This window comes from Idiotropiscis lumnitzeri, chromosome 1, assembly GCF_059441095.1.
Source record: "Idiotropiscis lumnitzeri isolate Australia: NSW breed Sydney's pygmy pipehorse chromosome 1, RoL_Ilum_1.0, whole genome shotgun sequence".
Lineage (NCBI taxonomy): Eukaryota > Metazoa > Chordata > Actinopteri > Syngnathiformes > Syngnathidae > Idiotropiscis > Idiotropiscis lumnitzeri.
In genome coordinates, this window is record NC_142391.1 from 20,732,349 (window position 1) to 20,846,354 (window position 114,006).

General features: G+C 41.5%; 9 protein-coding genes and 1 pseudogene across 20 annotated transcripts in view; 5 read left to right on the forward strand and 5 right to left on the reverse strand.

Moving 5' to 3' along the window:
• The window catches only part of LOC148343628 (chondroitin sulfate N-acetylgalactosaminyltransferase 1-like), a 10,762-nt gene extending 615 nt beyond the window's left edge, over positions 1–10,147 (reverse strand). Inside the window, exons 1-14 of one of the 8 annotated variants that reach the window (XM_088304190.1) lie at positions 10,082–10,147; positions 9,890–10,004; positions 8,734–8,927; positions 8,586–8,651; positions 7,904–7,931; positions 6,976–7,045; positions 6,494–6,862; positions 4,774–4,874; positions 4,489–4,667; positions 2,808–3,024; positions 2,616–2,717; positions 2,234–2,415; positions 1,620–1,714; positions 339–420 (exon numbers count right to left, since the gene is read on the reverse strand). In XM_088304190.1, coding sequence (XP_088160316.1) covers positions 339–420; positions 1,620–1,714; positions 2,234–2,415; positions 2,616–2,717; positions 2,808–3,024; positions 4,489–4,667; positions 4,774–4,874; positions 6,494–6,847 — 1,312 coding nt within the window. In that variant the 5' untranslated portion in view covers positions 6,848–6,862; positions 6,976–7,045; positions 7,904–7,931; ... (2 more) ...; positions 9,890–10,004; positions 10,082–10,147. Of the gene's footprint in view, positions 1–338; positions 421–1,619; positions 1,715–2,233; positions 2,416–2,615; positions 2,718–2,807; positions 3,025–4,488; positions 4,668–4,773; positions 4,875–6,493; positions 6,881–6,975; positions 7,046–7,903; positions 8,008–8,476; positions 8,519–8,585; positions 8,652–8,733; positions 8,928–9,161; positions 9,191–9,889 lie in introns of those variants that run through there. The other 7 variants (XM_088304181.1, XM_088304156.1, XM_088304197.1 and 4 more) reach the window with 7 other exon arrangements.
• Positions 10,148–11,549: 1,402 nt separating this feature from the next.
• On the reverse strand, positions 11,550–21,925 carry rnf122 (ring finger protein 122). Of its 2 annotated transcripts, none has more exons than XM_088287516.1 (6): positions 21,493–21,925; positions 16,885–17,041; positions 13,678–13,723; positions 13,536–13,577; positions 13,368–13,447; positions 11,550–12,579 (listed from the first exon to the last, which is right to left on the reverse strand). In XM_088287516.1, the coding sequence occupies exons 1-6, from the start codon at positions 21,515–21,517 to the stop codon at positions 12,468–12,470; spliced, it is 462 nt and encodes a 153-aa protein (XP_088143642.1). In that variant the 5' UTR covers positions 21,518–21,925; the 3' UTR covers positions 11,550–12,467. The 2 variants fall into 2 exon arrangements, with proteins under 2 accessions (XP_088143642.1, XP_088143633.1); XM_088287507.1 differs by having other exon boundaries at positions 13,368–13,450; positions 21,493–21,922.
• A 675-nt stretch (positions 21,926–22,600) lies between these two features.
• On the reverse strand, positions 22,601–28,687 carry gghl (gamma-glutamyl hydrolase like). Of its 2 annotated transcripts, XM_088304382.1 has the most exons (9): positions 28,452–28,686; positions 27,612–27,726; positions 27,483–27,533; positions 27,333–27,417; positions 26,542–26,680; positions 25,521–25,627; positions 25,325–25,418; positions 23,565–23,702; positions 22,601–23,203 (listed from the first exon to the last, which is right to left on the reverse strand). In XM_088304382.1, exons 1-9 carry the CDS (start codon positions 28,552–28,554, stop codon positions 23,085–23,087), a joined length of 951 nt encoding a protein of 316 aa, XP_088160508.1. In that variant the 5' UTR covers positions 28,555–28,686; the 3' UTR covers positions 22,601–23,084. The 2 variants fall into 2 exon arrangements, with proteins under 2 accessions (XP_088160508.1, XP_088160515.1); XM_088304389.1 differs by lacking the exon at positions 23,565–23,702 and having other exon boundaries at positions 28,452–28,687.
• Positions 28,688–30,580: 1,893 nt separating this feature from the next.
• On the forward strand, positions 30,581–35,172 carry LOC148343631 (macrophage mannose receptor 1-like; annotated as a pseudogene).
• A 132-nt stretch (positions 35,173–35,304) lies between these two features.
• LOC148343632 (limulus clotting factor C-like) lies at positions 35,305–38,256 on the forward strand (the record flags this gene model as incomplete). The annotated part of the gene is given in 10 exon segments (XM_088302631.1): positions 35,305–35,411; positions 35,484–35,647; positions 35,717–35,840; positions 37,172–37,229; positions 37,293–37,359; positions 37,424–37,554; positions 37,625–37,662; positions 37,742–37,816; positions 37,819–38,063; positions 38,152–38,256. Coding segments are annotated over 9 exon segments (948 nt in total), but the record flags the coding sequence as incomplete, so codon positions are not given.
• Positions 38,257–40,004: 1,748 nt separating this feature from the next.
• LOC148343633 (ras-related protein Rab-27B-like) lies at positions 40,005–44,051 on the forward strand. The gene is made up of 6 exons (XM_088287530.1): positions 40,005–40,045; positions 41,075–41,240; positions 41,429–41,514; positions 42,067–42,170; positions 42,804–42,927; positions 43,468–44,051. Exons 2-6 carry the CDS (start codon positions 41,088–41,090, stop codon positions 43,646–43,648), a joined length of 648 nt encoding a protein of 215 aa, XP_088143656.1. The 5' UTR covers positions 40,005–40,045; positions 41,075–41,087; the 3' UTR covers positions 43,649–44,051.
• A 4,360-nt stretch (positions 44,052–48,411) lies between these two features.
• On the reverse strand, positions 48,412–52,991 carry LOC148343634 (alpha-N-acetylneuraminate alpha-2,8-sialyltransferase ST8SIA3-like). Its single transcript, XM_088287557.1, has 4 exons — positions 52,586–52,991; positions 51,663–51,785; positions 50,205–50,762; positions 48,412–48,868 (listed from the first exon to the last, which is right to left on the reverse strand). The coding sequence occupies exons 1-4, from the start codon at positions 52,732–52,734 to the stop codon at positions 48,586–48,588; spliced, it is 1,113 nt and encodes a 370-aa protein (XP_088143683.1). The 5' UTR covers positions 52,735–52,991; the 3' UTR covers positions 48,412–48,585.
• A 6,271-nt stretch (positions 52,992–59,262) lies between these two features.
• Positions 59,263–64,791, reverse strand: LOC148343635 (cyclin-G2-like). Of its 3 annotated transcripts, XM_088287606.1 has the most exons (9): positions 64,451–64,791; positions 64,289–64,356; positions 63,885–64,002; positions 63,684–63,815; positions 62,471–62,724; positions 62,083–62,161; positions 61,918–62,016; positions 60,856–61,058; positions 59,263–60,759 (listed from the first exon to the last, which is right to left on the reverse strand). In XM_088287606.1, exons 3-9 carry the CDS (start codon positions 63,900–63,902, stop codon positions 60,669–60,671), a joined length of 876 nt encoding a protein of 291 aa, XP_088143732.1. In that variant the 5' UTR covers positions 63,903–64,002; positions 64,289–64,356; positions 64,451–64,791; the 3' UTR covers positions 59,263–60,668. The 3 variants fall into 3 exon arrangements, with proteins under 3 accessions (XP_088143732.1, XP_088143727.1, XP_088143704.1); XM_088287601.1 differs by lacking the exon at positions 64,451–64,791 and having other exon boundaries at positions 64,289–64,392; XM_088287578.1 differs by lacking the exons at positions 64,289–64,356; positions 64,451–64,791 and adding an exon at positions 64,121–64,163.
• A 392-nt stretch (positions 64,792–65,183) lies between these two features.
• Positions 65,184–88,869, forward strand: LOC148343636 (uncharacterized). The gene is made up of 15 exons (XM_088287624.1): positions 65,184–65,241; positions 65,327–65,381; positions 66,009–66,115; positions 66,182–66,282; positions 67,212–67,315; positions 68,193–68,434; positions 69,685–69,890; positions 70,026–70,184; positions 70,253–70,345; positions 72,784–72,894; positions 74,409–74,500; positions 75,891–75,938; positions 76,020–76,036; positions 76,179–76,311; positions 88,046–88,869. Exons 1-14 carry the CDS (start codon positions 65,220–65,222, stop codon positions 76,295–76,297), a joined length of 1,476 nt encoding a protein of 491 aa, XP_088143750.1. The 5' UTR covers positions 65,184–65,219; the 3' UTR covers positions 76,298–76,311; positions 88,046–88,869.
• A 4,351-nt stretch (positions 88,870–93,220) lies between these two features.
• Positions 93,221–113,554, forward strand: scarb2a (scavenger receptor class B, member 2a). Its single transcript, XM_088287637.1, has 13 exons — positions 93,221–93,800; positions 100,432–100,589; positions 100,670–100,817; positions 101,667–101,861; positions 102,819–102,910; positions 103,716–103,835; positions 104,009–104,187; positions 105,906–106,024; positions 106,490–106,563; positions 106,653–106,704; positions 106,788–106,940; positions 108,376–108,423; positions 110,255–113,554. Exons 1-13 carry the CDS (start codon positions 93,678–93,680, stop codon positions 110,384–110,386), a joined length of 1,593 nt encoding a protein of 530 aa, XP_088143763.1. The 5' UTR covers positions 93,221–93,677; the 3' UTR covers positions 110,387–113,554.
• Positions 113,555–114,006: the final 452 nt, after the last annotated feature.

Below are 114,006 nucleotides of genomic sequence, written 5' to 3' on the forward strand. Positions count from 1 at the left end.
AATACTTTATGACATTAATTAGGGCGAGAGAAACAAAGAAACAAGGACGCTAAGGAGTAATGATATTTCTTATTGCTAAAAATAAATGAATAAATAAATGAATAAAATATGCTTGTTGGTCAATGTGTGCCCTGCGATTGGCTGGCAAACAGTTCCGGGTGTACTCCGCCTAATGCCCCAAGACAGCTGGATAAATGTTGTGGTGTTATAAATGACGAAATAATCCATTTTCCTTTTTATCAACATACGGCCAATGAACAGTCACTCTTCTTTCCACTTCATGTAAGTAGAGAAATATAATAACGCAGCATTCCATCATCATGACAATTAGTCGTTACCTATGTTGAGGAAATCCGACCTGTACTGGCATGTCATCCCAAAGCCAAAATCTCTCCAGAAACCGGCGTCGCGTCTTATCACCTGAGAAAAAAAAAAACAGAAAACTTCAGTTAAAAAAAAAATACAGAACAAAAACAAAACAGATATACAGTAACCACCCCCTCCGTGCTATGGGGGACTGAAAGTGCCAAAATCAAATAAATAAAGACATAATGCAACGTTTAATTAAAATCATCAATTAATTCATTCATTGTTTTATTAATTCATCCATCCATCCATTTTCTGTACCGCTTCACCTCACTAGGGTCGCGGGGGTGCTGGAGCCTATCCCAGCTATCTTCGGGCAGTAGGCGGGGGATTCATTATATAGGGAATTAAATGAATCAGATAAATAAATAAAAGCACCATTAAATAATAAAATAAAAGTTTCATGAATAAATGTTTAATTTCATTATGTATTTATTTATTTAATTTTGGCACTTTCAGTCCTCCATTCCATAGTGGATATTTTTTGTCAAGTTCTTTATTTTTGGATGCAATTCCTATTTTGGCCACTAAGTGGTTTGTTTTATCAATCCATCCATTATGTTCGTGCCTATCCCAGCCGTCTTCAGGCAGTAGGCGGGCCTAACAACCTGAACTGGTTGACAGCCAATCGCAGGGCACGCAAAGATGAACAACCATCCGCGCTCACAATCATACGTAGGGACAATTTAGAATGTTCAATCACCTGCCATGCATGTTTTTGGAATGTGGGAGGAAACCGCAGTGCCCGGAGATAACCCACGCAGGCACCAGAAGTTCATGTAAACTCCACATAGGAAGGCCGGAGCCGGAATCAATCCCACGACCTGTGCACTGTGAGGCCATCGTGCTAACTTGTCGGCCACCGTGCCCTCGAAGAAGTGAACAGAGGAAGGGTTTGAAGATCAGCCTGATTTTTGCTGACGAGATTCGGAACATGTTATTGAATGTCACAATCATCCTGCAATTTATGCCAACAGAAAGGAAATAGGTTCATTTTAAAACATACACTTTTAGGCATGATTACTCGTTTATGTTCAGGGCCCGATAATTGTGAACCCAAATAAATGTATCGCCTCTTATTACATTTACATCACAAACTGATGACTAACTAGTTTTGAAGTCAGAGGGCAGTAAAACTGTTTGTCAAATATTATTATTTGTTCTAAATGGGGGATTAGTAACCAAAAATGCTTGCGATGGCTCAATGTTTTTCAAAGTGAAGATAATTTCAAGCAAGAAATACAAAGTCTCACCAGTTGCTGCTCGATGGATGGCACCTGCGTGTAATTACTGTAGACGAGAGATGGATTGTACTGGCTGAAGAGCACTGGGTAGTACACCTTTATACCTGCTCGGAAGCAAAGGTCACTGTCATTGCTTTTTCTCTGTGAAATTTGAATTGATTTTGTTTAATCACCGCACATCCGGCCTTCTCTGTTCTTTAATCTATACTAAAAAATAGATTATAACTCAAATTGATTGAGCACAAGAAATTGATTTTGAATAATATAAACCTCAACGCCATTCTCAAATGAAAATATATTCTATAGTTTTTTTTAACATGATTGTATTCACAAAATGCAAAATAAAATCATTTTAGGTAACCACTTCATTTTGGTACACATTTTACACATATTTACTTCATTATCACCAATCAAACAACAACAAAACAAACTTCTCTGCACTTCACCCATTTTAAAATACAAATGTAACCTTTGAGCTCTGATGAAACACTACACTAACCTCCAAAAAAGACTGAAGTTGCAATGTTTTCTTTTTTTACACGAATGCCCAGCTCACATCAAGCAGAGACGACAAAGAAGTGAAATGTTGCAATCAGCTATCAGTTCCAACAAAGAACACTCACCTGGCTCGGCATTGAGGTGACAGGAAGTCAAGAAGTCTGCCGTGAAGTGGATGTCGACGTCACAGAAAAACATCAGGACGTTGTGGCTCCGCCTCCATGCCCTGGCGCCCACTTCTAAGCCCCGCCCACGTGAAAACGCCTCATTGAGCTGGATCAGCGTGAAGCTTCTGAAGCGGGTCTCCCTGGTGGAGGAAGGAAAAGCTTCACACCAGTACTAGGAACTTTAAAAAGGCCACTGTGTGTTACGACCTATCTTTTTTTTTTTTTATGACGTCAAATCCTCATGTGCAATGGTCAACATGGAGTTTGTCTACAAGATATAGCAAGCTAGCTCAAAGGAGCTAGGCAGGCAGGCAGTTGGAACTAAGGTCATGTAACCTACTTGGTTGTCTGATCCAGCACGGCTTTCACCTGGTCAATCTGCTCGTGTCCAAAGTAGACCACCGTGAGATGGACCCCAAGATCCTGCTGGATGCAGACCTCTCTGTGCCAAACGTTATAAGCACACACACACGCGTAATTCCCCATCAGCACTGACATCTGTGATGTTCCGATTATTTTTTTTTCCAAGTACCTGAAGTTGCGGACAAACTGGCGGAAGGTGTCCGCCCTCTTGGAAAGCGGTACGATGATGTTGATGAGAACGTTGCGGGTGTCCACTCGTTCGCTCTTCACCTTAACCAAAGGGCCGAAAGGCCTGAAGAGAACCGTCTTGACGTAGTCCCGCTGCCCGTCGCCTTTGAACATCAACTCGTACACAGTTCCTCGGTCCCGCTCAGTGCGAGTCAGCCCTGTAAGTACAAAGTAACACTTATTCACCGAAGCAAGATTAGCACACATGGGATACGTTGGGGCAAATGACAATACGAGACAAAGGCGTGTCATGTCTCTTTACCCCCCACCACAAAAATCGGACAGTACACAGCAAGCTACTGCGTTTCAACCTTTTCATGTATATAATCCTGTTGATCTGCCCCCCCTCCCGTCAAGGGACAGGTCCCTGGTCAATGTCTCTCACTTGCAATGACACCAGCTAAGTGTATTACTGAAATGTTTGACGGAAGTGTTCAGACGGCCATGTTGACATCAATCACTGGTGGACAGATGGTGGTAGAGCCACAAAAGCATATCCTGTGTGTTCAGGAGCGCTGAAAATTGAGGAGTCGCTGTCGCTTCTGAGTAACGAGGCCAGTGTCCAAACCCCTCTCCTGTGTCTTTTATAAGCCTCCTTACTCAATCACACCTGATTCAAATAATCAGGACTGTTATTGGACTTCTTCTGAGCTTGCTGATGAGCTAATCATTTGAATCAGGTGTGATGGAGAAAAAGGAAGCATATAAAAGAGGCAGGATAGTAGTGGTCCTTGAGGTCCGGAAATGGACATGCCTGGTTGAAGCCTTTGGGTTCAAAAGTTGTGGTCAAAAGATGTCTTCAATGTTGAAATGAGTCGGATGGGTGCAGTACCACATGCCCCCAGCAGAGGGTACACTCTCTGAATGGTTGAGGTTAGTAATTGAATTTGGGTCAGTTGATTGATAACGCATAGGGGTCAAGACCGTAGCTTTGTGGGTAAGGTCTCTGGCTAGGTGTGTCCCACAGGAGTCACGCAAACACGAGATGTCATCTATCCACACATACCTCCAGCGTCCACGTGTATAACACAGCCTGAGCAAGGTTCGAAAAACACCCTCTATAGCAGGGGTCTTCAATCCTGTTCCTGTTCCTGTCCTGCCTGTTTTCCATCGCTCCCTGCTGAAACACACCTGATTTAAATGATCGGGTAATCAGCAGCAAGGTCTCGAGCCCTCGAGGAACATGATTGAGGACCCCAGCTCTATAAGAATAAATGGCATTTTCGTGGGATGTGTGCCATTTTTGTGTGACTGAAAAAAATGCTCCGGCAGAACCATGTTAGGAGCACGTTTGGGGTATATGAGTAGTTAGAGCGCAATTTGAGTGTGCGTGCGTGACCCCCTACTATGCCACAGTTGAGGGTCTTTCAACCATGTTGCTTTGTGTGCGGCGGAATTGAAAGTATCAGTTGTTTGAGAGTTTATGTTATGCCAATGCTATTTTATGCCAGGCACTCTATGTCATTTTGCATTATGTTATATGTTGACTTTTGTTAGACAAAATGTCATGGTTTGGTGAAACATTTTAGTGTTTACATTTAGAGCAGAATATTATTTTTTTCCATCTATCAAGGCATGAACACGATTGATTTCGAATGTAGCTGAATTGCATGAAGACTCACCCTCGATGAAGTCTGACGGGGAGAAGGTGCGCTTCCTCCTGCTGGTGTCCACGTGCTGCCGAGGTCCATTGAGGACATGCAACGCCGTCTCCACGCTGCCAATCAGCTCATCCCTGCGATCCTTCCTCACAGGCCTCTCCGCGGGGTGTCTGGTCAGACCCGTCTCCAGTTGGTATACTCTGAAGGGACACGCCCACTTAGCATCCCATCCACGCCAATTTGAGGAGACGGCAGAGGGCAATGAAGGGCAAAATGGCAATGCCCCGAGATCGATGCAAATGTTACCTTTGCAGTGTAAAAGTGTCAAATGGAATCACAATATATTCGTTGGTTTGGCTCACGCCCGCGTTGACCTCCGCGTGGTTCAGCTGTGAGCGAAAGAACTCCTGGAATGAAAGAATTATTTAAAACGGCATTATTATTCTTATACGTCGCATGACTATGCAGGACAGATGTGTTCAAAGCTTTTCCTCCATAGGCCATACACAGAAAAATCTTGATTGATTGTAATTTATGCTACAAGTCTATCAAACATTTAAATATTGTTATACTATATTTTAGTTCCTGTAGCAAATTAGATAATGTTTAAACAGTGTTTACTTGAGGATGGTAAATGTTATGCATTTACTAATCTGACACATTGCCGAAAGGGAAGGAAACATTTTTGTTTCTGCAATGAAATTGTCTTTAGTTCTAGGGGTGTTAGAAAAATAAATGTTACTGATTTAGCCATAAATATTTTGTTTGCGTCTTTACTTACTTTTCAAACTGTACAAAAAGGAGCAACAACAAAAAACAAACAAACTCAGATCTACCACCATAATGACCATTATCATTATTGATATTCTTAAGCACAGTTTGGGATTGACGTCACTCTTAAATGTAGGAAAAATCCAAACAAACTGTACTTACATGATTCTATTATTATAATTCAAAGAATAAATGCAAATGTATTCAACATTTAACTCCAACTAAACTGTAATTGTATAGTGATTAATTGACTGTTTTAACAAAACATAAATCAGAAAGAACCACACCGTTTAGCTAGCATTATGCTAATGCTAGTTAACATGTCTGACCGTGCAGGAGCTGCAACACTCGGAGGAAGACAAAATAACAGTAGAAATATGAGAAATGTGTTATATGTTATTTTCGTATATGACGAGCTGACTTCTCGATGAACTGTTAATCCAGAGCATCCTAAATTGGGACAATGTGACAAAATCTGCTTAATTCTATTGAACTCCATTTAATTATGTCATTACTAGTGGGCAGCAGTTTGTCTGAGGGCGCATTCACAGGCTATAAATACTCGTTTAAAACTGCTACAACATAAACGCTTAATGAGGACGTACATAACCTCTGAGAAACTCAATAAACGCTCCCCTGGCATTCCAGATACATGCGTAAATTGTTTGACGGCGAAGGGTGCTTTAATCCACTGTGTATGGGAATGTCTGAAATTAGGGTGTTTTTGGAGAACTGTTGTTTATATTTTAAGCAAAATCACGAGAATGTGTAGCAAGTTTTTGTGTTTTATGTTTCTATGTGGAGGACTTTTCTGCTCACACCAAATACAAGCCTTTGATCAACTTTGGGCCCCTGCAGGCCAGGAGCATGGTTGCAATGTCTTGGAGGGAGATCGAGGTATCCTCCTTGGCTTAAAGAAATGGCAACGTGTCTTATACTGTTCAAGACTTTGAAGACATATGGACACCGTTTATGGACTACCTCAATTGAAGCTATGACGTGTGACTTTTATTTTCTTTCTATTATTTTTATTTATTATATATTATCTTATATATACATATTATGGAGTACCATTATCCTTTATTTAAATACACACTACAACATTTTCTTTGCGTGGCTGGAGCGGATTAATGTTATTTCTATTCATTTCAGTGGGAAAGATGCTTTGGGATGCAAGTGAAAAAGTGGAGCGCCGAGCACATCTGGCCCCCGGGTCATAGTTTGACCAGCCCCGGAATCATCTCAGCATTGCTACCTTCAGGTCAGACTGCGTGGGGGGTTTGTGCAGACTCTCCAGCCCCTGAGGTAGAATCCCTCTGATTTGGGCTTTGTCCAGCGACTCCTGCAGCTGCAGCGTCCGCTCCTGAAGCGCCTCCTTGAGCTGCGCGATCTGCTTGCCTAGGCTGTCAATGTAATGCCTGTGGGAGTCCTCCCTCTCCTGGAGCAGCGCCAAGTAGCCTTCCTTGCTGGTGGTCCCCGACGACCACAGGGGGTCTCGCCGAGGGTCTCTGGACGCTGGTCTGCAGGCCAGCAGGTAGAGTAGAGCCGCGCAGCAGCACAGGCCCACCGCCACCGAGCCCACCCGGGCCAGCAACCAACGCTTAAACATGGCTGCCGTCCTTCACTTTAGAAGATGACTCCACTAATGTCACGTGAACATGCACAAACTAACTAAGAATTGATCCATACTTGAACTGCTGGAGTTATTTGGGGGGATAAAACTTGTTTGATTTTGACCTTTTTATAAAGCAGCATCTTCACAACGAGTCACTTTTTCAGCATCCATCAGTACGGGTGACTGAAGCTCCTAAAATAAAAGAAAAGTGCAATTTAAAAATTGTACAAATAATCAATAAATCTGAGTGAGTCTTTTTTTTTTATTACTTATACATCTTTCGTCTTTTTAATTAACCATCACCATGTCATGATTTTTTTTTTTCGAATTGTTGCAGGATAATTGTTTAAGGAGAAGTCAACCCATAAATGTGTTTTGCCTGATTACTCGTGTTACAAATTCTGCTAGGGTATGTAAACTAACGGCAACTTTATGTATTTTCTTTTTTTTTGATACAAAGCACTGTGGGAGCTCCCTTCAAATCATGTCGGCTACAATATGTTTGATGCAAGAGACTATCAGAGATAATGAAGGAAAAGCAATATGGAACAGGAGCACACTTTTTCTGCAGGCTGAAAGTGCAAACTTGACCTTCTCTGAATCTCTCAAAGCTTACGTGACACAAACAAGCTTGTCTCTGTGTGCGTGCATGTGCGCGTGTGTTCCCACCATCAGTTTATTCGCAGCACAGTTGCGTCTTTATTGCACAGGTAGAGGCTGATCCCATGAAAGGGCTGCCTATGTTTCCACATCCACCCATGTACGGCCTTGGCCCTCTCCTCGTCAGTGTGTGCGTGTGTGTCGACAAGAGGGAAGTGTGTTGTGATTACAGATGCATGCATGTGTTCTTACAATACAGACTTTTCACTCTTGGAGGATGTGTTACAATTAACGAAAATTCGGAAATTAAAAATAGCTCATTTAAAAAAATAAATAAATCAAGATCCAAATAAAGTGGAGCGTATAGCTTCTTCAGAAATGCAGCAAATGATAGCGTCTCATCAGACAAACATGACAGCATTTACTTTCTTAAGGTTATGTTGTACTCACCCGAGTAATCTGTAAGCTTCCAATTCTTCTTCCTCCACAGAATGTGTTGTCAGGATTTTTGGTTGCGAAAATAAAAGGTGAGCAACATGAGGTTTGAAGTGACCCTGTAGGAGCAAAGTGAGCATGCATCCTCCTCTCCTCTCATTCCGTCAACGCCCCCAAAAAAAAGCAGGACCTCCCTCTGCTTACACTCCTGTTTTGGGAATGTGCTCTTAGAAATTCTCATGAGGCAATCATACTCGTACCTCCATAATTTAAAAAATATACGGGACATTAAATAAATCTGTATCCCTTGGGACCTAATCCCTACTCCGACACAAGTTGAATTAGTTACGTTGTTCCGATCCATCTTTGCCCTCAAAAAACAGAAAAAGCAGTCTACAATGTTGTACTTTACTCTATGCTCAACTCATTAAAGGAGAAGATCCAAGATGGCCCATTTTTCACTAACAAGCTCAGTTTATATATATATATATTTTTTTTTATCAGGAAACTGAAATTAGATATTTTCTTTTTTCATGTAGTATTCATTTTGGAGAAATTAGGAAATAAAACGACTTGAAAATCACCAACCTTTGCTCTCCTCAAAGTTCTGCGAGAGTCACGAAAGGGACTGGTAACAAACAAAAAACGACCAAAAACTGTGAGAAATTGCCACCAAAATTCACGTGGACATCCTTACCTATGACCACTTCAACACATCAAAAGGATTAACCTCGCCATGGCCGATTTAGATGAGAATGAGGAACTGTGGAAGTGAGCAGAGGTACATCGATTATGCTAGTAGGATGTAGAACACTGCTTCTTTGGGGATCACGGTGAGGACGCACCAGTCGGGATATTTACAGAAACTGAAGTGGGAATGAGTAGATGGTCACATTTATTTGGATGAGGATTTGCTCCAATTTTTTGACTGTAGGTGACATAACGACAACTCTTTTTCTTTGGAACGTAACAGCTCCAGGCTACGTGTCCTCGCTGGAACTTTTTGTTGGCTGACCATTGACTCCCCGAAGCGGCCCAACTAGAAGCAATTAAGTTTCAAAAGACAGCCCCGGTCAATTGGCACGGTATTTTAGATTTTGGGGAAGCAATCACATGAGCACACGTTCGACGTCATAAAATCCAAACTATTGTGCAGACCACTTTTCTACTTTCACAGGTTAAAGGGGACTAGTGTATGAAGTGCATTTGCATTTTGGTGGTGATCGCTTTTTTTCGTTTTAGACAACAGAATTTACAATTCGAGCAACATTACCTCGCTTGCCGCCCTGCTGTGACGTAGACACTGAAACCGGAAAAAATTAACAAGCCGCCCTCCAAAAGGGCTTATTACAAAAAAAAAAAAAAAAAAACTAAAATCACGACGGTCTTTTAGTCCGGTAAGTTTTAGCACGGATGTCATTTTGACATGCAAACCTATTAAATAAGTGCCAATGTTAAGATCATTAAAGCGTCCCTTTAATGGCGCTGCTTCTTCTGATGTGCCCGTCTTGGCCATTGGGAGGCAGTATAATACAGCCATGCAGACAGAAATGAAAAATAGAGCTTCTACAACTAGTGTAACTCAAGTCAGCTTAACTTTTGTCATTTTTTGTTGAGGATAAAGAACATAATAATGCTTGTGTGTATTAGGTTGTCTACATATGTTGCTCCACCGTATGTAACTCTCGAAGCGGGACTGACCATGCTATTTGCAAATATCAATGTTGTTGTCTAGCTAGTTAGCATTATGCTAAGCAGACTTTGCTAAGGCAAAGCTGTTATTTTCAATTCAAAAGCCTTCATTCTCTTTGTTTGATGTTTAATTTGATTTGTTCACTACAATTGCCAAAGTCCTGCTGATTGTGAAGTGAGTTGAGCTGAGTTCACTGCCACCACAGTGCTTGTTGCTTGTATATGTAACGTCTGTGCTCAGAATCGTCAGGTAACTTGCATGTCGCGGTATAAAAGGACATGTCAACAAATTCAAGTAAAACTACTCACCTTTTGAAAGCACCCATCTACAGCGGAGAGGGACCAGCTACAACAGGGGTGTCAAACTCCAGTCCTCAAAGATGGGTATCCTCCATGTTTTCCATCTCTCCCGGCTGCAACCCACCTGATTCAAATGAGCAGGTTACTTCTCAGGCTACTTCTTAGGCTTCATCGGAGTTTGCGGGAGAGATTAAAGCATACAGGAAAGCGGCCCCCCACGACTGGATCTTGGCACCACTGAGCTCCAAGTTTGTAGGTTAATGATCACCTTTACAGGTGCTGTCGTAATTATTAAATAATTACTTTTGTTTCTCAAAATACAAACTGGGGGGGGGGGGGGGGGCGAGGGTGATCAATCGGAACAAAAATGGTGGCAAATATACATTTGTGAGTGCAAGACCATTTTTCAACTGGGGTAGCGGGGCGCCACGTGCACTCCTGTCAAGACAAACGAGCTGATTGAAACAAGTCGATTTATTGTCACTTCGTTATTTACATCAGTTATTTTACAAAGAGCTGACATTTTTCTTTTGCTTGTGTGCTGCACAATGCCAGCGCTTGTTTCAATTGTTGCTGCTTAATGAATTCATTTGTGTGCTTGTTTTGTGCTCGGTTTAGGCAGTGTGTTGCTTCAGGGGAAGAAAACAGTGGAAAGTAAACTAGAGAAGCACCAGTTAATCGTCCGAGTGCTTCCTCTGGGGTGATCTTGGTACACCTGCACAATCTATTGTTCATTATCGTTGTGGTTACAGTTTGCATCGGTGTTAAAGTGCACTCCATCATTTAGTAAAGTATCCCAAATATTAGAAACACTTTGCAGTATGATTTAAATAAAAAATAAATTAAAAAAATGTTAAATTGAGCTTTCTAGGCAGATTTTTGTTTTCTTCATGTCGATCTTATATAAATGATCTCATTCGATGGTGCTGATGTTGCGGAATGGCACGCAAGTAACACATGCGTGTCAGCAACAATAAAATAAGGTGAGGGACCATTTGAATTTAAGGGGAAAAAAATTGATGTAACAACTGAACATGTTTGTGTAATATGAGCGTACGTAAGTGGTTTGATCATTTTTGATGAAAGCTTTAATATGATGTTAGCATTGCAAGGTGGGCTTGATCAAGGTTCCACAACATAGAACTCGATCAACATAAGAATTTTTTAAAATGAATTTTTTCCAAATATCTAAACCTAATTTTAGTCCCACACTAATAGTATAATTTAATTATTTTAGAGTATAATTTTCTTTATGCTTAAAATATTAATCATCATTAAAATGTTATGGATGCTTTGATGTGATTTTTCATTTGACATTTTATACAAAATTAAGGCAATTACATATTTAAATTGGATTTCATAATTCTAATTGAAATATTCAAATTAAGATAACATTTTAATAACTACAAAAAATGGGCGGCGTGGTGGACGACTGGTTAGCACGATGGCCTCACAGTGCAGAGGTCGTGCACTTCCTGTGTGGAATTTGCATGTTCTCCCCATGCCCGTGTGGCAGGTTGATTGGACACTCTAAATTGCCCCTCGGTATGAGTGTGAGCGTGGATGGTTGTTCGTCTATGTGTGCCCTGCGATTGGGTGGCTACCAGTTCAGGGTGTACTCCGCCTACTACCCGAAGATAGTTGGGCTAGGTTCCAGCAGCCCCCGTCAATGGATGGATAACTACGAAAAATATGTATATTAGAAATCAATAAGCTACTGTAGGGTACAATTTGTAAATACAAATTCATTTCAATCAAATATATATTGCCAATATCATAAATCATGATTATGACCATTGAAATTAGATTTATAACTTCATGAATACGATATTTTGTCACTGTAGGGTGGAAACCTCTTATGTCCAAATCTCAAGTGTTGGAATTCGATTGACAATGAAATTACAATAATTGCCAAGAAATACATTTTTTTCTAAAAAAACCCAAAACAAAACAAAAAAAGGTGGTTTTGGATATGCATGTGTCAATTTTTAAACCTATTCCATACAAACGATGGATTAAAGTAAAACAGTAGAGAATGAGTCAGTTTACAAAATTGTTACACCTCAAGTGTGTAAGATTGTAGTTCCAGTTATCATTAAAACAAAACACTGTATTTGTTCATATTTGTGATCCGGAATGTCCTTGCTACAGTGCTTTGTTCTTTTCAAAGGTAGTCCTCTTCACAGCATGTTGACATAATAATACACTTGTGCAACTGTCTTTTTTGTGGACATAAAATTCGATTAGGTCAACAAAACACAAAAAAATGTTGTTGACCTCCCTGGAGGGAAGATGTGAAGATGTGTGAGTGGAGAAGATTGAAAGAAGAGTGTTTGGGACGTGTGGGTGGCTGCACATAATCTCCACACCAGAAGGCGCCACCGTGTTGCCATCTCGGGGGCGGTTGCCAGGCAACAGCATCCCTCACCAAAAGGGATTTTTTTTCCTCTTTATATTGGGTGCTCAGCTCGCCCGAAGTGCTGTCATGTTGTTGCCGCTGCCGCCGAACGCTGATCCTCCTGTCCCGCCAGTGGCCTCCGGCAGCCGAACGTTCACCAGTACCGTTGCGACTCAGATGGGAAACAAGTTATACCAGTTCGTCCAGCAGGGTACCGATACTGTGGTGCTCTGGGGGACCGGCGATGGGCTTGTTGCACATGGGGCAGACGCAACGCACCTCCAACCACTTGACAAGACACCTGCAGACACACGCAGGGATAACATCAGTCAGCACATACACGCTCTCGCATTTGGTACAGAGGCCTGGAAAAACTGAAACGCTGTAATGGGTTCCGAGGCTCCTCGTACTGTAAAGTATTATTTTGATTGAACCGCAAAAACATGGCATGATTGTCAAGTAAGTAGCAGATTGCCAAAGAGAGCGGAAGATATTTTGACAGGCTGTGAGCAATAACACTGGTCAATAGAGATGAAAGTAAACTTTTTTACGATGCTACACAATCTCCTTTTGTCTTTTTCTCTAGCACATGAGGTTTTCTTAATAATATAATAACAATAATACATTTTTATGAGTATTATTTATGAATTAAGGGTTAGGTACAGCAACTGGTGGATTTTTTTCGCATGTTAAAATCCGATTTTATACTGTAGGTAAAATATATATATATATATATATATATATATATATATAAATAATGAATTCCATTTCACATTCAACCAAGATAGCGTTAAAAACAAACGGCAAAATTACAAATTTATCTTAAATGCACAAAAATATGAGAAGTTCAAAATGATAATGTTATCAATACTTTGAGGAGTGGAAACAAACAAAAAGAGACAATTGGATGTTGCCGAAATCGTAATGGAGCAAAACTAAGCTACTTGATGAGCTTTTTTCAAATGTTTTTTTTCCCCCCCTCATAACAAAGGAGGTCATTGAGCATTTGTTTTATGGGTGATTTCCTTCTTTAAACAAAGACAAGTGTGATAGTACATGAAAATGGGCAGGCCGTACTTGTGTACTCACTTTCGATGGAAAGCATGTTGGCATGGCAACACTCCCAGCTCGTCTTTCACTTTAAAGTCCTCCAGACACACCGCGCACGTCTGCTGTGTGAAGGACAGACAGCACATTCCGCACACTTTGACCCCATTCATACCAATCGTTTTTGTACGGAAGACATTGAATCCTTACCCCGTGCACATTCAACCTTTTGGGATCTCCTTTCAAAACCACCTGTAAGTCGCACACACAATACAGACTGGATATTACACACCGGGCTACTTAAATGACAGCAAGTCAGAGGAGAAGACGTAATAGGCTGTGTTGTAGCTACCTCTCTGTATCCAAACCGCTCACTCTGGGCCTGGTGTCGAAGTTTGCTTTTGGAGAAAAGACAAAGCACAGTATTAAATATTATATATATATATATATAAACTATATATAAAAACTTATTAAAAACCACTCAACTTTATTTTTTAGGCTGTGCCTTCATTTTCATTCAGTTCCACAAACAAACCTGTGACATGATTCCACGCGCCACCCACAAGAGCAAAAGCCGAGAGATGCTTATCACTGTGCAGGCCGTGTCTGATTAAGCAGTTATTTTTAAACTGCTCAACATAGACAAACACATACAGACGAATATCGGGGATTGTCAGATCTCGTCTGCCATACACTCACAAACAATACAATACAATTTTATTTTGACAGCACATTTCACAAGAGATGGCGCTGCCACAAAGCGCTTACCATATGGTGTACTATAAATTAGCAACAAACCGAAAGTCAAAGTCCAAATCCCCCTCTTGCTGAGTGACTGTTTCAAGAAGGGAAATAACAATTATCGGTTGTTTTTGTCATTGGGCTTATTGTTTTGGCTGATTGCTGTGAGCGAACCTCCAAGCGGAACAATGCAAGGATGCAGCTTTCACATGCTTGCGGGGTCCCCATGAGAAGTGGGTTAAAACGCGAAAGGGGGGCAGGAGGGGGGTTTCATGATCCACATTTCTACAGCTTTCCTGTGCAAGATTTGAAATTGCAAATGTCCTCATTGACCAGTTCTTATTGGATGAAACACTAGGCCTTCTTTAGATATTAGTATTTGTCTGCAGAACTAAGGCATACACTGGATTGAAGGCCACCAACCATCCTTCCTTTCAGTCTGAACATTTCAGAATTTGTATGTTAAAAATAATTTGTAAGTCTATGAGTTTTCCTTTTTTGAATTAAAGTAGTTCAGACAATGGAAAATCAAATCTATTTGTATCACAAGTAATTACACATAATCCAAATAATAAAGCATGAAAAAAAATGGATTTGGTATATTTGCGAAAATAATCATTTTCCCAAAGTTAGATTCTGCCGAGCGACAAACCCGGAAGCGACAAACTATGGCAGCGCTCACCATTCAAAGTGTATTAAGCCAGTCAGAAATTGACTCACAAAGAGAAATCTCAAACGTATCTGAGGGGATCCCAAGTATTTAAAGAGTTGGAGGAAGAGGCCCTGGTTGGACCAAACATGTACGAGGCAGATGCTCAGGAGAACGAAAATATTGTGCCTGAACGAACGGACATGGAGGGAAAGCTCGGCTGATCGAGGCTGGATTGTCTTCTTGTTCAATAGGTTTCAAGTTTTCTTTTTTTCAGGCAAAAAACTTTTTTTCTGGTGATAATGCAAACCACTCTTACCTTGCTGACAGTTCAGGCTGTCACTTCAATCTTCCTCAGAGCTGTCACACTTCCATGTGGCGGGACAGAGCGCAGTTTTGATCGGCTCAGGGAGCGCCTTAATTAATTAAGGTTCCCCGACCCGATCAGCTTTTTTAAGTTTGCGTGTGACGGCTCCGACAAAGGCGGAAGTGACAGCTGAAACTGTCAGCGAGGTCAGAGTTTTTTTGCTCTCCATCAGAAAAAAGGTTTTCGTCTGAAAAAAAGAAAACGTAAATTAAAATGGTTGGGAAAGCAAAGGTTAAAGACAAATTAAGAAATTAGTCAGCTAATGAGCTTTAAATTATCTTTAGGAATTATGAAACATCTGCCGTTAGCCGCCCATCAAGTCATGCACATGAGGAACTTGAAATTTTTTGGTGAAATGCAAGGACGGAAGGACAGAGGACGAACGAGGACGGAGAATGGACCAGCAAATTGGGTAAAATACTCATTTCTGCCTATGATTGTAGAAAAAAAATAACTTTGACGTGATAAAAGTTTTAAATATGGAATTATTTATCTCCGTTCTTTTGCATGTCATATTCTTCCACCCTCAACACACTTAGTGCTCGTGATCTTGTTGGCTTTTTTGCCTTTCATGTAAAAGGTGATTCTAACATGGGAGACTACATAAAGACTTCTTTTTTTTGGTGCCAGGCTTTCCCATCTCATGCAGGAGACTCTGGATTGGGAAGGAGCCTTTCGGAGGGATTCGGAGCTGCCCCCTACCCGACAAAGGGTGGCATTCATCACCGCGTATGAGTCAATCGCTGTCTAAATGAAGCGTTTGGTTTCCCTTCTCGTGGGCTCTACGTTCCGCATGTTAATGTGGTTACAGAAAGTGACTCACCGCTGATGACTTACGCCGAATTGATCAAACGAGGTTTTTGAGAGGGAGCTACCTGACAAACAATTAAATCGCTTTACTTGCAACAAGTGTGGCTGATCGTGAGGTGCAGGATTAAAAAACAAACTAATCCATTCATACATGGAGTTAAAGGGATAAAGGAATATATTTGAGAAATATGTGATGAAAGCATGACATCATCAGCAGGCGCGCTCGCCACTGAAGTGCCCCGAACACATCCGGCAACCCGTCCACATCTAGTACCGACCGGTTTTTGGGGGGCGGTTTATATAGTAGCCACTAACACCGGAGACTTGTGTCGTGTCATACGATGACAGCGTAATTAAGAAGCGCTTCGTTAGCATCCTAAATTAGCGACTGAATCTGATTTGGGGATGGCGTCGTGTTAATGTTGTTGGCAACAATGTCATGTCAATTAAAACCGTGATGAAGCAAGCGGAAAGCTCGAAAACTGAAGTCAAGTTCGGCGATGCTGAGGGGAACGCATGTGACATGCTTCATTTCCACTCTACTACAATAAAGTGTAATTGCGCATCCACTCCAGTCGTTGGCAGTGGCGCTCTCATTGAGTGCAGCGAGTATTAACTCGACGGTGTAGGTTTGTTTGAATTGCGTCGACATGGATTTTATTAAGGAATTTCTATCTGTAAGCATGTAAACAAAACAATCTGAAAGCGCACCGTAGTACTTTGGCTGTCAAATTAGCCTCTGGTAGGAAGTTTCGCACGGGTAGGACATTTTGGCAGAACACCGGTCCAAAGTGGCCCGCGGACCGGTACGGTGGTTGGGGACATCTGCTGTAGCACATAGAAGCCTTAAGCAAGTGTGTTCTAACAAACTGCAGATGTTTTGTGTGTGTGCGCGTGAGATTTACTCCCACCACTTTACTTATTTTTGTATTTCCTTCGCCTCCCAAATGGGACTAACAATGCTGTAAAAATGATCAGCGTGGTGTCCTCACCTGATGAAGTAACAGCAGAAGATGAGGCTGAGGATGAAGACGAAGATGCCCGTGCCGAAGATGACCATGTAGATGTTGAGCGGCAGGTCCTGGAAGGTGATGGGCGGCATGGCGCACGATTTGTTGGAATAATCCAGAGCCAGACCACAGAAGCAGCCTACGTGAGGACAGTGAAGTGCACTTATCACAATTGATGTGGATTTGTTTCTCCGTGGGTCGCAATTAATCAGAATAGGCATGAGGAATTCAAATGAAACTAATTAAGTGTGAACTTGTCAAACAGAAAGTGAGACGATGCTGTCGTGAAAGGAAAGGAGCAGCAGTGATTTTTCCAGCACGACTCGAAGTGGACGTCGTTGGACGGGGCACTGGTGGAGTCCGATTTTCGGTGATATTAAGTGCCCTTTCAACATTTCATTCGAGGTGGACATCGTCAATCTGTCTTCAAATTACCGTTGTTATTTCTGTCCCTCGTCAGCTACAGCCAATCACTGTCGAGAATGCGATTTTGTGGATGGTTAATTGGCCGTTTAATACTGAGTGTCATATTATTTGGTCAGGATTATCATTTTATTAGGGGCCTTTCTGGGCCCCTGTTGATCACGGACCCCTCGAACCCTGACTATAAGGGTTGCTTTTTTTTTGAATAAACAAATTATCTTAACTGCTGATTATGTAAAAGGAATACAAAGTTTCAAGTTATCTGTGTCCAGGCTTCACCCCGCACCACACTCGTTCAAACCACACAAAGCATTGTTTTCCAGTCTTGAACTCCGCCACAAACAGATGGTGTTTCCATTGCAAGTGCCCTCCTTTGTCTCCTCACACTTTTCTTTGACGCTCAATTCCTGTGTGCTCTTTGCTGAAGCACAAAAGAGACCGGCGCCATATCGCCAAGGTTACAGGAAGTGCACTGCGGGAGGGACGGACGGGCGTGCGGGGCTCTGCTGACGAGCGAGTGACAAAATGAGGCAATCATAGCGAGACTTGTGTCTCAAAAGTGATATGCTGGCTACATTGAGGCCTGCTGAACATGTCAACAGTGATCGCTGATATCCTGACAGAAGAAAGAGCAGACGCACACCTGCCATTTGAAGAAACTCAAAATGTCAAAATGTTGACTATATGAATGGATTACAAAGATCAATGATTGAATGGAGGCAAAATCGGATGGACGCATGCATTGGTACAGACTAAAGTCAGCGAACTAAACGATATAATGTAGATGACCGGCTGAGTGGAGCGATTACTGGAGAGATTACTGATATATGTGGACAACAGCAGAAGATTTGGAAGGGAAACCCGAGACAGAAAGGTAAGATGAAGACATAAATGTTGGATGGAAGATTTTTATTGGAACCAGCGAGATATCCCAGAGAAAGAAAAATACCTCTGAGATCCCCCCCCCAAAAAAAAGAAAAACAAAAGACACCAGAGCAGCACGTTAAATAACGGTTCGCTCATTTGCCTCACATTTCGGCACTTTTGATCTCTGCTTACATAAAGTTTTCAAGTTCTCCCCGAGCTCCGCCTTCCACCCATTTTGCAAAAAAAAAAAAAAATTGAATTGGAGGATTTTTCCAAACGTTTGACTGCTACTGCACAAATCACAGAAAAACAACCTCTCGTGCGCCTAAATCGAAGGCCGCGTCATCGACTTAAGAGTGAAAACTGTGCATAGAAACCCGAGGGGACACCTTTTTAGAGAAAAAAATAAATTGGCTTTTGGCCACAACTTGTGAGACACAAAAATAAGAGGAAGACAGAAACACAAGACCGGAATAATGCACGCCTGGAAGGACGCATGGATGAATGAATAGTTGTCACCGAGATCATTGACAAAATGAACAATAGTGGACCCAAAAACTTAACCTGGGGCACACCTTTTGAGATGCAAAGTTAAGTCGACCTTTACCAATCTCATTCTTCCAACCAGTTATTGTTTTTTTTTTCTGTTTAGTGCTCACTTTTCAAATTGATCACCGCCTCATTTCCCTCTCCTCTTACGCAACAAAAATAGCATTCTGTGTGTTTTTTTTTTGTTTTTTTTACTCCCACTTCTCGCCCAGAATAGAATACCCAAGTGGATCGATAACGGACGCCTCTGCGCTCCATTTTATCCGAACGAGCTATTAATCAGCACGAAACAACTTCATTATCCAACGTGGTGATGCGATCACCATTGGCAGCGGCGCGCGCACATGCAAATAAATGCACACAAATAGAAATGGCGGCGGCGTACAAGATGACGACACCTGCAAGGCGGCTGCACATGCACTCAGCAAATCTGGGTCATGCGTGCTGCACATTCAAACCTCATCCACATGCATGATTGCACGCATGTTCCTAATCCACCTTTGTGTGCACGGGGAGCTACTCTATGTTTGTTGCTATTTTGCAAAAATACTCCAAAGTTTTAAAGTCAAACATTTACCTTTGAGTAATATGTTCGATGCACCCCCACACAGCGTTCTGATTAAGACCTCGTTTATGAAATACCAAACAAGCATCAAAATACACCAGCTCCATCTCCGGGGCGGCCATTTTACCACTTGCTGTCGACTGACGATGACATCACAGTGCTGAAGGCACTGGTGTCAAACTCAAGGCCTGGGGGCCCGATCAGGCCCGCCACAACATTTTATGTGGCCCGCTATAGCAAATCAGCATGTCGACTTCCATGATGCTTGCAAAATTCAGTACCAAAATGTCAGACTTTCATCTATAGTAAATAAGAACATTGAGAAGCACTTGTTTATCTTATCTTATTACAATATCTTCAACAACAACTTCTGAGTTCAGAACTATCCATCCATCAATTTGTTGTGTACTGCATGTAATAATATGAGAAGGTGATTAAATTAAGATGGTTTCACAGTCAGAACTCTAACTACAATGTAGCCCGCGATTAAAATGAGTTTGAGACGCCTGGCCTAAGCGCTCAGGTAATGGAGCAGCAAGTGGAAAAATAGCCGCCCCCTAAGGTGGATAAAAACAAGTGGATTTTTGTAGCTTAATTCACACTCCAAAATTGCAATATTAATCAGAATACATTATTCTTATATCACAATACAGTTTTTAAACTCGAGGTGGCATTTCGAACATTTTATACTTGATTTCCCCTTTCGATACAAGTCCAGACATTTGAACCCATTGCGTTGAGCTTATCATAATGACGCATAAAGCTAAACTTTTTTGTCCTAAGTAGACATTCATCCAACTGTTTGAAATCTGATAGCAACATTCGATTGTAGTTGTACTTCACTAAATGGGGAAAGTAAGGCGAAAGTACAAAACCGTGAAAAACCTGCAACGGTAAGCTGCATATGGACACACTTGGGGCGTTGCTATAGCGATAACAATAGCAAATGAAGCAAAAAAGAAAGCTCCAATTTTTGCCTGCTCGACATGTGACGGTGAGAAAGCCTGTGTGATTCCCCATCTCCTCAAACAGCTCCGGGGGGGCTTTTGTCCTATTTCTTACACACAAAACGGCTGCTGCGTGCCCCAAAGACACCATCAAATATTCAATAGTTCACATGAGGAGGAGGGTTGTCCAAGTCTGCTTGCGCTGCGACAAGGAAGTAGGTTGAGTCCAAAGGATGGCGACGTGACGTGTTTGTGTTGTCACAAACATGCTGCCATCAAAGAGAGTGGCCGCCAGAGGCAAAGGGTGGCAGGAGACCAGCACACCCGGCAGATGCTGCGGCATTTCCTTTCAATCTATATGTATTTTCTATTGAATACAGAACAATGATTTGAAAGAAAATTGAATGTGAATGAATACATTTGTCTCAAAATTCTTGCGGACTAATTTCCTAAGCGTGTGTCTGTATGATTGATACGCGTTTTATATTTAATACAGGACCACTATGAAATAAATGAGTATGAATAAACATGTGTCTTAAAAGCAATAAAAATAGAAATGTCATTTGCAGTGTTTTTTTGTGAACTAATGATAGAAGGCCTCCTCATATAGTTTCTGTCTTGAATAATTCCCTTTTCAATATATGTTATACTTAATGCAGAGTAGCAAATTGAATATGTAAGAGTACCAGCAGACTTTGGGGTGCCAGGCATGGTACACCAGTGATTGGTTGCCAGCCAATCACAAGGCACAAATGGACAAACAGCCATTCCGATCACATCCACACTATGTAGACCATTTTGAGTCATTAACAAACCGAGCATGCATATTTTTGGAGCGCGTAAGCTGATTCAAACACACAACCTAAGAAATGTGAGACAGGTCAACCATCCCTTTTTTTGGGCGTTTATAAATCCACCACTGATCATGGATGGATGGCAAAACACCCCACAGTGCAGGATGTCCTTTTCTTTAACCACTTTCTGCTGTTTCTCCTCCAAAACAGGAGGGCATCAGTTGAGCAGCACAAAGGGACGAATTGTTCTTGTCCGAACAGCAGCAAGACTGCTGCGCCCAAAATGAAGCAAGCTAGCTGACTCATATGGTTGCTATGCATCATGCTATTGTCAACAATTCAGTTCAACGTTTACGATTAACATGCAATGAACATATCGTCTGCATGTGGTTCAGCTTTGGGTTGTTTTTTTTAAGCTTCACTTCATTCGACGACGTATGCTTACCGTTGCACCACTGAGAGGGGTGCATCAATGAATCGGTTGTGGTGGTGGTGGAGGTATGATGTGGGGGTCTCTCTCTTGGAAGATCCCACTGCTGTCTCCAACAAACCAATGGCAGACCTCAACAAAGCCAAGATGAGGTCACCCAACAAAGTCAAGAGCATAAGAGATGAAAACAAGCGCGCACAGTCCAAGTTGCATCGTCCTCTGCTTTTTCCACGCGTGACCATCAGCCAGTAACTGGGGGGGGGCGGGGGGGGTGGAGTTTGACGTCCTGGTTCGGTTATTAGTCACGTAGATGCATCACACCGACGGACAGACTAGCTGCCTCGGTGGTACAAAGTGGAACTCGCTCTCTCGCGCTCTCGCTCGCTCTTTCAGGGAGCCCGTATCCGCCCCCCACCCTGGGGACGATAATGACGTGCGTGAGGACCAATGTGCGTGGACGTCGTCTGGATTGAAGTTGTGTTTCCCGACATCCGAGGTTATCCTCTGACTTCTTTTTTCCCCGGCTCAAGAAAGGAAAAAGAAAAATTATCTACTCAACTCAACGATCGTCTCAATGGCTCAATTAAGCACCAAGAAGCGACCGCCTGGCCACCCCCATTTAAAATATATTTAACATTTAAAAATTATCAAGAAAACCAAATAAGGGACCAAATTGACTAATTCCGTTTTTAACTTGCTTTAAAAATATTTTTTTGCCTATAAAATAAAAACAAACAAGTAACAACATTTAATAGTTATTTTACCCCCGGCCCCAGAATAAAAAAAATCGTTGGAGATGGCGTAAAAAGAAAAGGCTTCTTTTTCTTTAACAAGCTGATCGCGTCATAAAATGGTGATAGAATTCTTGAATTGAGAGCGAAGATTGGCTAATGGCTCAACAGCAAATGTCCAATACATCACATCAGGTTCATGACCAAAGATCACTCATCGACAAGATAGTTCAATATACTGTACTGCAATTTCGTATAAACCACAAAGAGCACACAGGTCTTTCCTTTCTCTCTGACATTAATGATCAAGGTCTGTTTGCCGTCTTTGGACTTGGAAGTTTTCATCAGAGGAAGAACGTCAGGCATGTCACAAGAATAAGATTCAGACGATATACAATGTAATACAACTTTATTTATATAGTGCATTTCACAACAGCTGGATTCACAAATGAGAGACATTCACAGATAGTGACTTTGACTAAGTTGTTGAGCCATAATGAAACATAAGCCTACTCTGTCACCCAAAAGTCATGAATGACACATCCATGCAAGCACACAAAGTCATGTTAGGAAGTTAACTAGTTTAGTTTATGATAAAGTTGTCTAATTTGTTGATGATAACAACACTTACCCTTTCACACGTTAGCCACCAATTAGATGCAAAAACACATTTTGGGGTCAAAATTAGTCATAAATACTTCATTTGGAAGTAAAAGAAGAGGAGACAATTGGAAAACAGACAAAAAGCATATTCCTGACGGTAACAATCTTTTTGACCCTTGAGCACATTTAAGGATTAAGAAAACACAAACACGTTAGAGAGCGGATGTGTGACCCGTCTGCCGTGCCAAATACGACCTACTTCATCTAAGCTTTTCAGAAGAAATAGATCTGCTCATAACCGCTGAAGTTTCCCGCAAAAAGCGGCATGTAGCTGTAAATGAGCATCAAGGCATCCTTTTTCGGGTCATCAAACATATGGGAACTTTTCCTCCCTGCAAAAACAAACAAAAAAAAAGAAAACGCAGAAATGAGATGCATGTGATTTGCTCCATTTACTCCCTTTGAAGAAACTAAGAGCTTGCACATAATATAAAAACGGAAGTATCCCCTCAAAACATGACCAATACCGAAATCAAGTCGGCCCAAGTGGTCATCAAAAACAAGGCACAGGTTATCGTTCTAAAAAGTATAATGAATAATCTACTTAGCCACTCTAATATGCACAACACTGCACTAAAATACATAGAACAAAAAAAAATGGTGCTTACGTAACATTTCCATTTGTTTCACACTTTTGCCAACGGCAAAAGCCCCTCCCGAATTGTTAGTCGTTTGACCTTATTAGCGGCTGACCTTCATTGACAAAAAACTGGGCCAGGAGTGACGACAGCTCCACGGCGTGAGGAGAGTGAGGAAAGCTCTGTGTTCTGTCCCACTGAAAACGGTTCACTTCTGGGTGCCACTGTACCCCGTAGAAGGGGAAGCGCTTGCCTGCAGTAACAACACACATGAACGCATTTTGGACTTTAAAGATCTTTACATTCACAACGGGAAGCAAAATAATTATCAGCACACCGACGGGAAGGAAGAATGGTTGAAATAAGTGTTGTTCCGATACCGATAGCAGTATCGGTAACTGTGCCAATATCGTCTTAAAATCTGGTATCGGTATGGACGAGGACCAACCAGCAACCAGTATTATCCCGATGCCGGCTATCGACATTGGTATCATGCTGGACCGCAGCGAGCCGTACACTGAGGGAAAATACGAGAAGAAGCCTTATCCATTGTATAACGTTATTGGTGATGTGTCTACTTATGTCTGGTTTGGTGAAAAAGGTCCTCATTATGACACCTGTCCACATTGGAGGCAGTTGCTTGGTGGGAGGTGGTGGGGGGCACTTTGCTGTCAAGAGCCAGCAGTCTTGTGTCCCGAAGGGGATCTCGTGTTTGCTGGATTTTTGCCTCGCGACAGGTATGTTGCTTTTGGTTGAGACAGTACTTGGTTTACTACTTTAATGGAGGAAAATGTCATTCATGAAATCGTTTGTGTCTGGATATACTCGTCTTTCTGTGCGCCGTCGAAGCTCGAGCTAGCGCTAGCATGCTAAAGTCATAATACTTCCGCAGACTAAGTCCGCGAGCACGTCACTACGGCAATGCCGCGCACGGTTTGCTTTTATAAAATAAAGGAGCTAGATGACTTGGCGATGCAAACGATTGGACTCGATCAGGAAGGTATTGGCGAAAGTGGTACGTGCGTGTGTAGTGTTAAACCGTTCCTGCTTGCCACCTAACCGTGGTCTGGTGACGCTTCTCATACAGAGCACAGAGAGACAGGGATCGCACTGCAGTCTAGGGCTGAACAATTGATGATCGTTTTGGGACCGAAATCACGACCTCAGACCACGCGTTTTCGAGATCGTCAAAGATGCGGGTCGTGCCCACGTTTACGAAGCAGGTAACGCCGTACTGATTAAAAAAAAAAAGCGTTGAGCTGTCGTGTGTCCCCCAATAATTTCTTTCGTCACTGCTTTCTGTTTTGTGCCGCAGCAATATGGAGTTTATTTGTGCTATATGCAAGTCCGTCCACAGCAGCAGCAACGAGCTGCGTGATGACAAATAAACGTTCCCACTAACAAGTAGCATTTTAAAGGAGGAGGCGAACGATGGGTCGCTAAGTGTGCTAATCGCTAAATCACCGTTTGTTTTCAAATACCCGGTAGGTCTATTGATGCTAACTGTTCGCATGCCGATGGCGTTTTGCATTGTTTGTTAACGTTCTTTCATTTTGAAGGGGGGAGTGGGGGGTCACTTGTGTATCAAGGCAACGCTGTACAATCGTAACAACATGACTTTTTCTTTCATTTCGTTATTTGGTAATTTAGTTGTAGTTAAGTTTAATCGGCGTTACGATGAGAGAGTCGGTGATTGCTTCACAGGGCTGAATCAAGTTTTCTGAACTTGAATCCAAATACTTAACAATCGGGAGCGTTTATCGACTCATGTTCCTCCACAGCAACTTATGAAACTCGCTTTGTATTCTGGGACAGACGGAAGGGCCTTCCGCCGTCTCCATCGTGCATCTGGGCTGATTGATTTTTTTTACAAACCTTCCACGGTTGAGATGAAGCGGACTCCATTTTCACCAACATTTGTAGAGATGACGCAGAAGAAGTCCATCAGCTTTTTGTTTTGCTCAAAGGCCTGCGGACAACATACAGTACTGTATCAATCGTACTTGTTCAGGCAAACAAAACGACAGAGGCAGTGTTTTATTTTGAGAACAGCTCGAGAGTGTGGGCCTACTTTGACTGTGAGTCCGTAGTGGTGGAAATGACCAGTGAGAGGTTCTCTTTGCAAAGCTTTCATCAGTTCATCAGGGAAGGCCTCAAACATGCGACTGGAGAAGGCCGCTGGAAGAAACAATTAAAAGACACTTCATTTGCTGCAGCTTTCTCTTCCTTTTTTCCCCCTGATGTAGTCATTGTCGCATGGAGAAGGTTTTGAATACTTTTCTGAGCAACATTGCATCCATTCGTAACAGCGCAACATGCCGTGCCAAATAGATGGCGTGAACTGCTGCCCTTTGGCTGCAGCTCAAGAGCTCCACACTGCAACTTATTTAGACATAAACAGGATAAGAAATATATTTATCCTCTGACCACATGACCTCAACTTCCTTGTAATTTTGCCTTTTGTGTTATAGTCTTAAAGTTACTTACAGTATATCACACTAGTACCATTTAAACTTTGTACAATTCTTTAAGTTTGTATGATTTAAATTGCATTTTTTAATTATAGAATAGATGATTATCAAATGATAGATTATTGATACTAAACTTCTTCAAGTCATTTGTTGACAGACATGTTAGAAACGTTAAAAGCAATTTAAACTTCTTAGGAATTTGTACTAATAAAACTATTATAAATATTCATTCATGTACTTAAGTATGTTTACTGTTAAAACATTATACCAACAAAAGATGTATTTTTTTCACATTATGTACTTTAAACACCCTTTCAATTAAAAAGAAAAAAAAACGTATTTACATTTGGGAGAGTTTATTTTGTTATATTTGTTTAAAAAATATGGATCAGAATGCCCTCTATTGTCATAATACTCAGTGTACAACGAAATTGGAAATCTTTATTGTTTGGCTTTTGTCTCAACATGAGACTCGGCATTCTTCTATTGTTTTATGTTGTCTGCTGTATTCATGTTTGTATTCATCGATTGATCATTAGAACCAACCATTCGCGCTCACGTTCACGTCAAAGGACAATTTTGGCTGACAACAAACAACAAGACAAATAAGCAACAACCTACCTTGTGTTAAGTTGAGAGGCAAGGCCACATTCTCAGCTGTGGCTTTGGTCAACAGGTTATGGCCGGACACCAAGACAGTGAGCAGCTGCATACCCAAGCATGTGCCCCACACTGGGAAGTGATCACCTGCCTCGTTGGCCTGTTATGCGCACATTCAACAACTTTTGTCATTCTCAAAAAAGGGGGAGGTGATAAGATAGTTTTTCCCGAATCTACAAACTGTACCTGAAAGGGTTGCGCTTGCACACAAACAATTCAAAATATTCACAAGTCACAATATTAGGTACATGAGGTGCAATTTGTCTAATACAACAGTTTCCACCTTTACAAAGACAATAATGACCACTTTGGATCGACACTGTCAGAGAGATATTGATTTACAAATTACCTTATAGTTTGTTACCTCTTTAGCCATATCATGCTCTTTTAAAGGAGATATAGCATGGTGAATCTACTGTATTTATTACGTTTTTAGCCATGTTGAAATGCTTTTTCCTCAACTCTAGTCCAGTCCAGTCGTTGTGTTTTGTATGTCCCTGTTGTTTTGTCCTTTCGATATTTTAGTTTTTTCCAAGTTCCTTGTTTGCCTTTTGTTTAGTCAATTAAATACCCTTTAAGTTTCACCTGCCTCGCTTCCCTGCATTTTGGGTCCTCCCACTCAACCTCCACACAAACTTGAGAAGAACGTACTGAAGGTCCAAATACTTTAAAGTATTTGGACTTTGCTACCTACTACTGCTGAATAGGGTCAGTTTAGAGATGCGTAACACAAGTTCCAGCAGGCGACAAACCTTTAGAGCAAGCTGATAAAAAATCTTGGACACCCTCGCAAAGTCAGACGTCTCAAGATCAGAGGCACCGCCGATGAGAAGGAGACTGAAACACAAAACACGAGTCAGAACATGGGTCAACAACTGGTAATGTCATTAACGTTTGCTTACCCATTTATCCTGCTAAAGATGCTTGCATACCCTGCAGTGGTAAGTGTCAGTCTGTGTGGGTGAAGATGAAAAGAAAACAATGAAAGGTTTCGAATATTATGTTAATGGCTCCAAGCGTTCACAACTGACTTGATGGGCATCACTCTGCTTCCCGCAGACTCAATGTACTTGACATAGGAGGCAGGTATATATGTGCTCCCATATTGTTTCATTTCTTTATCTGAAACAATCTGAGTCAAAATACCTGCCAAAGAACAAAAGAAAAAGCACAATATAAAAATTAAGTATGGCATAGAATGGGTGGGCCTGGAACCTTTTTTTCCGAGCATTATTAAGTCTTCCAAATATGTTGTGAAAATCATTGTTTAAAAATGTTTGTATTTTTTTTTTATTTAAATTAAGTCTTGAAATATGATCGTATTACATGTCAATTATTGTTTTTGTCATTTCCATTTTACATTTCGTGGCTTTTAAATTTAAAGGCATTTTAAAAATTGTTAGGCCTTTAAATTTAAACTGCTTATGCTTATGCTAAACTGCTTCTTTTGCGCAAGCAGTTAATGTTGTATTCAGCATTTTCAAGCTTTTGAACTTAAAGTAGAGTGTTTTAGTTTCAAATAAGAATTACATTCACATTTTTTCATTTTAAATCTGAATCCATTTTAACATACTTTTTAGATTTCAAACATTAAAATGTAAATGTAGAAATTGTTTAATTTCAAATGAAGTTGATTTTTAGCTTCAAATCTAAATGAAGCATTTACATTTTATTTTACACACAGAGAGGGAAGCTAAATTAGCAACAAAGATCAAAATGCACAGTAAAACGTTTTTATTTAATTTTACAGATCTTCCATATAAATCACGAATCAATAAAAAAATACCCGTGAAGGTGGGAAACAGTGCCACCTGTTGGATTAGGTACTACACTGCAGCCCCCCCCTTATCCTTGTATTGTTCTGTACTTACCAATAACAGGTCTGCCATTCTCATTCGCACTCTTCTGTTTGGGCTGGCGAGAACTGAAACAGCCCCAAACAAAAAGGACACTTAGAAAAGCCCACAATCGCATTTTGAAGCCTTAACTCTGGTTCAATTCAAATAACTCATTATCCCTTCCTTTCCGCGAATTAGTTATGGTAGAAGTCGAAAGAGATAGTTTACGCTGAAGTTGTGTTGAATGAGGAAGTGGACTGAGTGCGCATGTGACTCATCACGTGTACACATGCAATCAACTGATGAGTGCGAACTTTTGAGGAGGATTATAAATGCTCGTTGAACACTGTATGCACTTGCCAGTGAAGTGCGAGGAAATGCAAAGACAGGTGTCTCGATTGAGGTGTCCATTCGAGGCTGACGTTTTTTTTCGCGTTTCCCGCGGGATGGGACTCAACTTTACCTTTAATCGCGGGGGTTGGGACGGTGCAGGAGAAAAAGTTATCAGGGGCATAAGGTACATGAGGAAGAGGATGTGACAAACTTTTTTTTTTTTTAAATGGAGCTGACCTCCAAAATGTGAGTGGTATGGGAGAGGGAGTCATTTTGAACCGGAGCAGGAAGGAGTCTTCGTTTTCATTATCCCCGTCCCAGATTTGCGCCACCTGTAGGAATTTTCGTGTATTACATTACAACAATACACATAATTTCATTCTTTAATTATAACAGTAAATAACATTCATCAACATTGCCAACATTGTGAGGCTGCGATGACATTCAACCAATCAGCTCACGGGATAGATCCACTCGAGGTCTCATTGGTTCTTGTCACGCTGGGATCCAATCACGCACCTTGTATGATTACCCGCGGCATGTACTGTACAGTTCAGTACAGGCAAGTAAAAAGCCTCTCAGTCAATTTACTTATAGTTTGGCATGCAAGGAAACCTCACGCATATTAACATGAAAAACCGCATTTTTCTGCATTATATATATACAATATGACTGTATTTTTCAATTTAGATTTTTTAAAATGTGTTTTTCATTGTTGTTGATGAATACTTTGGAAAAACACGCAAAGGACTGAAGCCGCAGAAAATGTAGAGCCCAGTGGCAAGGGAAAACTGTAATTTACTATCATTTTTTAAAATAGAGCCAATGGTTAAACATCGCCGATTTCAGCCGCTTATTTTTGTTTGGTTTTTATGCAACACCAAAGCTGGATGAAAGGTCAAAAGTTCAGAGTTATTTGGCCATTTATTTTGAAATGTAACATCAGATCTGGATGAAAGTACTTCATTTGGATACCTGAGGTGGCGTAATGTGCCCCAGCACTGGTCTGGTTGCGGGAACACATAACTTTTAATGAGTGTGGAGACTGTCCTGAATTTTTTTAAAATCAGATGTTAAGGTCAAAGGTTCAGATTTCTGATGCCTTTAATTTTCAAATGTAACCTCAGATATTAATGAAAGTACTTTAATTGGATACCTGGAGTGGTGTAGTGTGTCCCAGCACTGGTCTGAGTGGGGGACAACGAAAACTGAATTTTTTAGTTTTTATTGGAAAACAGGTGTAAAGGTCAAAGGTTCAGATTCCGTCTGTCTTATTTTGATTTTTTTTAATGTAACATCAGATATTAATGACAGTACTTTGATTGGATACCTGGGGTGGCATAGTGTGCTTCAAGACTTTATAGTCGTGGGATAACGAAAATTTTTATTTTTTAATGAGTGTGGAGGCTGTCCTGATCGCAGTTTTTAATTCACAAGCATGCGTACTTCACTTTGCATTGTTAAAAATCCAATCGACTCTGATTCAATGAGAGGCATGAATCAAAATGTGTTTCTACATTCACATCATTTCTTGACCAGGAATTGATTACACTTCGTTCCTCGGCTTTCTTTGGGTATTTATTTATGCCACTTTGTTGCCGCCGTGGTTGTTGTTATTCAAGTGTTCAAGCACATAAATAAAGAACAGAAAGAAATCAGAGCACGTGTTTGTCGGGCTTTACGATGACGTCCCTTGAAGTGTCTGTGACGAGCGACTGGATCAAGTAGGTGGTAGGCGCAGTTTCGGGCTCGGAACACTTGCATCAAGTCTGCTACTGCCTCAATAAGTGAGTTTGTCGAATTGCCGGGCGGCTTCCTCGCCGCCGAACATGAGGAAGTCACTCTCCTGGTCGCTCCTCATCCGCGTGTGCATTTACTGGATGTGCCAAGGTCAGCGTGTATTTTATTTTTTTTTACTTTCTAATTTAAATGGCTTTCAGCTGCTCGACTTGTCTTTCCGATAAAGTCAAATGACGCCAGGTTAAATCTTGTTCAAACGTATGATCGACCGAATATTGTTTGTTAAAAATTAAGCCGAATGTCTTTATTTCTGGAAACATTTGGACTTGGCTACAAATAGCGCGACCTACGTCATTGTATGCCTTTGAAATTTCCCCGGTAACAAATGAATCAATAAATGTTGCGCACTTTAGGCGCTTTTATGCATGATCAAGTGCAACGTTGAGGCATTACTTTCATTCACATTTTGTGAAATGCGCTATTGCACGAACACATGGATGAAAGTCACCAACTGCCTGCTTTTGTTGTGGACTTTGTAGTCCTGCAGCGCCCCCTGTAAGGGTGCCACTGAAATGACTCTCAAAACTAAAACGCGACTCGGCTCTCCCAGAAGCCATGATGACCAACATGAACAGACAAAGGTCGACTTGGACGCCCCGTTTTCTTTTTATGTTTTTTTTTTGCTTTCATTGTCATCCACACATTGGTCAATGATCTCATAAAAATATTGGGTTGTTTTATTGGAAAACATTTAAAAACTCATTTTGAATTGTCACACCATAATAAAACAAAACAAGACAAACAGAAACCAAAATTATACAATAATGTGCTTTCTCTCCACAATTAAACTGAGAGATTTATTTGCATCTCTTTCATATCTGTTTTTAAAGTAAATCTCTGCCAGTTTTCACATTTGCACAACGTTCCTAGAAAATCTCAATGTCCCGTCACTGCTGAGCTCTTTTTAGAACTGGCCCTTGGGCTGCTTATGTGGTGCTCCGTGGCTACCTGTATGTGGGCACCACTTTTATTATTTTCTGTGGTTGTCGTGGAAGGAAAATGGCTATAAAGTCGTCCAAAATGGCCGCTCCATCCTGTCAAAATGCTGTGAGAGGCGTATCTGCATGAAGACCAAAACATGCTCACACTAATCTGTGCGAATCATCCCCAAGAAATTTCCTCAGCCAATCAGGGGTCAACATGTGACACGGCCAGCGAGTGGCACCATCACGGCTCGAGCTGCTACAAGAAGATTTTGGCCCCCAACGGTTGGCTGGGGGCCCGGCATTCCTGCGTCTGGGAGGGCGGCGACCTGGTCTCCATCAACTCAACGGATGAGGAAGAATTTGTGAAGAGGGAAATGGGCGCGGTGGCCCGCTTCTGGATCGGACTCTCCAATCTAGTGAGACGGAAGCAGAAGTTGCCGTTGACTCTTTAGCAGTACTTGAATGAAACACAATTGTTTTTTTGCAGAACTGCGATGAATTCTGGTGTCGCCTTACAAATGGAACACAGGACCTGACTTGGTCCGACACACTGGTGATGCCAGCCCACACCAACTGGTCCGCACATCAACCTGAAAGGTAAGAGGTCACGCTTTTTTAGGCAGGTTCACGAGTAAAGATTTTGGAACCGATTTTGAAGATGTGAGTGAGCCGACACATGAAAATTAAAGTCTTTCGCAGCCGTTTTATCGGGGAGGAGACAAAATCCACCAGTTTGGCCCATTTCTTGTTGTCTCGATTTACGCGTCTCTTCCCGACAGCTACCACGGTAACTCCTGCGTCTACGTCAACCAAAGGGTTAGGATCGAGCCTGGCAAGTGGAAACGTGGCCAGTGCGGTTCCTCGTTTGCGTACATGTGCGAACGGCCGCTGGCGGGTAAGCCTGCACGATTGACGTTGAAAGGACAAAAGTGCAATCCCGTCGTCTTCCTACAGGCTGCCTGGCTGGACGGACGTGTGCCAACAAAGACGATTACGTTTTCAAACCAGTGGAGAGTGAGTGAAAGCAACGATTCTTTTTCCACCGTCACCGTGACGTCATGCTTTCCTACTAAATGTTTCTTTGGGGCTTCAGCTTCCTCCTGTGACCCTGGTCAAATTCTATATGGCGATTCTTGCTATCATCACGACGTCACATTGTTGAGTTGGAACAAAGCCGAAAAGTTCTGTGTCAACTTGGGAGGTCACTTGGCCAGCGTCCACTCCAAGAGAGAAGCCCTATTCTTGGCTAGTGAGTACCAAGTCAAACTATCGATGGCAGCAATCATCCCTCAAAGCCTGACAACATCCAGAAAGTTTGGCTGCTGTTCTTGTACTGAAGCTCTTGTTCTCCTTTCCTCTAGATCACAGGCTATCATTATGGACTTTCGTCGGACTCAGGCAGAAGGACAACAGTTACAACTGGAGTGACGGCACCGCTTATGTGAGTGGAATGTTAATGGCAGCCTTGACAGTCACTTGGCAAGAGTTGAGCTGGAGAAGTTTTCGTTTGGTTGATTTTCCAGAAAGAAAAAAAACTTTCACATGAATCAACATAATGTTGCAAGAATGGAAAAACATAATATGAAGGCGTAACTAAACTGGAAAGAAATGTATTGAAATAATGTAATTATAATAAAAAGTGATTCAAAAATGAGTATGAAAGAATAAAAGAAAAATCTGAGGCATGTCATCATTTTAAAAGTGGTACTGTGAGTTAAAGTTGTCATTTTCCCAAACGAACTAAGTTGTTCTAGAACAAGAACAAGAAACGAGTCGTAGCAGGCAAGAAAACGACAGTGGGAAGCCGAGGAGACAAGTGCAACATGTTAAAGCCACATCCACCATGTTTTTCACAGGACTACACGAAATGGTCCGACGAATCGGACGATTGTGCGGTAGTAACAGATGAGGGGACATTCAATGGCATCAACTGCAAAGAATATCAATTTTTCTTCTGCAAGAAAGGTCCAAGAGTCCCGAACACTCGCGTCGCACTTTGTCTGGTCACGCACGCATTTGCTCACTTGTGCTCCCTCTCGCATCCCTGCAGCCAAGCGCCAAGGGCCTCAGCAGCAGCAGCCGCCAGGTGGGCGTCACTCACTGCAGTGGACATGTGGTCTGCTGTCACACGTGCAACGTTGCGCTCACGCACCGGCTCGCTTGCAGGCCTGAGTGAAAAATGCGAGGGGTGGCTGGACAACCCCTCCGACGACTACTGCTACCTGATCACCCGCAAGGCCACCAAGACCTGGAACCAGGCGCAAGAGGAGTGCAAACGCCTCGGAGGGAACCTGCTCAGCATCACCGACTCGACAGAGCAGTACTTCGTACATGGCAAGCTGGCCGCCTGGTTTCGCTGTCTCCATTCGCAGCACTCGCTCTTCTTTCAGATTGTTTGTCCATCCATCCTACCAATTGGAATCAATGTTTTTATAACTGTTGATGATCGCTTGCAACATTTTGGGCCTGCCAGCTTGGGCCTCGTCTATCCTTTAGGCCCGACTTGTCACTCGTACGACTATGTCGATACGGAGGAACAACTGCTTGTTTTCACAAGTATATGATCCTTGTAAGGCAGGCCTTCTTCGTGAAACGCACCTGCTGTCTTCTTTTCGTTCACGAGTAGCTGTTGTGCACTTTCCACAAGGGCACTTTTGCCTTCGTGGAGACAAGCGAGTTGTGCACAAAACAAAGCACACGCGTCCAAGAGTCATAGTCCGGTGAGTTTCTGGAAGGTTTTTCACCCTCGTGTTGCATGTTTGCCTTGGTTCCAAAGGTTTCTGCAAGGTTTTGACGATCAATTCCGTACTCTGGTTGGGCGCCAACACCTCCATCGCTAAAGACGGCGCCAAGTGGGCTGACGGATCCCCATTCAGTTACATCCACTCGGACGCGGGTCTGTCTCAAAGCTGGCCTATGTTTTTCGGCCGCACTTTGGAAAGTCGCAGGCGTGTTCAGGATCTGTCGTCTCCTTGCAGGTGACAACTCTGCCGGACACTTTCTTTCCTCGCTGACAGCGGCCGCTGGAAGGCAGACGAGTGCGGCAACAAGAGAGGCTACATCTGCAAGAAAAGAAAACGAGGTAAGCTGTGACGCTGCGCTGATCCTCATCGCGGGTTGACGTCCGTCTTCTCTTGCAGGAAAGACGCCAGCACCTTCACTGTCTCCCGACCGTAAGTTGCTTTCCATAATCACTTGAAAAGATGTGCGGAAAAAAATGACGATATTGTGCTCTCGCAGGCTTTTTGAGCAAGCTTCTCTGCGACGACAATCTGGAATACATTGAATGTCCCGATGAAAACGTCATTCGCATCCAGTCGGCCTTCTACGGACGGAGGCGTAGAAACATCTGTCCACATATGCCAGAACCATACAGTAAGACAAGAATCGACCTCCACCCTCTGTAGTTGCCACAATGCCTGAAATCCCTCAACATTAGCACTACGTTTTGGACAAACGGGTTGCCGTGGCCACCGGGAACTTCACGTATACTTGGCCTAATCGCCGGTGTGTTGTGACTGGCAGAGAGATGCAGCGTGGCAGGCGTCCTCCCTCACTACAGGAAACTATGTGACAACCGTCAGAAGTGTACCTTGCAACATTTGAAGGGACACACCTGCTCTGATGTCTCCAATTACCTCCAGGTCTTCTACAGCTGTGAAGCGAAAGGCAATCTTCGCATCCTGTTATTTTGATGATGTCATCCTGTTGAAATGAATAGTCCAATGGATGAGTCTTTAGTGTTACCAGAAATAACGCAAGGGATCTTGCTAGGGACGGGTGGCAAAACAATACGTGCACTGGGAAATCCCTTTTTTTCAGTGTCTCGAGAGTCTTGACATCAAGAGGTTTATAGCCTCCTCCTCTAAGACCAACTTCAATGGCAACAACGCGCGCCTGAACGGGCAGGGGTGCTGGATACCGTCAAAAGAACGTATGTAGACATGGCAGGCTTACATGCTAGTAACTTTGCTATGCTGAAGCAATCAAATATCTTTCTCTTCAGGCAAAAACAACTTTATCATTGTGTACCTCGGTAAAGTGAAGAGAAAGGTGACAGGCATCATGACCCAGGGTTGTCCTCGGGTTGCCTCATGGGAATGGTTCAGCAGACTTCAGATACAGTTTAGTACCGACGGGGAGAACTGGAGCGACCTTCCAAACGGGCAGGTAAGCGGGTGGCCAGCCAACCCGAATCCAACCTCCATAAATGCAAACATGGAGCTGTTTCTTTTCCAGTTTGTCACTGGGCAGACTCACCTGCTAGGAACGCCCGTGTCTGCTCGGTTCATCCTCATCACTCCACTGGAGGAAAGGGATAACTTTGGCCTTCGCGTTGGTGTCTTAGGATGCGAGCTTGACGGTGGGCAATTAAAAGAAACATTTTTAAAAACACGCTTTGATTTGACCCAGCTGCGTCAAACATGGGAAAGCCCCACCTGGCTCGTGGGGGGTGTCCAGAAACCATCTAGTGCCATCTTTCAATTAAACTGTTGTTAACCATTTTGTCCACTGGATGGCACAAAAGCCAACCACCGAAAAGTCTTTCTGAAATTGGCTAAACTAACACCGGAGATTATTTTCAGAGACGGAAAATTACATAACACCAGTTGACAGCTGCATATGAGGTTGTTTTGCTGGTATTTTTTTTCATGCATTGCCACAACTTGGATGTATTTTGATGCCTACGTGAACGTGGTGGGCGGATAACTGGTTCTCACTTTAGTTTGTATATGTGATGAGTCAGGTTAGGTAGTCAAGCTTTCCGGATGGACGAGGAAATGAACATGATTTCCAAGGCAAAGAGTTGTTTTGTGAACGGTCGGTAACATCTATTTTGATCGATAATTGCGAATGAAAAGATACATGTTGAAATTGCGTGACCTTATCAGGGCAGTCCATTTTGCTCTAAAGTCTTACCGACTATCGGCTGGGCTGATGGCCCTGCCAAATTATCAGAAAGCTATTCCAGACTTCTGGCATAAGATGTATGTAGACAAGACATCCTTTTTTTTTTTTTTTTAAAGCGCTCTTATTATGCATATTATTTAAATTACTAATGTTTTTTTTTAAGGTAAGGACATTGAAAAGTCAAATTCTTTTTTTACTCACTTTAATTGTGCTTACATTCTTAAAAAGTCTATACCTGGTTTACCAGGGAATGTGCAAAATGCAAAAAATTCTTAGTCATTCTTTATTAGTCGTACAACTGCATTAATGGCTTGTACGAATAAATATTTATGCTTCAAAGACTAAATCAGTAATAAAATGTGAACGTTTACTTTGCAGTGACATTCTGACAATGTGCATTGCAAACAGGTACACATGGCAGACATTTGCTCGAGGACCAAAATGACAAAATTCCAAGTGTCACTCACCATTAACTGAGTTGTGGTAAAGTCCACCAAGTATAATGATGACACTGAGCACCACAGTGCAGTGTGATTGCGATTGTTGTTCAATAAAGTTGTCGTTAGCTCACAATTCGTGCCTGAGCATTTGTTTCTCGCCACTGATATGAATCTATTCAAACAAGGTCGAGTTGTTGGCGTGCTAGCGTCGGCATAAACGGTGACGTCACCCGGCGGTAGCGCCGTGCTGACGCGTAACAATCTGGAATAAATAGCAGCTGTGCAATATCAAACTGAGGTGAATGTGAGTTTGACACTCCTGATTTCACGCCATGCCCAACAGGTGAGATCTCCTGTCGCAGCACACCCGGCAAACTCAACTTGAACACCGGTCCAATAACGTGAGTCACACTTGACATGTTTCCTGTTAACGCCTCCTTCATTAATGCTCATGTCTTCCGCAGGTACCTCTGCCCACCAGGCTGTGACAAATACAAACACACGGTCTATGGAACAACGCTCTACAACCGAGTAGGTGATTGAATGACCTGCTGTTTAACTTCTTGTCTTTGACTTTGACTTTGTCCAAGTGCAGAACTCAAACATCTGCGCGGCCGCTATTCACGCGGGCATTCTGAACACGACTGGAGGAGATGTGACTTTGATGAAAGTGCCGACACAGAAGGTCTTCGCTGGCTCCACCAGCAATGAGATCACCTCACTAGGGTGCGTGGCCAAAATTCACTGCAGAGTCCCGATTAATAGGCCCGGCTCATTCTCACTTTACTGTCTGCAGATATGAAATGTCCTTGGCTTACACGTTTGCGGACGGAAGTAAGTGGAATGTCCAGAATACAAAGCGTTTCTTCATGTAACTACATCTTGGGTTGACGAGGCGAGATTTCATGTGCAGAGCCGAGATGCTTGGGAACCGACTGGGAGGAGTTTGCGGGCTTCTGCTACAAGCATTTTATGGCCATAAAGACGTGGCACAGCACGCCTGCAGGAGTCTCGGTGCCGAACTGATGTCCATCCTCTCGCACGCCGAGCAGGCGTGGCTGCAAGGATTCGTGAATCCGACCTCTGCAGCCACCGGCAACATGTGGACCGGACTCAACGACCTGGTAGTTCCCGGCAGATTCGTGTGGTCGGATCGCCAAGACGTGACCTTCACCAACTGGGCTCCAGGACATCCTACACGTGCGTTGAAGGACTGCGTGTCCGCATCATACCAGGTGCGTGTGCAAATGAATCAGTCGCCAGAGAGTTTTTGTCAACCAACACCAGCACAATTAGTTGAAATGGAACTCATTTGACTTTCAGTCGGGCAGATGGAAGACGATGTCCTGCAAGGGATGCAACGGCTTTGTGTGTAAGATGCCCAAAGCGCATTACGCACTCAAAGTGAAGTCCTTGGGGGGACAGGCGAGTCCATTTGATGACATGATTGAGAAGGTAAGTGTCAGTTCAGCGCTTTCGAATTGGCACGCTTTTTCTACGAGAATGCGCTGAAATGTTTCAACACCTTCAAAAACTGAATGTAGCTGCTTCCATTGGCCTATGAAAATGTACGTTTAGTAGTTGAAGAGCTGCTCGCCGCCATCTAATTGAGACACGTGTCCCTTTTTTTGTTCAGATGGTCATCTAGCACAAAGTCGACGCTTTGCACGTGTTCGGCAATGGCATCCGCCCGACGGATTAGACGGATGGTCGTGTTTTGTAACACCAACCAAATCTTAATTTTTCTTGTTATTTCGTGCGTTATATCAGCACTGAATGCTTTCTTTTTTGTTGTTACATTGAATTGTGCATGATGGAGTCTGGAATTATAAGCCGCGTTCACGGCCAGATCACTGTTCTACTGATGAAAAAAGGTTTGGATGGACTGTACGATGACTTTGAATTCAAATAAATTGCAAAAGCTAATAATGTGTGTCTGAAGTGAGCTTTGTTGTACTTCAAAAGCATTTTCTTTCAGTTTTTTCCCCCAACACTTTCAACTTAGCCAATTCAATGGTTGAGTGATAGCTCTCGGGTGTCCACGATGTCCGAGAAGAGCTTCATAGCCAAGGAGAGCGGGTGGGCGGGGGCGCCATTCTACCTGACCCTCATTCTTCTTCGCACCTAGCGCGCACATCTTCAACTAGACGATCAACTCACCCCAGAGCCCATGACAAGGTGATGTGGCATCCCCTGAGGCCACACCCGCACAGAGCACATGTGTGCCAGCGCAGGCGGCCCGGCCGCTGACGATGTCCTGCAGTAGCACATGCTGCTGATGCGGCAGTGACGCCGACATCACCGAGACGCATCGATTGCCCCCAAATGTGGAGCCAAACGGAAGTGTGGGAGCAGCGCAGGCCACTTCTGAAGATCACAGTCATTCCCAGGAAACCCAGGGGGGAGAAGCCACAAAGAAGAAAGGCACCGGCAGGAGTGGTCAGGCCAACAGTTTGTGAGATTATTTTAAACCAGTTTAGAGAAGCTGCACAGGGGAAGGCAATCAAGCCCTGCCACAAATGGATGCCGCCCACCCAAAGTTTTAAACATGCGTCTTCTCTAGATACCACTAGGTGGTCAGCACCCCAGCTCACAACATATTGTAATTACCGGGTGGCTTAAACAGTTTGTGGACAAAAGCTGATCGTAGTTTTGGAGCAAATAATGGGCCAAAAAAAAAAAAAAACACGAGGAAAATAGTGAAAAGTCTGAGACAAGAATGTTGGCTCCAATTCATTTTTTTGATGTTTGTATTTAATTTTCCTTTAATTGTGGCAAATGTGAGAACTTATCCTCAAATGTCCTTCAAACAACGGCGCATAGTTACGTCAAGTTTAATGTGGCTGACTTTTTTTTTATTAGTAAGTCAGTTTAGGTTCATGTGATGCATTCTGACCCAAATTCCTGACACATTGTTCTTGGGCATAAACAGGCACGTCTTTGGTTCAGTTAGCAGTAATTCTAATGCTTCCCTGAAGTATTATTTCAAACTACTTTTCACTTTTTTTAATAAGTATATTGGACCAAAATTAGCACTGCCGGCATCAAAATGGCAAGACGCTTTTTGCCCCTCTTTCAAAAAATAATGACTAGCGCCACACAAGTTGCTCCACCCTTGAATCACATGTGAGGGAGGATTGAGGAATACGCCACGACTGTGGAATGTGCATCACGGCTGCGGGTTGGATGGACGCACGAGCTGCTTCCAGACAAGCTGGTGAGATCTTTATTTTTTTGGGGGGGTTATGAATTCTTATGGACAACCGAATTAGTGAGAATGGCAAGTTTGCATCAGAGTCCATCCCGTGTCCCCCGCCCCCTTTGGTTTTGTGTCCGTTTGTAGTGAATACAGAGCAGCGTGTCTGGTGCAGTGGCGTATCCCAATTTTTCTCAATTTAACAAAATACATTCTGTCAAGTGTCAAGATAAAAAAAAATGTCCAAGGAATTGCCTAGTTTTTATTTTTTGCTGTAGTGATGGATGGATAGAATAGTGTAATTGCACATCCACTTCAGTAGGTGGCAGCTGAGCGACTAAAAAACTACTCTTAAGAGTTATTCTTTGTTGTAAATTGATAATGGTCTACTTTTAACAATTTTATAGACAAATGATACTTTCTGTAGTCGCAGCACAAACATTTTTTCTTCTTTCTAACTGAAGTGCATCAGGAAATAATTGCAAAGCACCTGATTTAAAGTAGAAAGAGGATCTTTGGGGCACCAATATTTTTTCATTGTTTTATACCTTTTTGATTTATCTCCCCTAACATTTTACATTAGTACCTTTTGAAAACAATTTATTTATGTCAATATGATGTGCTTTTCTTTCATGACATTTTATTCTATCACTGCCATTATTTCTGTGACGGATCTGCTGCTGTTAATTGGCTCTGGTTCCTTGCTTTGGAAAGGGCTGCCTTTCATCATTGGGTCTATCCTCTCAATAAGCCAACAACACTTGGCTCTGTTTGCTTTGCCTTGCGGGCTTCTCAGTCAAATTGGATTGGCCACACCGTGTTGTTGGGCCACCAGGAAGTGCCGACATGCAGTCCATAAAAGGGGTTCTGTCTTCCGAAACAGGAGAAGCAGTGACCCCCTTGACTGCTCATGTGGAGCTCAGGCCGAGTCATGTGCTCGTCCCGCTCTGATCGCAGCATTAAGACGCTGCGTTAAGCCACTTCAACCTTACACACCCCCCCCTTTTTTCCCCCTTTCTTTCTTTTTTAAATTTCAAATTCACTTGTCAGCCTGAGCGGCACCATGGCCGAGTGGGACTACGACTATCTGATCAAGCTGCTTGCACTCGGCGACTCAGGCGTGGGCAAGACCACCTTCCTGTATCGCTACACAGACAACAAGTTCAACCGCAAGTTCACCACCACGGTGGGCATCGACTTCCGGGAAAAACGGCTGGTGAGTGATGCTGTCTCCGTCACTCGTGTTCAATCAAAGTTCATTTAACACTCACGCATCATGTATAAACATTTAGACATTTGAAAGATTTATTTATTTATTTTGACAGATTTTTGTTCTTTTTCTAAGTTATTGTCGTTGGTATGAAATGTCAATTTTAAATGTTGTTCCCCCCCTTCCAAAATCAGATGTACACTGGGACTAATTCTGATGGGGCAACAGAGAAGAACTTCAGAGTCCATCTTCAACTGTGGGACACAGCCGGACAAGAAAGGTACGTACATGTCTGTTGATTTGTTTGTTTTAACAAAAATTTTCATGGATTCATTTGACGTGCACTAATGTTTAATCTTCAAAAATCATCACATAGCGCAATGTAAGTAAGTAAGAACAAATGTTCAAATATTCAGTTTGAAACTGTCAAATGTTGACTCAATTGAATGACTTATTAAATTAAATTAAATGTGATAAAGACTATTAAAAATAAATTCAAATGATTTTTTTTTACATTTGATAACCTCAAAAAATGACACAAGGGGTCAGTATTTAACAACTACCGGTAATTATATTTAATAATTGTATTAAAATAAATCCAACTTACATATTCAATTGCATTTCATTTATTAAAAGCAGATTTAAAATATTATACTTAATTGAGGTTAATAAACTATAAATGAAAACAAAATCCAAAATGAAATTTTTGATACAATGTAAAAGAAATGCTCCAACATTAAACAATTGAATTAAATTAATTCAAAATAGAATAATCCATCAAAGTTAAATATGAAGTCAAATAGCATAAATGTCAAATGAATTGTGTTTTCAGGTTTCGCAGCCTCACGACAGCCTTCTTCCGAGATGCGATGGGCTTCTTGCTCATGTTTGACCTGACCAATCACCAAAGCTTCCTCAACGTCAGGAACTGGATGAGTATGTGCCACTTTATGCACGCGCACGCGCACAATGAACTATTACACTACTTTATCAGCAAATCATCTATGATAATCTACTTAGTCATTTTTTTTCTTTAGAGTCGATCAAAACTGGAAGACAAATCTCATGTTTTGTGGTCGTGACTTGGTTATGTTTTAAAGTTATGGCTGTTAATGCAATTGAGAGCCAAAATAAGGATTTTAATTTGGGCAAAGGGATGAAGTGCAATAAATGCAGCCATCTCTACAGGGTGACCCTGGTTCGAGCTCAACTGTCAATTTGCAGGAGGTACAATGCACTCCCGGCATGCTATGCGGCAATAAGGAGTGTAAAGAGCATATGTTTTGCATCAGTTATATTTCTTCAATCTTATTTTTGAGGATGCTATTCAGTTTTCAGATGTGTAATCATTTTAGTTTTGCAATGACCCCGTCATTCACAATATCGTGTTGCTCAAGGCACGAAATCAAAGTACATGTTTTGTGGCAGTGTTTTTCTCACAAAACAATGTCATTGTCAATTTTTTTTTCTTAACTTCACATTTAATTCTGAAGTGACCACCTGCCTAAAAGACTGCTGAGAATCTGAAAAGAGCAAAACATGATATTGCTGTTGAACGCCTCCCCCCAGGTCAACTGCAAGCCAACGCATACTGCGACAGTCCCGACGTGGTCCTGGTGGGCACCAAGGCCGACCTTCGGAGCATCAGAGACGTGAACGCCAGGCAGGCCCGAGATCTGGCCGACAGATACGGGTCAGTACTCGGAATTCATTTGTCACGTACATTGTCTATAACACAATATTGATGATATAAATCTCGAGTGCAGTTTTAGCTTACTAGTAGCGTGCAGTTGTACTACTAGGATGCCATTTCCAGCAGAAGGTTTATTATCTACTAGTACGTGCTTTGTAGTACTCACATGTAGGACAATTGAATAAACTAGCCAAAAAACTAGGGGGCACTAGTCCAACGACTGCCCTTTGTCTTACTAGGACCTTAAGAAGGTTATCAAGGCTCTCACTTAAACTAACCACAGGGGCGTGCTAGAGAACTGTTTGGTGTATAAGTCATTATCAAGTCATTCATTTTTAGGGGTAATATTGGAAGATAAGTTTGAAACTTTATCGAAGAGTTTGGGATCAGTGTGTTTCGTAAGGTTAAAACTATTAATGTCGGCAGTTATAAATGTTTTTGGTTCACTATTTGTGGCACACATCGGTCTTGGTTCTGATGAACTAATATGTCTGTCCGGCTTCATTTTGAATTCCTAAAAATACTAACGACTCCCCCCAGCATCCCCTATTTTGAGACGAGCGCCGTGACGGGCATGAGCGTGGATAAAGCCATACAGACTCTGCTGGACATGGTGATGAAGCGGATGGAGCAAAGTGTGCCTTTGGCCGAGCACAATGGCGGTGGTAGCGCGGCAGGGGCGACGCAGGAGGTCGCCCTCTGGAGAAGGTGCGCCTGCTGAAATCACGCCCGACTCCACTGAACACTTGATTTGGTACACACCGTCAATGAGAGAAAAGAGCTGTGTCAGGAATGATGCTTATTGTTTTGGGGCTCATTGGATGGTGCGAGTGTAGTGTACCTAATGAAGTGACCGTCTACTTTGTACCATACCATTTCAGTTAAATAATGAAAAAGGAAATATATGGACATACATTTTTCAACATGGATCTGTTTTCTGTAGCACATGCACTCATCAGGGGCAACTACTATTCTCGGCGTATTAGCTTCATGGCTGCAAGAGCTAGTTAGCATCATGGCTGAGGCAAATGCATTTCTTTGTTAGGTGAATGCTTTTTTTTTTTTTTTAATTTTCTCTTGCAATATTTATTTGAGATGACAAAAATAAAAAGCTGTTAACCAACGCTAACTAGTTAGCAACTTGCTCAGAAAAATGACTGGACTTTCATGTAATCGCTACATCATGTAGCAACGACAGACTGTTAGCTTCTTACTCGCTACCACAGCTAGTTATCATTGTGGCTAAGGCTAATACTTTTTTGTTAATTTAATATCAAGAGAAGAGAATATGCCGAGTTATTGATGACAAAAAGTGAAAATAACTTGTCAGCTTCAAGAAAAAAAAAGTATTACAATGCGACAGCGTGTACTTAGTGTCATGACCCGTGCCGGTCATGCCAGGTTTTTTGGTTCATTATTTTTACTTCCCATGCCATGTCCTTGTTTTGTTTATATTCTCCGCTGAGTGGGGGCGTTTCCTCCAGCGCTCGCTCCCGTTAACTTGTCGCCTGGCTGGAGAGACGCGCCCACCAGCCACACACCGGTTCCCCGTTTCTTACTGCTAATTCATGGACTATTTAAACACCCCGTGCCGACTGCTTGGCGTCGGTTGCATTGCTCCACAATACACCCTCGACACGCGTTTTGCTCCCGGTGACGCCAATGTCCCGATTGTCCGTTCCTCTCGTGCTCGTGCTCGTTCCCGTTCATGTTAGTTGTAGCTGTCCTCGTTCCCCGTCACGTTTAGATTAAGTCACGTTCTGTTTTCCGTGGTTATTTTTGCACCCTACGTTTTTGTTAGTCCTAGTCCCTTGTTGGCCTTTTCAGTTTATTTTGCCAATAAATTCCCTTTCAAGCTACCCTCTGCGGCTTCCCCGCATTTTTGGGTCCTCCTCCACCTCGCCTACCGGCGAACCCTGACGTTTGATTTCTTGCAGTGGTGGGTGGTGGTGATTTCAAGGCCTAACATAATCAAGAAATAATGATCATATTTATGATCATTATACTAATTGTATGTATCATAATATATATTATATTATATAAAATAATATATATTTGCAAGAGAAAAAATATTGGACATATAGAGACATTGATGACATGAATCTGCAGGCACATTTATCGTACAGTATAATAAGACATTCAAATCAACAGATGTTTTGATCAAAACAATTCCAGACATTGATGACTTTGTATACATGTTATTATTTACACCATGAGAGTTCAAGGTAGGACATCCAGGCAGGACACGCCAGAGGCTGCACCGATGAAAAAAGATTCCAAGCATTCCAAATATGTGCATCGTAAATGAGAAACTGTTCTCAATTGCCTTAACTGTGCAAATCAAATCAATCCATTTGGCTTGGGTTTGTGTGATGCTTCATTGGAACAGCCAATAACTGCAGCGGGCGTGGATGCAGTAGCCATCCTGCCAAGAACTCAAGTGGGATTCATATGACATATAACGCATCTCTGATAAGTGTCCACAAGCCTCTATATACAGTCATCATGTTCACCATGCAAACGGAGCAAAACGTACGAGAAAAAACTGTCAATAAAGTTGTTTCTGTGTGACCTATGTACAGATCAGGAACTTATGAGATGTGTCCATGTCTGCTTTCTCGCCATTTTCCTTCTCGTCACATTTTTCTTAATTGATTATCACACATGAAAAGTAAGTTACGCTTATTCCTGGATTCCGATCGTCAGAAATTCTCTGATCGTGAACAAACATTCATATATTGTTTAAATATGCCAAGAATGTCTTTGAGGGAATTGTCAAAAGCTGGGAGTGGGCGAAAAACAATTGTGAAGGTGCAAATTAAAGTGTTGATTGACTGCAGAAAAATCTGAAAACTAACATAAAAAAGGTTGCATTTTCGGGAATGGTGGGGGTAACTAGCGAATATTTTTTCAAACAATATTTTAGTTTGGCATGTACGAGTTAATCCAAGACAATTTCCCTCAAACACATTGTTTTCGGCGTACATTCCTAATGTGTTGACGCCCAGACATTCAGACTCCATTAGCGTCTCATAGCTGTGACATCAATTAGGTGGAGTATTAAAAGATATCTCTCTTCTGAAAAGACAAAAAACACTTTTGTTCGCAAAAGAATTAAAAAAAAAAAAAAAAATCAACGAGCGTGCTCGTGACATCCGGTCACATGTCGCACAGTCATGAGGCACACGTTCATGTGCCTTGCAGCTTTTACGACCACCAATGACTTGCTTGGGTGGTCCCAGACTCACAACAACAACAAAAATGACAGATTTGAAAGCAGATCAATGTGAGGTTTGGTCCCATTCAAAGTGTACAGCAGGACTGTATTTGGAGTATTTTGGGGCTTATTCTCCGTTCTCAACTTTCCAGGAGCGGCAATTCCCCCATCAGGGCTTCTGACGCACCCACAATGCATAACCCAGAAATTCGTGCACAACCGACAAACAGACCTGATTCACTGAAGTCTGAGCAACGAGGCGCTAATTTCCACATCATCAAGTTTTCATGTGACTTAGATTTAACCACAACTATAATGATACTTAACTTATCAGTATGAGCAGTTTTGACCCCTCGCTGAATCCAAATCTCGACCCAACATGCTTGGTTAAATCCTCAACCCAGCACCCCATTTGGACCCAATGCTTTTGACCCAGCAATTTTATGCATGTAAAGCTGGACATCAAGGATATGGAACACATGCTCAAGTGGAGTAGCTTGTTAATATTTACTCTACAAAATCTCTTACGGTAATGTTCAGGAAAATCGCAGTCAACAATCCAAAGCAAGGTAACCCCGTTAAAAGAAGCTTCCAGAGAAGGATTCGAGAAGATTGGTAGTGCCTCTCGCATGCAACGTGACTTTGGAGTGACGCATGCTCTCATAACAAGGTGCAGCGAGTTGCCTGCTTCATCACGCGACGCAAGAAAATCTCCCATCATCGTGTTTGTTTTCTGTGGAAGCTGACGTTGAAATGAAATTCAAAACGGGCACGTTAGAAATGTGTGTTCAAAACGGAGGATGTTAGCCACGCTAGCTAATGCATTGTTCGTGCATCAAATTCAGAAAGTCACCTCGTCTGGAAAAAAAAATTGAATGTGGAAAAAAGTCACAACTTTATGAAAATAAAGTAATTATGAGAATAAAGTCGAATTTTTGCGAGAAAAAAAATGCTATTTTATGAGAATGAGTCAACAAATGAGCCATAATGTTACAAACAACAACAAAAAAAAAACCTGAATTTCACGAGCTGTTATATCTTCATATCAATCAAGTTGTGTATTTCCGTTTGGCAAAAGTTGTAATTGTACAGGAAAATATGTATCATCTGAGAGAACAAATTATTTGAGTGGTAATCTTAATTTTTTTTTTTTTAGGAAAAAATGTCAGAATGTTTTTTTTGTTTGTTTTTTTCAAGAATTTTACGAGGAAAAAGTAAGTGTGACGAAAAAAACCCCCATAAAAACACGATTACGAAGTTAAAATCAAGAAGTACTTTTCTTCACTGTAATTTCATCATTGCCGCTTTAGTCAATGACTTTATTCTTGCTGTATTATGATATAATTGATTTTTTTTTTGCTGCACTATGAAATTTTGGCCATGTCATGATTCCTTACCGAGCACGGCTAAAGATGTCATATTTTAGAAAGTGGCACTAAGCTTACACACACACACACATACATACATATATATATACATATATGTATAGATATATATATATAGATATATATATATATAAATATACATATATATATATATATAGTCTCTCTCTCTCTCTCTCTTGTGAATTTATGGCTTATCATTTGGAATGTGATTTATTTCTCCCAAAAGTTTAGAATTGGGCCACTTGTTGTGGAAGTGTTGTAAACAAGAGTAGCGCAGATTGTCTGACAACACATCTTGTGTCCAAAAAGCATATTCGGTGCCTGTGCGCAGGTGTCCGAAGGGATTTCAAAACACTGATCTAACTCCTTTCCTGAGATTAGGCAGTGCTTCAGTTTTGGACGACAAGCCAGGCTTTTGAAAAACAAATTGGACTCCAGTGGAACCTCCAAAGTCCAACGGTGGTTGGATGAGTTTAGACAGGCGGGAAGAGTCTCATTGGCAGATGAATTTCAACCAAATCTAGTGGACGCACAACCTTGGACCGATGAGTCGAGTCGAGTGCACAGATGGGCTGGATCCCGGATATCTCACACCTGATTGAAATGATCCCAATCGTTATCCAGCTTCTACGGACCCGGACGATTATCTGATCATTTGGAGAGGGGAGATATGAAGCACCCAGGATACACGGTGGATAACTTTAGACCGAGCAAGTTTAGGCAGCGTTTAATGGGTGAATGACGTGTCAGGTGGGCAGAGTCGAGTTCTGTTAATTGACTTGGTGGTGAATGCAGGTTTGGCGAAAGCGAAGGAGTGTCACACTATTACCAGTGTTTCTTACGGTAGACCTGGATTTGAGGGTTGGGTTTTGCTTTGCCTTGCTTTGCCTTTGTGGAGGTTCCACTGTGTGCCACTGCTAGCAGGCAAGCTAAAGGAGCGTCATGGCGGCGACGGATTGGAATACTTAACACAACCATACGTGTGGAATGAGAGCTCGGCATGCGGATTGTGGGCACGGCGTCATGCGCAAACCCCCTCCCCAAGGTCGCCCCCATCTACGTGCAATGCGTCAAGCTGAGCTTGGTGACGCCGTCGCGGTGCAGCCGGTAGAGCAGCTTGAACTCGCTGGGCAGCTGGTGCGTCTCCTGCCATTTGGTGGTGAACTTGGTGCCCTTCTTGTCGTAGTAGTGGTAGGGCAGGTCCTTGCCCGTGTTGGGGTCCCAACCAAAAGGCCAGAAGCCGTACAGGTGGATCTCATCACACATGGCCGACGCCAGCGTGTACATGAGAATGCCGGTACTCAGGCGCTTGGGGGAGAGGTTTTTTGTCTTCCAGTATCTGTCCAAGGGACAAACAAAAGAGCTTTCTAAATGCATCATGGGATATATTGCTTTTCAAGTGACCATCACTACTCGTTAAGATGGCGAGAACCCAACCGCATGAAGGGGGTGACCTAAACTCACGACATATTCCAACAGCACTTGAGGCGCAGGTTTGAGTCCTGCCAACTACTGTTTTTCAGTGAATGCAAGCACTGTTTGAGTAATCAGGAGACTGTCTCAGCTCGGCAGGGCAGTTAAGGGTATGGCGTTGAAATCCATTTGGGTCTCACCGTGTGGTTTTCCAATGCTGCCAGGGAAAAATGTTTTGCAATTTGACGGCATTTTTGCTTGAGTCAACGGTTGCATTTATAGTCATTCTATGATTGAAGTTAAGACAGTTTTTAAAATCATTGCCGATAAAGAGTTTCCTGAATTATTTTTTTTATCTTTATATTATAATCTGGAGTCACTGTAACAAGTTCTTGGAGCTCTACCCTCCAACCAGCAGTTAAAGCGATGGAGCTCGTTGTCTTTAGTGGTTGAATTTATGCTCATGTTAGCACCTGCCTGACATGTCTCGGATTGTTGTGGCTAAGTGATTAATTCGATGGATTGGAAATCCAGCAGGGTTCCTCCACGCAGGTTTGAAGACTACCAGAACCTTTCAGGGAATATGAAATGGCTTTACTCTTGAACTGTATCCTAATGTGAGCATCTGGAAGACACAGTTTTTTTTCTGGCCAAGTGGTTAAGTGAATGGACTGGAAATCCATTGGGTATTACCTGTGTAGGTTGGAATCTTCCCAACACGTAACAAAACCCCAGAAATGTTCAGATTTTCCCATCAGTTGCATCTAGGGCAATGGTAGCATCTACAACCTAACTTGATTTTTACAAATTGCTACGACTGAGCAGTGGGCGAGGGAATTCTAGTGTTGAGTTTTCCAGAACTTTGTATGTTTACTTATACTTTACTTAGTGGTAACGTTTATCCCAATATTAGAGCGTGCAAAATAGATTTCAGGTTTTTGTGGCCGAGCAAGTAATGCGATGGGCTTCAAATCCGTCGGGCACTCTCCACTTAGCGCACCTGTTAACAAATTCATTTTTCCGGAACTTCCCTTTCTGGCTTCTACGTCATTGCTAACACTCATGCTAATGGAAGCATCTAGAAAATATTTCAGAGATTGGTGGGGCCAAGCAGTTAATGGGATGGGCTGGAAATCCATTGAGTTCTCGAAGCGGACTTTTCTCGATTTGCTCGGTTGTGTGTACTTTGTAAAAGACATATTCTGTTACGGGTCTGATTAAATTTTGCAGTATATTCAGAATTAACAATCTCGCTGTCTTACTTGTTGACGTCATGCATGATGTTTCCGGGCCAGGCCAGCTCCACCTTGAGCTGGCCTTTGTGCTCCACAAAGAAGTCCACCAGGGTGCGGGTGACGGTAGCGGACGTATGCAGGAAGAAGGCTGGGATCCACAGGATGGCGCCCTCCAGCTTCTTCAGGTGCAGGAAGAAGTTGTTACGGTCCTGGATGGTCAGAAGGTTGTTGTAGTACCTCTCCAGGATGCTGGGGTTGAAGGTGGTCAGGTTGGTCTTGCGACCCACGTCTTTGGCGTAGACCTCGGTCGGGGCGAAGTTGCAGCGAAAGACAAAGTCGGCACGGTCGATTTCGGAGCCGCAGTGGCTGCCCGTCAGGATGCCGCTGTTGCCCACCACGGCACACATGCTGTAGTGCTTGTCCAGGATGGGCGAGGCATCGGGTAACAAGGATTTGAAGTTGTTGCTGATGGAGAAGACGTATTTGTGGCTGGAGTAGTCAAAGTGCATCAGCTGGCCCACACGGACGCTGCTTTTAGTCAGGGAGAAGTTCTGCGGAATGTCGATGAAGTTGAAGATGTCCTTCCTGACACAAAAGTACAGACACTTGAGTTTATTGTAGCATTTAATCTATTTATACTTAGCCTCCAAAACTATAAACTGTGAGGCCAAGTCATTTATTTAGGTTGTGGGGGTGGACGCAAATTGTGAATCTCAGAAAAGATGGTCAGAGTAACAATACCACAGAGTTGCCTACGGATAGAAAACATGAAATGATAAAAGAAGATGGGAAACTAAATGACAGGAAAATTAGAGGGCATCTGAAGGTGAGGAAAATGCATTGGTGAAACAGAGAAGTGAGCAACTAGCAACAAATGCAGACAGAAACTAAAAGTATATGCTCAAAGGCATATATTTTTTATCATCTGCGAAGAATGACTAACATTACTGCATCATACTGCGTCAGTTGCGAAACTCTTCATGTGTGTCTTTGTATTAAGCTGCCCCCTGGTGGCCAAGGCGTGCACACCAGAAGGAGCAGCACAATGCACTTTGAAGTCAAGCAAAACGTGGAAAATGACTGTATTTACTTTCTATTTAAATATGTCAGTGTTTGTTTTCAGAAAGCACAATATTATAGAGGTTTTTTTTTTTTAATTAAAAACATTCTGTTTTTGGGGGGGATGAAGCTAGAACGGATTAAGGATATTTCCATTCATTTCAATGGGGAAAGATGATTTGAGGTACAGGCATGATGACAAAATGAATTAAACTCGTACGTTACGGCACTTTTGTACTTTGTATGTATGCGATTACCCCACATAAAAGCAAATATCACTCCAAGGGGCATCCCCCCCAGAGAGGTCGAAAGCTGGAATGTCTTTCAGTCTGGGAATTCTCTCACATCTTTCTCATTTCCTTTGGCCTCAGTGAACAAGGCCGCATCAAAGCAGCTCCCACCAGACGTAAAAAGTCTTTATCTTACCTCTGCTGGAAAAAGGCAGTCTTGTTGAATTTCCACTTGGTCGGCTTCCCTTGTAGCTCCTCGTTCAGGGCGTTGGTCAGCGGAATGAAGGAAGGGTCCAGGAAATTCATGGCGAACTGCGATCTGATGAGGACACGTAATTGGCACTGTGCAACAGTTGTTGTGTGTGTAATTGTGTCATTCTATGCTCAAATGCCATCTCTAAGACTGATCCGTTTGTAGTATTTTGGAAGCAGTCTAGTGTGATCCAGTGCAAGAGCTGAATCTAAAAATATGTCCAGAGCTCTTTCTAATATTTTCATCCGAATGATAGCATATCATTATATTCATATATGGATTCTATTTCAAACTCAAGTAGCATCCATCTAGCCATAAGTAACAGCTCATGACAGCTCATCCAAAAGCATAACACATCACATGACTTTTATACAAGCATCTGTCCGTCTTTGGATTCTAACAACACATGAACCAAAGCATAGCACATATCCATCACCCATCTATCAAAAGTGACACCTCACGATGCAAAGCGTACAACACAACATCACTGCTTTTGATCGGTCACTCCATCTTTGGAAAAGTAACAAGACTTGATCCAAAGCATGCCACATCATCTGTTCATCCTTCCACCAAAAGAAGGAAAAGAAAACCATATTTTGTGCTATCCATTAACCAAATCAACTATCTATGGAAAATAAGACCATTAACATTAGCAAGCAGTTTGAAACACTCGTAATAACACAAACATAAGAGTCACCATGCAGTCTACGTGAAATTAGTATACATTCCATTATGCTCGGTGCCACCTGCATCCCGTTTGATTGACAAGCAGGGAAAAGGCGACCATGATCATGGCCACCCACTCCCACCTGGCCGCACTTTTCGCCGCGCAAGCGCGCGCGTGCACAACACCACTCATCACTCACCGGAAGCCTGCGTGGAACATGATCCTGGGACCCCCGACGGGCGTCCCGAAGAGGGTGTCCTTCCGCAGAGACACGTAGCTGATGAGCGACAGGATGAGCACCGCCACGCACAGGATGATCAGACCCAAAGCGCGGGCCACGCGGACCATCTTGGCGAGGGGGAGCGGCCTGACTCACTCACTCACTCGGCGGTCGTCGTCGTCGTCCAGCCGAGCGACAGGATCGCCGGCTTGGCTTCTTCAACGGCTGGTGGCCCGGCGATCATCCGCGGCGGTTCATTGCTGGCAACGGGTGCGGGTGCGAGTGCCTTTTTTCGGAGACAAGATGAGGATGATGGTGGCGGGGATGGAGCTGGGATGTTTATCATCCCCCCTAGTACTGCCTTCCCCCTCGCCCCCCCTCGCCCTCCTCCTCCTCCTGTAGGCTTCATCAAGGAGATGGAGCCAGAGTGCGCGCGCACATTCACAAGCACGCGCAGGAAAAGCTAGTCCAATAACATAATGGAAGTGGGTGGCTTGTGCACGCGTTGATTAAGATTTATGGGGAGAATTTACCGCCCACAGCAGTAAAAAAAACAACTGTTCAAATGGGCCTTGTTGTGGCTTGGTGTTCCTTGACGTATCTTATCAGTTGCTATGCAGTTGCTATGGTCCTTTCGCAGCGCGAGGTTTTTAGGACCAAGGGGAGGGCTTCGAAGGTGACAGGTGGCTCTCTCCCTCCCTTGTGATGATTAGTGACTTGCCTCAGGTGTGCAATAGCTGTGCATTGACTATATATACGCAGGACATCAAACGCTGTGCACAAGTGTCATGCATCCGAACTGTAACCAATCTGTTTACGTTATATACTGCTCGACCAAGTCAATTGATGTCATTTTTATTCTCCATTTAATGAAAAATTTGAGTATTTTATAAGCTCCCGGCATCTGGTAACTCTTCGGAGGTAAGGCATAAAACATTTAAGTATCATTGTTAAGAGGTATGGTTTGTTTAATCCTAAATTAGGAGCATGATGTTTTAGCAATCTAGCTGTTTTTGTCATGATCCGCGTCGGGCATGACAGGTTTTGTTTTTGTTTTTGTTTTGATCAGCCGAGTAGGGGCGTTTCCCCTCAGCACCTCGCCCTCACCAGCCACGCACCTGCTCCCCATTAACGATCACACACCTGATCCCCATCTACTCCCCTGATTACCGGACTATTTAAACTTCCCATGCCATCAACCCAGTGTCGGGTCATTATCCCGTTTTGCTCCCTGTTGCTGCGTCTCGGATTCTCACGTACATTGCTTTGATCACGCTTGCTTTCGCCCTTGTTCACGTCCCTTTGTATTTCGTCTCGGTGTTTTGCTCTCATCCTCGGTCCAGCCTTGTCACGTTTAGTTTGTCTTTAAAGTCTGCCCCCCCCTGCCACGTTTATTGGCCCACGTTCCTTGTTTGCCCTCGTTGAAGTGATTTAATAAATTCCCTTAAGTTACCCTTATCCCTGCCTCCTCGCATTTTGGGTCCACCTCTTCCTTGCCGTACGGCGATCGTGACTTCGCCTCCTGCTTGCCGTGCGGCGAAACCTCACAGTTTTAATGAACTGCCTCATTGTTTTACGAGTATCAATTTGAAGGGATGTCCATAAGATGTCGCACTTGTTAGATATGATCACATTTATTTGATGAGCTATTTTATTTCTTGCTCTCCTCTTATAAATAACAATATAATTTTCGTAAATGTTTTATGCTGATTGTTTAATGGGAAAAATGCAGTACTGGAGTTGGCTCAGTGTCCACGGCTACCCATTCGGTTCCGAGTGTCTGTGTGTAGTGTCATGTGAGGAAAATATTAGTTTGCTGAAACGATTTGAATCAGCCATTGGCTACTGTCGCTGGCGCTAGTATTGCTGCCAATCGGTTGCCGTGACAACTAAAATTTGCAATATTTGTTTGAGTTACAGCTACCCTTTTTATGCCTGTATGAGTTTTTAATTGATATGCATGTGCTATTCTACGCTTTTGCCCACTGTTTAATTTTTATTCGCGTGTGGGAATAGAAAGACTTGCATTTTATCGTTTTCTCTGAGCAAACCTGCAAATAGGTGAAACACAATAGAAACTAAGAGTCAACATACCTTATTTTCTGGTCTGTTGGCAGAGTGGTACTACGCAGCAGTAGTATCGCGTCCAACTATTTTCAGTATCAGCAAACCAGAATTTCTGTATTGACAGAGGAATAACTGCACACAACCTGTCTCGTCTGACAGTGTGGAAGAAGTGAAGATTTTATTCTGAGGCTACAAAGGATAAAAGGAATGAAAGGGGCGGCACATCATAAGCATGCATGTGACAAAGTATTGCATCATAAACATATACGTAACAAAGTAAGGACTTTGAGAGCACATCTTTAACACCCCCACTTGCTCTCACATTGTTATTTTGAACACTGGGAAAAAGCGTGTACCTGTTAGTTCCCAAATATGAACTTGGCAAATGTATTCAACTTAACTTTTGTTGCTGGTTTTGTCAAAACATCTGCCACCATGTGGTCGGTTGGACAGTATTCCAAACTTATTTTCCCATCATTAACAGTTGACCTGATAAAGTGGTACTTTATGTCAACATGTTTGCACCTTTGCCTTTTAACAGGGTTTTTCGCCAGTGCTTTGGTGCCTTGATTATCCTCAACGATAAGTTTCTGTTCACATGGTGTCATTCTTGGTTTACAGTCGTGCATGTTGAATCTTTCCAGTAGTTTTTCAACATATTTTCCCTGTGTCATTTTTATACACTGGTCATTTTGTTCAAAATCAATACCTAGGTAGTGTTTCAGCTTTCCTAAGTCTTTCATCTTGAATTTTGCTGTCATCATTTCTTTCACGTTCATTAACATTTTTTCATTGCTTGCGGCAATAATCAAGTCATCAACCCATATTATCAAGATCACTTTGTCATTATTGTTCACTTTTGTATAAGCACAATGGTCAGCTGGGTTTTGCACAAATTCGTTTTGGTCCAAATATTTATGCAGCATTTTGTTCCAATCTCTTCCGGATTGTTTTAGTCCGTAAAGTGACTTTTGTAACTTACACACCAATTTTTCTCCAGTGCTTGATTTGACTTCATAGCCTTCTGGCTGTTCCATGTAAATTTCACAGTCAATTGGTGCATTCAAGTATGCTGTTTTGACATCCATCTGATGTAGAATCAGGTTATCTTGTACTGCTATTTGCATTAGCACTCTAATGCTAGTCATGTTCGCGGTGGGTGAAAATGTCTCATCATAATCTACACCCATCTTTTGACTATATACCTTTGCAACATAACGTGCTTTGTAATTCTCACATCCTTCACTATTGCTTTTCAGCGCATACACCCATCTACCCCCCCCACTGCTTTCTTACCTCTAGGTAAATTAGTCAGGGTAAACATGTTGTTGTCTTTTAGCGACTGCATCTCATCATCCATTGCATCACGCAATTGTTTTGCATTGGATGAGGTTATGGCTTCGCTGTATGTTACACATTAACCGGTAACAGTAAGTCAACACTGGTGAAAGTCTGATCATCAAATTCTTCACCACTTACATATTCATACCAATATTTTGGTTTCTTTCTCTCTCTGGAAGGGTATCGTCTTTGTTGAGTTTCATCAGTCTGTGTTTGGTCACTCACTTCAGGTGCCATTTCTTTTTGTTCTGTTTCATCGTTTTGTGACTGGCTGTCCACACCAGGTGTCATTTTGGGTTCATGACCCTGAGTGACATTTGGGCTCACACTTATGGTTGGTCCAGATTGGTTTGCCCTTGGTTTGTTCTGTACCAGATCGTCGTCATCACTAGTGAATGTTTGTGTTTCTTGCTCTGCTACAAATTTCACTAATCTGTGTTTTTGCACTTTTTCACTGTCTGGATAGAACACCAGATAGGCAGGGCTATTTTTGTCATACCCAACAAATATTCCCTCCTCACACTTGGAGTCTAGTTTCTATCTGTTCTGTATGTAAACAAAACATTTAGAACCAAACTTTTGCATCCTGGAGAGGTTTGGTCGTTTCCCCGTTAGCATTTGATAAGCTGTCTGTTTTATTCTATTGTTGAAACATCGGTTTCTCACAAAAGCTGCTGTCTGGACTGCATAAGTCCATAACATCTTAGGTAATCCACTCTCAATTAGCATGCATCTCGCCGTGTCAAATAATGTGCGCCAATTACGTTCAGCTGTGCCATTTTGGTGTGGCGAATATGGCGCCGATGTTTCATGCTTGATGCTATTTTTAGTCAGCAAGTTTTGATAGTTTTTACTTAGAAACTCTGTCCCATTGTCAGATCTGATGCATTTGACTTTGCCGTATGGGGCTGAGTCTGCCAAGAATTTCTCAGTTGCTAGTACTGTGTCTCTCTTGTGTTTCATGAAATACACAAATATCGCAACGGAGTAATCGTCAGTAAATGACAATGCAAAACGATGTCCGTCAATTGATTCAGGATCAATTGGTCCGGCTATGTCTGTGTGGATCATGTCGACTACATTTTTAGCTCTGGTATCAGGTTCTCTATTTCTAGTTTGAATAAACTTTCCCTGAGTGCACACATCACGTAATGTTGCTTTGTCAATTTTACCCTTAATCACCATGCCATCGGCAACCTCTTGCAACCTTTGAATATCATCATAATAGAAATAGAAATAGAAATAGAAATCCCTTTATTGTCATTGTACTCAAGTGTGCAACGAGATTAGAGGGCTCCCCTCTCCAGTGCAATACAACAATAATACAGACAAATATATAAATTAGATAAATAAAGAAGACAGTGCAATGGAATTCAGTACTGAATAGGGCATATAGAAACACATCACAATGCTGTTTTGCGAGGTTAGGGTGGTCTCGTGTGTGTGTGAGAGTTCAGTATGGAGATGGCTCTCGGAAAGAAACTGTTTCTCAGTCTATTGGTCCTTGATTTGATGCATCTGTAGCGCCTGCCAGAGGGCAACAGGTCGAACAGGTGTGAGTTTGGGTGGGTATTGTCATTGACGATGTTGAGAGCCCTTCTGAGGCACCGGGCGGTGTAGATGTCCGACAGTGGGGGGAGAGGGCAGCCAATAATCCTTTGCGCTGTTTTGACTGTCCTCTGGAGCCTCACTCTGTCCGCCTCAGTGCAGCCGCTGTACCAGGTGGAGACACAGTACGTCAGCAGGCTCTCGATGGACGAGTGGTAGAAGGCCAGCAGCAGCTTCCTGTCCAGGTTGAATTTCCTGAGGACTCTCAGGAAGTGCAGACGTTGGCGGACCTTCTTTACCACTGCTGTGGTGTTGTGACTCCAAGAAAGGTCATCGGAGATCTGTACTCCCAGGAGCTTGAACGTGTGGACCCTCTCCACACACACGCCTTCGATGCAGAGGGGGGGCGGCAGCGTCTTGTTCCTCCTGAAGTCGACGACAATCTCCTTTGTTTTAGCAGAGTTAAGGTGCAGTCTGTTGTCCTTGCACCAAGTTGTCAGTCTCTTTACCTCCTCTCTGTAGGCTGTCTCGTCACCTTCCGAGATCAGACCGACCACTGTCGTGTCGTCAGCAAACTTGACGATGGTGTTGTTGCCGTGGGCCGGGCTGCAGTCGTAGGTGTAGAGGGCGTACAGGAGAGGGCTCAGCACGCATCCTTGGGGGGAACCGGTGCTCAGCATGAGGGTGGAGGACGTGTAGGGGCCGAGCAACACAGTCTGGGGTCTGTTGGTCAGAAAGTCCTTAATCCAGATGCGTGTGAGGGCAGGGAGGCCGAGAGTGTCCAGTTTGGCGACGAGGATGTCTGGGATGATCGTGTTGAATGCCGAGCTGTAGTCCACAAAGAGCATCCTTGCATAGCTCTGCTGTCGTTCCAGGTGGCCCAGCACAACATGCAGAGCAGTGTCGATGGCGTCCTCAGTGGATCTGTTAGCCCGGTATGCAAACTGGTAGGGGTCCAGAGTGGGAGGAAGGCAGTCCCTGATGTGCTGGAGAACCAGCCTCTCGAAGCACTTCGCAGTGACCCATGATCTCATGCCATGTCTGCATGTCACAGCACTTTTTGAATTGGTCATCATTTTCTCCATTCACAGTGTTTAAATAATACATCCTGTTGTATTTTTAATGTTGAATTGTGTCCCATCCTTGTGTCGTAGAACATTATGTTCTTTCTTGAAGATGACTGTCGCACCACTGGATGTAGCAGCCTGTACAGAAAAGATGTCTTGCGGAAAAGATGAAACGAATAACGCCTGTCTCAGTGTCACCTTGTGTCGTTCTCCGTTGTTGTCCATCAGGCAGACCTCCGCGTCTCCCCTGTGTTCTGCTACTCCTTTGCATCTTGTGCCATCAGCCAATTCCACGCAGTGTGTCTCGGCTTGAAAGCTGTCATCGAACGCTTTGAACTTCCCCAGATCGGTTATGATGTGTGAAGTGGCGCCCGTGTCGACCATCAGACCTGTTTTGTTGATGCTGCGCACCGGCTGGATATCTGTGTCGATGTCATTCAGGTGGAATGCGTAATCCTTGTCGTCTGTAACTTTTCGTGTGTTATCCGACCGTTGTTTACGCCTGCAGTTTGAGTCGCGGTGCGTGGCGCTCTTGCACAAACCGCACCACTGCTTACGTTGACATTCTTTAGCTTTATGTCCTTTACGGCCACATTTAAAGCACTCAATTTCGGCACTTTCTGTTTTCATACTTAACCATCCTCTGCTACCATGCAGTTCTGTCAATACAGAAATTCTGGTTTGCTGATCCTGAAAATAGTTGGACGTGATACTACTGCTGCGTAGTACCACTCTGCCAACATGGTCTCTACACTTTTATATAGGCTCGATGCTTTGGCGTATTTATGTTAGTTACCCAGTGACGCATACAATACAACTTTATTTATATAACGTTGTCAATACGTCAAGTTTTCTTTGAGTGAGGATGTCATCTTTTTTCCACGTCTTCTGAATCCATCCCTGCTTTGTTTTTACTTGAATATGTGCATATAAAGACTTACTTGGCCAATTTCGTTTCCCGTCTGCTTCAGGGTCAAAATCCTGCTCCTCACGTGACAAATATTTAACCCACAAATGCTCATATTGTTGCAAAATGTCAAGAAGAAATCACAGGTAAACTTTATAAATGTAAAACTTTACATAAATTTTTTTTTAGCATTAAGATGGCACTAATCGTGATTTACAATTATTTTGCACTAGCTAGTCAAAATAAAATGCATTTGTATTGAAACAAATGAAAATGGAGTAAGAAAAAATTGTTTACTGTAGTGAAAGAGTAGCTAATAATATTGCCTCTTCCAATCGATCAAATCGAATAACGGGAAAAAAAATACGCACTCGCAACACTTTGTTTCAACTTGCCTCATTCTCGAAGTATGTAACTAGAGGGGCTCCCTCTAGTGGTGATGGTGGGGAAAACATCGATTTTCAAACAGCACGATAGAGGGATGCCAAGACGTTCGTGTGCGACAGTGAAATGTTACACCGCCTTTAGATTTCTTTTAAGGCTGCAAAGCACATTTGTACACTTATATTTAACTTTAAATTACAATACACTAGAGTGTAACATTTTAGAACTCTTTTCGAACCTTTTGTTGGGTAGAATTTCTACCAAACTTTTACCTATTTATGGAATCATTATTTGAAGTATGGTTTTTCAATTTACACTCAAGTACAGGGCTAGTGTTCACACCTCAGTGTTACACTGGCTGATTTAAATCAACTCTAAAGGAATAAAATCTCTATTAAAAACAAGTTTTTAAACAATATGATATTCACGTCCTCTGTGACGCATTCAAATAAAGCAGATTCTCTACCTTTTTTATGTTTAATTTTTCCTGTGAAATTATCTGAGTAAACGGTACAATAAGTCTTCATAACACAGCAGCTTATTCAATAAGTGATTGCACATTAAAATATGGAAAGCACATCGGCTTGGCCTGTTTGTTAACAACAGTCAAGGTCTTTTTCCCTTTTTGTCTTTGACGAATGTGTCCAGCACAGCAATTAGCTTCCCAAAAATATTGCTTAAGTCTTAGCTGAGAATGGTTGCTAAGCGTGAAGCAAGTCAACGTTTGCGTGGGTCAGGTGGTTCGGTGTCACAAATAGGAGTCAGGGAAGAAGGACCCGTCACCAACGCTGCCTAGAGAGCCGCACGGGCTGTCTTCGCCGCTACTGCTGTCGTCCTCACTGTCAAAAAAAACTTGAACAGGTGAGTCTGTTTTTTTTTTTTTTAAACCACACCAATAAACTATGTTCAAACCAATAAAAAAGTGTCATGTTGACCTTAGTCTGCGGTCACACGTGTCCTCAAGTATGGTGGGTAGGTGGGGGGCAGCACAGTGGGTGGCGTGGAGGTTCTGCGCCGTCCTACTGGACAACACCCACACCAGCTTCTTGCCGTCCGGCTTGTGGCACCGCGCGGAGCGGTATTCCATCATGCGTGTAGCCACAAGATGCCGCCAATGCCGCAGATCGCCGTCGCCCAGCTGTGACAATGTAAAGTAAATTCACACTGGTGTAAAATACTGTCTGCTGAGAGTGTGCAAGAGGTTCCGTATGCAGTTATTCCGAAAAATGCCAGTTCAGAAAAAAAGACCGCTACCAGTCTTTTGGAGATACTCGCAGATGCACAGAAAAAAATAATTTAGGAAGTTTTTAATTTGGATTCAAAAGAATTTACACTCAGGTCTGACTTAACATCTGTTGGCATCTTATTCCATTTGTGCAGAATAACGGCTAAATGCAGCTTCATCATGTTTGCGGTGAACTCTGGGCTGGACTAACCGACTCAAGTCTGCAGATCTCAGAGCCTGACCGGCTTTATAGTCAATCAGCATTACTTGAAAATGATAAAAAAAAAAAAAAAAAATGGAAACAAAATGTGAAAATGAAAAAAGAACTGTAAAATCCCCCCGAAAATTTTTATATTGAAGAAAAAGCTGAAATTATTTTTTTTAAAAAAAAGGGGGGATGATTACAGTGGACTCCTGCTGTTTGCAAGGGATAGAGACAAAGCTGGCCCGTAAATAGTAAAAAATGTTCGCGTAATTGATGCAAAAAAATTAGTGAAAAATTGGGTTAAATCGCCAATAAACATGTTCCAAAAAAATGGGAAAAATTATCGGCAGCAAAGAAACAAAAGAAAACACCCCTAAAATATTTAAGAAATAGATTTCTGAAAAACTCCACAAATGGTTAAATTAGCGGATGCCCAACTGACAGTTTGAAGGCGCCTCTGTATGTGTAAAAATAATTTTAATGTGTCCCAATGATTAAAAAAAACACATTGTTTTAAGAAAATTATTTGTCCAAAAAAAAAAAAAAAATCTTACTACTGTGGCATACCTTTATGAGTCGTTGAAGCCGCTGCAGCATCTTGGATGCGGCGGCACACTGCAGGCTTTCAAACTCTTGGGCGACGAGGGCGAGGGCAAGCACAGACGACTGCGGAGAAGAAACATGGGTCAGCGCCACTGTCGTCAAGCCAAACTGACGGCAAAAAGGCCTTACTTTTGCTTTGGCAAAAACTAGTCGACACAGGCAGGCTTTCAGCTGAGCTTCGAGCTTCATGGCGCTTGGGATGACTGGACTGTTTAAAAAAAAATAAATAAAAAAAATAAGGGAAAAATGGCATTTAAATCAGGGTGGTTATAGTTTGAGGATTTTAATTATTGTTAGTTTTTATTTCATTTTGAGTTTTTTTTTAATTAAGTTAGCTTTAATTAGTTTTTGTGGCAGGTTTATTATTAGTTTTAGTTTTTTTCCCAAAATACTTAGTTTTAGTTTTAATATTAGTTTGTTTTTAAAAAAAAAAAAAAGTATTTTAAGTGTGTTCACAAGGGCGAGGATGTATCCCCAATAAACTGTCCACCAGATGTGTAGCTGACAAAGTGCTTACCCCTTATCGTGACACACGGCACTCAAAGCTGAGTAGTAAAGTTGCAGAAAGGAGAAGGCTGTCACTGCGGGGGTCTCGGGGCCCAGCTTCTGGGTCACGACAGTCTCCATGCGACGCAGGTCTGACATGGTGAACTTGCTGTGGCTGATGCGAATGAGCTCCCGGCTGGGCACCACATCTTCAGCCTCCTCTGTCGCACCGGCCGCCAAGTGGAGGCAGCACACGGACACGCATGGCACGTGTTTGGGCTGAGCCTGTCACAATCCCCACCGAGGCGACAAGTCAGTCTTGGTCGGGATCACATGCTAAAGCAATGCGGTATTCCAGGAAGTAGGTCATCGTGAAAACTGAAATACAGTGGTGCTTTGAGACAAGAGTGGCAGAATAACGTTCACATTACTGATAAATTAAACATATATAATAGGAATAAAATAAATGATTAATTCTGCATGTCACAAACAACATAGGGAACTTTAAAAAATATTTTTGTTTTTAATGTACTTCGTTATTAGTGTTCAATCTATTTTAGAAGGCCTTTATTAAATGATGACCCACAATTAATTCTACATCACACATACTGTACTAAAGTCTATATTACCGAATTTATATTCCAATTTGTATTTTTCTAAAAATTAAATGGTTTCATACATTTTGACTCATCTCTTAATTACACATGTCACACATACTGACATAAACGTCTTTATTATTCAGTTCAAATGTTTTCAAAAGGGTTTTTAATTAATTTGAAACATATTTTTGTCCCTCGAGTGTAAAGAGATGCTCGCATTAGCGATTAATTTCTTTTTACACTTGTATGACAGCTAGGAATTACAGTACATGCTCCTGTAGAGTTGATTACGATTTGATGAGGGCATGGACTAAGTTTTCATCACTTCATCTTGAAATATTTTTGACCCAGGGAGCAATCAATTATGTTATCAATGGTTCTTACGTTTGGAAGACAGCTCAAAATGTTACATTGTCTTAAAATATTACTGTAAAATAGATAATGGTTTAATAATGGCTGCAGATTGGTCGACATTACAAAATTGTTTCCAATACTGATTTATATCTAATTTAACAGGCGGGGTAATCTTCTTTTTACACTTGATTAATATTGACAAATGGTAAAAAAAAACATGACTTTAACCTTGCAATGAAGGGTTTGCAATGGGAAAACTGGCGTTGCCTGGTTTCCTGTTGAGCATCTTACCTTCGTAAGTGAGAGAAATCGATCGAACAGATTGACGGCTCGGACAAACGTTTGCGTACTGTAGCCGAAGAAGCTGGTCAGACTCCACAGCTCCTCCACTCGGGTGTCTCTGCATTTGGCCGACACGGTGTTCTGAATATTGGAGGTTACATTTGTATTTCTAAGGACGACAAATACCAAAAAAGTGGGTCAGTGGATTACCTCACAGGACTCCATCATCTTCAAACCAGACTTGCTTGGAAGGATGTTGCCTTCCTCCGCACAACAGGACTTCAGCTCCTTCGCCAGGGCCTTGTCCAGTCTTCCATGGTCCCTCGTCCTGGAAAACATCATGCTTTTAGAGCACTGTGATTCATGCAAAAACGCACAACAAACAAGTGTACGTGTACGTGTGCATGGGGGGTGGAGCAGCTCTTTACGCTGCAAGCAGGCCACACCTGCTGGGTGTCATGTATCACTGGACGACCACCCCCAGCAAAATACATATTTGACCACAATAATATGTGTATTATTGGGAAAAAGGGGGCTAAAAAAAGCAAATATATCTCCATTATAAACATTGTTTTCCAAAGGATGTCAAAGTACAAACATGTTCAATTATTCACCTCAGATAAGGAAGCACTTCCAAGTGTAAACACTCGCGAATGCAGGTGCATTGTTAAAAGGTTTAGTACTGCAATAAAAAAAAAAAACATTATAGCCGTTACACGTGTCGCGGATTATCGGGACAAGACGAACAACTGCTGATAAGAAGAAAACTACGTTACCCATCATGCTCAGCAGTAAAAAAAAACAATCGGGAGAGAGACGCGGACTTTCTTAGGGGCAGCATTTTTTTTTTCAAATGTTCATCCTCTTCCGTACATTTGTGTGTTGACGTGATGAAAATGTATTATTATGTGCTGGGTTTCTTTCTTTTTTTTTAAATCTAACTTGGACGTGGGCGTAGTTCTTCTTGGCACGAAATGGCGTCTGAGGGAATGGAATATGAAGCCACTATTAACCCCCAAAGTGTTGTATTTTCCCACGCAATTTTACTTAGCTCTTGTTGTAATGCAAGTAAAAATAAAACACGAAATAAGTTATTTGCAGAGCTGCGATGCGTTATCAGCGGTGAAACGTCGGCGGCGAGCAAGAAAAACGCCATTCGCGTCCATTGGTCCATTTCCGGCACAAGATGGCGGTATAGTTTGTGAATGCCATGAGACGAGTCACTAATAAACCCAAAAAGAAGATTATTTAAAACTTGCCCGCTGAGCTTTCCGTGATCGTTTATTGATGTTATTGGCTTTCGATTCAAAATAACACACGCGCACAAAATATTGCTATTTGACTAATTATTTATTAACCTTGTCAAAGGTCGTAACCCCATGAAGACGCCATGAATGTAGTTCCCGTGGTAATGGAATATAAAGTCAAACTTGGCACCAGATGTTGTCGTTGCTTCCAATTTATATGCAGCACACATTTACTAGTTAAAACCTCGCGTTTTTACATGTAAAACACACATGTATTATAGCATTGTGACATGACATAATGGCATTTCATCGAGCAGCTGGTAAGTTGTTGCGTGAGGCTAATGTTAGCCTAGCCAGAACGGATTTGTTTTATCAACATTTAATTGTGTTAAACTTTCTTTCCAGCCACACGGGACGTTTCTGGACTGAGGTTCAATAGTCTGGCTTTGGAAGAGTTGAGGTAGCGGATGTTTTTGTGTTGTTATTGTCTTATTTTGAGCAAATCAACGAATTGTATGACGTTTCCCAACTTTTAATGAACTAACGCACATCTGCATCAGAAAATATCACGGCACACTCACCGTCGCCATAAAAAATTAACCGAAAACGTATATAGTATACTGAAATAATGTGTGGTGAAAGAGATAGGCATTTTCATTTTTCTCGATACGCGGCGTACTTCATCGACGCTTAGACAACGATGCATTATTAGTAACAAATGAGTCATTTTCAGACCAATTAGACACACACCCCAAAAAAGAAGAGACTGCGTGATTGTTTGGTTGTTGTTGTTGTTTTTTTTTAATTTGGGCAGGATAGGTTTTTTGTTGTTGTTGTGCATGACCATGGCCTATTTGAATATTTGTTCACTGTCTTTCAAACTGCTGCTTTCTGTGTATGTTGAGGTACCGCAGTACTCGCAAAGTGGTTGTACACAATAGCCGAGAATATTCTTTTTAAAGCAGAATTGTTGATGGAGCTACTGTAGATCTAATTACGTTGACAGTGGTGCCTGTTGTCATGGCCCACTATTAACAATTTTGCGTCTATAATGAGAACATTCAACAACGTTTCATGTCTGAGCCAGTGAGGAGCTGGAGAGGTGCACCAAGGAAACCCAGAGGCTGCAGGAGGAGGTGGAGCATGCAACCAAAGACACCTTGGAGAAGTTTGCCTGTGCATCCAAAAATATTTGTATGACTTGAATGAATGGAACGAAACCCATCTTTTCTTTTCTAAATCGGCTTTCTTCTTTCGCAGATCCATCTTTGGACAGTTCACCCCACCAGCAATGTCAGAGGGATGTTAGATCCACCAGAAAGAATGCTCGGGGGACAGAGGCCATAATGGATGTTCATGAGGTTTGTAGAGAGAGAGAATTGTTGCTCCTTGTTTTATCAGTACATAATAGCATCATAATTGCTCAGCGCATTCAGTCCATCAGAGAACAAAATGAGTGAGTTATTAAGTGCACTCTTAGTTTTCTCATGTTTAAAACTGAAACATTGATATTAAAATAAGTTAAAAATCATAGACACTACAACAACTGGCACACAAAGCGTCAACAGATTCAAACTCAATTAAAACGAGAATTTCTTTTATTGCATTCTGGACAGCTCAACATAATATTGAAATCATAAAGTTAAAAGGCAAAATCATGAATAGAATAACAACTGGCCCTTAAACGTTTCCCCAAAACCTTTGGTCCAAGTCCATATTTTGCCAATTGGTACGTTCACATTTCGCGGTTCCGATTGTGTGTAGACTTTTCAAAACCCACTCTATTAAAGGCAGGGACTAAATTGAATTAAAATGTCCTGTTAGAATGGGAGCGCTGATTACAAATGGTGGCCAGGGGGTGGCGATGTTGAACCACGAACTGAGCTCATCCAAAGACAACAGGCTTCGCATCAGCACCAAGCTGCAACTGCTAAGCTAAATAAGAAGGTTTATGACTAAGACCCCACCCCCCTGCTGAGTCAACTTTTTAAAATAAAAAATATATTTTCAGGACATCCTTGCAGCAGCAGCTGGTCAGTGAACTGCAGTCAGGCCGTAAAGATAAGTTGTGATAAAGATAAAGATGTCCTTTATTAGTCCCACAATGGGGAAATTTGAGGTGTTACAGCAGCAAAGATATAGATCACACAGAGTCGACGGCGTAATGTAGCCGTTAATGTATTTCATTAGCAGCAGACATTCATAAAAAGCATGCAAATATACAAAGTATAAACGTATCGAAAGACGATTTATGTGGTGAACCCCACTGTGCTTGTTCCTCTTCCCCAAGAAGACCGGTGACCTGCCACGGTGTCGGCCCCAGGAGGAGGCACAAACACCGGGACGAAGGTGGAAACAAGCTCTTCTGGAGGACAGTGACCAAGAAACCAAACGGGTAACCTGAATAATCTACGGGGCCTGGGCACACCTGCATCATCACTTTTTCCGAGATATTTAGGATGTCAATTCTCCCAGGTAATCAGTGAGAGAAATACTAACAATTTCTCCATTCATCCATTGTGCCTTGCAGCCCACCACAGAGCACCTGTGGACAGGCAGATAGCTATTCACACTCACATTCACACCTATGGGCAATTTAGAGTTTTCAATCTATCTTAAACCCATAATATTGGTTTGGGAAACGAATATGAGTGTGCCATATTTGTCCACAATGATCTTACTGAATTATATAACTTTTTATAAGTCAAACTTGCATAATTACAAATTTTAATTTTAATATTTCAATTTAAATCAAGTCGTATTTACTATTTAAAAAACACTTTGGAAAAGTATTTCTCTAAACTTTTCAACTATGAATTGTACAATTTTAATTGAATTAAATATATTATGGAAAGCCATTTTTTTCTTTAAGGTTTTACAGTAAAAAAAAAAAAACATACAGTGGGCCTCCGCCATTTGCGGGTTGTAGAAACTGAGCCAGCCCCTCGCATAGCGGAAATCTGCGTGAAGTTGACTTCTGTTGAAAACAGAATTGCAAAATTAAAAAAAAACAAAGATAAATATTTGGTTTTCCACCAAAATTGGGAGGAAATGGAGGAGGCTGAGAAAAAAAAATTACAAATATGCAGGTGCTAAACTGTGAGTACAACTTAAAATATTTATTTCAAATATGAAGTTAATGATAATTTTTTTGTAAAGTTAAACTTTATTTGCCATTAATCATATCTAAACGAATACCTCCCTTGTATTGGAAAACTTGTCTGCTGCGTGTTACTATGCGTTTGACAGCAGCTCAAAATCGACATGTCCAACCTCTTTGTCTACTAGAAGAAGCTCAGCGACAGCATGGGACCCTTCTCACTGAAAAAGAGACCCCGAGGCTTGAACTTCAGGGCAAAGACAAACTGGTGGAGGTGCTCCGGTGTCAGCTGGAGAAGAGCAACCAGAACATCAACGTAATAGATCGGCAGAACGCCCTCCTCGACACCCAGATGATGCAGCTCCAGGTTGGCCACGTGGCGCGCCCGGAGAAGCAGCGGCTCGCCGTCACAGGTAGCTTTATTCACAGCAGCCACTGAATGCAGTGAGCTTCTAATGTCTTTTTCAGAGCTGGCATCCAAATCGTTGGGTCTCAAGCATGCCTGCCTACCGATCAAGTGTGAAATTGCACAATCAAGTCAATCTTTTGCCAGCTGACTAGCTCCCAGAATGTGTCGCTAGAGTGTGCTGTTTCTTCGTCCATGACTTTTGGTTTGATGATTTAATTTTTTTTGTAATAAATTTTTCTACCAGAGTTAATTGGTTACAGTAAATAATAAACTAGTGCTGCAACCGACAATTAGTTTAATAATTGCTAAATCTGTCAATTAATCAATGAATTAGCTAACAGTTTTAGTTTTTTTCCATCCTTTCATTCAAAAACAAGACATTACTTCAAATTGACAGTGCAAAAATGGTATCAACATAAACTGATTATGTTTCATTTTCTGGTTTGGTCTGTGATATTCATCAAAGAAATGTGCAAAAATGTTGATAATTTTTCATAGAAGGCTACAGAAATATAGAATGTCGAATATTTACTGTTGAGCGGCTGAAATTACAAGAATTATAAATTAATCAAGGTCTCCTAATTATTAATCCATTATCAAAACAGATATTGAAAAATTTTACATTTGGTTTGTTATTGATTAATTGCACCTCTTAAAAAAAACAGTTTTATTAAACTAATTGTAATTCGAATAATTCAGTTGAGAATTATGTAACTTTTGAAAAAGAATATTTAAAAATGAGGATGAATTAATGTTTTAACATTAAAGTGAAAGTGTATTGTGCATATTTTATATACAAATTTTTCTTCTTTTTTTTTTAACTTTAAAAGATCTCCTTTAATGCTAAAGAAAAAAAAAGAGATCATTCCGTAAAATAGCGCTTGAAGGCTCACTGTGGTCCGCGGGACTTCTGCACGCCATATCAAAAGTAAAAAACTAAAAAAAAAAAAAACAGTGATTGTACTTGTAGTTGTTGTACTGAATGAGCTTTTGGATCATTATAAGCTCCGTTTGCTTTGCGATTTGCTTCCTCTGGCCACGAGTCCCAATACTTTTGTTCATAGCCTGCAGCTTCGACATCTACCACAGATCCCTGCAATGATGTTTCTCAGAAATGTCTTAATGTTTCCTGGCTTTTGTTGAACAAACACAGAAATGTATTTACCTTCTCAACCAAGCCCTTATTTGATGTGTTTGAAATTCCCCACGGTTGTGATTTCGGCATGTTGTGTTTTTTTTCTGGCACCTTTTCAGAGGCGCACAGAAAGCTGCAGCGGCTCCACAGCTGTGCCTGCGATGAGCACTGCGGCGTCGTGCTGACACTCCAGGGCCGACTGAGGAACACCCAGACGGCGCTTGACCGGGTTCGGGGCTCCCGGAGGAAACCGGAAGGGGGCCAGATGAACGCACTTCAGGCTCGAGTGCAACGTCTGGAGGAGACGCTGGAGAAAGTGAATAAGGTGAATGAAGCGCACCCAAGCCAAATGACAGAAGAGTCTAACTGTTATTCACTTAACTGCAGAGAGTGTCGGGCATATTTTTGAGAGGTGTCTTGACAAACCAGCGTGTAATCTCCACATGGGCTGTATTATTAGGAGCGGTCGGACCAAAACTCCGTAAGCCAGTGGCAGATGCAGGAGCTGGCCTTCATCAGGGAGGAAAAGAAGCAGCTGACCCGCGAACTGGATGCCGTTTGCTCCAAGGTCAAACATTTGAGGGAGAGCCTCAGCGAGCTGGAGGCCAGACTTCACAAGGTGAGGCCCCACCTCGCTCGCTTTCTGCTTCAAATGGCTTTTTTCTACACGTTTGCTTTGTTTCGTAGATGAATGAGGGCTTTGTCAACTGTCAGGAGTTCATCCAACTGAAGGAGCAGGACTTCTCCCGTTTCAAACTCAAACATGTCCGAAACTTGAAGGTAGAAATCCAATTTATGTACACGTAATTACCGATTGGAAAGGTAACTCACTCAATAGCGCCCTCTGGAGCCTTTTGACCAAAATCAAATCAGCCACTGGTACCAGTTTTACTGATCGACAGTGGTCACCAATACAATCCAATCCAATACAACTTTATTTCTAGGTTAATCAGAGTTCATGAAAACTTTCCATCTCACTATAATGAATTAACTATAAAAAAATGAAAGGAAAAAGAAAAAGCTTTTTTTAAAAAACTGAAACTACTTTCTACGTTTATAAAATAAAATGCAACAAATGTCCTTCGTTTTCGTCTGTCGATTAATATGCATGGGTTTTCGGTGTGAATTTGAATTTTTTTTTTTGTTTTGCTTAACAGAAGCAGCAAGGTCAAACAGTCGTTTGAGAATTGTTTTGTCTTCTTCTTTTTCTTTAAGCTTGCACTTGACAGATACCCAATGTAAAAAAAAAAAAAATAAATAAAAAAAAAATAAATAAATAAAAAAAATACAACCTTAACTAAGACTTGGGAATTTAAAATAAAATTTAAAAAAATGTTCTAAAAATGAATTTAAATAAACTGAATTAAAAAAAAAACAAAAGTCAAAATAACTATAATAATAATAAATATATTTAACAATACCAAGCTATGTAAAACCGATGCATTAGTTTTATTATTATTATTGTTGTTGTTAATACGGTTTTAACCGTGGCGGGCACGTTTATTATCTTTCAGTGATTCTCAATGTGATGCTAAGTTGGTTGCTAAATTACTACCCTAGTGCAGTGCAGCATTTGATTTAAGCTCAATATATAAATTTCGTCTTTTAATTTTTGCTGAAAAATTTGTCGTGTTCGTGGTTTTGTTTGAGAACTATCTCTGGGATACCTGCTTTTGACTGGGCGAGTCGAAAATACAAACCCTGAAATTCATGCAACATGCATGGCTGCTTCAAACCAGGTGGTTGACTTCCTGTTTGTCTCACGGCATAGGTCCTTGGCCCTTTTTTGAGAGTCCTCTCATGATAAACGTGTCTCCCCAATTTTGTGTTGATTCACCAATCAACTGGTGTCTGGGGATAATAAAAACAACACTTTCCAGGGAACGCCGTTTAGGAAGGTATGTTTATGAATCCCTAGAATACCTTTAATACATTACATTCAGCAGCTTTCACATTCTTGTAGAAAATGAGCTTTCGAGCACATGTAGCCTGGTGAGCATCTACAAAGTGGGGATTTTAGGCCCACAAAACACGAACCCCCTCCAACCTTCATACTCTAAAAAAAATTGCGCCAGACACCAGTTTCACCTATCATCACGAAATTTGGTGAACACGTCTTGCCATTCATATCAGGACGTACCAATAAATCTCAAGGACTCTAAATGAAACAGGATGTTATGCATTTTGGTTTTAAACAGCCATTTTGGGTGAATTCCACTTGGCAATTGAACCTACGAGCAGGTACAGTTGACTCAGGCTATTAAATAGTGAAAATATGCATATAGTGGGGGCCTCAACATACTCTAAAACTCACTAATGTTCTCAAGCGAATGATGAACATTTCCATATTTTAAGGGTCAGACACACACACTGAAAACAGGTTTAGCAATGTCCCTTGGAAATTGAGGTAAAAATGTGCTCTTGCTCCAGTTTTACTGAGTGGGAAAATTTCAAGGACTAATGTCAGAAATTGAACAGGAAGTCGACTATTTTGATTGAAGCATCCGTCCATCCATGATCTGAACCGCTACCCGTCGCAAGCGTTGCGGGCGTACTGGAGCCTATCCCAGCTATCTTTGGGCAGTAGGCGGGGTCACACCCCAAATTGGTTGCCTGCCAATTGCGCAGGGCACAAACACAAACATCCTCTTTCACAATTATACAGAGGGACAATTTATAGCGTTCAGTCAACCTACCATGCTTGTCTTTGGAATGTGGGAGGAAACCAGAGTACCCGAAGAAAAGCCACGCAGGCATGGGGAGAACATGAAAACTCCCCACTTGAATGCTGGCGCCGGAATTGATCCCACGACCTCTGCACTGTGAGGCAATTGTGCTAACCATTGAGAGAGAATTCCAGAGCTTTTACTTTGACACCCTTCCTCTAGAGAACTCTTCTATCATAATGTTCTGTGTTAGTGTCCATTAATATCCTATTTAAACCAGTCTAAAATTGATAAACGTCATATAACTGGAGTCATAAAATTTCTAAAGACTCATTTAGGTCAAGCTACAGACAAGCTGCAGGTTCACAGGCGCAGGAAGAACAACCCCACCCGACTTTGATATACTGAGATGCTTTCTGCGTGTATATCACATAATGGTGAAGCCTCACCCTTGTCGGGGTACTATAAAATAAACATTATATCTAAATAAACTCGCCCATCTCTCTCCGCTGGACATATTGAGGAACACCGTGTGCATTTTTTTCCCTGTAGGAGTTCCAGGGTGAAACTGTAACTCCACCTGGCCTGGACTCCGTGATCCCATCTGCTGCACTCGCTGATCCTCGTCCCTCCACGCGGGACGCCCGCAACACCCGGATTAAGGTAACGTTCTGCACCTCTCGTGTCTGCTGTTTATCTTGGAAAGTCTCATGGCAAAGCACACCTGCTCTATTAAATGTATAGTGTACAATAATTTCATGTCGCGATCCTTCAACTTCAGACAGACTCATAGTGTCGTTGCTGCGTTTTTTTTTTTTTAATTAACATTTAAACAACTTACATTTCAACAAAAAGCAACACATGCAACCAGGGAAAACGATACTCAGAGGCATATATTCTTTTTCCTCTGCAAAAATATGCGGAATTACTGGAGCAAATCAACAATATGAGTATTCTGTTTTTTATTGGTGTATGTTTTTAAAAAGTAAATGACTGTAGAGTGCTATTTTTGTATGGCTTTTCCATTCATTTTAATTTTGAAAGATGATTTCTACAGTTGTGATCAAAAGTTCTCTGTGCTGCTATGAAAGGGAAGTTTACATCCTATTTAGTAAATGTGCTTATGCAGTTTTTTGACAGGAAAGACATGAGACAGCGGCTCTCGTTAATGTGGGGTTGGGAATCGATTCTTTTATTTTTTTACATCGATGTATATTTTGAGCGGTTAATATCGATATTAAATCGATTTTCAATGAATATTTACATCCCTAGTTTGGTCTCATTGAAACCCATCTGCGCCCAAGATCCAACCATTGGGCTGATGATTTTTGGTTATCTTCTCCTCTTCCTTTTCCACGATCCCATTAACTCTGTGTAAAGGAACAGTGCCAGTGGCTGCCCCACAGCATCATACTAGCACCACCGTGCTTGCGTTCTCCTCCAGACATGTTGCTGGGCATTGTGGCCAAACGGCTCAATTTGTGTTTGGTCTGACCACAGGAGGTCTTATTTCTGTCCATGTGATCAGGAGCAAACTTCAGTGGAGCCTTAAGGGGCCACTTTTGGTGCGAGGGCTTCCTTCTTGGACGGCAGCCTCTCAGTCCGTGACACCTGATGCAAAACACGCTTGACTGTGGACACTGACACCTGTGTTGCAGCAGCTTCTAATTTTTGCTCCTGACCAATTTTCTCTCAGCAGCTGGTGATAGCTTACATTTTCTACCTGATCCTGGCAGTGAAAAAAAAGTGCCATGCGGTTCACACTTGTTAACACCTGTCTTTACTTTTGCTCCTGGGACCTGCAGCTGCTTCAAAATGGCTTCAAATGGCCTTCCTGGCTTGTTCAACTCAATGAGTTGCTTTTCAGATCTATGCTGAGCTCCTTTGACTTTGCCATTGTAGCGCGGTGGGCTTTTATGTCCAATGGGCGTCATTTAAATGGACTAAGAAGTCAACAGCTCTAGTCCCTCATAATCACTCACAACAAGTTAAGAGGCCACACTATGAAGCTCATTTTATTGACACGACATTGTAACTCTCCAAAAGTTCTCATTTTTTCCTTCCTTCCTTCCTTCATTACTTACTTACTTACTTATTTCCAAGCCCCCCTCCCACCCTCTCTAATAATCTATTGTGTGTGAAGTTACCTGAACAATATTACATCTCGCTACGCCCAGGACCGGCACTCACAGGACCTTGGAGGACCACACACCGAAAAGGCCGCCCTCAGGAGGAGGTCTGCACCGGCAAGAATGCACAGACCAGTATTGTACGTGCCCCTCCCTCTATACGCTAGGAGGATTAGCTTTGTTCCCAGGCTAGCTGGGATTAAAAAAAAAATGTGATGAAACAAAGTAAAAGAAAGAGGAAGTCATTGTGTGGAAGTGGGTGGAGGGGAATGGCCGCATACAAATTCCACTGTGTAGCAAAATGCCAAATTCAGACACTATATTCAACGTCAAAATATTTCCCATACGACAAACTGTCCGCTTCATAAAACCTTGACGAATTATACAGGAGACAGTTAAAAGCAAGGAAGTGCAAATTTCACTTTGATCATTAATCCAGCCCATTTAGCGCTGAGATTAGTCGTTACATTCATTTGGTCCCCCCCCCCCACTTAAAAATTGTATATGAAAAGTATTTAATACTTTAATTAATTTTTTTAGTTCATTTCTCACTCACGGGATCATCCAGTCGGAATGGCCCATTTTTTACTTACCAGCTCAGTTTATATTTATTTTGATCAGGAAACTGAAATTAGTTATCATTTTCTTTTTGGGAGAAATTAGGAAATAAATGACCACTTAAAATCTCAATGAGGAATTTGGCCACACCGCCTTTGCTCTTTCCTTATTTCAGTGATCAATTTGCACCACAATTAACGTTGACACCCCTCCCTATAACTTCAACATATCAAAAGGATTAACCTCTTCGTGGCCAATTTAGATGAGAATGACGAACTGTGGAAGTGAGCAGAGGTACATAGATGATTGCTGGGAGGAGCGCACATTGCCACTTTATTTTTTTTAGGCTGATTGCGATATTTGGCTGAATAAACATCTGGCTGCCCTCCATGACTCACCTCTCCCCCACTATATAAAAACTTTAGCACCTTACGTCGGTCACATTAGCACTTATCCGGTGCAATTTCAAATGACTGCACTGAAGCGGGCAGTTAGCAACTAGCTATGCCTGCACTTGAAAATGTATCTTCCCATGACAGTTTAGCGTTATTTAAATTCCCAAGCAAGACGCCGACATGCTCACCGCCTGTCCACAGGCCAATCACAGCCAAACTGGCCGGTGGCCAAGCGTTGCTCATCGCACTGTGGAAAGCCACAAGATGACGTGGATGAATTCCAGCCACTGGTGTCTTGAAGTGGTTGAATTTCACAACTCCAACTTGTAGGCACGGGGTGAATGAGCCTCCATTTTGCACGCAATTAGCAGATATGCCCAACTGCTTGATTTTCTTTCACAATTTTGAAGCCTCATTTCTTATACTTGGCATTTTTTTATTTTTTGAATCATTGAAATTGTGTTAGTCTGTAGCACATATCCAACACAAATATTACAGTGATACAGTCCAACTTTAGAAAACCACTGTATTCCTTTTTTTTTTTTTTTTTGTAATACCGTGCCATTTTCCCCAACAGCGGTGAGCAGTCCAAAGCAACCCGGCGCCAAACAACAAGTGGCAGCAGGTAAATGCGCATGACATTTTGCCTACGCCGAAGCTAACCAACCCAATAACGTCATTGAATTTTCTTTTTTCTTCCCAACAGTGGGACGACGACAGAGAGTGAGCGGTCGCCTTGTTTTTCTAACCTAGCGCTGCCTTCTTAATAGCAAACCTCCCTCCAGCAGTACAGTACAACAAATCATTGCTATTTGGCGCTAAACCGTTGACAGTATTTACAAGGCACGCCTTCTGTGTTCTCCAGGTCACATTCGGTCGTGTTCGATGACCGCGACGCAGCACACTTTGCACCCGTGGCGGCGGGCATCGGGTTGCAGGTCACCTGTGTACACCCTTCTCACCTCTGACCCAGGACACATCTGACAGACCCAGACACAGTAAGTGGTTAAATTGTACTAAATGGGTGGACGAAAGGTCGCCACAGCAAGAGGGTAGCGCTTTAGCCTTTTGTATTACGTCTTGCAGAAATCTGCATTCCCGAGCAAGATGTTCATCAAAGTATCATGTTGAGTCGAAAGCAATATGTGTCAAATATGTGTCAAGTCAATACATGTCTTTTCATACAAGTGATATGGTGGACTTGCTGATTTCTACGTATGTGTTGTAATTTCTATAGTTACATGTAAGTGGCAGAAGCATCTGATTAACATTCAATAGAAAAAAAAACATGACCAATAAATGCGCAATGTAGATGAAATGTCTCTTAATACCCGGTGGGCAGTTTGTGATCAAAGTACTTGCGACACAAAAATAGGTGGAGGAAAGACAACCGAAATGGGCGGCAAAAATTTCCATCACAATTTAATTTTTTTTTTTTTACAAATATATAACTACTGTAATGTATAAAAATAAAATCATCATTGAAAAGCCATAAATCATTAAAAATAATTGTTGTTTGTGCACGAACGAAGCGATGAAAAACGTAAAACTGGTGTTTTCTTAGCACAGGCTGAATAAGGTGTGCTGTCGTGTTTAATAAACGCTTGACTTTCCCTGAAGCGTCTCAGCCACACGACAACAAACAGCTAGCAAGTTGGCGATGCCGCGGACGAGAAAAGGCCCGCTTCACGAGTGCCGAGTGGCTCTCATCGGAGCGTGGATAGCCTCATGGCGACCCATGCGCTAGAATCTGCCAAATGTGCCTTATTTGACACATTTGGACATTTTTGTTTTTCTTTTCGTCATTCAAATTCGGCAGGATGGTTCGCAACACCATTCTCTGTTGGGTGTCAAATTTGCACGCTGTCTATAATGTCACTTTACGGGGACTTGATTTGGGGGCTGTAACCGATTGACATTTCTGTTGATATCAATGTGAAAAGTTGATTTCCGATGTTTCATCTTGTGATTGTGGTCACGTCACAAATGAAACGATAAATCCAAGTAGTGATGAAACAATTAAATGATTAATGGTTGACTAATCCATGGTCAAGTATTTTTATTCAATGACTAAATGTTTGGAGACCTTGATTCAAATTGTCTCAGGTTTTCGGCCTCCTAACAATCAATATTTTCACAGTTCTTTAGTCCTCCATGAAAGTCGACTGATTTTGTGTTTAATCAAAATAAGACATTGGGAATCATTTTGGACGTTTATGTGACGTTATAGACGAGACCAGTGACGGGAGTTGGACTTGATGATTTTGTATTTTCTGCACTGTCAATTTGAAATGTCCTGAGTTTGAATACAGGGCTGGAAATGGACAAATGTTTCTTTTTATCCGGTTCACTGATTCATCATGGATTCAAATAATTGACTGATCAATCATTAATTGCGGCCCTAAAGTCAAGGCACCGTTGTATTTGTGAACTGTTTGGGTTGAGAAAAAGAATAGCAGACTTGTCCTTGATGGCACTCCCAATTTGTCCTTTGATGGCGTTGCAATTTGTCACTACATGACGACGCTACTACGCTCCCTTAAATCGTCACCAAGGCTCACCCGCTCTTGTGTCACTCGTCCTTCAAACCGCGCCTCATTACGTGACGCTGATATTTAATTGATTTCTTATCAAAATGCAAGCAGTTAACGTGGCGATTACAGGGCCGCTCCACAAGGCCGTCTCTCACTCGACACATTGGGTGCCAACAGCCAAAGATAACACACAAAGGAAAAGGAAAGCACAAATGTTGAAACAGCGGCAGAGAGCGTTATCGCCTGCGAGCGTGTTTGCTTGGGCTGCACTGACGGTGGAAGAAAACGCTGGAAGGAACGACATGAAAGTGACGCGGTTTTGTGGAAAAGGTCACGGGAGGCTTGAGCATGTCTGAACAGGAAGTGCATCGCCGTTTCATCCTGGTGCAGGATGTTGTCGGATTGCCGTTGTTTTGTCTGCTCTATCGACGGCCTTTATCTTCCATGTTTGTCCAGTCGGGATGTTTTTCGGTTAGTCGGTAATTAAAACAAACATTCAAGCAGTTGTATTGTAAAATTAAAACACTTTAAGCAACCTTAGGGCTTTTTGTTGCTGACAATACAAATGTGGCTTAATGAATGATTATTATTTTGCGTGTGCGTCTGTGTGTGTGAGCGTTTGTGTGTGGGTTTATTTATATCGGCCCCTCCATTATATCGATTCTGTGCATGGCTTGACCTGCTTTGGGTCGTGTGTGAGCTGGAGACTCTGCCGACAAACTTGGTTTCCTACAATACATCAGCTGTTTTCTGAATTCAATTGCTTGAAAATAATTTTGTAATTTAACTAAAGCTAGCTTGATTTTTTTTTTTTTTAATTACATTTGTTTTCATATGAAGTGAATACCCAATTATTCACGGTTCAGCATTCGCAATGCCACATAGTGCTGATTTTCTTGGGGGGAAGGGTCTTAACCACCATTATCTGTGGAGAAACACACTGACAGTATTTTATTTTATTTTTTTTTTTAAATCTATCCCCCATGATTAAAAAGCCTGCATTTTTGCGTTTTTCTCCCAAACTTTTGGGTAATTCCCACTGTTTGTGCATTTTTTGCTCTTTGCAGTCGGGCTCGGGCTTCCCGTGCCTGCGTGGGTGATTGGGTGCTCTAAATTGTCCCAAAGTGAGATTGTGAGTGTGAGTGCGACTGGTTGTTTGTATATGTGTGGATGGATGAATTAAATCTGTAAGTCATGGGAGCACTGTAGTTGTAGTCGTGGCAAATAAAGTGATGTAATGTTTGATTTAAACATTGGCCTAACAAGGATACCCACTGGTCCTGTTAACACTCACGTAAAAGTGCTGCATGGAGAGAAAGTTTGCGTTCTTTATGACTTCAGTAACTTTATTAAATGTTCTCCCGTGTGTACTTTGGGGGCGAATCGCTGCAAATCCACTAAGTAAATGGCAGGAACGAGTCGATTGCAACAGCTGCAGAGACCCGAGCATGTCCCGCAACCACTGACGAATTGAATGTTTCTAGGGACCCATGTTATCGATATTACCATGTCAACTGAATCAATTAAGCCGTTGTCGTTGTGGACACTTACAAGATTCAGCTCAAAACAAATGAGTTCAAATGCATTCAATGAATTTCATATTTTGAAAAATATATGAACACATGGAGATAAAATTAATTCAAGCCTTGCGTTTAAATAAAAAATGTGTACACGTACAATTAGCAGCTTGAAAACCATTTTGGCCACCATTTGCTCCCGCAGTGGCTGAAGATTGACAGGGAATTAATGTCCCACTCGCGTGGCACTACTACACTCGTGTTTGTTTTCCCTTTGCGATCACACGGTGTCCCTTTTGGGGAGCATTAATGAACGCTTCAGTGTGGAGGGTGGAAGGGCGCGGCGGCGTCTTGGTGCAGGGAGAACACCACTGGGACACCAAGGTTTCACTTTGACTGCTGATTACCCTTGTTGATAGAAACAAATTCACTTTGAATGAGCTCCAGTGACACGGTGTTCCCAATGTGAACATTATTCAGTGGGTCAGCGTGTTCAGCGTTCTGCATCATTAGTTGTCCCAAAAAAAAAAAAAAAAAAGCTACCTTGAACTCCAATTGTGTATGCTATTTTTAGTTTGTATCAGGCATGCACTGCTACCACTTTTTTTTAGCCTGATTCAAAGTACTTTTGTTGGAATATTTCCTGATACTTGTAAATTGTGATGAAAGTTTGTTTAATTGGAACCAAATAGTGTTTTCACTGAATTGTAAGCTTCTTTAGCGTAGCGAGTTGTCATGACTGAAATTTTAACATCCAACTGCATCTTCTTCTTTCTGCCATGCTACATTTCTCCTAAATGTTGCTTGGAACACAAAAGATTTTGGTTATGAACTGTTTTGGTCTGAATGCTAATGGGCATTATGTCAAAGGCGTGCACACGTAAGAGACAACGACTTCTATTTTCATCGACATTGCACTTGCGCCAGGGTGGAAAAATTGGCACATTTTATTTATTTTTTTTTCGTGCAGGTGCATGCCCTTTTTTTTAGTATTTATGGGAATTTGGCAGACCGTGCTGTGCCATGCTGGCCGGCTCCAGGCTGCTTTCTTTTCTCTTAAGTTGTGGCACAGGTGGTTTGATCAAGGTGCAGGCAAACAAATTTGGTGCGCCAAGCACATATGTGGTTAGTTGTTTTCATCTTTGTCAATTCATTTTGGACATAAGCCTTTGGAGTTCTTTTAAAATGGATTTCTTGAGGTATTGGCGAATTGTAGTTCACTTTATTACCCCATACTTAGTGACTTTTTATTTATTTTATCTTTCGCTCGACAAATACTTTGTGGATTGAAAAAACAAAACAACTAATACTGAAACAAATAAAACTACTGAGTAAATGAATAAAAAAAGGACAAAAGTCAAAATGAAATAAAAACTAAGTTCAATGAAAAATCCCAAACTATTACAACCCTGCTGCATTGCAAATTAGAATCTGTGCGCAATTGCCTTACCTGGATAAATACCGCTTCTAATATTAAAGTCAGTTATTCAGATTTTCCAAAGTATTTCTTTACGGCAGGTCTCACTTGTTGATGACAAATTGTGTTCTATCTTACATCAGCACTTCGAGGAATTTAAAAAAAAAAAAAAAAACAAGACTCCAGTTCTCAGAACACATCTCTAAATCAGGGGCAAAACATTTTTTCTTCAAGCTGTTCATTTGGCACTCCCAGTTGAAGTTTACTGTCAAACCGACGCTTAAAACAAAGCAGAATGCAACAGTGTATATTTAAACACCACAATGGTAAAATACTTTCCGAGTAGTCGTTCTCCGAAATTCAAACCTGCTTGTATGACGTCAAACCTATAAAAAAAAGAAACATCACAGCAACACAGTATCTAAAATAAAAACGTCAAAATTCTCTCCAAAAGTAGCGATAAGGACAGCCGTGGCCTTGTCACTGACAGCGCTTGGACTCACGTTGACTGGAAACTATGAAGGCTTTGTTTATTATCTGTCAGACGGAGGCCTCGTGCTGTCACAGGACCGCGCCGAGGCAACAACGACAACAGCGGCAGCAGCAACGGGCCGCCTTGAATGGATGCGCTTATTCGTTTAAGGCGCACGCCGGCAATTTGGACTCATGGTCGTTGCGGCGATGGGTGACGGCCACGTGTCGGTTTCAGTTCGACAGTCGCTTGTTGACCGCGCGTTGAATTGTTGCACCGGTTTCAGCCTCCCTGATGCACTGAGAACACAGAAGGGTTCCAGATGTGAGTCTTTGCTGGTCGGAGACAAATATTGCACAGATGTGAATGAGCACGAAAGGCAACAGCAGTAATCAACTTTGTTTTTTTGGCAACCGTACACGAGTACTAAAGACTCTTTTGAGTCAGATGCTGATTTGGTTAATAGGCCAAACAGAATTCCGCTGTATCTGCTGAATAATGGAAAAAAACATAATAAATAAAACAACTTGACTGAATCAGGAACATTGTCCAAATTCTTTTTGGGGCGGGGGTGGATGAATGTCATTATTTTTTTCTCATGTTGTAATGTGTTTAAAACAACAACAACAAAAAAAGCTTGATTTTTGCCAATTCTAAAAGAGCTCATTTCGCCGTGCAGAAAAGGGAGCAGGAATTATTCAACATTACATGATTGTCATTAACCAAAGTGTCCAAACAAATCGTGGCTCCACACCAAAGGACTGAAAGTGTTATTGATTGTTCCTGCGCCACACCCTTCGACAAAGTTTCTTGGAAAAGCGCTCAGGTCAGTGTGGTGGCAAACAAAGCTCCCTGTAGGAGGTAACATGTTTGGGGATTGTTTACAACAGATCACTTGTGCTGTGTTGTTGAAGATCAGCCATCCGATAAGAATTTTATTTTTACCCTCAGCCTACTTCTCCGTCTTGCTCTCTCTCACTTGATTGCAAAGCAAGGAAGAAGCCAGGAAACGTTGTTGACTTGAGGGGCTTTTCCTTTTAACGCGCCGCGCCGTACAGTAGCTCCGGTTCCTCTCCGGGTGGATTTCCTTCTCGCGTGTCCCGGACTGTGTATAAATATTGAAAGAGAACAGCGTGTGAGACGAGGCATTGTTCGCAAACAACTCTCTTAATGGCTGCACGAGGATGGTGTGACTGGGCCGAGCTCCCCTCCCGCCCCCATTTAACCAGTCGCTCGATATTACTGGAAGGAAATCAACCGCATAGCTTCGCCTTAGCAAAGTCTGTTTAGTTCCCAGCTAACAAGCTATACAAAATGCTGTCGATGGGTTCAGGCTTAGTAGTTACGTGGTAATTTAAGAATGGGTATTTGAATGTTGGGGAAAAAAAAAACATCTTTATAGTCATAAAAAAAATAATGCAGTTCTTGACAAAGAAGCGTTTCCCATGAAAAACAAAGAAAGTTTTAAAAATATGAAAATATTTGGCAAAAATCTTGATAAAAAAATCTGCAATTAGGCAAATCTGCGGGTGCCCAACCGCGAATATGCAAGCGTCTAATGCAGGGGTGGGCAAACATTTTGATTGGCGGGCCACAATGGGTTCTGAAATTTGACAGAGGGGCCGGTCCAGTAGCATATGGATGGAATACTTTGGTAACCTCACCTCATTGGAGAAAACAAATACATTTAATTTTAAATGAAAGTGAACAAAAGCATTACAATAATTTATATATCATTGAAATACCACAGTATTTAGAAAATAAAACGACAAGGTTTCTTCTTTTTTTTTTTTTTTTTCCAAGTTCAGCGGGCCGGATTAAAACGTTTAACAGGCCGCATGTGGCCCCCAGGCCGTAATTTGCCCACACCTGGTCTAATGTATTCACAGCCATATGTTCTTCTTCCTCTCAAAAAAAAAAAACAAGAAAATAATATTACTGCGGATTATTGAGTCACCTACTTTAATGGTAAACTCTTCCTTTTTTTATTCTAAATGACTATTATACTGCCCCTGGTGGCCCACTCAAGTACAACAGAAGGATGTGTGCCTTCAGCGTCGTAGCACGTTGTGTCAAATGGTGAATGTACAATATTTATTGATGAACCGGTGAAAAATTCACAGAATGCATGGGTAGAACATGCAAACTCCACACTGGACTTGAAAACGGAACCTTAGAACTTTGGAACATGTATGGTCACCATTAGCTCGTCATGAAACCTTTATCGTTACTACAACTTTCTATGTTAACATTGCCGGTGTTGCGTTTAGATTAGATTTCAGATGATGAGGATGATGATGATGACTTTAATTCCACTTCTAAAGTTTATTTATCCCACGCCATGCAGTTAAAATGAATGAAGAAAAGACAAAAGCTACGCGAGAACATGAATTTGCCTCCAGAGACTTTCGACTTCTTATCGACGGGAGGAGCACAATCGGGGGAAACTGGTACGATACACAGGAAATGTTTTTGTTATGGTCATGAAAAAAAAAAAAAATCACAGTCTTTGGCAGCCGGCTGGCTTTCCACTCAAAGGGAATTGACGGCCATTTGTAATAGCAATTCTTGAGGATGTCGGGGGCAACTGGAAAAGAAAACAATGCGCCACTAAGGATGTACAAAAGGCTCCCGTCGTGCATGACGAGTGTGACAGGTTTGCCTTTGTGGGATCGCATGGACAGCATCCTGCCAGGCAAAGACAATTTCATTTATTCAGTTTAATTTTTACGATACATGAAGCTAATTGATGACTTTAGGAATGTAGCCGGTCCTCGTGAGGAATAAAGTCCAATGCATCCCTTCTGCCAGGTCATTTTTGCAGAGTATTGAAAATTAAACTGTGATATCAATTTATTCAATATGTGTGGGCAGGAAGTAAAAGACATGCAGGTGTTGATCTTTCGGTCGCAAACCACAACTCGTGACCATAGGTGAGGGTTGAAACGTAAATCGACCGATCAGATTTGGAAGTGCCGCTCTTCATCCCAACCGCTTCACACTTTGCTGTGAACCACTCCAGCGAGAGTTGGAGATCACGGCTTGAAGAAGTCGTGCAACCCAGGGGTAGATAATGCAGTGAAAACAGCAGGGGCCCCAAAATTGAACTCTGTGGAACACCATACAACAGTGGGACAGGGCAGAAAATGTCATTATTCAAGCCTCTTTTTGGAAAAATTGTTCACTTTTGCCCGACAGCCGTTTGTATTAAAATATCTGCGATATTGTGAATATTCTTCTCACATCTTTTAAAGCTAAACTTAGACACAGTCCGTTGATGCCTGAGCTCACGAACAGCCTCTTTCTGACTTCCAATAGAGCGTAGCAAATTGGCGGGTGGTTGGCTTTGTGACGTTGCACATTGCTCTGCTGTTGTGTAACTCTATGCAAAACCTGCGGTCACACACGGGTCACCACGGACAGTTTTTAATCCCAAAAAAAGCGTCAAGGTTCTAGCTTTATTTTTTCTGCCATTGTGACATGACGCTTTTTTAACATCATAAATGAACACGTTCAAACAATGAGCCGCCGGGTCTGCTTACAAAACCTGTTGGGGGGGTTGAATGGTGGGAAATGAACCACACCTCCAGCGGACAAAACAATCCTATGGCGGGCCCGTCACTTCTACAGCCTTTGAGAAAATAAACTGCATGGGCTTGACCTTGAAACGCAGACGTACACATTCCTTTTTCGCACCCATACAGGCACGTGGCAACCATTTTAAATTGTGCATTTAAAAAAGCATGTTTCCTTTAAGGTCTTAAATTTGATTTTCCATCATGAATCCTTAAATTCCATGAACTAAGCTCCACATTCCGCGCTCGTAGCACGAGTTGTTCCTCTGCTGCCTTTCTCTCCCAGGAAACCAGGAATTTGCACTGGTAGATAAATCCAGCTGTACTGTACCTTTAATGGCCAGCTGGCACGCATCTATCACCTTCAGTGAAAAGGCCCTGGCGCCCCCAACGCCCTGACAACCTGGCTTGTATATCAGCCACCCCGCCTTACACGGCTTGTCTCAGGGGCCTTTGCAAAGCGCCGTGACTTAATGTGTGCCTGGTACCAGGCTCCACTGTTTAGCGGCCCCACTATGGGATGTAATGGTGGGTAATGTAAAGGGGATGGGAGGTGTGCATGTACTGTAGACAGGCTGGATAGATAGCTTGGCTTATACAAGACTATATGTTTCACACATTGTCGCCATTTTACAAACACTACTATACACATACACAGACCATTATGAGAATAATATGAATTATAATCTTTACATTGCAATTGAATGACCATCAAAAAATAATGAAAATATATCCCCATCATGTAGAATATATACTTCTATGTAGCTACAGTACAATATTCATACATGTATACATAGATATACATATAACATATACATATAATATGTATACTGATTAGATAAAGATCAATAATATAATTTTAGAGAGCGCACACCAACTTGATTGAAAGTCCTATCAAACCAATGGGAATGTGAGTAACTCAATCTGCCAATAACTAGAGGCTAGGAAGCTGTCAACTCGCACAAAAAGCTAATACAGCAATCTAAAGTAATTTGTTGACAAAAAGTTGTTCAGAACCAGCTCCAGCTGGGCGTCCAATCAAGCCAACAGGAAGGGAAACTAAAACAGGACCGAAATGTCACTAGAAATGTAGTCTTTGGCTCTCTAGCCAGCTGCTAGCTAGCTTTCAGCTAGCCTGAGAAGTTAATGTAGCAGCCTAAAGTCATTTGCCCACAAAATGTCACTGAAAACCAGCTCCTGTTGATAGTCCTACATAACCAACAGGAACAGAAATAAAAATACAGTCGGACGAAAATCCCCAAATGGAACCAGCATGTCGCTATTGCTAGGTATCGGGAATTCAAACTTGCAGGTACCATTGCCAACGAGTAGGCACCATTTGGCCGAGTCAGTCGATATTTTCTTTCTTTCTCATGAATGGACGTTTTGTGGTGAGGTCAAAATTCGCCCAAGGGGTGGACTTGTCATTGACAAGGACTGGGATTCATAAGCGTTTATCCCCCAAAAAATCATTTACCCGCTGTGGGATAAAGTCTCTTTGTTGTGCAGCGTGTGAATTGTGTTGTGGGATACAGTGAGTAACGCCATGAGACGAAATTCAAGAGTTCATGGGAAAAATAATTGCCTTGGTTATAATTCAAACTGTAAATACGCCACAAACTATGATCCCCAAACACTTAAATATAATTTCTAACTGGTCTTACAGCCTTTAAAAATAAATGGCTTAGGATACTAATTTAGATTATATGATAAAGTCTAAATTAAATGATTTAATTTTAATCTTATTTGACTAAAGTTGAATTTTTTTGTTCTAGTTAAAAAGTTGAAATATCACAAGGATAAAGTTGATTTTTGTAGTGTGGTGAAAAATTTGTAATGTTCTGAGAATTTTTTGTAAACGAAATTTTTGCAATACATGTAATTTGTTTTACTTGTCATCATTTAGTGCACAGAAATATGCAGATAGTTGTGTTATACAGAACATTTTGCAAAATATAAATCACCAATTGGTGGGGTTGACACTACATGTATCATTTGTTCTTTCGATTTGAACATTGAAACGCCAGAAAACAAGACTAAGATACCAAAGTAAAACCAGTTGGCAGCTATCCAGCTCGTGGCGAGGTAGCTTTCAGCGAGCAACGGAAGCTAACGAGCTGTCTAAAGTCTGTCGTCCACAAAATATTACGTACTTAATACCAGCTCTGTCTGAGGGTCAGAAAAAAAAAAACACAGTTGATGGCTGGCTGTCTAGCAACTGGGTAGCTAACAGCCATCACTTAAAGCTAACATAGCCCCCTGAAGTCCTTTGTTCACACAAGGTTGATGAAAACCAGCTCAGGCTTGGAGTCCTATCAAGCCAACAGGAATACAAATCACCCCCCCCCCCCTTCCACAACCCCCACTACCTCCCAGGCCCCCCTGCAAAGTTGGCGGTTACATTAGCAAACAGCAAGGCCACTAGCAGCTGGCACATGTGGCTAATGTAGTCAAGATTCCTCTCAAACCAACGGGAATGGGAATAAGAACAGGACATCCATCCATCCATTATGGAATGTGGGAGGAAACCGGAGTACCCGGAGGAAACCCACGCAGGCACAGAGAGAACATGCTAACTCCACACAGGAAGGCCGGAGCCGGAATAAAACTCACGACCGATGCTGTCTCTCACTATGAGGCCATCGTGCAAACAAGTCGGGCCACCGTGCCGCCCAGAACAGAACAAATATACCAAAATAAAAATAGTTTGGGACTTATAGTTAACACCAGATCAACTCAAGTCATTGGGAGTGGGAACAAAAAACAAGACAAGAATACCCAAATAAAATCAGTCACCATTCAAAAATCGAGAACAGGACTGAATGGAAAACAGGGATCGTGGCAGCTAACAAGCTAATGTCGCCTGACTAATGTTCCATTCTTGCATTTCATAGTTCTGACAAAATGAAAAAAACAACTAATCTGACCCTTTTCTTCATTTTTGGGGGGACTGGATTAAATAAGGAATAATCAATTTTATCTATTTTTTGCTGCCAATTGAAAATGTAAAGAACGAATGATCCCCAGTTTGTTCTCTGTAATGAAATGCAAAATGCTGCACTGCCTTACAAGAAAAGGTGACAGTGTCGCTCTGCTGAGCAAACACAAAAAAATGAGCGCTTGAACCGTTTTACCCTTTTCTTCCAGACAAATTACTCCAACTGTTATCCTTCCCCCCACCCGATGATTCTCTTGTGCATTGCTCTTGTTTGAACAGATGCCGGACCCCCCTCGGTCTTCCATCCTCTAGCGTACAATGAGGTAACACTCAGTGGCATGAAGAGTTCAGCGCCCAGTGGCTTTCTTTCCAGGAGAGAGACGCAAACGCCGCCAATTGTGTCACTTCCTGCGCCAAAACTAAATGGAGGACCTTAATTTAAGAATGGCCCTTATGCAAGAGACGGCGACCGCGCTCACCTTTTGAATGTTTATTTTAAAGGGGACGTGCTGTATTTTGGAAAACTATGGCGGTGGGGGGGGGGAAATCCAGCTTTCTATATTAGAAATTGTAGCTGCACACGTGTTGGGTACGAATGACACGTTATACGGTATAGCAATTGTATATCTTTCAAAGGAGAAGAAGAGAAAGATGTCAGAAGCATATCGATGTTGTCGGGCGGAATTCGTGCATCTTTCAGATGACTACTTTTCAGGAGAAGAATCAAGAACCGCCATCTTGAGTGACCAAACATTTTCCAGGTTTAGCCACATAACGTTCCGCATATATTGAAACTTGCCAGTCGCTCGCTTGCCGTCTACATTAAATTCTTAATACTTCACAAAAGCTAACCACATAATTTTTGTGAACTTTTCTATTTGTTCTAATATTTTTATATTCTTCTAGTTTTTTTACCTAATGAATGTGATTTTTTTTTTTGCTGGATATTTTGCTTTTAGCAAATGTTTTTTTTTCTTATACACAGATGTTGTTCTATTAGTGTGTTTTTAAAATATTTGGCCCAAGATTTTAGTATTTTTCATCAAATATTTTTGGTATTGCTCTACAATGTTTTATTAGGTTTTATTAATATTTAAGTAATATTGTCTCATTTTTATTTTATACACATTTGTTTTTCATATATTTTGTCATTTTTTGGTCTTTGTGTTTTTTCTGTATTTTATTTTTTTGTAAACATTTGAAAAAAAATAAATTAGCATTATTGCTTTGGCTCTCATGAGGTTATGTTTTGACTTTGAGTCTCGAAGGATATCCGCTATAGGCCTTCTTTGACTGCCTTTTTGTTTCTCCACAAAGTCATGGGCCTTCAAATGGCCCTGCAGTTTTGTTTGCATTCTCTTTTACTGAATGCTGCGTTGAGGTCAACTGTCTATTTTTTGAAGCATCTCATGTGCGAGGTTTCTAGCCGTTCTAAGAATGAAGCCGAGATGAACAGCTGGTGTTGTCTGTAAATAAGCGTTGCTCTTGGCCTCTCACAAATGTCCAGTGTCCCGTTTCCTCTTCACAGGCAGACAAGATAGTCCGAGTTCCACTATGCAAAGGGGGTATCGTAAAGTCTCACCCATGTCACCCCTGACCTAAAAACTCCAGCCTCTGGTCATACTGACAGTTTCAACCAATATGACAAATTTTCAATTGCAAACTTCCTTTTAAGTACCATAATCTTTCACACAGAACGCAGCCAAAAATATTTTCTGCAGCAACACACAAAATGTTTAGTATCTTTCGCAAAGACAATTCACAAAGTAGCAGCATCAAACCAATCTTTTGCACAAAATGCATCAAAAGCGGAATATTGCCATGGGCAGTGTGAGCGTTTAACTAACCGTGTCAAAAATAATCGATTAATCGACAACTAATTGATTGGGAGTCATTTTAATCATCAAGTATTGGTTTAGAGCTGTTGTTGAACTCAAAATTGATTTCAGACTCTCAAAAGTAATTATTCATTCATTTTTTTAGTCCTTTATGAACATTGGTTCATTTGTTGTTGAATCAAAATAAAACATTTGCAAACAAACTGAGCCAAAAACTAAAATCAGTTTCAAAAAGGTTGGTAAATATCACATCAATCACTTTTGTGTGATAATGCCCAATTTTTTTTTTTAAAGATAAACTAATATCAAATTAACAACTATAATTGGTTAGTAATAATTGGGGGGGTCAAATATAATGCAATATATATAATGCAGTACTGGTTCAGACTGTGACACAAGTAATTTTATCAAGATTCCGCTAAATATCTTCAGCAGAATATCCGGCATTTGTCTGCTTGCGCCTTTTTATCAGAACCCAGTAAAAGTGCCTCATTAGCGCATGTGTGTGAGTGTCCAAACAGCATCATGCAGAAAATGTTGTTCCTTTTTTTTAATGTAGTTTTTTAAGCACACAGCAAAGGTGGGATATTTTACACCACTGTGGGCTTTTACGCAGCAATTCTTTCAATAGATGATCTCAACGACGGTGTTTGGTGTGAAATAGATTTGCTTTGGACACAAGCGAGTCAAATGTGATACTTAGTGTTCTGCATTCGCTAACACACACTCTGCTTCTGTTACAGTTCAGAAGGTGCAAAATTGCTTCGTCCAATGTGTCCTCCATCTTTTTCCGTGTTGCTTTCTGTACAAACAGCTACAGAATATTGATAGGTGAAAAATGTCAGTTTTTAAAAACAGCGTAAAAACGATTGTTGTGTGAAAAATGACAGTTCACATTGTTATTCTGGAAAATGAAGGAACTACTAGACGTCCGTTGGGAGTCTTCCTGATTCCCAGCGTACTGATATTTTGGGTAAATCAGGATGGTTGGCATCTCTGTTATCAGAAAATGTCAGCCAAAATGAAAAGCAATTTCCTTGTTCCGCACCTAAATCGAACCAGTTGTACTTTGGCCTGTGGCGCATCCTTCCACAAAAACGTCACTAAAGTCTTGCTGAATGGCCAACAATCAGCAAAGAGAACATAATGTCCAAAAACAAAACAAAAGGAAAAACCATTTCCTGGTTCTGCACCCAATTTTAACTGGTTGCACTTTGGCCCGCGTCGCATCCTTCACATTTGTGTCGTCCTGCTAACAAACGTTGATGGCAATGTCAACCAAAATAAGAACCAAAACGAAAAAAAAGCATTTCCTCGAGCCGCAACTAAATTTAAAAAGTTGCACCTTAGCCGGCCGGTGTCACTTCCTTCCACAAACCGTCACTCAAGTTCGGCTTCATTGCTAACAAACATTAATGAGAACGTAATGTCCACCAAAATGGAAACCTGGTTCCTGGATCCGCACCTATATTGAACTGGGTGTACCCTGGCCCTTGTCGCATCCTTCCATAAAACGTCAAGAAAGTCTTGCTAACTTGCACAAAATCTGCAATGAAATCAGTGACAATGAAAATCATAATAGTTGCGTTTCCAAGCAGCCCTTTTTTTTGTCAATCCAGTTGAATCTCTCCGGTCAGCTGTTTACATGTGAAGTGATCTATTCCGTTCTGCCATTCATCCATCACAACAGTGGCGTGACGCACATTTCAATGTAAACATCACGTGATTTATCGTCTGTTTGGCACAATTATGATTGGTTTTACACTTTGATTAAAGGAACAGTGTGATAAAAAAAACAAGTTACATGCCATTTCAAAGAAGCTGTGCCCGTTGCAGACGTGCCCTGGTTGTAAGCTGCCATTGCGTTGTGTTCGGGGTCCTTCGGTGACTGCGCGCCTGCTGATGACGTCACGCTTTAATCACATATTTCTCAAATATTTTTCTTTGCCTGTGTTTTTTTACCCCTGTTTATTCTATTTGCATATTTTGATTCGCTAATTAAAAAAAATACAATTAAAAAACTGTATTACAGTCACGTTGGCGCGGCAGCTCCTACATCACTTCCAGCTATTCCCCAAGAAGGAACGTCAAACGTTTCTTCTGCTGAACTTGCAACAATGCCGTGGTTCACAAGGGCTGCAAAATTGTACGTATGTATATAATGTGAAACACATTTCCATGTTTTCCCTCCGACCCTGAACCAGTCTGATTCCCAAAACAACGGAACATTATTGACATGACGTTTTCGACAGGCACGCAGAGGACACAGAAAAAAAAGGATGATCCTCGCAAAAGTAGCAGTACATATACTTTATTTTTAAAAATATGATTTAGTAACTCAGAACATACAAACACCACAAACAAGGGTGACAAACATGCAGTCAAAGAAATATATGACAAAAATACATAATAAAATAAATTCTAAAATGAATATAACGCTCTGCGTAACGTCATTCAAATAGGAAGGCAAATTTGCTAATCTGCACCTAAATATGTTTAAACTTTAAACCTTTCAACACAACAGCTTAAATGCTGATGCGCAATGTTTGCTTTGAAGTCAGGGCTCCATGAATTAACGCCAGTCTGCTGATCTCAGAAGCCAACTGGTTTTATGCTCAAGGAGCATTTCTTTAATGTTTTGAGGACCTCAGTCATTCATTCATGTCTAAACCGTTAACGTCATTTAGAAAATCTATTCCAATTCAAGGCGAGACATCACTCACTAGGCCTCTCCCCTTAAATGCACACATTCAACACAGGAACTCTACAGTATGTATTGTTACACTTTATACAAACCTGTATGGTATTACATTCTCTACATTATGTATTGATAGGGTACAGTGATATATTTCTTAATTAAAAATACAAAACTTTCAATCGCAAACTTGATTTATATCCCGTAAGTAATTTGAGTTAAGGAATGAATTAAACTTTTAATTTCTGGTACCACATTTCATCCTAATTCCAAGATTAGTTCGAATCCAGTCAAATACATGTACACTGTTTACTGGGGGAAATATGTTTAATATTCCCAAACGTGTATTTGGTGCATTAGTCTTCTCCCAAGTATTGACCAAACTGCAGCTTCGGATGCCGGCCTAATCGCATCCTGCTTGCCGCTCATCACACGCTCACTGTCAGATCCCTAGCTGTGGGCTTCCCCTTTAAATATCAACCCCGCCCCGAAATCAGTCGATCAAATTCGACATCGTGCCCACCGGCTTCTAACCAATCAGCGAGCGTAGGGGCTGGTGTCGAGACGGTGGTCCGGGCGGGCGCTGACCAATGGGAGGCCGAGTTTGACACAAGCGTGAAAGGGGGAGCGGAAGGGTGGGCGAGAGTACCCGGCGTATGACGTCACGACCGAGTGCCACACATGAGGGAACTTTATTCTTTAAAAATAAGTCATAAAAGCAGCATATTAAGAATTTAGGTAAGTTGAAAGCAAAGTGTTTGAAACCTACACTTCAACAAATCAGTTAAAGTCACGTTACGCAACCATGTCGCTCGTCACCAGCACCACGCGGCTTTCATTCACAGATGCTAACTAACGGACCAATGAAGATTTCAAAAAATGAACCGGAAATGGTTAAAACTTGTCTAAGGGAGTATAATAAACGGATTAAAGCCGGAGAGGGAGACGTGCTATTTGGTTGTAGTGGAGCCAGTTGTGAGAAGTTCGTCAAAGACGAGTAGCATCCCTTTTAAATAGTAGACGTAGTGTGTGTGTGTGTTTCACTACGAGACGCCACCGCCTAGCTCAGCCTCCAAAAAGGCGGTGCTCCGCCTCACCAGCTTCATTCCTGACGAGAGAGGAACCAAGAGGGGCAGGGAAGTACGGCTCCTCCTCGTCATCAAGCCGCTTCAAAAACACACTTCACCCAGCTAAAATCGCCAGCTTCCCCACGGAGCCGTCCACAGAAACAGTCGGAAGAAGAACGAGGAGGGAAGCGGAAAAAAAGTAGACCCGCGCAGACTTGTCGAGCGCACCTCTCTCTCTCTTCAGGGACGCCCTTGCCCCCCGAAAAAGCTCAATTTTTCTACATTTTTTGCGACGTTTTTTTTTTGTCACCATGACCCGGAGGTCGTGTGCCATTTACGCTACCGGCATCGTGTGCGCTCACCTCCTCATCGTGGGGATCGCCCTGGTGGTGGCTCAAGTCTTCCAGACCACCATACACAACCGCTTGAAAAAGGTGAGCTCGCTTTGACCTTTTTTTCTGGTCCAAATGCCTTTAAAATGCTCCACTAAAGCATTCCACATGGACTCAGACTGGCTGATGCAGCACGCATGACCCACTGACACATTCCCCCATACTATGACCCTGACGTTCCATTCACACCACTTCTCTGCAACGTTAATGCTCTTAAAACCTTCCGCATCTACAAGGAACTAAAATGTACCCATTGTTGCCCAAGAGGTCCACAATGCTGATTTTCCGTTTCTGTCCCTCCATCGGTACTAGTTGCAGTTGCATGTCTATTTGTACCTTTTTTATGGGGAAAATATGAGTACTGGTTTGTTCCCACGATGTAAATGTCTCAGTTTGAAGCAGAGGATCCCAACTTTAGGGACAGGGCCCCAAAGTTGGTGGCAGGTCATCTAGCCTTTTTAATTCATTCATTCATTCATTCATGTACAGTGCATTTCTCTTGTTGGATCGCAGGTCAAATTGACTCAGTAAAAATCTTATCCATTATCTAAGGCACTTATCTTCACAATGGTTACAGGCATGCTGGAGTGTGCAAGAAAATAATGTTTTGCAAATTAGGATAAAATGCTTTTAACCTTTTGATGTATTTTTTTTATTTGTATTTCTATGACACATCATTGGATGACTTGATATCAACCCCATTGACCAGTTCCCCACAGAGAGTCTCAATGTGAGGGGCGTGGGCCCCAAAGTGAATGTCACGTCTCTTTTTTTTTCTTCTTTTTTTCTCTTTTTGTCATTCATCGGTTTTCTTTTTTGTTAATTTGTTTACTTTACTTTATGCACAGTACATATGTCCTGTTGTCTTGCCAGGCAAATGAACTCAATTTTAGAAATATATTTTAAGATTTTGGACAGAATTTCTGCTTGCCATATTAATTTCTTCCTTTGATCATATTTAAGTATTTTAAAAATTGTACACATGATATTAATGTTTTCCTTAAAGTGATTATATATCTCTAGACATATACCCCTCAAAAGAAATTCAATTTTTGAAGGTATCAAGTACCCCAGAAGTGAGATTTGCAATCTTAGGGAGCCCATGTAATTGCCCACAAAGCCTTTTTGATTGCGTGTCATTCATTCATTGGCAATATGTCTCCTAGTGTGCAGATCAAAGTTGAAAACTCAAACTGTAAAAAATGACAAGAAAAAATCTTCTCGCCTTTTTCTTTTCTTTGTATTTCAATTATCGTTAAATCTGCCTGGTATGTGAAATATATGGATCCAGCCGCCAAAAAATGCGCTAAATATGTAGTTTAACCACGTTATCTTCCAATATTCACACACAACCAAATTGCCTCATGGTGGGAAATGTTCTGTTTTGTGAAACTGAACCATCCCTAATTGGGTAGATGTGCATTGGCTGGACTAGTTCAGGAAGTGTCGATTTAGTTCCCCACTCAGTGACTGTGTGAAGAAGGTAAGTGTGAGTGCTTGCCTATCAATATGTTCCCTGCGACTGACTGGTGACCAGTTTGCCTTTCGCCCAAAGTCATCTGGGGGCTCGAGTAGTTTATTTTTCTTTTGTGCCCTTTTGTGTGCATGTGCGTGTGCGTGTGTGTGTGTATGTTGTGATGGAGGCTGGGGGAAGGGAGTCCACAGGTGGAAGTTGCTTACCTACATGCTTTGTCTATTCTTGTTTATGCTGAGTCGTGTTGTGACTTTCATATGGCGAGCAGCCACTCTTTACGCTACTTTGTCATTCCCAGCTGTTGGAGTAGCTAGCTTGTTAGCTTCAAAGGCTTGTTCACGCTTGTGTATATATATGTGGATCGAACAGAAAATGACGACACAGGAACACCTTTGTCACTGTTTTAGTACAACTCATGTCTTTGCCATGTATGAATGCTAATTATTAAAAAGAAGGAAATACAATTAAAAAAAATGTCCAAATGAAGAAGTTCATCTTAATTTAGTTGAATAAAAAAAAAAAAAAAAGGAGGCCAAACATATAGACCAACATGAGGCTAGATGTTTAATCTGCATGAAAAGTTACGTATACGCTAGAGATAGACTGATAATCGGCATCGGCCTTTTATTTATTTATTTTTTAATTTGTTTATTTTTTAAACTTTCGAGGCAGATAAATTAAAAGCTGCTTTATTTTGGCTCATTGTAGCACTCTTTTATCTCTCTGTGCCGTGCTTGTGGCCTTGCCTGCAGAAGCAGATTGGCCCGCCCACAGCACCATCTGATTGGTTCAGAATCAGAAATCCCTTTATTGTCATTGTACTCAAGCGTGCAACGAGATTACACACACTAGACACAGATCTCAAAAAGCTATAACGCTTAAATTACTAAAGTTGTTTATTAAACATGTGCTTACAGCATTTAAACTAAGTCAGGTTTTGGAGGTTTTATTTGTCCAAATCTTGACACCATGTTACCCATTTTTTTTCTAGAAATTAATATCGGCTTCAAATGACATTGGTAATCAGCCTCCATGACTAATAATAATCGGTATCGGTATTGGCCCCGAAAAAAGCGTATCAGTCTATCACTAGTATACGCCATGCATGTGTATAAATTAAAAACTAATGATCAAAAATATCTGCTTAGCTAGTCTGCTAGCTAGCTAGAAAACTACCTAGCTGGCTTGCTAACTCTAGCACACCACATGAGGTGGGCTGTTTAATCATTAAGACAAAAGAATTAACAAATGTATGCACCGCTGTTTAATGGTAAGACAATATTTAAGATCAAATATTAGACTAAAGTTTGGATAATAAAAATAAGGAAAAAAAGCAAATATAAGTCAAGGGAAATATGTTCATCCATTCTTCTTTATTCAATTTTACACATGCGTATATATTTCTCAACGTTAAAACTTTCACACTACACAACATAGCAAGTGGGCGGTTTAAGTTGGTCCAGTAGCGATTCAGCAGCTTAATTGGGGGCAGCAGCTGACACGCTATATATCGCACCCTGGCGCACCCATCTCTGCCTTTGACCATTTTGGAATTGTTGGCATTCCTCTTGCTGACACGAATCAGCGGCGAGCTTTTTCGGGGGCGCCATGCCAACTCATCTGGACTACTTAGGAAGGAAGCCAGCCAGCCAGCCGGCTTCGCTCTGCTTCTTGGTGTAAATTAATTTTCCCCATTGAGAATCTCCAAATGAGGAGTTGCTTAGCGGCGGGAACAGCTCGCCCTCAAATGCCTCAAGGAAGAAAAAACAAGCCAAATCGCAAGTTTGGAGTTCAGGACAGGCTAACCAGAGTGCGATGCAAAATGATATACAATAAATTATGATATCATTTATTCTGTTACCAAAATATTTTAGTAAAATTGGAATATATGTCTAATAATGAAATATTTGTCAGTATAGATTTTTAGTCATCCAGGTCATCGTAATCCACATAGGTTGAATTAAAGCAACTAAAACTTCCAGTTTGTTGCGAAAACATAAAAATAAATAAAGACTTCTGCAATTGCATCGTCAGGCTAACGATGTGGAAAACAAAATGTCAATAAAACATAATTACTTCTACTTGTCTTTTTAGGCCAAATAGAAGCTGTGATCTGATTGCTAGGTTGCTTAAACGACATTCTGACATTCTTGCATAATTTCTTTGAGCTAAAGTCATAAGAAAAAAAAAAAAATCTAGAGCAAATACTTTAGGTGTAAATAAGTGGAAATAAAGTTGTAATTTGGAAATTCACTCATTAAATGAAGTAATTTTAAATTTATAACAATCCACAATAAATTAGGATTATCTTGGAAAAAAGAACCTTTTTTTGGACAATAATTCCTGACAAAAGAAGTGTCATTTTGCAAAGATGTGCACCTTTATTTTCATGACATTGCATTTTTTTTTTTCTGACTCAACTTTTTTTTTTTTTTGCCAAAAAAGAAACTTTTTTTGAACTCCTGTGACATTTCGCAGCACACAGTTTTGTTGAACATTCGCTGCGATTATTCAGTTAAAGTTTTGATTTCGAACTCAAGGTTTATAAACGACAAAAAGTTTAAATTAAGGAAGAGTGAAGAATCCTCACAGAACAGTTCTCCCCTTTCAAGGGTCCCCGGACCAAAAAGTTTGAGAATCCTTGCTCTAGGGCGTGGAAGGAAGCAATACTGTAAATCATGTGAGGAATTTTTTGCCTTCTTTAACCCCTGAGGGCTTGATATTTTTTTTTCCTTTTTCTTTTCTCTGCTTGAACCAGGAAACAGCAAACACTGAGCAAATGAAGGCTTACAGATTGAAAGTGTTTGAAGTGCGAGTCACGCTGGGTTCGTTCGGCCTGGTGTCTTTTCACATAGTTTTCTCATCAGCTATGGTCACGGCCGGTGAAGGACCGGTCCTCATCAACCTCGACTCGTATCCCTGCGCTGTTTCTGTTGGCGCTAGTGATGCCCTCCCTGCTGATAAACGCTGGCTGTCCAAAAGAAACCTTGGAAAGATCCAAGGATTCATGCTTGTTACTGTTATAACAGCTGATCTTTTTTTTTTTTTTTTTTTTTGTTGTTTTTTTCCATAAAAGTAAGAACTTATTTTTAAAAGTGCGTGACATTATTCTGGTTTCACTTCAGCTCTTATGTGAAAATGTGGGGTGGTGGCAGACTTCAAAACGCACCAAGTTCCTCATTACGGCTTGCGACGGTAGCAGATATTTGTTACCTATCTGGGGGGGAAAAAGTCACAATCTAACGAAACATCACGTGAAGTAAATGGGAACTTTTTGCGGGGGAAAGAAATCTTGAGCACATAAGAAAGGGAGCAAATAAAGTTGTATGTCTGAGGGGGAAATCATTAATTTTTTCCAGCATTACAGTAAGTTTTTATTGTATATGTGGGAGGAACAAAAGTTTACATTTCAAAGGAAAATTGAAATGTATTATAAATTTGTATATTTTTCAGAAACAAGTTGTATTTTTGTTTTTAGATAAAAGTTGTATTTCTTCATAGATGTTTTTTTTAGACATTTTCACACACAAAAAAAAGTCGTAACTTTGTCTGGGGGAAAGTTAAAGAAAATTTTTTTTTTTTTTAGGAAAAAATGTGTTTGAGGAAAAACAAAGATTGAGGAGGATAATGTTGTCACTTTAATCATCATCTTATTTTTAAAGCACAAAAAAGTGTTTTTATTGGGAAGAAAACTATTTTGTCTGTATACATGGGGTATAACATTACCCGAAAAAAAAGTTGTCATAACTTTTCCGGAAATAAAGTTAATCTTTGGAGGGTAGGAAGTTTAATTTTTTTTCTTGTTTTTTTTTTTTAAATTGTCATATTTCTTAAGCCAAATTCATGGTTTTTTTTTTAATAACTTACTTGTATCCTTTATGGACAAATAAAAGTTTAATACAGTATTATGTGGAAAAAGTTGTAATCTTTTAGGAATATTTTGTATTTTTCCAGAGAAAATGCAATCATTTCTAGATAGAAAAAAAAGACTTTTTGGAAGCCTCTATATAGCGTGTTTGCAAGTGTCTTGACCCACAGAAAAGCAAAACTGAGCTCGTCTATGGTATGAAATGTGGAGGGGGGGGGAACCCATTGAGGAACACAAGCAACCCTTCCTGGATATTTTAGTTGCCTTTGTTTGTGGCGAAGATGTCACCGTGCCAATAAATTTCCATGCCTGCCATAAACATCTGTCAAGGTCGGAACGTCACTTGAAAGGAAGCGGCGGCCGCGCCTCAAGCATAACGCGAGTGCTTGAGAGAGAGAATGTACAGCTTCTATCTAAATATACGGCCTCAACGGTCAACGTGAAGCGGACGGAGGTTCCCCAGCAAACTGGAAACAAGAGGAAGTGTTATCAATTACATCCATGTGCCTAATAATAACTTTTTTCTTTTTTAGTCTTTGTAGATCAGTGGTGGGAAATAAGTGCATATACTTTACTATACCTGAGCATTTTCTTCCAGGTATCTGTACTTTAGTATTTATTTTTCGGGTGACATATCACCATACATTTGAAAACTTATATCTGTACTTTGTACTCTCGGTGGGTTCTTATTGGGGTTTTTTTTGGTTTTTTTCAATGCAATAACACAGGACAAAAAGGCCAACCCATATGACATGTTAACTTCATCAACCACGCCAACATTTACAGACTTGCTGGTCTTGTTAAGGTTCGTGTCCGAGCTTGCTTGGTTGCACATATACAGTCTCCATCTTGTGAGTGCCCTCAAATGAACCCAGTTTATTGCAGAAAGAGCAGAGATTAGTGTCAATTAGGAACCAAATAAACTACTGTACTCTTCTAATAACTATGAAAACAAGTGTGTGTCATCCCTATCAAGCCTTAGGGAATGGGGACAAAAACAGGAAGTAGAAACTTGGCAAACTAAAGAAGGTAATGGCACCAAATATCAAAAAGCTGCCGGCTGCGAGTCCCATTTGGATAACCAAAACTAGACAAGGTCCACATCGACATCCTTTGTTCACAAAAAGTTGGCCGGCTGAGTGTCCTATGAAGCCGACCAAAGCAGGAAATAGAAACCTACCAAAATAAAACTGGTGTCAGCCCAAACATCACAACCGAAATGCACCACAACGGGCAGACAATATCCAAATCCAAGTCTATTTTTCCACATTTCCAACCCTAGTGTTAGTTTGTGGTGGCAGCTCTGTATTAAGTATTTCTTTTGTGTTTAGGAAATAACGTTGACGGAGAAGAGTCAGATGTTCGAGTCGTGGAAGAACCCTCCTCCGCCCGTCTACATGGAGTACTACTTCTTCAACGTCACCAACCCGGAAGTGTTCCTAGCGGGCGGCAGGGCATCCGTCCAGCAGATTGGACCCTACACCTACAGGTAATAGAACGTCCGGACCCCCACCGGACCTCTGACTCTCCAAATGGCGTCTGAACGTGACCTGCTGTTTCCCGCCCCAGGGAGTACCGGCCCAGGGAGAACGTCACCTTCCTGGAGAACGGCACCAAAGTGTACGCCCTCAACCCCAAAACGTTCGTGTTCATGCGGGAGAAGTCGGTGGGAGACCCCCAAGTGGACATCCTCAGGACAATCAACATCCCCTTAGTGGTAAGGCCGTCAACCGTCCGTTTAGCGTTACTGTTCTGGACGACATTGTTGCTGAATAGAACAATTATATCGTTGTTTTAGAGTTTAAGTGGGTACGCGGCTTCAAAATGTAGAGTGGAAAATATTTTCAAAATTTAATTTCATGCAATATAGTCATTACATTTAATGTTTACTTTGAAGGTGAGGTTGAATATATTTATGAATGCAAATATTAATGAACAGTAAAAGTATTTGTAAATGATAATTAAAATATTATCTATCAATTTTAAAGTGAGATTTTTTTTCAAAAGTTTGACAGTATAAAATTTATATCGCGTTTTAAATATTAAAAAAACATTTTTAATGTGCAACTGTATGTAAATATCACAATTCACAAATATGCAATATTAAATATTATACAGCTGATTTTAAAAAGTAGAACATGTTTTTAAATGAAACTCTATAATTTTCTCATTCACATTTTAGAAATTAAAAAGTATTTGTTGAAGTTTTCATTAAATGTTTTATAACGTAGTGGTAAATATTTTTTTAGCTATTTCTCAATAATACCAAATTGAAAATGTTCATAGATTTTTATTAAGTGGAACGTTATTTAATTTCACATGTTTAATATTATTTTTAAAAAATTAAGGTTTTATTAAAATATATTTTTAAAATGTAGGGTAAAGATATATATATATATATATATATATATATATATATATATATATATATATATATATATATATATATATATACATTTTATTTTATTATTTTTTTTTAATTATCATAAATTATTTCTTTTTTTTATTTTATTAAAAAAGGATGCCTGACACTCCCACCCTCCTTCTTCCTCGTGTGTCCGCCCAGGTGGTGATGAACGAGTTGAACTCGTACTCGTTCTTCCTGCGCAGCATCATCTCCATGTACATCAAAAGCCTGGGGGCCGAGTTGTTCACCACGCGCACGGTGCACGAGTACCTGTGGGGCTTCAAGGACCCCATCCTCACCAAGGTCCACTCCATGAAGCCGGATGTGGACGAGTACTTTGGGCTCATGTGGAAGGTAAATGTCGTGAGTTCACTTGTGATTCACTGACTTCTTGTTAGTGCGTGGCACAACTGCAATGTTGTGGTGGGATGCTTTCATGAGCCTCTTAGTTGGATGACTCGGTCAAGCAGACTGGGTATAAAGCCGACCATCCATGCAGGCAATAATGAGACTTATTTTGTCAAAGTGATGTTTTCATGGCTTGTATGCAAATTCAGTGGTACCGTGGCTTCGAAGTGCCCCAACTTAACATTTTTTCCAAGTAATGAGTTGTTTCTTGGTTGATTATTTTATTTATTTTTTTTAGCTTTGTGTTGCAAGCTAAAATGTTTTTTTTTTGTTTTTTTTTTGCTTATTCTGCTTGTTGTTGTAAAACACATAAAAACAAAGTTGGACTAGAGCAGACATATTGGCCACTACCAGGCGGGTGTCACCAACATGGTCGCCCCCAAAAGTAGCGTGCGGGCCTTTTCTAAAAAACAAGCGTCACCTGTTGGACATTGTAATCTCCTGGGAATGTTGAAAAGTGATCAATGGAAAATGTGAACACTTTTAGGACATTCATAGAAATGGGACTAGAGTTGACCCCCTGCAAACCTTCGGTTGAAGCAAATGTTTGTCATTGTTTCTTATTTTTTTATCAATCAGAATTTTGTGAATTTGAGGGTGCAAATGATAATTATTGCCACAGATTTTAATGTGATCAGTGTCAGTCCCAATGTTACAGCGCCCCCCCGCCCACAAAAAAAAAAATCAACTGACAATCGCTGTATTTCCCCTCCCAATCTCTAATTATGAGTGCGCCGTTTGAGGCTCATTGTGCCCTCCGAGTGGGTCGTGTCAGCCAAACACAAAGCGGCGTTTCTTTACGCCGCTCATTAACGCATCGGGACGCAAACGTGTTCTGACTCAGTGGCTCGCAAGCATGTGCTTCATGTCTCAACCTGTCTCTCTCCCGTCTCGTTTTGGCAGAAAAACGGAACTCATGAAGGGGAGTTTGTGTTCAACACGGGTGAGCAGGACTACATGGACTACGGCAAAATTGACACGTGGAACGGACTCAGGTAAACACCTTTTTTTCCCCCCCCATCTTATTCATTATTTATATCAGGGTTTTATTTATTTTTTTTTTTTTACTTAAATATTCCTCCTTATTTCCACAGTCAAACTAAGTGAGAGAATCTCAGTATATGCTCTGTTACACAACTTTTGAATTGGATCCAGAAGGGGGAAAGCCTTTGCTCCCCGGATTTTAAGTGGAGCATGATTGCAAAATGAATGTTTGGCTATCCAGTGCGACTTTGTACTTTGAATAGATCCAGGTCACTAGATTTGAGAAAGTGCCAAAACATCAAGTATGGAATCGATCTTCCCCTTGTCCCATTTCCTGAGGTGTAGAGAGGGGTTTTACAGCAAAAAAGTTAATAAAAACACACCGCATAATAGGTTCTTATTGTTATTGCACCAGAGACGCTGACTTAAACCTTTTAATGGTGACACCGCCTTAAAACAAAGTGCAGTCAAAGTAAAGCACATAATTTACATTCTACATTGGAATTGGAGTCAAATGGATTTGAACAGCTTGGATCAGTCTGATTTGCAATTTCATGCTGTCACTTGTTTCACTACGACAAAGTAACAGCGTCGTAAAGCAATGAATCAGCATTATACATTGCAATCGCCGCAATTTGCAGTGATAACCGCACTCATTCTGACCTGCTCGCGTCAATCTGACTGAAAAATGTCATTTTAAATGTTCCTCGCTCTGTTGTCACGTGACTCATTAAAGCAGAATAAGAGCAAACGGGCGAAGTTTGGTGTCCAATCAAGACGTGAACTCGCTGTTTTTGTTTTTCTCTTTGTGACTAGGGAGATGACATTTTGGTCGTCCAACCAGAGCAACATGATCAACGGCACGGACGGCGCCGTCTTCCATCCTCTCATCAGTAGGAACGAGCTGCTCTACATCTTTGCTGCCGATCTCTGCAGGTATGCTCGCTCCAATATCATGTCCTTGTTTACCGTCAAAGAACCAAAATAGATGGAAGTGGGTTCGGGGGAGGGGCGTGATCATTAATAGCAGATGAGGACTATTTCATGGGCTGATAAGGAGTTTGTGTCAGCCAGATTCCCAAACTGAGCGTGATGCTTGTTTCTCGCAGGTCCATCCATCTGGCCTACGTGAAGGACGTGCAGGTGAAAGGCATCCAGGCGTACCGCTTCGCGCCACCCGAAGACGTGCTCATGAGCCCCGAGAACAACCCGGCCAATGAGGGCTTCTGCGTGCCTGCCGGGCACTGTCTGGGCACCGGCGTGCTCAAAGTCAGCGTTTGTCGACAAGGTAAGCTAAGAGAGAAATTTGAAAGACCAACAATTGATGTTGTCGACCTCAATAAGGCAAAGTAATTGCAAAGTGAAGGCCATACTGTCAGCAAAACAATTAATGGAGGTCAATCATACTTGGAAATATACCTTCATTGTCAATCATTAGCTCCAGACAGGTTGTTCATTATCCACGCTTAAAGCAAACTTACTGTGAAGTAAAGCAAGTTAGTGCGTTTTGTAGTGAAGTGAAATTGGCGCAAAAATAGTTTAACGCTGAATTTGATTTGGATCTGTTGCCATCAATCAAATGGACGCATTCCTTTTAATGTGGACACTTAGCTTTGATGTTAAGCCATTAATTCAGCGTTTACATTGAACTCGCTACAGTTCTCATTTGAGCAGTGAATGAATTTCAACACCTGATTCGGACTGCCGCCTTCTGGGAAATATATTTGTAATGTCGACACTCAAGTTCTTTAAAAGGACGTAACGTTTGCGCGCAGCCCATCAACCTGAAATGATCCTCTCGGGCATTTCCTGCTAGATTTTTGACCGTGCGGTTGAATAATTAACAGTGCCAAGTGCGCGTGTCGCAATGATTGGAGTATTTGTCTGTGTTGAGTGGAGAGTCATTGCTGTGATAAGAGCATGAGGAGCATCCCCGACAAACACTGCCACACGCTCACCTCTGGACTCTGGTGTTTGCATTCCTTCAACCGTTCATCCTCCTTATCAGACACTTGTGCTGCCGAGATTAGCGTATTGGATGAACTCGTGCTTTCACACTGAAATGTTCCTAATCAGAAAGACAATCCAATTCGATATAAAATGTTGCTTTCGAAATGATTCATATTTTAGTTGAGGGAAAACGGATAAAACACCAGGCCCTGTGTGAAAAACTGATTGCTCCTTTCATCTAATAATTGGTTGAGACACGCTTGGCATACTGAAATGAAATGTTTGCGATAACCGCGAGTAAGTCTTTTTCATTGATGTAGAACAAATTTATTTTCCCTTCTTTTATGCGTCTCCTTTTTATGGTCAGCCAGTCGCCTGGTGGATTTTCAGGTGGACAACTGAACTTGCTGTTGCATTAATCACCGAAAGTCGTCCAGGTGCTGAAGATGCAAAGCATCCCCGTGCCATCGCACTGCCACCAGTGCCATTAACTGGATGGTTTTTTTTTTGTTTTTATCCAATACAGTGTTATTTTTAGATAATGAAATCTATGTAACAGCTTTTGTCTCATCAGTCGACAAAATATTTGTCCAAGTCAGTGAGTGAGGCCTGCAGTTCTTCGGTTGTCGTTCCCAGTTCTTTTGTGACCTGCTGGGTAAAATGTCTGTTTTGGTTGGCTAACCAATTTTTTCCGTTTGTGGCTATTGGCTTTGTTGCCGAGGTTACAACTCCTTGCATATGGCTTTGTCCCACTTAATCTTTTTTTTGCCTTGTGGTGAGATGTGTTTCTTTTTGAGCGTGTTAGGAGTGTCAAGTGTTTTTAGGGTAAAGGGTATTTTCTAATCTCTGCATATAAGAATCAGTGTTTCCATTGTGGACTCTGGATGTTTGTGTTACCCATGTCAACATGTCATTAAAACGCATGCCAGCGCTATCTATAGCTGTACATCAATCATAGGTACACAAACACAGAATTTATCTCACGTTTCTTCTTATCTACCTTGTGGAGTTTAAGAGCGGCAAGTGACTTGTTTGTGTTACTTTTGTGCCTTCAAGGTGCCCCCATTGTGGTGTCTTTTCCGCACTTCTATCAGGCCGACCCAAAGTACATCAACGCCATTGAAGGCCTCAATCCAAACAAGGAGGAGCACGAGACCTACCTTGACCTGCAACCGGTATGGATCGTTTTAGAACCTACAATTGCAATCCTACGGCATACGTTTCAGTTTAGGCAAGCGAGGCTCTTAGGCCAGCACCTGAAAGGAAACATTTAGCTTTGTTTTAAGTTAACAAATTCACTGACTCTCTGCTGTTAGGGGAAAAATTGTACTTTGTTGCCAACGCGGAAAAGTCACAAAAATTTAGTTCTTCTCCACAGCTACTTTGCAAAATAAATTATTTGCTAATCCTCCTGGGTCATCTATCAGTCAATATTTGTCCTCTAATTCTGTGCTGGGGGAAAAAACATACTTGGACAGCTCAATTTTGAGTTTGAAATGGTTATGTAAGCAGCTTTTTGTTAACACGCTGATATTAGAGAAAGAGCTGTTAGCATGCTAGTAATATAGCTGCAGTAACACATTAACCTAATTGTTCCCTTTTTTTTTTTTTTTTCTAAATGTTGTGTATTGTGTTTACAGACCACAGGTGTTCCCATTCGGGCCTGCAAGCGCGCTCAGCTCAACGTCATCCTGAAGAGAGTGACAGGCTTCCCGTTAGTCCATTTTGTAAACTTTTTTTTTTATTTTTTTTACCTTGGCTCCATTTTACATCCTTGCTAATTTGTCACCTCCTGTCTCACAGTGACACCAAGTTCCTCAACGAGACCATTTTCCCCATCATGTACGTCAATGAGGTGAGACTGACCGCCGCCGAAACACAAGGTGGTGTCAAATTTGAACCGCAACATCCAAAATGTGCACTTTGTTCCCCCGGTAGACAGCGACGGTTGATGACGACTCTGCCGCCCAGATGAGGACGCTGCTGCTTATCGTTACTCTGGTCTCGAACTTCCCCTTGCTCATCGTGGGCATGGGCCTCATCTTGCTGCTGGTCCTGGTGGTCCTGTTCTGCCGAAACCGCCAGAAGAAGGTGAGTCCCCCGTATGGCTTTAAGATTAACTCTGTAGCAATATTAATCCAGTAATGTGTTAGCTCACATCACCCCTAAATTTGGATTGTTGTTATGCTAAAAGAAATGCTAGATTTAGACTGTGTGGAAGGTTTTAAGCCCCAAACCTGCCACTTTTTAACAAACACAATGCATGCAGCCTTAACAGCAAAACCAGCTTGACCAATTCTTTTCCCCAATTCTATATCTCTGTTTGAGTTTTTGTTTTTTGTTTTTTTTTAACTGCATCTTTTGGTGAAAGGCTGTATTTTTGTTCGGTGGCAAAACGGTGCTTTAACTCGCTGATTTGGTTGAGAAAACTTCATGGGTATGCTATTAACACGACAACTGTTGCAAAACAGCCGTGCTAGCTCAGGTGACATCGACTTTAGTACCTGAAAAGTCACAATTTAAAAACACAGGTAACTTTTTTAACTTTTCTCCTTTAATTCTGTACAAAAATGGGGGAAAATGACTTAAGAATGTTCATTGTTAGCAGGCTACGCTATTAGCCTGGCACCTGAAACGGCTAGCAATTTTCTATCTTAACAAAAATGAGTACTTACACTCAACTCCTAATTCATAATTGTATTTTTAAGTAGCTCGTGCTTAACGAGACCATTTTAGTTGAGTAAATGCTTTATTAGCATGCTAATAGCATAACAACTGTTAACAAAACAACTGTGCCAAGGTTACTGAAAAGTTGCAATTCACCTTTCTCTTAAAACTTTTTGGCATAGCGAAGCTAGCAAAAGTAATGGCCCACTGTCGCCTTTTAGTTAACGATCAATTGAAGCACAAATGGGGAGAAAATGAGTGACGGTTTTAGACACGATAGGCCGTCAGCCGATTATTTGCCTTGCACCAAAATATGGCCAACATTTGTTCTGAAGTCACAGTTGCACTTTTAAGGTAACATTTCAGCAAAGGAACCGTATGCTGTGTTTAAAATACTCGGTTAAGAATACTTGCTAATTAGCCTAGCGCTTTTCATTTTTGATAGAAGACCAGAATAAGTGACGTACACTTGGCTCCAAAGTCACATTTGCATTTTTAAGAAGCAGCAATCACATTTTTTTTAAAAACAGTTGAGAACACTTCATATTATTGTAGCGTCTCGGTGGCCTGCTTGTTTTTGGTTGACAAAAAGATGATCTCCATTCACCCGCACTAACAATTGCATTTTTGTTGTGTTGTTCGTCATTATTGGAAAGCTAAGCATGCTAAGCTAACCAAAACGACACCAATGTTATATTTATTGAAAATTGTTCTCCCGATGTGGGTCTGCTAGCTTATCTTAGCATATCGGAAAATGTTGAGGATGCTTAATTGCCATGTGAAGCATTTTTGTTGTTGTATTAACACTGTTGTTTAAATTTTCTGTAACCCTGCCCCTTTTTCCCTTTTTCTGTTTTAGAACGAAGTAAAACGCATTGATTTTACTGAGGCTTTTCATTCTTTTGCTGTAAGTCTTCTTTTTTTTTCATTTTTGTTGCCTTGTTTGCTGTTCTTTCATGTTTTTGCATTTTGTTGACCTCTTGAATATCATTTTTCATTCCGATTTGGGTCTTGATTGTTTATTCACACAGTGTATTTGTCTTAGTTCCTCCAGTTACGTACATTTTGTCCGGTTTTTACTTTTGTCCCAAGTGCTCCATATTTACCGTATTTCCTCAACTCAACTGTATTCAGCGGTGGTTCTCTTAAAGTGTTTTATAAATACAAAGTGCAGTACATTGGGCAAAAGTAAGTCAGACAACAATAAAACAAATTAATAATGAGGACATTAAAAAGCACAAACTCAGTGAAACCAGAAGCATGCTCGGTTAAAAGTCAAAGAATAAAGAGTTTTTAGACAAGTTTTAACGATGGTAAGCTTAACGTTTAGTGGGAGGTCATTGCCTAAGATGAAAAAAGCTGGATTTGACAACCGCACCAATTTGCTGGTCCAAGTTAACAACGCTGTCCAGTTTAAGACCCAAGTTCGCCTGATGCTGCAAACGAGCCAACAGAATTCTGTGATCCACCGTATCAGACACGCACAAAAAAAACAGACACATAGTTTCCAGTGTCATTTGTCAGGCGGATGTCATTGCAAAGTCGTTAACAAGGCTGACTCTGTGCTATGCATCATCTTGAAACCTGAATGGAACACCTCCATGATGTTCAGCCGAGAAAGATTTGAACTGCATGCACATCACTTTTACCACAATTTTTTAAATGCAAGGCAGCTTGTGCATCTTGATCAAGGCCTGAAAATAAAAACGTTTATTAGAATAATTTTCAAAAGTTTAATATCAAATTGTTTTATGTGGCGGATTTTTAACAAGATTCAGTATTCCTAAGCGTTTATTCCCTCAGAATAAACACCTTAGCCCGCCGGATGCCTGGTGTTCTCTCCGCAAATACAATTAATGGTCACTAAATGAGGAAATACGGTATTACGAGGATGTTTCACTGTCAACATTTCAAAAACTCATTTTGAATGTGTGTGATGCTTCAAGTGGTCGCTGTCCAACAATAAGCACGTATCGCCAAATGTCGTTTTTAGCCGATAACACCAAAAATGGAAGCTGCACACAGCAGTGAACGCTCCTCGCACCTCCAATATTGATTTGATTAGATAGCGACTTTGACTATTTAGCGTTACACAAGCCTGCATCCAGTTGGCGCTCATTTTGGCAAATTCTCAGAAATTGGCCCAAAATGGCTTCTTCCAACCACAATGGCCCATCCCAAAACATGCAAGGCCAGTTGATCCAACACTCTCAATTGCCACTTGGTGTGAGTTTGAGAGCGGATGGTTGTTCGTCTTTGGAACAGCTAATGAATGGATGGGTGGATGTTTACTTCCCCAAGAAGTTGGCTATTTTGCCAGAAATTTAACATTTCCGAGGGTAAAAGTGCCCCCACCGATTGACATGAAATTCTGGGGTTCGTCTTCAGTACGGTTTGAATCACCTCATTTTTTTGGTGTGTGTGACTTGACACTAAGTTGATGATAGTCCTCCCAACGTCCATTTATCGATGATGTCATTGTTGTGGTTGTCAACTTGCTGTGCGTAACAATGTAAAAAAAAAAAAATATATATATATAAATAAAAAATAAATAAATAAATAAAAAGTCAAATTTAGAAAAAATCGCACCACTAACTCCAAACACAGCTTGCTCACGCTCTCATTGTCGATACGTGCTTTTTCTATTTATTGGATAGCGACACAGCTTAACCATCTGGCACTAATCTTGATTTTTTTCTTTTTTTTTTTCTTGCCCCCTCCCGATCGGTCGATTCCAGACGGCCAAAGATGAGACTGCGTACACGCAGGTCAGCGACAAGACTGACGAGTCGCCCGAGGCTCCCGCCGGCCAGCCAATGAAGAACGGTTCCTACATCGCCATGTCTCCAGTGGAGGCCCAGAAGTGTTGATCCGGGATCACCTGATTACCCTCCCCCCGTCCCCAATTACCCCTCCAAACGCCCCCCCCTCCCCCCCAACACTCCTCTCACCCCTCTCTCTTGCCATCCCAAGCCTGGAGCTCAGGAAGGGGGCTGAGGGAGCAGCGCACAGCGGGGAGGTTGTATTTCCACGGCGGCTGAGGGGAAGTGGGTGGGTTCACGTATCGGTGGGGTGGCAACTCCCCCGAGCCCTCTTGGGACTATCTAATCCACCCACGCCAAAATGCCGAGCCTGAGTCAACCAGGGGAGGCTCCCTGTTCCTCTCCTGGTTGACTCCAAAGATGAAGGACTCCACCAGGTGTTGTTTTCCAGCCCCCCGTGCCCAAAAATGGTCGTCATTCCCACACGGATGCACCGTCCCACTAGTGGGAACCACCTCGTCACCGTAACAAAAGTATTCGCGTAAAAAAAAAAAAAAAGAAAACACACACACCAAGACTGAGCCAAACAATTTTGTATTTTTCCCTTTTGTTTGACACACTAGCTGGTTGTGAAAGTGTGTTTGCGCCACTTTTTTCCCCTCCTCTTAACACTAGACGCATTTCCTAGCTGCTCCGTTTATTTCCCATTTGGAGTTTGTCAAAGCTTTTTTTTTCCTTTTTGTCTTCTTTCAGTTGGGGGGAAAACACACGTACACACACACGGAACTTGTGAAGGAGACTCGAGCTCGCTTTCTCTGCCTTACCACCATGACGGTTCTCACGTCTACACTGTTACTCAAGCACAAATGGGACCACGTGCGGTCCTGGGCGAGCCAACCTGGTCTACTCTTGATTTTCGTCAAGTCGAAAGACACTGTCAGTGTTACTGTGCAGAATGCAGCACTTGAATCACTCGTTGTCTTACCATTTCAAAAGAACACAACTACAAAAACCCCACCCACAATTTTTGCCTGGAAAATGTGCCCTGGCTGCTTTTGTTTTTTTTTTTTTGTTTTTTTTTTGTGACTTGTTCAGCTGGAGGTCCGCCTGTACACAACATTTCCAAACTTTCTTTTGTGTCTTTGCTGCCCGGATGTGGCCATTAACCTGTGGATGAGTCTTTACGTTGCCATTCTAGTCAGCCTTTTTTTGTTTGTGACCTTAAAAAACAGGGGGAAAAAGTTACATTTATGCCACACATTGAACAAGAAAAACACTGTGGTGTTCTGTTTTTGCCTCCTTATGATCCGTGAAAAGTTTCCACTGGTTTGGTGGGGTTCAGATTGTGACAAAACGGCCATATGAAAAATGTTGTCGCCCATTGCTGCTGTATTTTAAAACGGTTGCTATTTAGCATTAGTCGTTTAGTTAAATTATCAACATTTTGCTCCTATGCCAAGCTTTCAAAAAACATTTTGAGACAGGAAAGGGAAGATTTTGTACAAATCTATCAGCCCACAACACAATTTTTTTGTTGTCTACATCCAGCACAGGAAGTGCTTGCAAAAAGTTGTATCCTTTTGTGAAGGTCCTAAAATTACACTGAAAGAAAGGGGACAATTTTGTCTGCATCCAGCGATTTCCTAACCGTTATCTTCAGTTATAATTGCTACAAAATGTCATCGCAATATGGAAGTGACAATTTTTGTCTACATCTGGCAACCTAATGACGCATAACATACTTTGGAACTTTGAACAATGGAACCGCAAAAAAAAAAAGCTGTACTAAACCTAACTTTTTTTTTTTTTTTCTTGTGATTCATGAGTGTATGTTAAGTGGTCCAGTTGACTTTGCTACGGCACGTGTCTTCTACATCAGTTCAGCTACGTAAAGAATATATCCGAGTCAGGCATTGGGATATTTTGGCTACCTTTTCCAATGGGAGTGATTATTTATAAAAAAAATTAAAAAAAAAACACGAACAACTTGGCAGAATTTGTGTGCCTTTTAACCTGTCTTTGATCCCCATTTGCCTGGAAATCCAACAGAACGGTTCTAAAGAGTGGGACGCTTTAGTTAATTTGGGCCTTCCACAACAAGAAACATGAAATGAATGCTCACTGTCCCCTGCCAAACTTTATTAATATTTTCTGCCAATCAGTGTTAAGTGGTCCAGTTCATTTCACTCCGTTATGGGCCGGAGTTGTTATTTTGTTGCCATTGCAGTCTAGCGACAAAAAGAGAATATAGTTGGGAATATCCCGCTTGCCATTGTTTGGAAACAGTGGGAGGCGGGGGGGGAGGGCAAAAAACCTCAACCATTTGGAAGAGAGAATTGTAGATGATGTAAAAAGTGGAACAATTTTGTAGATTTCAAACAATCTTTTCTGCTTTTGTTGGATCAGTTAATTCCACCGTTTTTATATTTTTGGCCCCTTTCCCGATGCAAACGTACCTTTTGACCCCCCACGACCTGTGACCAAAGACATCCCTGCTTAGTTCCTTGTGCCGCAAACCGATACCGCCTAACGTATGGATTTTAAATGTTTTTATTTTTTTTCCCCCTGTGCCACCGTATTCGCTGCTGTGCCTTCTTGACACCAAGGCTGGAAAAGGAACACTTTGGCATTGAATCTCAGTATTATTATTATTATTACTATTATGAAAAAAAAAAAAAAAAGCAATATGGAGTTGTGTGTACAAATGAATGGGTTTTTGTAACAGGGCCGTGTATTTGTTTGTTTTGGGTTTTTTTCCCCCTGGAATTGTCCATTATTTTTTGTAGATTTGTTTTATTTTGTTTTTTTCTAAGTTGAAACAAAAAAAGTGACAAAAAGACGTAGCCAAAGCTAACTTGGCATGCTAACATTGTCAAACTGGAGGGCTTTGATGGCCAGGCTGATTATCTTGATGTGATGAATAAGATGAATGACGCCCCCCCTCCCCCTCCTCCTCCTCTTCCTCACTCTTCAGGGACCAGCAGTTGTGCCACCAACCTACTCAGGGTGGGGGGCTTGGGCATGTTTCAGTTTGCGCCCCTTTCTCTCTTTCCGTTACAGACGACGGCGTCATCGCTCTGTTTTGATGGTTGTTGTTTTTGCTTTCCGAAGGACAATCCCCCCCCCCCCATCATGAGAGGTGCAAAAAAAAAAGAAAATCCAAGTACTATTTTTTTTGTTTTTGTTTTGATAATTTCCACTGCGCACACCTTTCTTACAGTGCTTTTGTAAACATTTCTAGTGTATTTTCAAGAAAATAAAGCTTGCTGTCAAGTACTAAGTGTCCTGCTGCTCTTTCTTTAACACATAATTCATCACTACGGGTTTATTTTACTTTTTTTGTGTTGGTTTCCTAACTCTCTTTGAGCAAAATTCATTTTGTTTTCCAATGTATACATTACTTTTATTTTGTTGTACATCAAACTATACAAATTATTTTTGTAGGCGACGCTTTTATATTCTCGTTTTGTTTGGATTTTTATGATGTTGGGAACAGGGCCCACCCAGCCTGTTCTGAGGATAGCTCACTAGTGAGGGGACATTATGATTTTCTCGGAATGATGTCGATTGCCGTCATTGATACGACTGTTGCTGTGCTCATTGTTCTGTCGAACCTTGACATCAAGATATTTTGAGCAAATGGAGTGCGCATGAAACTGGTAGTTGTTTGCATTCACCAGTTCTGCTTTCTTTCAAAAAGGTCAGCGAACCCCCCCTGCTATAGAGTC

Excerpts from the sequence above, each read along its gene's own strand:
- rnf122 (XM_088287507.1), bottom strand. The coding sequence starts at position 21,517 with ATGCACCCCTCTCAGTGGTGCAACG. Across the intron at positions 13,578-13,677 it reads AGCGGTTTGGATACAGAGAG|GTGGTTTTGAAAGGAGATCC; the intron begins GTAGCTACAACA and ends TGCGACTTACAG. Across the intron at positions 12,580-13,367 it reads CAACATGCTTTCCATCGAAA|GTGTCTTGTCAAGTGGTTGG; the intron begins GTGAGTACACAA and ends GTGTGTCTGCAG.
- gghl (XM_088304382.1), bottom strand. The coding sequence starts at position 28,554 with ATGCGATTGTGGGCTTTTCTAAGTGTCCTTTTTGTTTGGGGCTGTTTC. Across the intron at positions 27,418-27,482 it reads ATCTTTAGCAGGATAAATGG|TCTCCTTCTCATCGGCGGTG; the intron begins GTAAGCAAACGT and ends TTTGTGTTTCAG. Across the intron at positions 25,628-26,541 it reads GCCTCTCAACTTAACACAAG|CGGCCTTCTCCAGTCGCATG; the intron begins GTAGGTTGTTGC and ends TGTTTCTTCCAG.
- LOC148343633 (XM_088287530.1), top strand. The coding sequence starts at position 41,088 with ATGGCCGAGTGGGACTACGACTATCTGATCAAGCTGCTTGCACTCGGC. Across the intron at positions 42,171-42,803 it reads CAACGTCAGGAACTGGATGA|GTCAACTGCAAGCCAACGCA; the intron begins GTATGTGCCACT and ends GCCTCCCCCCAG. Across the intron at positions 42,928-43,467 it reads GATCTGGCCGACAGATACGG|CATCCCCTATTTTGAGACGA; the intron begins GTCAGTACTCGG and ends GACTCCCCCCAG.
- LOC148343634 (XM_088287557.1), bottom strand. The coding sequence starts at position 52,734 with ATGGTCCGCGTGGCCCGCGCTTTGGGTCTGATCATCCTGTGCGTGGCG. Across the intron at positions 51,786-52,585 it reads ATGTTCCACGCAGGCTTCCG|ATCGCAGTTCGCCATGAATT; the intron begins GTGAGTGATGAG and ends TGTCCTCATCAG. Across the intron at positions 48,869-50,204 it reads ATCATGCATGACGTCAACAA|ATACTGGAAGACAAAAAACC; the intron begins GTAAGACAGCGA and ends TCCCTTGGACAG.
- LOC148343635 (XM_088287578.1), bottom strand. Across the intron at positions 63,816-63,884 it reads AGATGATGGAGTCCTGTGAG|AACACCGTGTCGGCCAAATG; the intron begins GTAATCCACTGA and ends TCCAATATTCAG. Across the intron at positions 60,760-60,855 it reads ACGTGTGACCGCAGACTAAG|TGAGGACGACAGCAGTAGCG; the intron begins GTCAACATGACA and ends TTTTTTTGACAG.
- LOC148343636 (XM_088287624.1), top strand. The coding sequence starts at position 65,220 with ATGGCATTTCATCGAGCAGCTG. Across the intron at positions 67,316-68,192 it reads AGTGACCAAGAAACCAAACG|ACCTCTTTGTCTACTAGAAG; the intron begins GGTAACCTGAAT and ends TCGACATGTCCA. Across the intron at positions 70,185-70,252 it reads TGGAGGCCAGACTTCACAAG|ATGAATGAGGGCTTTGTCAA; the intron begins GTGAGGCCCCAC and ends TTTGTTTCGTAG.
- scarb2a (XM_088287637.1), top strand. The coding sequence starts at position 93,678 with ATGACCCGGAGGTCGTGTGCCATTTACGCTACCGGCATCGTGTGCGCT. Across the intron at positions 103,836-104,008 it reads TTTGCTGCCGATCTCTGCAG|GTCCATCCATCTGGCCTACG; the intron begins GTATGCTCGCTC and ends TGTTTCTCGCAG. Across the intron at positions 106,025-106,489 it reads CCTACCTTGACCTGCAACCG|ACCACAGGTGTTCCCATTCG; the intron begins GTATGGATCGTT and ends TTGTGTTTACAG.